The 136,546-nt window shown below is 50.7% G+C and overlaps 5 protein-coding genes, 3 long non-coding RNA genes and 1 other non-coding gene across 19 annotated transcripts in view; 4 read left to right on the top strand and 5 right to left on the bottom strand.

The window, feature by feature from the left end:
* The first annotated feature begins 46,138 nt into the window (after nucleotides 1-46,138).
* Nucleotides 46,139-52,432, top strand: LOC118175614. 3 transcript variants are annotated; one of them, XR_004755037.1, is made up of 3 exons: nucleotides 46,142-46,255; nucleotides 46,850-48,250; nucleotides 52,298-52,432. It is a non-coding gene; the product is annotated as an uncharacterized LOC118175614 (long non-coding RNA). The 3 variants fall into 3 exon arrangements; XR_004755038.1 differs by lacking the exon at nucleotides 52,298-52,432 and having other exon boundaries at nucleotides 46,139-46,255; nucleotides 47,550-48,753; XR_004755036.1 differs by lacking the exon at nucleotides 52,298-52,432 and having other exon boundaries at nucleotides 46,850-48,753.
* Nucleotides 52,433-61,581: 9,149 nt separating this feature from the next.
* Nucleotides 61,582-63,405, bottom strand: LOC118175615 (ly6/PLAUR domain-containing protein 1-like). Its single transcript, XM_035342000.1, has 3 exons — nucleotides 63,162-63,405; nucleotides 61,857-61,997; nucleotides 61,582-61,769 (listed from the first exon to the last, which is right to left on the bottom strand). Exons 1-3 carry the CDS (start codon nucleotides 63,220-63,222, stop codon nucleotides 61,582-61,584), a joined length of 390 nt encoding a protein of 129 aa, XP_035197891.1. The 5' UTR covers nucleotides 63,223-63,405.
* Nucleotides 63,406-66,074: 2,669 nt separating this feature from the next.
* On the top strand, nucleotides 66,075-66,202 carry LOC118175642. Its single transcript, XR_004755053.1, has one exon. It is a non-coding gene; the product is annotated as a U6atac minor spliceosomal RNA (small nuclear RNA).
* A 1,244-nt stretch (nucleotides 66,203-67,446) lies between these two features.
* On the bottom strand, nucleotides 67,447-80,386 carry WDR5 (WD repeat domain 5). The gene is made up of 14 exons (XM_035341811.1): nucleotides 80,243-80,386; nucleotides 78,049-78,239; nucleotides 77,119-77,227; nucleotides 75,722-75,795; nucleotides 74,699-74,788; nucleotides 73,941-74,030; nucleotides 73,497-73,580; nucleotides 72,550-72,605; nucleotides 72,401-72,447; nucleotides 71,540-71,615; nucleotides 70,816-70,849; nucleotides 70,324-70,398; nucleotides 69,507-69,594; nucleotides 67,447-68,529 (listed from the first exon to the last, which is right to left on the bottom strand). The coding sequence occupies exons 2-14, from the start codon at nucleotides 78,127-78,129 to the stop codon at nucleotides 68,429-68,431; spliced, it is 1,005 nt and encodes a 334-aa protein (XP_035197702.1). The 5' UTR covers nucleotides 78,130-78,239; nucleotides 80,243-80,386; the 3' UTR covers nucleotides 67,447-68,428.
* Nucleotides 80,387-87,411: 7,025 nt separating this feature from the next.
* BRD3 (bromodomain containing 3) lies at nucleotides 87,412-126,457 on the top strand. 4 transcript variants are annotated; one of them, XM_035341877.1, is made up of 13 exons: nucleotides 87,433-87,564; nucleotides 101,364-101,543; nucleotides 103,363-103,679; nucleotides 105,726-105,863; nucleotides 106,835-106,982; nucleotides 108,510-108,724; nucleotides 110,389-110,760; nucleotides 116,194-116,322; nucleotides 117,259-117,450; nucleotides 118,393-118,628; nucleotides 119,157-119,449; nucleotides 121,315-121,443; nucleotides 121,835-126,457. In XM_035341877.1, exons 3-13 carry the CDS (start codon nucleotides 103,479-103,481, stop codon nucleotides 121,948-121,950), a joined length of 2,169 nt encoding a protein of 722 aa, XP_035197768.1. In that variant the 5' UTR covers nucleotides 87,433-87,564; nucleotides 101,364-101,543; nucleotides 103,363-103,478; the 3' UTR covers nucleotides 121,951-126,457. The 4 variants fall into 4 exon arrangements, with proteins under 4 accessions (XP_035197767.1, XP_035197770.1, XP_035197769.1 ...); XM_035341876.1 differs by lacking the exon at nucleotides 101,364-101,543 and having other exon boundaries at nucleotides 87,412-87,564; XM_035341879.1 differs by lacking the exons at nucleotides 101,364-101,543; nucleotides 121,835-126,457 and adding an exon at nucleotides 120,959-121,023 and having other exon boundaries at nucleotides 87,412-87,564; nucleotides 121,315-121,438.
* Nucleotides 124,978-129,870, bottom strand: LOC118175539. The gene is made up of 4 exons (XR_004755011.1): nucleotides 129,502-129,870; nucleotides 128,019-129,449; nucleotides 126,457-127,973; nucleotides 124,978-124,989 (listed from the first exon to the last, which is right to left on the bottom strand). It is a non-coding gene; the product is annotated as an uncharacterized LOC118175539 (long non-coding RNA).
* Nucleotides 129,871-130,246: 376 nt separating this feature from the next.
* On the bottom strand, nucleotides 130,247-131,395 carry BRD3OS (BRD3 opposite strand). The gene has a single exon (XM_035341880.1). The coding sequence runs from the start codon at nucleotides 131,088-131,090 to the stop codon at nucleotides 130,821-130,823; it is 270 nt and encodes an 89-aa protein (XP_035197771.1). The 5' UTR covers nucleotides 131,091-131,395; the 3' UTR covers nucleotides 130,247-130,820.
* Nucleotides 131,396-131,652: 257 nt separating this feature from the next.
* Nucleotides 131,653-132,073, bottom strand: LOC118175540. The gene is made up of 2 exons (XR_004755012.1): nucleotides 131,930-132,073; nucleotides 131,653-131,755 (listed from the first exon to the last, which is right to left on the bottom strand). It is a non-coding gene; the product is annotated as an uncharacterized LOC118175540 (long non-coding RNA).
* A 3,630-nt stretch (nucleotides 132,074-135,703) lies between these two features.
* VAV2 (vav guanine nucleotide exchange factor 2) overlaps nucleotides 135,704-136,546 on the top strand; it is a 120,857-nt gene continuing 120,014 nt past the window's right edge. For 3 of the 6 annotated variants that reach the window (XM_035341871.1, XM_035341872.1, XM_035341870.1), the window contains exon 1: nucleotides 135,704-136,411. In XM_035341871.1, the coding sequence (XP_035197762.1) occupies nucleotides 136,208-136,411 (204 nt within the window). In that variant the 5' untranslated portion in view covers nucleotides 135,704-136,207. The remainder of the gene's footprint in view (nucleotides 136,412-136,546) is intronic. The other 3 variants (XM_035341873.1, XM_035341874.1, XM_035341875.1) reach the window with 2 other exon arrangements.

Raw genomic sequence — 136,546 nt, 5'->3', positions numbered from 1 at the left:
GCTGCCTCTTGCTCCGTTGTGCCTGCCAGGCAGGAGGAGTCCCAGCAGCAGCCCATGATGGAACGGGATTTAAGCATCAACCTAAAGCCGGGAGTCCTGCAGGACTCCCCTGCTCGGCTGTAAGTCCCCCGCAACTCCCAGCTCTCATTATTTCACTCCCAGTCAGTACACCAGCAGTCGTACTTCAGAGCGAAAACTGTCCTACTTTCAAAAAAACTAAATGCAAGACGTGCTTCAGATCCCTATTGTCATGTAGGTGTGCTTCCAGTCAGATAGACCTCCCCCGGTCTGGAAGATTTCCCTCCGCTCCCGGCTTAGGGGAGCTGCACCAGCTTCTTGCCCCAGAGCCATAAATTGCCAGCGAGGCAGGAGCAAGATTACTTCACTGCTGGATGAACTCACCGCTGGGGCATTTCGGCCCTTTGTTAAGTGCTCCCCTCCACGGGCTGGCTCTGTCACCGGCTCCGTGGGGATGGGACACCCTCAACCTCCCCATCACCAATAAAAAATGCCTTTTCTCCCGCAGCCGCACAAAGCGGCGGCTCTGCCTCCTCGCCCAGAGGCCGGCGGCACGGCGAAGCCCCCGTCCTTCCCCCTCGCACGCGGAGATATTGCATTCATTCATCTCGGGGGCCGCAGCGTGCTCGCAGCCTGACAATATATTATGGTGATGTAGGTCTTCATTTCGCGCTGTCAGGGGCTATAACAACTGTATCCATTACCCAGGGGGGCTAACGGGGCAGCTCTCCCCGAGCTCGGCGACCTGAGCCCGGGGTAATGTCACCGGGGGTCCCCTGCCCCTGTCCCCTGCCCCTGCCTGCGCGGCGCCAGGAGGAGGGGGCAGCGGCCGGTGGTCCTGGCATGGGACGGGCGCAGGGAGGCAGGAGATGGATGGCTCCGAGCGCTGCGAGCACAATGAGGCAATTCCACCCAGCGGAGGATCATCAATCGCCGGGCTCCGGCGCGGCATCCCCGCCGCTCGGCCGCGGATCGCCCGGGCAATAGCCCAGGTGTGTGGCTGTCACGGAGATAAAAGAGGCTTAATTAAGACCCAATAAGCTAAGTGATTTGTTATCTTGGTGCAATATATTACTCCAGCCTATCGATTCCAGAAATGCACATGTGTCCGAGGGCCGCTGACAAGGCTCCATCCCTCCCTGGCGAATACATGCCCGGCACGCCAGCCCCGGCTGCTTGCTGCAGGTGGGGGACAGGGACCAGCCCGCAGCGTGTCACTGCTTGTGTACACACCGAAATATCAGGATTTGCTTCTCCCGAAGGGAGGAGTTGCTGAAACCTGGCGATGCTCAGCTTAGCCTGAAGCCCAGCACCAGCAGTGGGCATGGCACAAGAGCTTGGTGTGCTGGGACCAGGGTTTTATACCTTGTCCTTGCTTGAAACTCCAGCATATTCCAGAGCCTTGGGGCCTCCTCTTGAAAGCTCTGCTACTTTTCTGCTCCCAAAGCTCTCCTGTGCCATGTGCATTAAAGGGAAATGGCCACAAGCTGGTCTCCACACCACGAGCCCTCTAAATCTGCTTGCAGCTGAGCTTAAGGATAACACTCCCTGGCGGCATCATTTGTGAGTCTGTGTTACCTGCAAGCTGCAGTGCCACATCGGGACTGTCCTGCTCAGCGTTAGCGAGTCTGGAAGGTGACAGCAAGGGAAAAGCCGGTTTCCACAAACCAGCCAGAGCTCATGTCCTTGTCCCCAGCAGGCTGATGTCCCCCGAGCACTCAGCTGGGTCCTGCACACCCCAGCACAGGGTGCCCGCGACCGTGGCATTTCAGACCAGCCAGCACCGTGCTTCCCCCGAGCTTCCAAAACGCTCCCTTCCCAGCCAAAATCAAACCATTTACTTTTCAAAACTTTAAGGCAAGGGAGCAAGGGGGAGAGGGAGGGGAAACCAATTCATTTAACATTCAAAATGTTAAACCGCTCAAGAAGTTCTTTGATCTTTTGAGGTTTTGCTGCAAAGGGAACACCCTTTCCCCATTGGTTTACTGAGTCACGCTTATTACTTCAATGCAGAAATATCCTTTATGTCAAGTGTATAAATATCCAGCTCTAAGCCTCTGAAGCCTTTTCCTTTTTTCCTTTTTGTGTCTGTCTGGTTTTCTCTTATTTTTTGCAGAAGCCTGTTTCATGCTCTCCTGGAGCTGCCTGCACCCTCTCGCAGTCGCGGTGGCCCCTGGTTTCCTCCAGGGCTGCCCAGCAGGAAAGCTGGGTGCTGTGCGGGGGTGCCCTGCTCCCCGGGGAGCACCCTGCCCGGTGCCATCCTCCCCAAATCTCCCAAAGCAAGGTAGTGGGCTCCACGCAGCCCTGGGAAAGCAGACAGAAGGCAGGAGCGTGGAAAACGGTAGAAGATGGTAGAAGAGGTTCGCAACGCAGCCGTGTTTCCTAGGAGGATCCCGGCACGCCCCTATTTACAAGGACGTGCATCTGCTGGGAGATGCTGCCTGCCCCCCACATTCTGAGGAACGGGCATAAAAAGGGGCGTAAGCCCGCCGAGCCCCAGCTCTCCCACGTTTTCTGCCCGCATCGCTGGCACCGCCGGGCTGCGGCTGGGCTTCAAAGTGGCCACAGGTGCCGAGGAAGGGCCCCGGGGCAGAGCTGCCGCTGGCACGCGATGCCTTCGGCGCCCACGCGCCCGCCGCCCAGACCTCCCGCAGCGGGGTCTGGAGCCAGGCTGCGGCTGCTCCTCCCCGGCCGCCCCGCGACTTGGCCTAGAGCTACGTCTGCCAAGGCGCCTGTGCAAACAGCGGCGGTGGCGGGCGAGCCGGGGCTTGAGGAGCGGCACTGGGGATGCAAGGCGGCAGCCTGCCCCCCTCCCCCGGCAGCACCAAGCCCCTGATCCCCTGGGGATGGGGGGCTGTGATCCCCCTGCTGCCAGACTGAGCTGTGGGGAGGGGGGCCAGCACCCGCCCGCCTTCTTTCAGCTTCCCGAGAGAGATGTCCAACACCAGCAGGAGCAGGTTGGTCGTTAGGATGGTGTGGGACATGTCAGATAACACGTGCTTGAAGTCGTGCCACGGCTTAGCAGCCCTGAATTTGCTTCGCCAGCAAGGAAAGCCCCCAATAGTCAGCAAATCCCAGCCCTCTGCCAGGTGAGGCTGTGACCTTCGCGATGGCATCCCCAAAACGGGACAGCTTTCCCACCTGGGCAGGCCAAGAGGGAGCTTGGCCGAGAGGGGCTCGTGCTGTGCCACAGCTCGATCAGGGATGTGCATTCGCTGCCCGGGCAGCGCGCAGCAGTGCAGCAGAAATATACAGCCAGCATCAGTCCTTGTGCTGCTCTTGGCACTCCTGAGCTCTGGGGGCATCCCCAGCCCCTCACCCATCCCTGCCCATGCTGCTCATGTCCTCTGAATGGACCAAACAGGGCAAAACCTCCGGGCTTTGCGCTCCCCAGCTGGGGCTGCCAGGGCTCCCAGATATCCCCATCACCGTGCCTGCGTTCGCTGCCATCCCGGCGCAGCGGCGGGCGCGTGCTTTCCTCTCCTTGCCTTGCCTTCTCCCCGTGAAGGAGGTCACACCCTCTGATTACCTAACAGCAGCCGGCTCTCGGCAAAGCAAACAAACTTGACATTCACATAACCTGCCGCGCTCTCTCCGGCAGGGATTATTAAGTCATTAGAGTCTGTTAGCAAATTTTCCCAAATACCTTTTGCTTCTTCCCAGGGGCACCTTGATGGTTAATGATCCCAAACTGCTGGCTGGGCTGAAATTCACCCACCCCAGTCCGGTGACCTGCTCCAGCCCTCTCCCCAGAGCTGGGGAGGGGGTGTTTGGGGGCTACCCCCAAGGACACCCCCCCGGAAGGATGCTCAGCCCCGAGGACCCCCCAAGCAGCAGAGAGCAGCCTGAGCGAGGGGGAGTGGTGGATGCAGCAGCCCAGGGAGGGCAGGGGAAGGAGAGAGGTGCCCCCCCAAGGAGGGAGGTGACCCCCATCCTCCCTCGGTAACACACACCCGCTTTTCTCCTTCGCTGAGCTGGCAGCCCAGGGCGATATTTCTAACAGGCAAGTGTATTGCCTAACTGGAGACAGAATAAAAAATAATCATAAAAAACCAGTCAGGCAGGCCAGTTCGGTGGAGAGGAGATAGGTTTCACCCACCTGCAGCTGACTTGCCCTCTCGTTCTCAGGCTGAACAGCGTGTACATCAACAGCCTGATGATATGCAGCTCGGTAACACACGGCAGCACGTCGGCCGTGCCCTTCCCCGGGCCCAACATCCCTGAGAACGAGCAGCCCGGGCCCGAAATCCACCAGCGGGTTTTGCATCGGGGATTTGCACCCCAGAGCCCTTCGGAGGTGGATTCCCCAGGGAGAGGGGCTGCATCCCCCCCCAGTCCTGCCACGAGCACTTGGCATGGCGCTGCGGGAGGCGAGGAGCTCGCAGGTATTCCCGGCATCTGCTGCCGCTCCCCGCGGTGCTGCTGGGGAGGCTCTGCCAGCACACACCGAGGTTTCTGCAGCCCAGGGGCTTGGCAAGAGGGAGCCAGGAGCTGAGGAGCAGCCGGTGCCCAGGGGCTCGCACGGCACAGCTTGCGTCTCCGTCTCACCCACCTCCCAGGTTTTACCCTTGCTGTAGAAGCGAGCTCTGAAGGAAAGACCCCGGACTTCTCATATTTTAGCCCCGTGACTTTTCAAGCAATCCTGCACATTTAAAAGGATCCGGGATCGATTCGATAATTACAAAACCTTCATCTGTTACCATCAGTATCAGTAAAACCAGCAATAACAATAAACCAAGTGCTACCAGGCAGCGCCTTCAGGTAGCTCTGTGCAGAAGCACGCACTGTTTGGCCCAGCCGTAGACGAGCACTGTGCTGTTTCTCTCCCCATGAAACCTGCAGCCTCCAGAGCCTTCCAGCAGCCCGAGTGAAGCTATGATTTCCACCCCGAGCCATCCCTATTTTTGCTGCCCCAGAGAACCACGTATGAGCAGTATTTTTCGGGAGGGAGTCACCCAGGCAGGGCGGACACGAGGTGCGGCATGCGCAGTAACCCCGTCCCCGCATTCCTGGAGCTGCCTGCAGCCATGGGGGGAGCACCCGCGCCCACCCGTCCCACCAGCAGCTGGGCAGGTCCCCAGCCCCTGCTGCTTTTTTAGGCCCATCTTTGCTGCAGTCCCTGAGGTTCTGGTCCACGTGAGAGGGGGAAAAAGCCTCTCCCTGCTCTCAGCTACCACCAGCGTTAAGGCAGAAGAGGATGATGAGGGAAACGGGTGGTGCTGGGATGGGGATACAGAGATGTGTCGGCAGCGATTATCCTCATCATGGAAAACCCTCTGATTTCCCAGGCAAATAGAAGAACCTCGGTGCTTTCGGCAGACGCCGGACCTGCCTTCCTTAAAAACCTCTCCCTCGATCACTGCGGGCGCGGAGAGCAGACGGGGTCTGTGGCCGCGGGGGCGGCCGGGAACACCCTCGCCCTGGGAGCTGGCTGCGAGATCGGCAAAGCGAGCCCCGTGCAGGTTCCCACCTCCCCACCCCAGCCTGAGGCTGCCTGCACCAGCAGCCGGGGCAGGAGCAGCCCCTCGAAGCACGGCCCCGTGTCCCCAATCTGGTGGCAGGTGGCACCCGGGACACCCCCCAGCCCCGAGAGGCAGGACGGACCCGGCGTGGGAACCGTGCTCCTCGCCAAAAGGTGCTCGTGGAAGGCAGTTTGTCACATCAGCCTGTTTGCTTCCAAAATAAATCTCCCTTTGAGGCAGGTAAATCTCAGGCGGAATCTGTGAGATACCCTAATGTGGCATTAAGCTGAAGTTAAGGTTATATTCCTCCAGGGATGCCAGATGGGATTTGCTTTCCTTGAAGACAGGACACGTATTTCAACTCTAATGGGTTGATGGAGCCCCTTTTATCTTGTAAATATGAATGAGGAAGGGGGAGCTATTAAATAAATGGAGGGGTTTTACCTGAACCTTTTTCCCTGTCATTGGTTTGGACTGCGTTAAAGACCTTTGTTTTCTCAGTGGAAAACTCGCTCAATCATTCAGAAAGGGAACTAAATGCCTTTTGAGAACATAACCTTTATTTTCCAGATAAATGGTTCACTCAGAGCAATTTGCATGTGGAAAGCTAGTGTATAGCACAGTAAAAAAAATATATATTTAAAACCCAATAGCAATGTAGGTCATGATACAAACATCTACTGCTGAGACGTCTTTTTGGGGCTGTGAAGTTAGGGAGCTCAAGGCAATTAGAAAGGATGGGAAGGTTTTGTGAGGCAGCTCTGCTTGGGGCTGAGATGGATGAGCGAACTAATCTTCATCGTCCAGATAAAAGGGGGTGGGCGCTGTGCAGATACAGCTGACCAGACAAACTCTGCAAGTTGTTCCCCCATCCCAAGCCCACACAGAAACCTTCCTCCCTGAAGCTGGGCTTGCAAACCCATCACATCCCCTCTCTCCTCCCAAGCTCTTTCCAGCATTGGTGCCACCAGAAGTGGCAGCCCCCAGCACCCATCACACAGAGCCTGGGGGCACTTGGACACCCAGCACCAGCCCCACAGCCCCTGCACCACTCCTGAGCCACCCACGCTGAGCCACCCAAGGGAGCAGCTGTGGCCACATCGGTGGGACATGGACAAGGCACTGCTCCTGGTATCTCACCTCCCTCCAGCACTGGGTTTCCCTAAACCACTCAACTCAGCGCACCCCAAGACTTCCCAGAGTGGCTCCTCACCCCCTGTACAACGTTTCGCCCGCTGAGAACAGACCCACTCATCCAAACCTCCTCGGACAATTCAGAAATAGACCCCGGACCTCCAGGAGTCGCAGCCCCCGGGCTGGAAACCACCACCACCATCCCCTCCGAGGGGAGGGGACCCCGCTATTGCAGGGAGAGGCAGAGCCACAGCCCTGGGAAAGGAGCTCGAAGCTGCCGAGAGCAGCTGCGGCGGAGAGCGGTGCCAACCCCAGCTGCTTGTTAATTATGGTAACATGTTGTCTCATGTACGCACCTCCGCGAAGACGCTCTATTAGCTTGATAAGTATTTAACACTTGGCACGGGGGGGAAATTTCCACTTAGCATCCAGCAGGGCTGAGCAGCAGGGGGGCAAGGTGGCACGGGCAGGGCACTCGGAGAGGGCGCGGGCAGGGCAGGAGGCGGCACGGTCCCGGGACGGATGGGGATTAAACGGGCACGGTGAGCACTGCTGGCAGGGGGATCGCGCACAAGCCGGGCTTTTGTAGGCTCCTGCCACCACGCTGCGTGCTTGTAGCCCAGGGCTGCCCCGGTACAAAGCCCAGGCACTGCTACGGGCTTAATCCACCCTGCTAATGGGGATTGTAGCTGCTGGAGCCTTTCTTCGGCAGGCTTTTCTTGTTCGCTTTGCATGGCTGGCCCGCTGTGTAGCACCTATTGTGCTGGCAGGGGAGGAACTGTACAAACACGCTTTCAGGTCCTGCTCGCAAGACATCTTCATCTCCCGAGCTGCCTTGTCGTGTCAGGGCCTGGGGGAGAAGGGGACAGAGGCGCCCCTGGGGACAGCAGCGTCTTCCCAGAGCCGAGGGGAATAGCAAGAGCTGGGACCCAGCCAGCACTCTGCAAAAAAAAAGAGGCTATTGTTGCAAAAGTCGCCCTATGCAAGGACATTTCCCTCCAGCATGGCCAGTTCTGTGCAGGGATGGGGGTGACCAGGGCGTCCCCATCCTCGGGGCTCATCCCGGCCCCACGTGCAATGACCACGAAGCTGGTGCCCGTCTGTCGTGCTCGCCGCGTGCCTCAGCAGCAGCACCTCCCCTCCTCGTTAGCAGGTTACATTAGCCTTTTCCATGCGTTTGAATGCAGATAAATCTTTTGTCTGAATCGAAATCAGTAATTATGAGTCAGAGTTAGCACGGAGCGGGTGAGTCAGGCGCAAAAGCATTTTTGCCTCGTACCCTCAAGGTCTAAGGCACCTCGCTCGCCTGAGCCTCCCGTGTGTGGTCTTCATTCAGGGTTCTCACAAACATCATTAGCAATCCACGAGCGAGTTCGGCAACAACCTGCAGCCAAAGCTGCCACCTCCTCTGCAGTTCCCCAGGGTGGGAAAACACCTGGGAGATGCAGAGGTGGCCTTCGGCTCCGCGCCGGGGAAGCAGCAGGAGGGATGCCCAGCGGGGCTGGCTCCCAAGGCCTGATGCCACGGTGAGTGCCAGCCCTGAAGCTGTTCCCTCGGGAGGCCGAGCCCATCGCATTCCCAGCACCTTGCTGGGAGGTGGCTGTGGGAAAAGGGCTCCCTGGTGCCAAGGCTCGGGCATCTTTCCCTTAAGCAGCACAGTTCCCACTGACCTGGAAGCCCCCAGCACAACGATCCCGCTTCCTAAAAACACCATGAACCCCTGCCCCAGCACCGAGGGAGGGATCCAAGAGGGGTCTGGGGGCACAGCACAGCCTGGCAGCCCACCCCCCCCCCCCCCCAAGCCCCCCTGCAGCCCAGCCTCCCTTCGGGCTGCGTGCCCCACATCTCCCCCACAAAGACCTGCGTTCACTTGCTCTGGAGGGCCGTGGGTTGTTACAGGGGATGTTTTATTGGCGGGTGGGGCTGGTTATAGTTGGAGGTTGTCTGCCCACTCCCTTTGATGCCCCAGCTCATCACCTTGCCCCATCTCCTCTCCTTACACCCCTGTGGAATTTAACTCCATCCTTCCCTCCCGTGGCTGCTCCTCCTGCGAGCCAGGTTTGTGCTAGGGGAAATGTTCAAGCCCTCAGAAACGAGGGGGGGGGGTGGCGGGGCTGTGGGTTAATTTATTCACCTAGATGTAAGGTGGGAGCTACCAGGCAGCAGCAACTATGCTGAGCTGGTCCTGGGATGGGTCCTGTTGCTGGGACATTTGAAGAAAATACACACGCAGATCAGCACAGGGGCTGCAGGAGCACCGGCTGTAGCCACAGCAAGTGTCACAAAATAACATCTTTAAAGGCTTTAGCCCCATGAGGCTGGAACTGGCCACTAGCTCCAAAAGTTATTAGCAGGGGGAGCACAGCCTGAGACGTCCGTGCACCCAGCTCCGTGCTGTTTGGAGGTGCCACCCCAGCGCGAGGGCTCCCTGCCCGGTGCCATGAGCCGGGGCCACGCGTGCACGGGAGGACTCCGCACGTTGGTTATTTGGGCCATTTGAGAGATAAAAACCCCGGCAGCAGAACACGAGAAGGAGCCATCAGCCTCCAGCTCTGCATCCAGGAGATTAGCCCAGTGAGCACGTGTTTGCTTTCTTTCCCTCAAAGCACGCAAAACCCCAACAAAACAGACCTTGTTTACTGTCCGTCCTGTAAACCGCTTAGGCGGTCAGAGATGAGCTGAAAGCTTAGACAAGCCGCAGAGTTACAGCCAGCTGTGGTTTCCAATGGCCGAGTTAGGCACCTCTGAAACCTGAGGTTTGTTAATGAAGGTGCCCGCTGAACCATAACGGGTGCGGTAATTACCCAGCTCCGGGCAGCGGGCACCTCTGCCACGGCCCCGCTGCGCACCCAGCCGAGCGAGCAGGGCAGCTCCCGGAGGTGAGGGGGGAGGTTAAGGTCATTGCCCTTGATGACAAGTCTACAGCTTCCTTAGCTGGCTGGGGGGAGATAAGAGACCCCAAGGGTCACCAGCGATAAGAAATGGAAAGGCTCCAGGGGCGAGGAATAATTAACGTGCAAAGGGCGACGCTTCCTTCCCAAGCACCATGTCCGAGGACCACCAGGGACACCGAGCTGCTTGTCAGGGTGAGTTCCGGGTGAGGAGCTGGTCCCTTTCCAGTTCAGACCAGTGGAAGGAGCTGAAGGAGATGGTGTCCTCCTTCCTAAGCCCCAAAGCTGATGCCAAAGTTCCTAAGTTGACCCCAGCACCCACCCCCAGTGAGCGAAGCCGGGCTGTGCTGGGCAGCTGGGACTGCACAGAACCAGGAGCCCACAGCAGAGATGAGACCCCACCAGGCAGAGGGACACCAGGAGGATGAAGCACAGGCCCCAGGAGAGCACCATGAAGCATGGAGGGAGCCTCAGCACCTTTGCAGGGGTCCAGGGGACCCTCTCCAGTGAGAGCCCCGACGTGTCCTCCTCCCCCTGTCCCCAGTGCATGGCCCTGACGGGTGGAAGTCATCGCCTCGCCAAGGAAACACTCGCTGGGAGCTTTTCACACCTGGTTTTGTCTCTTGAAGTTTCACACCAGTGAGTAACTGTGACCTCAGGAGGGGAGTGCATCAGCTGTATTTCCCAAATATCAGCAAATTGTGTGAGAGAAAGAGATATGCTAAGGGGGCAGACTGCTCAAACCATTACCATCCTTCTTAGTACCACTTAGCTGAACCGTTAAAAAGATCCAGGGCTCCCAAAGACAATTAAGCTCAAGGGAAGCCATAAATCTCAATAAACATCAGGCCAAGTTTTCTTCACTGCTTGAAACAACAGATATAATTTCATTGGTTACTGAGCTCATGCTCCCAAAGGGATTTCAGATAAAAAGCCACTTATTCAAAACACCAAACCCAGGCTTCTCCTGTCTCTCAGGCTACCTAGAGGTCAGATTTCCCAGCATGGGAACATGTGCCCCGCGGTCTGCAGAGGTGGAGTTTGACTGCAGAAAACCTTTGCAGATTTATGGTGGCTGCAGCACGGCGCTGCGACCCGGCACCGAGGTCAGCGGCAGGCACCTGCGCGCTAAGGTGGCCCTGCCTGCGGGGACACGGGGGGGGGGGGGACACGGGCTGCTGGAAACATCTTTCTGCCCACGTCATCGTCATGGGTGAGCAGGGAGGGTTGGCAGGACATGGGCTGGTCGAGGAGGATCTCTGCTCTGGGCTGCTTGTGTGATCCCATGGGTTAGGGCCTTGCATGGTCACAGCTGGAGTCTGGAGGATCTCCAAGCTGCATGCAGCTCTGGTGTTCTTATCCCCTGTGTACCTGGGGAGCTAAAATAGGTGACCCAGAGTACATCAGCTCTCCTTGCTGCTCTGGGGGAAAACCAGCAGCTTGTCCTTGTGTTGGTTACCCAGCCCATGACCAGCTGCCCCTGTTCATGTCCTTTTCCCTGCAGACATCAGAGCATCCAAGCCCCGTGCCAAGAAAGCACACGGCAGCCCAAGAACCCCGCACACCAGCCTTGCTGGGTTTCTCCAGCAGGTTTTGCATGTACAGGGCTTGTCCCCCCAGTTTTGACAGCTCTCTGCAAGGTCGCTCCATTCGCCGAGAGCCACTTCCTTGTGCTTTGATTTAAGTTCTTGCATGCTTCTTGTATTGATTTCCCTCAGATGTATTTTATGGGGAATAAGCACTCAAACCAGAAGGCCAGGACCTCCTGCCTTGTGCACAGCATGGTAATGGATGAGCTCCTTCTCACGCTCGCTCACTCTCCTCCCTCCCCTTCTCCCACCTTTTATTTAATCCAAATCCAAACACACTGGGGTGAAGGATGGCAAACGCACAGACACGTGAGGTTTCTCTGCCCCGGACACTCAGCTGGGTGAGCCAAGCAGGGGATGGTTCAGGAGGGCTGCTTTTAGATGCAACGAGAAACTCCACTGCCAGCTATTGCTGCAGATGGTTTTCCCCTTGCAGAGGTGGCATCAGCTCAATGCCAGCACCCTGAGCACCCACGGGCCCTGTTGTCTCCTGGCCACAGAGGAGGGCATCCTTCCTGCTCAGCCTCTAACCTGGCCTTAGCCCCAGGGATTCGTCCATCCTCTGGTGGTCCCCTTGGCTCTAACACAGCACTGCTTGGAGAGCCTCAGGAAGCATTAAGAAACGCATCCAGTAAGTTTGTACTCCTTAATAACTAGCGTCAAAGACACCTTGTCATTATTTAGAGCTTAAAAGCTAAAGAGTGTAGAACCACCTCAAACCTAGGCTTTTCTCCCCAGGCCGTACCCACGCTACTTTACCCTCGCTGTGATTCAGAAATGCTCCAGTAAGCGGTGAGGATTTTGTCCTTTTTTTCTGCTCTCTGTGGAGCCAAGCTCAGACCAAAGACATCCAAACACCCCAGGGAAGGCTCTGCTGCCAGCACAACCACCGGCAGCCTTGGCCCTGCAGTGCTGGCATCTCCCTTAAAATCCAGCCTCGGGGGAGACCCAGGGTGTCCCCTTTAGGACCGGCACATTGCAGGGAACAAACCTCAACAGACCGAGGGAAGATCTCTCCTGTGTCAGTAACATCTCTGTGAGCCGTACTGCTAGCTCCAGGTTTCCCAAAATCCTAAATCCGGCCTGCTGAATTAATGACACTGTGATAAAAGTGAGGGATTCATAAACCCTCCGCAATATATTTCCATTTGACGTTGTAAGCCTAGCTGAGGAGTCAGAACTTGGAAGGCAGCCTTCTCTCTGTACACAGGAGGAATAAAAACATTATTATTGTTTTTCTCAGTGAACTGCAAAGCCTGTTTTTAAATGAAACCTGAGCTTCCCGTCTCATCACGTGCTTCCAGGAGCTGGAGCTTTCAGAAGCCCAAATACTTTGAAACTCTGGATAAGACCATTAGAGTTGCTTAATTTCCTTTATGTCCATCTGTTTCAGTTCAGCTTAGTTGCTTCTGTCCCAGACAAGACATTTGGCTCTTCTAAATAAATCTTATAGCCCATTTGGATTAAAGACTTTCTGATGCAGCCTCTGAATATAATCCCTCTGATTTGCATCTCAAAGAAATTGAGTTAAAACCAAGTAAGAACCATACACGGAGCGCTCAGAATCGCCAGGGAATGTGATGGCTCACGAGGTCCCATATGGATAAAGGCACTCTTGTTTTTAATTTCTCATGAACTCCCCCAGTTCCTACGGCCCCGGTCACACCAGGCACGCTCAGAGGGCTTTCAGAGCAGACAGGGCGAGAACACAACTGGCTGCTTTTGCTCTCGTCCAAGGCTTGAGTTCTGCACCCGAGAAACCGAGAAGGCTGCAGGGAAAGCGTGAGACGCAGCGAGGAGGTCGGGGGCAGCGGATGCCACTGCCGTGACAGCCAAAGGTGAGTGACAAATAGCACCGGGGCTGGATCGGGTTGGGTGTTACGCTGCTCGTTAGCTCTTAATAGGTGCTTTTCACATCAAGAGAGAGCTGAGAGCCCGTGCTCAGAGAACAGCGTGGCGTGCTCACGAGCAACACCCAGAGCGCATTGGTCACCTTAAGAGGTGGCACTGACAGAGGTCCTCGCCGTGCCTTCCCAAGGCTGCTCAGCGCCTGTCGCTGGAAATGTTATCTCATTTTTTTATTTTTATTTTTTTGCAGGAGGTGCCTGGGTCACGGGATGCTATTCCTGGCCGTGACGTGGCTGCCTTCCTTCGCAGGCAGGTCCTTTACCCTTTCCGTGTCCCAGGGTACCTGTCTGCGAAACCCGCCTTGCGAAACAGCTGAAACATGCCCTGAGATCCCCCAGATAAGGAGATCCAGCCAAGGGCTGCTGCTGGCTTTATCTTGGCAGCAGCCCAGGTGCTCCCAAGCTGCAATAGATGATGCTGATGTCCCACCAACTCGCCTCACAGGATTTAATCAGGACGTGGAGGGGCCTGTGCTGGGAAGGGGTGGGAAAAACCACTTCCCACTTCCTCACCTATTAAGCAGTAAAATCCCAAAAAGGAGAAAAACAATATAATCATTAGAACAAGAAGAAATTACATTAAGTCTTGCACCACCCCCAGGACTGGTGCTCCCCCCAGTTCCCACCAGTAGGAATCCCACAGCGCTGGGGCTGTGCCTGCAAGCCAGCAGGGCGCAGCCCCACAGCACCGGGGGCTCTCCATGGCCTTGGGGTGCCCCCGTACAGGGGCTGCCTTCAGGGTGGGAGACAAACAGGGTGATGGGTCCTCATGGTGGTGAGGCCACAGCTTTGCCACCTCAAAATAGGACAGAGCTGTGCAACAGCAACATTCCCCTAAGGAAAGGGATGGACTCAACATGTTGGTGAGCCTCAGAGCACCCCCTCCAAGCCCCCACCGCTCCTGCCTCTGCTCTGTGATGGGACACTGAGTCAGAGCAGGTAGGTGGCTTGGATACCAGCCCCACAGCTCCCAGGGCTTACATCAGAGGATTAGAGACACGGCAGGGTACAGGCAGGAATCCCAGGTGCTAGGGCAAAGCAGACACCCACACTCCTAATGATGATAATAATTAATCATAGGGGAGGAGGGGACACGGCAGAACTGCCCCAGCCTGAACCCTCACCCACAAAAACCTCCTTTTTTCTGGATGCAGAGAGCCTCCCTTGCTTACCACAGAGAAGCAGAGGACACAACCAAGCTGCACCAGCACAGACTATCAGTGCCTCAGCTCCGAGGACATTACAGAGCCATTAAAAGCCAAATTCATTTCCACATCTGAAACCAACTACCCGTAATACAGTATCTCTTGCAGCTGTGGTTCAGCGTGGCACCTGAGAGCTGCGAGGTTAATGACACAGGGCTGTCAGCAGCCTTAATTATATTCCCATTTTTCCAGGCCCTGATTAGCTTTAGAGCTCATCTGGTGTCAGAAATTTGGTGCCTAAGCTTTGACAAAAGTGTTTCATTATTACTTAATAAACGGGCAAAAGGGGAGTGCACGTCCCTAAGCCCTGGCTTGTAAAAGCTTCCTTTTTTATTATTATTTTTTATTTAACCTCACAAAAGCTCCCCTGCCCTGCTCAGCCACCCTGTGCTGACCTGCCAGGAGCCCCCACGCTGGGATGCCGGTGGGGCCCCCCCAGCACCTCCAGCCCCGTTACCAAATCCCCCCCAGTGTGCTGTGCTGAGCTGGGAGCCTGCTGCTCCCCGTCAGCCGACGGCCAATTAATAAGCATCATTTATTACTGTTATATCGCCTCTAAAGTGGGCCAGGTGTTTGCATAAAAAAAAATCAAGAGATTTAAAAATAATAATAATAAAAGCACCAGCTTCGAATCAAAGCTCCAAGTGGCTTAAAATCTAAAGCAGGGCTTAGGTTGTTCTTGAGATTCAATTTCCTCCAGCCCTCAGTGAAGTTAATTAACTCGAATATTAATAATCGTGGTGAGAAGGAGCCTGCAGCTTTTTGCTCCATCCCGAGGAGCCCAGCCTGCCCTCTGCTCCGTCACAAACCTCGCCGCTGAACCGCCCGCAGCCCCCTGCCCTTGCTCAGCCCCTCGAAGGCAGGTCGGTGCCCAGTTGCCGGTGGCTTCCCCCCTTGTAGCTCCTGGCCCGTGGCCCTTTTCCTTCTGCAGGAAATTCCTGGGGTGAAATCAGGGCAGACCATCACAAAATATCCTGCCTGTGCCTGGGGCAGGGCAGGCGCTGCCCGCGCGGCTGGGTGAGGCGCTGAAAACCAAGGGGTGGCTCTCCAGCATCATCCCCAAAATGCCCCCCGGATTTATGGGCACCTCTGGCAGCTTCTCCACTGCTCCTCTGAAGCCTGGACTGGGCCAGAGATTATGGGCTGGATTTATGGTCCCGCTTTGCTGTTAGCCTCCCTTGGGCTTGGCCACGTTCACGGCCGTTGCCTGCGATCAAGGACGCTCCCGGTGCCGATATCCTTGACCTGTGATCAGTCAGAGCCACGGAAGTTTCCAGCAACCTAAGCCACTTAATATTTAACTTCTGTGGTAGCTTCTGGAGAACGATACGATGTAATTTTGGCTTTGCAAAGACAACTTGGCTCAAAGGGGCTGACTGCAAATCATTAGCGGGGCTGTTCTCACCCTGGCTCCTCGCTTTTTAATTGCCAAGCATGAAACGTTCATAGCAAAAAGCTGCAGCCACGCGAAATCTGCCTCGTTTGAGGCTGTGTTCCAGCAGAGCGGCGTGTGATGGGATCCAGGTTGATATTAACAGGGCCACATCCAGCATCTGCAGGGGTGCGAGGGCTGGAGCTGGGCTCAGGAGTCCTCCAGAGCCTGGAGATGGATGAGGAGCAGCGATGGCTTTTAATGAACGGCCTCAGCTCAGCAGAAAGCACCCGAGCAGGAGGGATGGGGTATTTTGGGCACAGCCCCACTGCCGTACCTACTGCTCTGTGTCTGTCTGTCCTGCCTGGCCATGTGGCTGCAGGCTGGGCACGCCAAAATGGGTTCCTCTAGATGGGGAGCACGGGGAAGGCTGCTGACTTCAGCTTGGAAAATCGCAGCTGAAACTCACCCACCTCCTTCCCCTCCCCTTCCACCTCCCTCCCGCTTGAAGAAAACGTTGTTGGCCTCGGGGATGCATTCAGCTGGAGCAGACACGACCTCCCTCGGTGGCCGATGCTGTCCTGTAGCACGGTGCCTTGTCCCACCGCGGGTCCCAGCGAGCAGGGCAGGACTTTGGCCCCCCGGCACCCGGCCAGGCACGGGTCAGCCAAGCGCCCACCGCCCTGTCCCTGCCAGGGCAAGCAGCAAGGCCGGCGGCAGCGCTGCTCGCTCCGCCGAACCCTCCCAGGCTAATAACTGCATTAATTAGCGCACGCGGCCCCTTCTGCCCACTGTAAATCTCCATTAGCCATAAACTGGAAGGGCCATAAAAGGGAGTTTACGACGAACCCACAAGGCGATACGTGGCTGAATCCTTCGCTCCGTTGCAGTTGGCAATAAAGCCTCCTTTTATTGTAGCATATACCCTGCCCTCGAGATAACGTACAAGGCCCAGGGCTCCTCGAAGGAATGATGCGGGGCCATTTGTTGCACTTTGATTTGCTGCGGAGCCGGGCGGAGCTGGGAGAGCGCAGGGATCCGGCTAACAGGCTCCGCTTGGTCCCGGCACAGCCCTGAATCACCGCCGCGTGCAGCACCGCGGGGAGAGAGCCCCTGTGATTTTACATCATAAACGTTGCTCTGCCCTGCGGGGGAGAGAACTCTAGTAAACAGTAAAAAAAAAAAAAAAAAAAAAAAAAAAAAGTAATAATAATAATAAAAAAGTTCACTGTTGATTAAGAAACACAGCGAAATCTGTCCTATGAGAAGTCAGTTCTCAGGCAGCAATATGTTGGGGTGGTGTGATGTGCAGGGGTTAATGTTTAAGCTTCTGTTTTTGTTTAGAGTAGTCAGCAGCAGATAATGCTGTATATCCTCAAAATAGGCACGGGTCCATTGAGAGGCACGAGGTCCAGGCCGTGAAGCGATTTGTAGGCTTCAAAGTCCCAGGCAGGCCAGTACAAAACAAAAAATAATAATATTAAAAAATAAATAAATAAATAAATAAATAAGAAAAAAAAATGACCAAAACCAAAGTAGAAAAGCAAGGAAAGATGGATATTTGCAACCTGTGGGGTACCAAGGGACCCAGCCCAGCAGTCCCAGTAAAGCTGTCCTGTTCCCTGGCAAAGTTTGTTTTGCTGGGGGGGCAAATATCACCCTAAGCTGCTCAGGCTCAGGGGGCAGAACAATTTTGACCCCCCTACACCCATTCCTGATCCCTGGCATCCTCCTGGGCGATGCATTCAAGCCCTAAATTCGGAACCTGAAGTCCTCGGGTGTGCAGAGCCCTCCGGGAGGCAACAGCACGCTCATTAATTCAAGCTCAGTCTAAGGCTGCTGTAGACACGGGTATGAAATCATCAGTTTTATTTAGTTCAGCAGTTAGGTATGATTGTTCTGAACTGCGATTCAACCCTGTTCTCTTATATATCTGGCAGTGTTAAAAGTAACAAGTCTATCACCTCTGGAGCCATTTCTCTGTCGTTCGCATCCTTGCTGGAGCTGCAGTGTTTAGCTGGAGGGCTTCATCTCTTCTAGACAGCCACCTGTCAATTATCTGTCTCCTCCATAAATAAAATAAGCAGACAGTGACTTTTTTTTTGTACATAAAAAGTAGCTGTCCCTCCGTGTTTGCAGTAAAGCTGGTGGCAGCGTGTTAAGAGGAGGAAAAGCGATGGGCTCCAACGCTGCGGTTCGGACTTGGCATCAAGCTGAAATTCAGCTGCGTGGCATCCCCTCACACCGCTCCCTTTATGCAGGCCGGCACTGCCAGGAGGAGATTTACATTCTCCCTGTACACACGGATGGTTTTCGAGCTCCAAAACCAGACCCACCATGCCCAGACCCACCACCGACAGCCTCTCCTGCCTTGGTCTCTCCCCATTTAGATCCTTTCGCAGTTGGGTTCACAAGCCAGAAACACTCTCAAACTCACAGGGAGAAAAGATAACATGCTGGGAGACTCCACGAGCACCAAATCCCTGGGCCTGGCTTTTTAAAGATGAATATTCTGCAGAGAAATTACTCATTGTTTTTTTGTGGCTGTTTCACAGAGACAGAGAAAGAGAAGAAACTGATGCAATAGAAGATCTTCACCACACCATCCGAGCAATGCACCTCGCTCCTGATCCGTGACACCCAGCCTGCTCGCTCCACTTTCTGCAGCGACACCCAGCCCGGGCTCTGCTTTCGCTGCAACCAAAAGGTCTGCGAGAAAGGCTCCGAGATCGGCCCTGAGGCAACCTCAAACCACCCTGTACGGACACGGGGGCTCCGGGGAAGAAGGGGAACCTGGCGAGGCCGCACCAGGAACCTGCAGGTGGCCTTGGATGGGAATTTGGTCTGTGTTGTGCCCCCTGCCACCGCCAGGTCCCTCCTGCAAGGCTGCTCCTGCTCCCGAAAGCTTCTCCTCTCGAGTGCCCGATAGGCAGCGGGGCCGTAACAAACATTACTCATCCGCAGCCAGTGCTTACCAGCTCCCGCTTCTCGCAGTCGTGCATGACGCATATGTTTACCACCAGTGGGAGGGTTTTGATATATATATATATATATTTTTTTTTTTTTTCTTTTTACTGCAGTAAAGTGTCCCTGTTTCTGAGGACGGAGGAATTATTACCCAGCGCTTTCATGGCATAATAAAGATCATATGTTGTACCCTGAATAAATTTAGCTTCTGATCTGATGAGCAAGGAAACTTTTTTTATTCCCTTCTCTGCCCCTAAATGTATGGAAGAGTGCTTACATTCGTCCCTGATGGGAGCGGGGAGGGGGAATGCTTAGCACGGATAACGCGCACAAGCACACGGCCGCATGCACGCACGCGTATGGAGCTAGAAAAACACTGAGGCTTTCTAAATCCACCCAGCAATCCCGCGCTAATCTGCTCAGTCGCAGTCACAAATATAACTCAGGGACAATAAATAAGCTAACAGGAGTTAAATAAGTTCAGCTTCTTAACCTTTGGACAGATCAATCCGCATGTTATCTCATTTCTCCCCGGTCCCTCTCCATCCCCCACGTCTTGTCCCCTCCTTCTCCTGATCCTCCCTCGCACTGTTTGCTAGCGTCGGGCAGATTGGCAGCGGGGCAGGCGCACAGACAGGAGGCAGGGAGCTGGAACCACAGCGGAAGACCCAGCTCTGTAAAAAAATCGCTAACCACTTCCTTTCTGAAAACTGAGCTTGTATGTGTGTGTGAAGCAACGGGCTTCGCTGCCTGCTGCGCGCCCCAAGCCTCCCTTCAGGAGGAGAGACGGCACTCAGAGAGCAAGTGTTTGCCATCTGGGGTTAAAAAGGGCCCAAAGGAGTAATCTGCAAAAGGCCCTCGGTTCCCACAGTCACTAAAAAGACGCTCAGGCCTTGCAGAGGGTTCTGAGCTCCGGACCCAGCTCCCGCTTGTCTCTGCTTGCTTTCCTTCTCTGCCAGCCGGGAATGAAATCCCCCGGGTGCCTGGGAGCTGAGGTCTGCAGGATGCCTGGCCCTGTGTGTGCTGGCAGGGTGCTGGTCGCCTCTTCCTGCCCCTCACCGTGACTCATTTTCAAAGTGGCATTGAAAATGTACTCATCAGGAAAGTACGATGTGGCCAGGAGCATCTCAGCAAGATGCCACCCAGCAGATGCCACGCTGGAAGGAGGCAGCAGGTGAATCTGCACGGCTCGGCGCATCCTCATGCCACGTGCACCCACCCAGGTGCCACAAGTCTTCCCTCCCAGACAGATCCCCAGGTCCCTCGAGAGCGAGGCATCCCCAGCATCATCGCTGCTGCCATCTCACTGCCCAGGCCAGGGTGTTTTTAGGTCTTTTCGAAGACAATCAATGCATGCAGCCCCTTTATGTGGGGGCCTGCTGCCTCCGAGCTGGGAAAAAGAAGCTGCTTTCCAGCCCCCCGCCCTCAGAATAGGAGTTGGAGGAAATTAGCGATGATGCACAACTGAAAAAATTGAATTGTTAGAGCAAGTTCAAAGCTGAGCCAGTCCGGAGACATCTGCGCACCACATGCCAGGCTCAGCAAAATGCTCGTAAATCCTTCCAGGCTGGCACCAGGGGAAGGGAGCTCGCGAACCGCCCAGCCCCACCGGGAGAGCTCCCAGGGCTCCTGCTTCCGAGATGGGATCCCCATGGAAAGGAGAGGCAGTCGAAGGCACGAGGGAAGAAAAACAACACCGGGGAAAACATTGAGCCATTCGTTTTGTAAATGATTATTGCTGTACTTACCAGAACGTTGCAGCCATTGAAAAGAGCGTTTTCTGATTCAAACACAGATTTTCAGCAAACATGGGGATGTTAGGACAAATATGATAAAAATCTTTATACAATTGGAAGGCAACTATGAATTAAAATGGCAGAGAGAAATGGAGGCGAGAGGCCAATTTTATTTCTGGAGAAAAGGCCATTTTTTCAATAAAAATAAAAGAACCTTCCCAGGTGAAAAATGTCAATCCCCTTTAACAGAGATCAATAACGTGATACGATCGGTCTGCTCATGCCGGCTGCCGCTGATCTATTGCTGTTTGCAAAAGGCTTTCATTCTGCTTGTCTTTACAATTCAGCTAATAGTAAAAAACTTCAGAGCGTTAAAAAGAGAAGTGGGTAAACGACCCAGGAGTCAAAGGTGGAGGAGCGCTGCACCTGAACGGCCTCAGGATGCTCACACTGGAGGATGAGATGTCAGCCAGGGCGGTAAAGCTCCGTCTAAACAGGACTCAGAGGGAGATTTGTCACTGACTCCAACAGAGGCAGGATCCCACACACTGGGTTTTTTCTTTTTTTTGTGTCATCCTCAACCCCATCCTGCTGAATTTTGTAGCTGAGAAAATACCATACCAGCAGTAAGGTAGTTCTAGGAAATTTTGAGGGTTCACCTTTAATAAGCACAAGTATCACTTCTGAAAAATGCAGTCGCCCCTGCGATGCGTGGCTCCGCCACCTTCAAGAGCTTCCCTCGGATGGGCTGAAAGTGTGCCACCGATGGGTCACTTTGCTTGGGCTCTCTTGGATATTTGGGAGATGCCAAACATTGCATCCCCGGGGCTTAACGAACCCAGCCAAAGCCCAGGCTCCCACCCACCCCCGGCTGTGCCACAGCCAGATCTCGCCGTAAATGTTGCTTTCTAGAAAAAACTGCGGCTAGCTGCGGTCTAAATGCATGACCGGCCCCGTGCCTACCGGATGGCTGCTACATGTGAAAAGGGCCCGTGGCCTTCAGGCTCAAGATGCCAAGAGGAGCAGTGTGGGAAGAGATAGAGACTGCTTTCTCACAAATAACAGCCCTCTAGGGACAGTAAATAAGCTTTTGGCAGAGGAACAACCCACCATACCCCCGGTTCGTGATCCCCTCTGCTGTGCTGGGTGCTTCCTCGTCGCCCACCTCACCAGCCCTGAGCGTGCCCCGGTCTGTGGCTGGCCGTAAGCTAAGCTCCTGGAAGAGGATTTCCCCAGGCACCATGGATGACACCAAAGAAACCCAAACAAATCAAAATCTGCTCTCAGCACCTGAAGTACTGCCACTTGCTGGCGACAGGAACCGGAGGCAAGCGGGGCAGAGACGTGGGAGCGGGGCCCCGTGCCCCCCAGGTGTGCTGCACCTCCTCCCCGGCAGGAGTTTCGCACCGACCTCAACCCAAGCAGTCAGAGCGCCCTTTGCAGAAGTTCCTCAGAGCTCAAGGACTCCCTTGGGGATGCTTGAGACCAGACTTTCCTAAAGTGCTCAGCGCACACCTCATGCGCTCTGCTTTTTGGAAACTCTGACACACGCAGCCCATAGCTCTAGACGTTACTGTCTCATATACGTATGGCTGACTCAGATATATATATGACTGGCTTAACATACTTCCCTTTCTTCCTCCCCCCCCCCCCCCACCTCCCCCCGGAGTTTTGCATGTCTGAAGCTGTTTCAGATAAAAGATACCAAAAATGAAAATGCATTTGGGATGTCTGGGAACCGAAAAGTCAGACTGCGAGAAAACCAGACGGGGATAGAGACCCAAATCCCTGTCTCCTGCCAGACGTCCTAGCCCTCTGCCAACTTCAGGTTCCGAGGCTCCATTTGCTCCTCGGCAGCAGCGGCCGTGGCCGGAGCCATTCCAGAAGTGTATTCCATCAGCGGTAATGGGTCTTTCCTCATAAGCTGTGTTTTCATAGTAAATCTTCAGTCTTACATTGCATTACAGAGTTCAGCTGCCGCTAATCCTTAAAAACAATTCATTTCCAACTGCAAAGTGCAATAAAGAAAGGATAATCACTATTAATATTAGTTATTGTTATTGATTTCAGCTTTAAAGAATTGATTTTCAGTCCTGGCCGCATTTATGAGTCTCTTTGCAGAAGATGCATATACAGGGCCCACCACTATTTTTAGATCCTTGCCCCAGCTCCCGGCTGCGGCCACGATGGGAGCAAGGGAGGACGATGCAGAGGGCCATGGGGCAGCTTCTGGGGATGGCCCTGCCATCCTGCCGGTCTGGGGACGTCCCCAGGGCTTGGTCCCTCTCCCCAGCCCAAAGAAATGCCTCTGCTTGGAGGAGAAAAACGGTGGGTGAGCTCCTCGGGGCAGGGCGCAGGACACCGACCTTCCTGCGGCACAGGCACGAGCCCTTCTCCTCAAACCAACCCCAGCTTCCCACACGTGTGCACGTGCACACAGAGAAAAACACGGGGATTAAAAAGGACAGCACTACTGCTTTCCATCCCTACGATACCAGTGAGTCTTCCCAATCCTTCCTGAGCTGTAAATTCGGCTTCAGACTCTGCTAATGAGGACGGCTTTGCCTGGAGTCTTTCTGCTCCCCACTCCACACAGAACCCTCACAGGAGGGCTTTGCAGCCCCTCTAAAATACAAAGAAAATGGCCTTGGCACAAGTGACCCCCTCATGCCAGGGGAGTTCATCCCCTGTGCTCCCAGGAGCATTGTCCCGTGGAAGGAGACGTTTTGGGGGCACCAGAACGGAGGTCGCTGAAATGTGTGTAAGCTCCCCAAAATGGCCAGCGTGTGCCAACGGGGTGCCAAGGTGGGAAACGCGTTGCTGGTCGTGGCTGGAAGACAGCCGCGGGGGTGCTGAGAGGAAGAGAGAGAAATATTTCACTTCCCCATTTTTAAGGCGCCAAGTGGGTGGTTGGTTTTGAATCAGTGCCTTGCTTCAGAAGTCACCAAGGTTTTGTTTCAAGGGGATAAAAGTTAAGAACCTCAAAAGCAGGAAGAAAGGGTTTGGCTTTTTAATACAGCAGGCTTGAAACGAAAAGGTTTTCGACGTGTTGCTTTGGGAAGAAATTCTGGAAATTTTATCAATTCCTGTCAACCTGCTGCAAACCCTACTCCTCTTTCCAGTTGTTTGCAGATGACAGCACATAAAAAAAAAATCCATAAGTAGTCAGTTCTCTTGTCTTGGAGCTTTAAAAAGCCTCCCTCTGAACACTGTGACTATAATCCGGTGAGGAACTGGGAATGAAACCGGGACAAAAACCCTTAGCCCAGACTGCAAAATAATTAAATGAGCATTTAACCAAGATCATCATTTTCCACCATTTTTATTTATATGCTAGATTGGATACGATGGTCTTGAATATTGTTCCATGCTATTACTGTGCTATAAATTATTTGAGGAAAGCACAGCAAGGCATCATAATGTAATATATTTTTATGGTGCCATAAAGTAATTACGCACCAGACAACAAAATCCTACAGAAGTGACATATTTTATGCTTAAATTATAATTACATTAAAAGTGTCTCTTCCATTAGCTGTTTATAGAGCACACGATTGCTGTTGGCCGACCTGCAAACAAAGACGATCTCACATGCAGAGCAGGGAGATGCAGCTAAGAAATATTCCTGGAGTTTGGGCATTTCCAGAATGTTTCTGGCAATTTTTTTTACCTGTCGGTAGCTGTTTTGTGGGCTGAGTTCCCCTGCTGCCTGGATGAGCCTGTAGATGCAGTCCCACCTAGGAAAGCAATGCGAAGGATTGGTGTCCCACGAGCTGGGGTGCTGGTTTTTGCCTTCCTTCATCTCTCCTGGAAATGAGGAGTGGGTAAATTTCCCAAGGGAACATTCGCACTCCTACAGCCTCAGCCACAGGGAAGCTACAACTTCTCTTAATAGCGACACAAGCCATCTTCTTCCCCAACCATTTTTCCATTAATCTTGCAATGTTCTGGGGTCTAATTCAGTCCAGAGCAGAAAATAACATCCTAAAATTTGCACTTGGAGCCAGTGGTGCCTCTTCTGCAGTGGGAAGAGCCCAGAGCCATGAATATTTTCCCTTGAAGCTGGACGGGCTGCAGCCCACAAGAGAGGTCTACATCCCTCCAAATGGGGTGCAGGGATTTTTCTTAGATTGTGTCTGGTTTTGGTTAAAACTGGCCACAAAGCTCAGGGCAGCCATGCAGGGAAGGGACTGCCCCTGAGCTCTGCAGCTAACAAGACGACGGGGTGGTTTCTCCAAGGATGCTGCAGAAGAAGTGAGAAGAGCAATGGGGCAGCAATGGCCCCACGGCCATCCCCCTGCCAGGACACCCTCCTGGGAGCAGAGCCAGGCTTGGAGGTGAGGCCGTGTGGGAGCAAATGTCCACTTCTCCAGAGGGCTTGCCATGTGCAACGCAGTCGTTTCTGTTGGGGGCTGAATGGCTCGAGTCTGCAAGGAAATGGCTCGTGTGGTTTCAGCCCAACTTCTGGAAGGAGCCCAGCTCCCACCTGCCAGCCCTGTGCTCTTCCTGCAGGGCTCACGCATGCCCACGGACTCCCAAAGGTGGGCGTTTGCCACCCTCTGAAGGAGGAGACATCGTCTCGGTGTGTCACAGGGACCAAGACTTGGGCAAGACAGCGAGGGGCAACGACTAGGAGAGAGGATGGAGAACGGGGCCCCTGGGTTTGCCATGCCCAGCTTGGCTTCCTGCACATTCTGGGACCTTTAGAAGTTACTTTGCACTGTGTGCCTCAGCTTCCCCATCCAGATGGGAGCTGTGCACGGGGGGGGAAGGTGTACAGGATGAGGCCAGAGGGATTAACACTGTGCAAATACTGCCACACTCAGGAGCGGTGTGAAGATACACAAAGTGCCCTTCCAAAGCCATCAGCGCCCACAAAGCCCACGTTACAAACGAGGGCAGTTAAAACGAGGTTTCACGGAGGTTGCACCTGCCTGTCTCTGTCTCCCTACCTGCCCCCCAGACCTTCTGTCTATCTATCTGTCTGTCTATCCCCCTATCTGTCCATCCACCTTTGCGTCTCCTGTTTGCGAGATGGGGCACCCCTCCCCGGCTGACAACCCTTTAGAATAAATCCATACAGCAATAGCTGGTGTGTTGCTCGAGAAAGGTCACTTAAGCTATTTGTATGACAGAGCCGAAGCCAGCTCAATATCCTTCCTGTCCTGACGTCCTTTTTCAGGCTGAAGTCCTTTCTGGAAGCACACGGAGGAAAAGCACAGAGCAGCTGCTAGAAAGGCCTGCCTTTCCTCCACCCTCCCGAGCCAGCATCCAGCCACGAGGGGGTAACGAGTGCCGGGCACCACACCAAAAGAAGGAATGGCTCTTAAATTGTGCCCACACATCTCCAGTCTCCGGGTTTATTCAACGTCTCCTGGAGCACGGGTGCAGCCAACCTGGGTAGAGCAGAGCAAGGTGTCTGAGTCTTGCCTGGCGGCTGTGGTTTCTCCTGAGTCCTTGTCACAGCCCGCACGGCCGGGTTGAGCAGGGACACACAGCATGACCTGGGAGTCCCTCGGGCCACCGGCCCCACATCAGCACAGCCTGGAAGTCCCTCGGGCCACCAGCCCCCTGTGCTTCCCCTGGCTCAAGCTCTGCTGGCGGGTTTGTGCCAAGGACAAGAGCGGGGCTGGCTCTGCCGGGAGAGGCGGGAGGGAGGAGAGGGCAGGGGTTAAATTCAGGCCTCGGAGAGCTGAAATATTCCAAGCACAAGGCGGATGTGGCACTTCCCAGACTGCATGGAAATCAGAGACACATGCTGCCTCTGGTACGGCAGCACATGTGCGCAGTTTATTTGGAGGACCCACGTTGTCTTCTTTTTTATTCCTGTTAAACCCATCCAGAGTGAAACACTTGCTCCAGCCCTGTGTTCCCCTACAACATGGATCCTCTCCCCCACTACAACATGGAGCATCTCCCCCAAGGACCCAAGGCATGGATGTTACCAGCAGTTCTTGACCAAAAGGGCTCAGCAGCGCCCTTTTGAAACGAGCTCCAGATCCCCACCAGGCCTGGAGCTTTCTCTCCCTCTGAACCCTGCCAGGAGCAACACAACATCAGGAAACTATTCGAGAGACTGTTCCGCATTAGCTACAACCCAGTTATTAGCCGCAGCCTGACCAAGTCTCCCCGCACCCCTTGCCGGGAGGTGAAGATGCCGTGTGCGGCACTGGGCAGGCTGGTGGTGACCTCCTCCACGTCCCCAGCCCCAGGGACAGCCTGCTTAGTGGGCACACACCGAGTTTTGTGTTGTTGTACAAAGCCAAGTGTGCATCGCCTCGCTGGCAGCACCATCCTCGGGGTGAAAGCCGGTCCTGTGGCTGCAGCCAGCAGGGTGCTGAGCTGCTAACGAACCCAGCCCGATGAGCATCCGCACATGGTGCTGAGCGCTGTGCCTGCCCCGTAGCTGGCCGGACACCTCGCCCCTCACACGGCTCTCACTCCCCCTCCACATCCTCGGCAGTCCTTTCTCACCTGGCTGCAATTTCAGCTCTTGCTGAAGCTTTTTCTTCTGCTCAGCACCCAGCCTGGCGGTGCAGCAAGCCTTGGGCAGCAGCCACGACAGCAGGCCTGGCGGAGGTGCAGGGGAAGGTCCTCGTGCCAATCTGCCTCGCATCCCCACTGCTGAATTTTGGATTGGCGGGGCAGGGAAACAACCCTGCAGGCAGTGCGTTTCCGTGGGGTTATTAGCCTGCTCAGACGGCTACGGTCACTTAGCCTCCCAGCCTCCAGCATTACAGCAGCTCTCGAGGCACGCAATCATCTGCCAGGAATGCAACATCTGCCGTGTCTCCCTGGAAGCATATCTCTGTGGGCTGCAGCCACGGCAGAGCAGACACTACCAGCCACACAGGAGCATCCTCCTCCGGTGCAAGGAGAAGGGCACGAAGGCTCGGTCACCGAGGCATAAAGCAGAAGCTTCCCACCAGGCTCAGGAGGCTGATGTTGGGTACGGGCTGCCATACCCCTCCCCACAGAGGACTCCCAAGACTATTTGCAGCCATGCACCAGCCCTGACCTGTTTTTTCCCTGCTGAGGTTTTGCTCCCCGCTGAGCCCAGGACTGATAGGAAAGGACCCACTCTGAGCAGCCCCCGCTGCATTTTTTTGGCTCTGTGATGTCCGTGCCCATCCCACAGCTGAAGCCCACAAACCCCAGGAATCTGGGTGCACCTTTCCCCACGCCGTGCTGCCGGAGCTTGCCTTGCTGGAGGGGCTGCTTCTGAACCCACTCACGGCCCCGCACGGAGGGAAGAACAACTGAGGAAGGCAGGGGGGGAGAGAGGGAGATGGAGAGTGCTGGGGGAGTCAGGGAAACCAAAACAGAAACAGAGCTCGGAGGGAAGGAGGGGGCATCCTCATCCTGCATCCCCAGGTGGGGCGAGGTGGGGAGCAGGAATGCTTTGGAGTGCCACCAACAGCAGCCGGAGCCCCCAGGGGCTGCCTTCGCCCCCAAGACACAGCCCTGTGCCCTCCTGGCTGCGCAAGCAGGTCTGCACGCCGCGAAACCTGGCAGCAGCACAGCCCCGGCCTTCCTCCCACTCGAGACAAACCAGCCCTTATCTCCCAGCTAAGTGGGCAAGAGGTGCCTCCTCCGACGGTGGCTGCTCTCACTGATGTGCAATGGCTGAGCAAAGACCAAAACCCTCCCAGGAGCAATTAGCCAGGGATCCAAGACCCCCCCCTGCTCCCCATGGCCCCTGTAATCTTAACCGTGATGGGTAAGAGAGTGAGAACTGCTCCTGGGGACCACGCCGGTGGCAGAGCTGATGATTGAACCTCCTGAGGCCACGGGTTTTTGTCTTCCTATGGCATCACTAAAAAAAAATATACGAAAAAAAAACAACAACACACATTTTTGTGGTGAAGGACTAACATCTGCTTAATGTGGAACTGGAAAAGATCACACTCCTTTAGACAGCCTGGAAGCATATTGATTTGACTGTCATGGTTCTAGGCTGTTGTGCTGTGTCAAAGCGAGATGCTTCGATAAGGTTGAAGTGATAAAAATGTTGTATTTTCCCTTCAGAAACAGAATTTCCGGGACTGTGATTTTCATCCTGGTTTGGGAACGATGAAGACTGCCCTGCCTCAGCCTTTCCCTGGGGACAGGGCCATTTTCTTTTCCAAGCCTTTGCCCTCCAGCCCTTACTCCTGAAGCTCTGGATTTGGTCTTCCCACAGAGGTAGGTTTATTCGTAACCAGGGATGCCAGAAGGCCTTTTTACTGCTAGTATAATTATAATTGAAATGTCAAATGTCCATAGAACCAGGACTCCAGAAAGTAAAGGCTGAAGATGAGCACCGGGCATCCCAGGACCCCGAGGAAGGAAGGAGATCTGCTCACGTGCCTGGAGAGCCTTGGATAAAACATTGGGGCCCCTGTTGGTGCTCTTCTGCATCGTGCTTGTGACCATCACATGAAACCACAGCTCCCACGGGGAGGCCATACAGGAACATCACCAAAACCGCGGTTAATGGAAAAACATCTCCCACCTGCTGCTGGCCAAGGGCTCTGCGAGGTTCTCCTCTGTAAGCTCAGAGATGCAGCAAGAAGATTTTGCATTAAAGAGTCAGATTTCAGAACAAAACAAAACAAAAAACCTACATGCCATTATGAACCCATTGGTCAGAGCAGTTGAAATTTGCCCACATGGGTCTCCAAAATGATCCAGGTGCCACAGTGGGGAAAGACTCAAGGTTGCTTCTTTAGAAACTGAATCTGTAAGTGATCCCCTGTAAGTGCAACCAGGGGTTCTGTATGAGCAGCTTCCATTCTCAAGAGAAAAAAAGATGCAGAAAATTTGGGTTTTATTTTAAACCTTTTTCCCGTCTCTTCTGCTCTTCCTGCAGTGGTGTCTCTCCTGCCTCACACCGTCTCAGATCCCCTTGATCTTGGGAGGGAAGCTGGAGAAGCTCTCTCAGATAGCCAGGCAGAGCAGGTCCCTCCGAAGGGAACCAATTCCTCTTTTTCCAGAGACAAAATGCAAACATGGCACTGGGGCTGGGATCTGGTTTTGAGATACACGCATGGCTCGTATCCTGGGCTTATTCCCTGCTCCCTGCCTGGCTCCTGCCTGGAAATGAGCTGGATCCATGCAGACAGAAACAGCTCAGTCCTCCTCTGGCAGCATTCCCAGTGCAAAGAAAAGGATAAAAAAGTAGAAAAAATATTATTTTTAAACAAGTCTGAAAGGAAAGTGCTGTGCTGAGATCAGGTTAACTACATATTTCGGGCTCGGCCCTCCTCCCTCCCCTGGAATCAGCAGAAGGGCTCCCACTTGGGAACTCGAGGCGGCACAGGAGGAGAACTGCCCTGGAATGCTAATGCATGGGTGGCTGAGATCTTCCTTTGCTGATCCTATGCGATGCTGCCTGAAATAGGAACCAGTCAGGCCGTGCAGGTCTGCTGCCAGCCCACCACATCCCCCCAAAATCTCTGGGATTGAGGGAAGGAGCCCTCAGGAGGCCGAGCCCTGGGCTGGGGCACGGGGTGTCCTGTCCCACCACTCTGACCCCCTCGTTTTCCCCATCTGCAAGAAGTCAGCATTGACACTGAGGTCTTTGCAAGGTGCTTTTGGTCCTACAAGTTCACAGGTGTCAGTGCAGAGAGGACACTTAAAACTGGGACTGCTTTTGGTCGCAGAACAGCCGCTGAGCATCTGGGTTTTGATTCAGGCGCTCGTGCAGCCGCCTGTTAAACTGTAAGCGATGTACAGGAGTCCTATGGGCATCCACGAGGCCAAAGGACACATCCAAAGCGAAGCATGGGGTTAAACCAGGCCTTCCAGAGGAGGCTAACTGAGTTAAACATTCAACTCCTGCTGGAGTAGGATGTGGGCACCTGCCTGGATCCCTTCTGAAAACAGGATGTGCAGATAACGCTGCTTCACCTGGCTGCGCGACTTGCTCCGAGGCAGGCTTATGCCCAGCTTGGCCCGGTGTCCTCCCCAAAATGTCATGTTTTCCATCAAAGGGAGCCATTCAGGAAACGAGTGACTCGGAGCCTGCACCAACGTGGAAGCCGTGTAAACAGGGACGGGTGCCCGACGGCGCCCGGGGTTGGTGTGCGCGGCGCGTCCCCGACAATGGTGGAACGGGTCCTGATCCCACAGTGAGATCAGGAGCCCCTGGTGATCCGGGCTGGAGGAGTTTGCAGAGTATTTGAGAACCCAAGCTCTGTTCTGTTTAAGTAATCCTCATCTTTTTTTAAAAAAAAAAAAAAAAAGAAAAAAAAAGAAAAAAAGAGGTTATGGAGAATCCACTGAAAATCCCTGTGCGTTTCCTGAGCGTGGAGGAAATGAGTGAGATCAGCTCCAAGCTCTCGCAGAGAGCGTGCCCTGCCAGAAATAGTTGTGCTTGGACCAGCAAAGCCAAACTTCCTAGGCTGGACTGGGAGCCCAAACGCTTCACTGCTCGACTCCAAGGGAAAATGTTGCCAGCTGCCAGCATTTAAACCAGCGGTGTTGCTTCTGAGCATGAAATCAGCCAGGAAAGACACGGTGATGAGGAGGCAGACTGGGAGAAAAGAGGGCAAAGGCTCGGCACTGAAAGCACCATGCTGAGAAACCCGGCTGCAGCACGGAGCTAGGACAAGCCCAGGTAGAGGCTGGGTGATATCAAGCGACTGAGACCACGCTCTTCATATTGCTGCCATCCTTCATCCCTTCATCGTCCTCGGAAAGGGCACAGGAGCTTCTAAAAAGGTGCTACCGCTACCACTGGTGATTGCCTGACCGTCCTCCCCGCCTGACAGCCCGGGGCAGGCTGATCCATGGCCTGACCACGCTCCCCACGCTCCGCACTGGATATTGCACTGGAAAGATGGCTCAATCTCACCCAGGCACTGAGCATGAACTCAGGTTGAATTGCTTTAAAAGATGACTATTTTTTCCTGGGGTCCATCAGCGTGATTGCTCCCACCTCGCAAACTCATCCTCGCTCTGCCTTTTCCCCACTCCCCTCTGCACTTCCAGAAGCAGCAGGATGAAGGCAGATGTTGGCAGCCAGCAAGATTTTTCTTTCCCGAGCCAGGCAAAAGTGACTTTGATTTTCCATGCTGTTCCCGCCGACTTTTCTGACTGAGCGCATGAGCGGGCATGGCTAATGGCGAATTTACCTAACGAGTTAGGAACTGCAGAGCAGGCCGTATATATGCAGATCAAAAGCCTGTTGTAAATGAGTGTCCGATGCCTGTTCTTTATAAAAGCAAGGATTTGTAGATGAAAAATGTTAACATCTGTGTGTTTCCAACAAAGAGAAGGTCTGATGGGAGCTGTTTTTTGTGGGCGCTAGTTTCCCACATGGGAACATCTGTACACAAGCATGTTTTGTAAACACATTGAAAACTTTCTTGCAAAAAGTGACAGAGTGTACTTCTCTGCAGTCAGAAACGTGATTGCATCGTGTGTAGACACATCCAGGCTAACCTTAAGCTCATTAGCTCTGGTAGCAGTAGCAGCATTGCCTGGGCAGCAAAGCTGTGAGAGATCCAGGCTGCAGTCCCCTGGAAGGGTTGGCTGATGCCACCTTCAACCTTTCCACATATTGTGGGGGAAATTCTTCCAGTTCCCAGGCATTAAAATCCTTGATTTGAAGAAAGTCAGCTGGGGAAATGTCCCAAATTTCTTTTCAAAATTGAAAGAAAAAAAAATCATTAAAAATGAAGTCTAGAATGTCTTCCAAAAAATAAAATTAAATAAGGAGCTTTACGTTAGTTTTATTCTAAGGGATGTGTCAATTTAATATTTTTCTACATTGCTTGATGACATATCAGAAATTGTAGTGCATAATAGAAGTGTTATTTCTAACAAACATGCCATAACATAATGGGACGTGTCAATCTGTGGTAGAATAGGAAGAAGTTTAATACCTGTGGCACTGCTAAAGCCACCTACCTAATTTTTAGATCACAAAGCACCCTGCCTGTACTGCAGCCAAACAGCTTGCCTTTGACAAAACGTGTGCAAATGCAGTGATGGCAAACACCCGAGGGTGAAACTTCAGATCTGCTCACAAAAAAAGGGCCAATGTGCAACATGCAATGGTGATGCCCTCCCCTGCTGCGAGCACCCACAGCTGAAACCAGCAGCACTGGTGCAGCCACACCAGAGTAAGCCTCACACAGAAAGGAGCTGCAGGGGTCTGCAGCAAGCTGAAGTTTCAGCTTTTGTCCCAGACAACCCCAAGTTCCCACCCTACGTGCCCACGTGCAAGAACAGCGGGCAGTTGAGCCGGGCCTGGGTAAGAAATCCAGCGCAGCAGCGCAGTGAGTGCTTTGGCACGCAGTTAATACGAATGAGAAACTCCCACTGTCTCAAGCCAATTGTAATTCAATTGTAAAAAATTTGCTCCAGGTGGCAGTTTGGCAGCTGCTTTCATTTCATCCCTGCACCGAGGGATTGCAGGCAACGCTAATGAACGGCTAATTTTGCACACAGTGGGCCGTATCCTCAGCTCGTATTAAATCAGAGGAAGCACCATTAAATGTGAAGCAACCGAAGCTTGCACCAGCAGAGACGCTGAGCCTTGGTGCCCGTCCTTCCAGCCAGCTGCTCTTGGTTGCAAAAGCAGCTTAAAGCTGTGAGGTTTGGGCTTCAGCCACTGCACTGGTGCCCAAGGAACATCTCTGGCCAGAGACCTGTTCCCAGCCCCTTCCCGCAGCCCGTCTGCTCTGGGGACGTGTTGCAGGCTTGCTGTTTGCATCTGCAGCCCCTTTAAACGCCCGCTCTCGTGTCCAGGCCAGTGTTATCTTTCTGGCATTCCTGAGCGCTGAGCCCTGGCCTCAAGCAGCCAGAGGAATTTGCTCCCCAAGCAGTAATTCTTTCTTCTTCCAGAAGAAGCCCATGGGACAGCTCCTGTTGTGCAATGAGGACGGGCTGGTGTCCTGCCAGTGCTCCTGACCCATGCGCTGGGTTCTGCAGCTCGCCCTGGTCATCTCCACGGTGGGACTGGATGGTGGGGTTGTGGTGCTCCATCCGTGGTGGGGCTGGGTGATGGGGTCATGGTTCTCCACCCATGATAGGGCTGGGAAAAGTGTGGGGGCAGCAGCCCCTTTTCCCCACCACCCCACAGGTGCCCAGCTTCACACCAGCTCATCCGGAGGCAGAACCGGCGCCAGACCCAGCTGAGATGTGTCACACCTTGGTTCCTCTGTCCCATTTTTTCCCACCAATTTTGACGACAGAAGGGAACATTTCCCCGCACAGAGCAGAGCTCAGCTGCAGGAATCCTGGCTGCAGGGCGAAGCTGCAGCAGAGATTCATCACAGACTGCGTTCGAGGGGGGAATACGAAATCCCACGCGTACAAGAGCAAAGAGTTCAAAGCAAAAAAACGTGGGGAAGAGATAGAGGAGGTTCGGGACTAAAACCAGGCTAATTGCTTGGGGTTAGGAGGAGGCTCGACCACATCTGCTTACGGCAGGGCTTTTTGCTGCTCCGCCTGCTGCAGTTGCTGCCGGGGGAAGAGAGGCTTTGGGACAAACTGGGCTGTGGGGCTGGTGAATCATCTCGGGCGAGCTCTGAAGCAGCCAGCAAGCTTTTCCCGAGCCACCGTGTTGACAAGAACATTGTGCTGACAAAACAGCCCATTTTCCCCAGTCTAACCTCCTCCTTATCAGCCATTCGTTACAGGAGTGTTGGCTGACACTGGATGGTGGCAGACGCAGATTATTAAGCTGTTGACAGAAAGCTCATCCACTTTGAACAGTTATCATCGCGGGGAGCATCCACCACGCAGGCTGCTCCTGACAGGCTCTCTCATCAGCCAGATGCCATGTGTCGGGGAGCCTCCTTGAGGCGCACGCCCCCATTTTCCCTCTTGGTGTATTTAGATGAGCTTCCCAGCAGTGTCAGGGTTGATTAGCCCCACAGATCCGTTTACGATCACACACAGACACGGGGGTGCTTCTTACCTGGCCCCCGGATGGGATGCTTCTGCAAGGAAATAGGTGCGGGGGTAAGGAGGGGATTAATTTGGGCAAATGATGCTGCAGCGGCAGTTCTGATGAAGGAGGCTAAGGAGAAGTGCTGGATTGTGCCTCCCTGGGCAGGGGAAAGCCACCGGGCCAGACCTTCTCCTTCATTAATTTGCTGATTTTGGTGTAACACTACTGACTGCAGCAAGTGGCTGAAAGTCGTGCCAAAGGGAGGGATACGAAAGCCAAGGTGCAGCTCGGTGCTTTTCTCCTGAGCTCTCTAAACCCATCCCCTCCTCAGGACGGTGCTCAGCAGCAGGCTGAGCCGTGCACAGATTTACCCCGCGAGCAGGGTAGGAAGGAAAGGGGTGGGAAGGGCAGGGAGGAGCGGGGAAGGAGGAAGCCTTGGGTGAATTTTCCTGGTGCTCTGCTCTGCGCAGCGCTCCCTCCCTGTTGCTCTGCCATCCGAGCAGCTCATCCGCTCGACACAAGGAAGCAGCCAGAGCACCCCAAGCCAGCGCTGGAAAACTCAAGATTTCACTTTGATGTCTGCCTGAAAGATGAAAAGTCTTAATCAAAGCCAAGAGCATGTAAAACAGCAGACTCTAAAATAATTGGGCACTCCAGCCTTCTTAGGCAAGTGCAACTAGGAGGATTATTGTGGCATGGGTAGTCAAACATGCCAAAGCTTTAATCTAAGTGGACTCAGACTCCTGCCTGCCCCGGGACCGTGCTGCTCGCTGCTCCTTCCCCTCTGGCTGGATTAAAGCTGCCGTGGGCAGAGCCGCCAGGTTTGGCCGGCGCTTTGCTTGTGAGCCTCCAGGAGTGGCTGCTTTAAAGGAGGGGATTTGTGCGCCCGGGGAGTCGGAGTCCTTTGCTTCATTTCCCCGCGTTGAAGGGTTTCATACGGCGTCAGCCTGCGAGGCTGAAGAAGGCTTTTAAGAGGTTCTAAATTGGTCAGAGTTGGTGGGGAGGGGACAGGACTGGACATAGGCTTCACAAGAGGACCATCTTCCTGAGGTTCTCAGGACAAAGGTGGCCGACGTGGGGGACCAGGGACAACCGTGACATCCAGATGGGCCAGACCAGAGCAAGGGGCTGCAGAAACCAGGAGGAAGGGGCTCGCTGCAGGCTGTCCCACTGGGATCCAACAACGTGATGCAGGAGCAGCACCCAGACCCCACCTCATGCCACAGTTTGTACGTCACGTTGTGTCCCAGCACTTACAGACACGCTCCCCATGCACACACACACACACACACACACATGAGCGAGCTCTTCTGGCTCAGGAAGAGTCCTGCCATTGGAGAGGTGCTTTTATCCCAGGTTTGTAAGGCTAATGAGCAATTAGCACCATATCACAGAGATTTGTTCCTTGGTTTGTCATTGCTGCAACGTGGGGTGTGCTGCGGGCAGCGTGGCCGGGCGCCGGGCGAGGGGGAGGCAGGACCCAGGGCCGGACGCAGGAGAGGAGGATCGTCTTTAAGAATGGAGAGGACATGAGACAAAATGTTCTTGCTCAATGTTGTAAACAGCCCTAAAGTGTTTTGAAAGACTCCGTCAATATAAATTACCGAGAAACAAGACGCTGGAATTGCAAAAGAGGAACCCAGCTGGAGAAAGGCTGCTCGCAGAGAGCCTCGCTGCCGTCCACCTCCGACACTCAGCGGGCTCCACGCCGCGCTCCTCTGCCCTCATGCATTCCTCTCTATTCTTCCCCCTCTCGCATGGAGGAGATGCTTCAAGTGCTCTGTGCAAGATAAGTGCATTAAAACCTCCTTCAGCCCCAGCCTCTGCAGCCGTGCGAGCAGAGGGAATTTACCAGGAGAGCTCTCGGCATGGCATTTTTCGGCTGGAAAGGTTTTGGGGTAATTCCTTGTGCAAGCCCCCTGCCTGTGCGCGGGTCTGCAGCACATGCTGGAGCTCTGCATTCACCACAGGGCGAACGTGAACTTCAGCAATTGCCAGGGAGCTGCTGCTGTGCCTCAAATTCATGCCCTGTTTTACCTCGTTTTAATTTCCTCATGTCCTGCCGGGACCACGGCCAGCCCCCTGTGAGAAACCTCCCTGACGGCCGCAGCAGAGCTCACCGGGCTCAGCCCAGGTAGCTGAAAGCCCAGGTGTTAATGCTGGAGAAAATAATGAAAAGAAAAGTCAGAGCAAAGCCGTGCTTTCATTTGCAGCCTGGAGGCATTGCCTGCATTGATCTGAGCTCGCAGAAAGGTTGCTGTGCGCTCCCCAAGAGCTTCGGATCGCAGCGATGGGAGAAGGGCCTGTGCCAGTGTACTCTCACCCACACAGGCTGTGCTTTGGTGACGGCTGGGGCCAGAAGTCCTCTTTTTTGGTGTGTTAACCCTCTCCCAAAGGGATCAGGTGAAAAAACCCTTGCAGAGGCTATCAGGGTGGTGAGCGCCCAGCCCAGCACCAACCCTCTTCCCGTGGGGCTCTGGTGGTAAATCTCGGGAGGATTTCCACAACACTGGTGGGAGTCACAAACTTCAAAACCTTCCTCCTAGCCGATTAAAGTGCCGTCACCGCCACCGCCTGCGCGTGGCGATGCTTCAAAGCCCTGGGATTTCCCCCAGCCCTGAGTTTTGCCAGCTATACAAAGGAACCGGAGCGGCTTCATCCCCCGCTGACACGGCCGGGATGGCAGGGAGCCAAAGCGGAGAGATAATATTTTCCTTAGATGTTAGCCCGGTACGAAATCAGAGCAGAAGTACACTCAGAGAAAGTCTTGACGGGTACTAATGAGGGTTTCAGGTGGGCTTTTAAAATTTAACTAGAAAGCTGAGAAAATGATGAATCCTCCCGATGATTAAAGGGCCTCAGCACCGGTAGGCAGCGCATTTCAGGAGGGTTTCGCTGTGATCTCTGCTGCTGCTGACGCTGCGGGAGGCTCCAGGAGAGCGAGCCGTGGTGCCCTGAGCTCTCAGCTCCTCCAGCAGCATCCGAGGCCACGAGCGGGGTCTCCATGGGGTGCTGCGGGCAGGATTACCCCAGCAGAGCCAATGGTACCAAGTTTCTTGCAGCTCAAAGCTGGCTGAAGCTGCAGGGCTTTGGGGCACAGCCAGAGCCTCTCCAAGGAGAAGACTCAAACCCAGCCCGGGGCGCACGCAAGGACTAGAGAGGTCTTCTCCACGTGCATACTGCCACCACCATCAACTCCACCTGCTTTGGTGCTAAAAACACCTCGCCAGGCATCCCGGAGCAGGGCAGGGAATACAGCCTGACCCGGGGATGTGGTTTGGGGGTGGGAGAAGGAGAGCAGAGAGAAATTGCTCAGCTTTGCCTCCACCCAGCACCGCTCCCGGCAGCGGCATGAAGGAGGCATCGCTCCGCCGCGAGCCCGCGAGGAGCGTTTTGGCTGACGTCTCTGCCTGTCAGCATTCAGAAATATGAGACGATGGACGGCTCGCAGGAGCAGAACTAACAAGCCAACAAATCAGGCCGCTGCCATCTCCTCCGCCCCTCTCTGTCTGGTTCAATAACAGCCGACGGGGGAGGCTCCGCGAGCCGCTGAATGGCTCGATAACCAGGAGCCAAAAACATTCAAAACCACACGTCTAAATTAATTCATCCCAAAGCATCCACAGACAGCAAAGGGGGGGTGGGGAGGGAGGAGGTGGAGGGAAAGAAATAGAAGAGGGAGAAACGACTTGGCCTCCTTTCAAGCCCTTTCTAAAAATGCTGAAGGAGTTTGGCAATACTAATAAAAACCCGGCACAGCAGTTGCCCTAATTTCTCCAAGTACCATCACTGAGGCACGGGGTGGCTGTGGCATGTAAAATAAGGGCGGAAAAGGATGAGGAAAGGGTTCAGATGTCAAAATGACAGTGGCAGGATGGCGGGACAGAGCCGGGGCCACCGAGCTCCATTTCTGGTCCCCCAGCGCTTACACCAAGCCCCCTCCTGGGGCTTCTGCATTTGTGCTGCAGGCTCCCAGAGCTGGCCCCTGGCCACCTGCACGTCCCAGCTGGTCACCTCAAGAGCAGCAGAGATGGATTTTAGTGTAGTTTAAAGGAAGCAGACGAGGTAATGCTGTCTGCTGGAATGAAATTCAACAGAGCCTCGGAGTGAGGCATGCGAGCACAAAAGCAAGGCGTTAGTATGCAGAGCGAGGGAGCCCAGCAGCCAGGCAGGCTGCTTGCCTGTAATGCAGCACGGGGAGCGTTTTTTCTTTGAACAGCATGAAATCCAGGCAGGAGAAAAGTTGGAGAGCTCGCCAGCTCAGCCTTCAGGAGCTCTCTCAAAGAGGTGAGGGCTGAGGAGGCAGGGTGGGCAGTGCTTTCAGGAGTGCCACTGTTTGGGGCTCAATATCTAAGACAAAATCACAAAATATGATCGCTTTTGAGCAGTGCTGGAGGCATGCTGCATGGTCATGGTCATGGTGGCCGAGGTGGGATGTGTTGGGGTATCTTGGAAGCTGGCTTCATCAACTGGGAACTCTGTGTATCCGGTCCCTGATGAATTTCAAGCTCAGTACCTTGTATTTTAGGTTCCCAGGATTAAACATGAGTTTAATTTAAACACGAATTGAGATGACTCCATTCCTACAGCTGTGGGTTCAGGCTGCTGGCTGGCCCTCCTGGCTGCCGAGCGATGGCTCTTGTAGGGCAGCGCTGGACCCAGGTCCGTGCTCGGGGTGGCTCATTTCTAAGGCTAGCACTGCTCTGAGCATCCCAACATTTCAGGGCTGCAGCCCATCAAACCACCAGAACAACCAAGGTCAAAAGCATTTTTTGAGTCATCCCGCCGAGCCTTACAGTGATATATATAAATAATTGTACAGGCTAAAGCTAACGACCGAATGCAAACACTCCCACTGCTGCAGAACTTGGTGACATTCAGCCAAAAGGTCAGTTTTCTCACGTTGGTATTTGCATTCTCCATCTACATACATTAAAAGGAAAGCAAAGGAACTGAAAGAGGCAGATGAATGGCCTGGAAATGCTGACGGGTCTCTGGTTTCAATAGCCCCTTGCATTTGTTTTCCTCCCTTTAACGATTAAGGCCGAGCAACAAAACACCTCCCGGGGTGCTGGGGCTTTTTTCCTCTGACCAAGTGCCCCGTGGGCGAGGACAGCACACCCCCGTGGGGCCTCGAGCCCCCAGCAGAGCAGCTGGGAGGTGGAGGATGCTGTGGAAGACCTTGCCCTGCTCCAGCTGGGGCTTGCTCTCCAGGGAGATGCTGGGGGGTCTTGCAGGGGCCAAGAAGGATCAGTAGGATTGCTCTAGTGGAGCTGCTATAACCCTAGAAAGAGGGGTTGGGAAGAATGAAACAGCAAAATCGGGCTCTGTTAAGTTATGTAGCATTTTTAGGGATCCCTTATCTTACTAGTAATTGAGGGCAATTGGGCAGGGGGCACCGAATCCCCATCGACTCCAGGCCGGCTCCGGTGGGGTGGAGGAGGAACGGGGCTTTTCTGTCCTTCGGAGCTGATGTTTGTTATCTGGGGAGCGTGGGGACAAAGAGGTGTTAGGAAATCTCTCTGACTCATTCTTAAAACTTGCTCAATCCAAATGTCTGCGGCGTGTAACGTGCTGCATCTAAGGGGTTTCTTCCTCAGAGCCCCATCCCAAGGGGAAACGGCTCCAGAAGTTTAAAGCTCCAGCTAATTATAGATGCGCCGTCCTATTAGTCTCCGAGCGTGCATCAGCTGAACCTCGTTCCTCCGTGATGCAGGACATGGGAGGCATCTGTACCGCTGCAGATTGCCTGAGTCAGGGCATTTCTGCAGCCCGAGGCGTGCTGTACTGAGTGGCTGCTCCGAGCGCAGTTTCTGCTGATGTCTGAGGCATCTCAGAGTGCAGGATGCATCTTTTTGATCAGAAGGAAAAAGGCTGCAGTGTACACGAGCCTTGGGAACCATGTCCTCGAGGTCTGATGAAGGGATCAAAGTCAAATAACCCTCCTCCTAGCTCCCCAGATCAGGCAGCCGCGCTGGCTTGTTGCACTGACTGTACATAATTTGAAGTCCCGGACAGGATTTTAACCACTTCAGATGGTTTAAAAGGCAGCAAAGAGCCTCCAGAGCCAAACCTGGGATGCGGACCGTGCTGTAACAGAGCTCCCGCGTCCCACCTCTCCTGCTGGAGGTCCCCGCGTGGCCCCAGAAATTCAGGACGACACAAGAGGGAAAGATCCCACCCTGGAGATGGTACAGAGCTCAGGGTGGGAGAGGGGCTAGAGCAGAAATTTTAGGAAAAACCCTGGGTGCATGCAAGTCGTTAGCATGAGGGAACCCCGTGCTGCTCAGACTTCTCCATACAGACATCTCCAGGTGGGGCCAGACTTTCAGGCAATGGGGCTACCGGGGAGTCCGATCGCTGATGCTTTCAGGGTTTTGGGGCCTGCAGGGTTACGTGCCATTTAACAGGGAGCCGAAGGGTGGCGATTTGGCAGATGACAAGTGGCAAAGTCCCGCGAGTCCCCTTTAACACACTGAAGATCTTTTTGCGGATCCAGGCCTGTGTTTGTGTCTGTTTAAAAATCGATAAAATAATACTGGGCCTACGGAGGGTGTTGTGACACTCCGAGGATGTGTCTGGAGTGGTTTTGAGTTCCTCCTCTGGAAAGAACTCTGCGAGTGCAAATTGAAATTGCTTTTAACCTTTTCCTGGGTCGTGCAAAGACCAGCTTCGCTTCAGCATCCAGCAGATTCAAGCTGAGATCAAGGGTTGCTTCTGCAAGGTAATAAAAGATAGGCAAAGGCCACGCTCAGATAGATTTGTCACCCAAAATAATAATAAAAAAAAGAAAAACAGTAAAAGCAGAAATCGTGAGCATCCTTCCAGAATGCGTGGGGGAACAGGGAAAGGGGACAAGCTGAATCCAGCCAAGAGGCTGGGATTTTACCTCTCCAGAGCATCCGTCCTGCAGCTGCTGATGCTCCTCGCGCTGTGGGAGACTGCATCAGCGCTGCGGCTGCATTACCTGCAGGGCATGCAGGCTAATTACCAGCCCCGCACTCAGCAAATGGCTCTGCCTTGGAAACGTGTTATCGACTGCATGGAAAATGGCCCGATCTCTGCTAAGGTAACCTCCTTTTTCTAAATGGTTAATCTCCAACATTAGAGCTAGTGTGTTAAAGGAGGTTTAGGACAATTTAATAGCTCATAAAACTTTATGGTCCCAGTTGATATTGGAGTGATAACTCTGGAGTGTAAAGCTATACTTTGCTAAATGTCTCCCTTAGATTTTTTATTTTATTTTATTATTGGAAACTTAACATCTGCTACAGCAAAATAAAACGGAACAATTTTCGCTGTTGAGAGACATGAGCATTCTGCTTCTCTTCATTCTGTTTATATGTTTATTGCTTAAAACTTTGGCGTCAGTATTATCCTTGATTATTAAGACTTCAATCACTTAAAGGAAGGGAGAGAGAAAATAATCCAAAACAGACCCATGTTCAATTTAACCTGTGAGCGGAACAGAAACCAAGAGGATACTAAATTGTAGACATCAACATTGTCTGGAGCCCTTTCAAATTTCAATTACTGATATGGTTCCTCGGCCAAATTTTGTTTGCAACCGTGCTGCATAAGGCAACATGCAAATCACCACGGAACACACAACGGAGAGGCTCTGGAAGGAGTCTGGCTGCCCACAGTCCCTGTCTTGGTACGAGGTGCAGCAGTGCCTCTGTTTCCTCAGGTGTCCAATGCTGAGGAAGTTACCTGAGCCTCCTCTTGCCAAGCAGGGACCTGCAGCCCAAGGGCTCATCCTGGAGGTCAAGCGTCATTACAGCACCGGGCAGTAGCACCAGGTGAGTGCCTAGCTCTTCAGCAGAACTTCTTCTTCCCGAGTCCCGGTGTCGTGGGGCTCTCTGGTGCCCAGAGCAAGGTCTTGTTGCTTTCCCCCAGCAAGTACCTATTTGCTATTCCTGCCAAATTCTTCCCAGCATAAATCTCAGCTCGTATTTTCTGGCCACATATTTAGAGGGAAAAACATGTCTCTAGAAGAGCCGCGGGAGAACTGAAGCAGTGACTTACGAGGCCGGACCAGGCAGAGCGTGAGCGGCGATGCGCGCGGACACGAAATGCCCACGTCAGCAAGTGCAGCGCAGGGGCTCCCGCCAGCTGCCTCTGGTCCCCGGGGCACAAGGAACAACCCCGGGGTTATTCAGGAGAGGAGGAGCTGGTTTAGCTTGGTTCGAGTCCCTGGCAGGGCGGCTGAGAGCCCGGAGGTCTGCTTTAAGCCTGGCTCTAGTTCGGTGCCCTTCCCTCAGCAGCACCCCGTGCTTTATTACCGGGGGTCCTGCTCGTTACAATTCCTCGCTGCAATTTTGTGCGTTTAATTGCCGCTTGGAACATAATGAAACAGTTCTGACAGGAGCAGAGCGGCGTGTAGAGGCTTGAGAGGGCTCGTCCCTCCCTGGCAAGCCCCAGCCGCGGCACGTCGCGCTGCGGGCCGGACGCTGCTCTCCGTCGGCGTGGGAGGAGAGGGCTGGGCGAGCCACTCGTCCTGAAGAGTCGGTTCCTCCGCTTCCCCCGGCGTGGTTTCCCAGGCAGATGGTGGCACGCACAGCTGTCCCCATTACTTTTAATGCCTCCCTGCATTTCTCCTCGCACACAGAAGCGTGGCTTCGGTGCCTTCCAACTGCTCCGCATGCGCAGGGCAGCTCCGCGCTGGTGCCGGTCCGCGGTGATGCAGCAAACAGCAGGGCAGCCCCCGAGGAGATAAAGCACCTCTGGTTAAGTTGCCCCCAGGGATCCTTTCCCAAGCTTCAGTCCTGGCCTTTGCTGAAAGCCTTCCTCCTTCCACGAGATGTCATTTAGGCCGTTAGGGGAATCTTCTGCGGGGAATAATGCCTCTCCCTTACACGTGGTCCCCTTAATTAGTAATTAGGATAATGTGATATTGAAAAAAAAAAAAAAAAAAAAGCAAGGCACAAATTTAATTAGTTGTGTTTTATCGGAGTAACTGAGGAGAAGGCCCCCTGACTCCGCTGGAGGAAAGAGATCGATACGGAACATCTATTTTCGCAGGAAAACAATTGCAGCTGACGGCTGTCCGCGGCGCGCGGGTGCCGTGATGGAGCTGCCGCCCGCCGCAGCCACCGAAGGGGAAGGGGGAGAGCAGGGCCTGCTAAATAAATGATCGATATCTGCGGAGAGTATCTGCGTATTCTCAGATAGCGCTACGGAGCGGCTAATAGGAGCTGACACATAGCTATAGGGAGATGGCTTCCATTGCTCAATTAACTAATTATCTTTTAAGCTGTTCTGACTCAAATGGGAAATGATGGCGGAGGAGCGTGGCTTTGGCGTCTCCGTCCGTTTTGGCAAGTTGCGCGGTCTGTTGGCCAAGAAAATCCCCTCCCACGGCCACCTCCACATGCTCCCGCCGACACAACCTGTCGGCGGCACAACCACACCATGGCACAACCACACCACGGCACAACCACACCACGGCACACTTACACCACGGCACAACCACACCACGGCACAACCACACCATGGCACACCTACACCACGGCACACCCACACCACGGCACAACCACACCATGGCACAACCACACCACGGCACACTTACACCACGGCACAACCACACCATGGTACAACCACACCACGGCACAACCACACCACAGCACACCCACACCACGGCACACCCACACCATGGCACGGCCACACCGCAGCCCGGTGTGCACGCACAGCCGCCGCTTGCTTCTCCCGTGCCGTTCCCGCCCTCTCCCCGCCGCTGGGATGGAGTAACACATTTGTTGGCTCTTCCAGGCATCCTCACGGAGATATTGCAGGAAAGGCTTCCTTCTTGGCAGGGCTGCCGTGTGCACAAACTCGCCGTTATTTACGTGCTTGCTTCCTCCTATGAAAACGTCCCATCTGGGCACACTTAAAGCGCTTTATCTCAGCGCCAGTGAGTCAGTAACAGGCATATCTTTGCATGGCTTATTAAAGCCACCAGCCAGTTCCCAGTCCACCTTCTCCTCCCTCCGCCTCTGCTCTGTAATTGTTAGCCTTTCCATATTTCATCAAGCACTGAGAGCGGGGCCCTGCTGTGCTAGGAACTGTACAAATACGTGCTGAGATAAAGGGCCCGCATGTGGGCACTTGTAGCTCGGAAAGGAAGATAACGGCTGGGAGAAAAGAACGATTGTCCTGTTTTACAAGAGCTGCCAGTGGCTAGCTGAGGATTGCACGGAGTGGCCACTGCTCCGAGTGCCTCGTGCCAGAGCATTGGCCACGGGGCAGCCAGGAGCCGAATTGGGGGGAAAAATCCCAAATTCAGCAATGCTCTCTCGGAGTTGAGGACCTGACTCAAGTGCAGGCTGGCTTGAACGGAGGCCAGGCTTCAGGAAAAGCAGCTCAGCCCGTCCTGGAAATCCCAGGCAATGACACCTAGGGCAGGAGGAGGAGGAAGGGGTGGAGGAGGCCGCCCCGAGCCGTGCGCGGCACAAAGGGAGCCGCGCTGTGAGCCCGGCCTCGCTGCTCCCGGTGTTTAATGCTCTCCAGCGCGATTTCGTCTATAGAGATCAGTCAGGCTTTGATAAGATCATAGCAGGAGGACAGGAGGAAATTGCAGTCTTGCCCAATGCTTGATCTTACGCTGCTGAACTTGCTGTATCTGGGATATTATAGCCCAGCCTTAATAGCATCATATTAAGCTGAGACAATGCAGCCCTGTGACCTTGCAGTGCTTGATAGCCATATGTGCTATTTTAATGAAAAATTGGGACTTAAGTAAATGGCCGCCTATCGGCCGAGGGCTGCTAACAGGATCTCGCTCCCGAGCCCGGGCTGGGGGGGGAGGGCAGGGGAAGGGAATTGGGATGTAATGGCCATAATCAGCCCCCGGGCAGTGACCTTCCGCCTCCTCCCTGTGCTTGCGGGGAGCCAGCCCCGGGGGACTGGAGCCACAGTGGGCATCTCCAGCCGGTGACAGACCCCGGAGGTGGCCAAGTGGCTGCTCCCACAGCACTCGGGTGCTTTAAGGCCACCAAAACCCCTCGCCAGTGCCAGCATCCACCGGCAAGCAAGGAGCTGGTGCTGCCTCGCAGGCGGACACCCACTCCTACAGCCGCACGCAGGGGTTTCCTCCCCCGGCAAATGGAAACTGTAAATATTGATAGCCTTTTCTTCCAGGGCTTTTTAATGTCCTCTGATACTTAGAAACTATTAAGTGCACCCATCATTACTAACCTGCGAAGTAAATGCGTCCTAATGGGCAGGCGAGCTGCGCTCGCCCCAACAAATCATTTCTAATGAATAGCACCTGGCACATTCATCACCGTTAAATGCCAAAGCAAATCCATCTGCGTTAGCCGCTGAAAAGAGCTAGGCAGAGCTCGCCCTCCCCTTCTCTCCGAGGTAGGGGAGGGCTTGGCTCGCAGCGTGTACGTGTGGCTGTTTCTAATCTCTCCCCGTTCCCGCAGCCAGGATCCTCGAGGCACGCCGCTCAATAGCCGGGCTGCTCCCGCACACAATGGCCAGAGGTCCCTCCGAGCGCCATGGAAGGTTTTAAATAGAAACCAGCGCCTCTCCCTCACACGCACACAATGCTTTCCTGACCCTCCCCTGACCTCACCCTCAAATCTGGGGTTCACAGCCCCAGCCTTGAACCCGGCTCTGTTTTTTCATGTTTGGCCTCTCTATTTCCTGAGGTCAGGCAGCCCACCGCTCCATTAGCATGAAGCAACTCAGGGCTCATTTGCCAAAACTGACATCCTGGGAAAGTCCTGATGAATTTATGAATTAGAGGCTACAGATGCCAGTAAAAGAATTAAGGACTTATTTATTTTTTTTATTATTATTATTTGCAGGAAATCAGCTGGGATGCTGCTGGTTTTTTTTTTTTCTTTTCTGAAAAGCGCCATCAGCCTTGAAGCTGCAAAGGCTGCGTCAGCAGCAGTTTGCTTTCAGGGAGGAAAAAACACATTTTTAAGGGCTTGTTGTTTTGTTTTTGAAAGGAAGGGCCGGGGGAAGAAAGTTGAGCGGGCGGACGAGCGCGGGAGCCGGCGCGGCACAGCGGCCCGGCGGGGCGAGGTGCTCTCACCTTTCAGCACGTAGCGCCTGCAACGCTGCAGAGAGAAGAGGTGAAATTTATATCCCATAAATCACATGTCAAGTGCCTGCAAGGAGAGGTCATTAAACAGATGTATGAGGCAAGAGACAAAGTCCATCCATTTTGGGAGACGCTCCCGGTGTCAGCAGCACTCCGGGAGCCTCCAGAGGCAGGTACCCGACCGGCACAGAAGGAGCTCCCCAGATAGTTTTATTTATTTCCTCCCCGATTTATTTGATTGAGTTTTCTTTATTTAAATAGCTCGCCGGGCCTTCCCCTGCCAGAGCTGCTGGAGGAGGGGTGGGAGCGGAGGGTAGCAGCACATCAAACAGCTCGGGAGCACGGGTGGATGGAGTGATGGATGGAGGCCGGCCTGCGATTAATAATCAAACCAGGAGCTTTTGCTGGGAGTCGTGGAAAATGTGGCTTTGGAAACAATTGTCTTTGTCCCACAAACAACAAGTGGTGTTTCGCTCCCTTTCTTTGTTCCTCGCCCCCTTTTCCTCCCTCCCTCTCTCCCTCTTTTGGCTTTTCATGCCCAGATCCACTGATTAAAATCTTCTCCATCCTTTACCTGCTCCAAGTGGCTCCTGCGCTGCTTTGATTTATGCTTTGCTTATCTCAGGCTTCAGTGGAAAAATAATGACCGGATAATAAAGAGCACTGAGGAGCTTTTCAAATGACATGGCACCCACTGCTCGGGCCGGGGCTTTGCAGGAACCTTGGCGAGGAACGTGGAGCTGGCCCTGAGCAGAGGGGGATGAAGCAGAGCGGCTCCACTCGCCCAGCGCCCACACTCCAGCATCCCCTCTCCGGGCAAAGCCGTGCACCCCGAACAGCTCCTCCACGGGTCAAGTCAGCATTTGGCTCAGCAAATCCATGGAGAGGTTTGCTGGGGGCTTTCTGCAGTGTTTTAGTAGCTGCTGATCCTCCCAGGGGGATGCTTGAGCTCCAGGATGCTCTGCCCTCCTTGAGCCCTGCTCCATCCTTTGCTGGCCTGGAGTGCCCGAACCCTGCAGCATCCCAATCCCAACTCTCCCATGGACCTACAAGGGCTCCACACCTGTGGGGCTTCAGATTTTACTGTAGGGGTCAGATTTTACTGCAGGGTTGAGGACCTATAGGTTTCCTTGCGTTCCTCATTAGGGCCTGCACAGGGACAGCACGTAGTTTCGCTCTTCCACATTTCCCCAGCCCCTGCACCGCTGTCATCTGGTTAAAGAATTGCCATTAATTTTAGGGTAGGAAGGACCCATTGTTTACTACGCGATCAGGGAAAAGGGAAGGTTTTTGCTGCCAATAAACTATTTTTACCCGTAATGCAGATCCAGGATGGCCAGCGAGGTGGCCGCAGTGTGGGAACAGCAGGCTGTTTGCAGCCCAAGCTGCAGCATGGGGACATCGGTCCCCAGTGACACCTTGGCCAGGACAGAGGCCAGTGCCAAGCCAGGCAGGATTTTAGCACTGGCACAGCCTGGGAATGCTTCACGGAGGTGGCAGCAGGGCTGGGCACAGCCCCGGAGTGCAGGGGCAGAGCTGGGCAGGCACCAGAAAGCAGGGGGGCAGCAGAGACCCCGACGTGCTGTGCACCACTTTCCGCACCCCGGCGCTCGCTTGGTCCCAGAGGCAGCGGTAGCCAGCAGCCCTGTCCCTTCCAGGATGCATTTCCAACAAATCATCCCCCCAAACACGCTGCTCGGTTCAATTTAACAGGGAGAAGAGACACAGCCCAGCGCAGGACCTGCAGCGTGAAATTATTGCAGGGGAGGGATAGCAGAGGTCCCTTCTGGCTTTAAATAATCCTAAAAAATAGACGTCTCCGGATTGCCTCCTGGCTCCTTCCAACAAGCTCGATTTTGTCAGCAGGGGGAGGGATGGATGCCTGCTCATTTACCCCCATCCTCCGGCGGCGAGCCAGCAGTTTACACCTACGGCAGCAGCGGAGACCTCTCCGCCGAGCGTGCGCTCCCCGCGCCGCGTGCTCTATAAATACGTGTGCATGACAGATTTGGCACCGCGTATTCCTGTAAGTGATGTAATCCCCGGGAAGTTACTTAGCAACCATGGAAAATGTTTTGGAGGCTCTAATTTTTCAGTATGGTAAAATCGTATATTTATGCAGTGCGGCTAATCAGCTTGCTGGAAAGTCAGCGACGATGATCTCATTTTCTTCATCATTATTTTATGTGAATTGGGCTTTTAGCACTAAAGAGACCACAAAGATTTAATTCAAAAATGTGATTGCTTTATGTTTCCAGGGTATCATTAACATGGCATCTACGCAAATAACCATGGTAACAAACTGGTAATTAGTACATATATGGCACTTATTATTAATACAGAAACAGGACAAGCTCCAAATCAGCGCAGATTACAGTACATTATTACCATAGTAATTACCTGCAGTAACACACACAAATTGAACTAAATGGCCAATTGAACTAGAGTGAATGGCTTTTTATTCCAGTCCCTAAATAATGTGCATTCTTGGCTGAGTAGTTCAAGGTAAATAAAACTGTTTTAAATTTATTGCCAACTTTTTTTTTTTTTTTCTTTGGTGGGGAAGGACTGCAGATGGCAGGAGTCAAGAACTTTTTCTGCGGTGCATACAGTGTAATTATTGTACAGACTAAGCCGTTCCTGACTTCCATAGAAAGACAAAGAGGGCAAAAGTTATTAGTTTCTGTTTTACTAGCAGCTTTATTTCTGTAATTTCAGCCATGAAGTAATGTTCAATGTATCTGAAAGAGTCGATGCCAAATAACGTACGGCCCAAATTCAGCCTTTTGTTTTCTGGGCTTTTTTTCTGAGGCAGGGAAAAAGTATCTCTGTTTGGAGGGGGCTAGAAAAGCAAACTTTTTTAAAATGATCACATTTATTAAAATAAAGGAAAAAGGGGTGTTGACCTACCCCTTTCCCATACCCTGAGGATTGACTGGAAAAGCACTGAACAAGTGTGCCCAGAGCCAGAAGTCAAGTGCCCGGGTTGGAGCTGGCAGTGCCAGGACAAAGCCAACTGCTGAAAAATGAGCAAAGCCCCTGGTTGTTTCTCAGTCCCCGGATTTCACAACACGGCACTGGGGCTCTGCTGCCTGTGTGAGCCCAGGGAGAGCAGGAGCAGGAGCTGGAACACCCAGCCCGGATGGGAGCAGAGCATCCCAGAGCTCTCTGCCAGCAGCACGGCTGTGATGCCAGCCTGGTAAAACCAGCACCATGCTCACTTGTTGGGCCCTGGCAGGTCTCAGCCCCCTTGCTCAGCTGCAAGACGTGGTCCTGCTGCAGGAGACACAGAAAATCCCCAGCTCCTGATGCCCCTGCACGAAGCAGAAGCCATCCTGCCATTGGGGTGCTGCCGGAGAGGAGCCCTCTCTGCTCCCCGCCCGTGCCCTTTGAAGGTGAAAGCCATCTATCCACCCTAATCTTTAATTTCTAAATAAAAATAACATTTAGAGAGAGGCTTTCAAAGGCGATGTCTGCCTGACCTCTAGGTCAGCACTTTTGGCAGGGCGGGCGCGAGCGCTCGGCTGCACCGCAGGAGCGTGGGGCTGCGCGCGCTCCCCAGCAGCACCTCCTGCAGGTGCACGGCTCGGGACCTCTCTTCTTTATTTTTTTCCAGCTCTACCTCTTAAAACGACTCCCCGGGGTTCTTAGTATGATGATGATCTTACCATTCACTTCTTATTTGGAAGATCTTCCTTACCTTTGCAGTGCTTTTTCTGCCCGGAGGCCCGTTGAACACGGTCTCAGAGCAGAGGAAGCGGCCCCAGCCCCACCAGACACGGTGCCTCCCGTCCCCACAAGTGAGAGCAGGATTAAAACTGCAGGCATTCACAGGTCTCTCCCCTTCCTTCTCTTTCCTCCAGACAAGCATTAATATTTCCACGTGCTGTTGGGGACTCGGACTGTGCTGCCTGGAGTGAGCCTTCATGGTTTGTATGGCAATGGGCAGCACGTGAGGGCTTCATCTGCCATGTTAACACCTCTGTGATTAGCAGGCACGGGGGCCTGTACAACAGAAAGAGTGGAAACCCTTCCCCACCAAAACCCTGCTTTACCTGCCCACCAGCCTTTATTTGTGCTCTTTATCTGTGCACTTCCAGCAGGCACAATGGAGAATCATTGTTCCTTTATCAGGTCCATCTTTCACTGTACTTTACCCTTCTCAATTCATAAGAAAATTATTATTTTAGCAGGCGAGCATTTAATTATGTCTCACTGTATTTGCTTTGGCTCTCGCAGCACGGAAAATCTACTCCTTTTAACAACTATCCATTTAGTGTGGGTTCCGATAAAGCCAAATTGCCTGCAACTCAGTTTTATGCAACCCCATCTGCGTTCTCCATACAGCTCCCTCTCCCCGTCCAAATCCCAAACCCACCTAACATTGTTCCAGCGCCTGCCCGGCCGTGCCAAAGCCTACGTAACCCCCCCGGCATGCAGCAGCAGCAGCAGCAGCAGCAGCAGCGTCTATCGGTGCCGCACCGAGCGCCGCGGCACCCCGCCTGACTCACCGCTCCGAATTAACGCCCATCAGGGCTTATTGCCATAATGCTCCCCCCACGCACCCTCAGCAGAGCAGCACCTGAGTTCAAAACAGGGGTTGAGCCTTGTTTTCGTGCCGACTTTCTCCCGGTTTTGGCTCTCGGGGTGGTTTTGCTGAGGGGAGCCAAAAGCGCCGTGCGCCCCACGTGCGCCCCGTGCGCAGGAGCAGGCGGCCAGCCCCTCGCACCAGCACCGAGGAGGTGCTTTAATGCCCAGCTCCCTGGCACAAAACATCCCACTTTACCCTAAAAAACCCTGAAGGCCAGAGCAGGGCTTCATTTTCTCTTTCCCCCTCTCTTCTTGTTACCGTTTTGTTTTGCAGCCGTTGCTGCTGTTGCCATGCTATCGCCTTTTGTTGCTATGGATTAATATTGTTTTTTGACTTATTTTTATGTATGTCCTGGGAACATGATTGCTTAATTTGCCCTGCAGCTTTGTAGGCTTGACAGGCATTTCCACATCGTCCCAGCGCTCACCTTATCTTAATCCAGTTCTGGGCTGCTTGCAGGGTAAATACCTGCATAAATGTTCACGGCAGGCCGGGGACCGGTATTTGCCCCAGCGAGGCAGGGGACAGGACAGACTGTTCCTGCTGTCTGCGCCGTGCCCACCCTGCTCTAATGGGGCTGGCTCCCACCAAACCCAGAATTACAGCTCAGAAGCTGCCCAGGCAATGGGCTACGAGCTCTGGGCAGAGGGGTGGGCTCCGGCTGTCTTGCCCGGACCCCAGAGCCCAAAGGGGACACATCCGAGGGCTTCCTAAAACACATTCCTTTATGTGATTGTAACGGGCAGCTGAATTTTGCTCCCAGTTTATTGTCTCTGGAAAATCTTTGTCACTAGAGAGGAGCCAGGGGTCCCAGGGGAGCGTCTGAGCTGTGCCGTGGAGAGGCTTTTGTCCTCAGCGTGCTGGAGCAAGGGTGTCAGGAGGAGGAAGGGATCGTTTTCAGGCGGTTTCAGGAGGTTTGTCTGCAAGCTGTGCAGCCTGAAGGCCTCCCCATCCCGCCGCACTGGTAGGGCTGAAGTCCTGAGGCCGCTGGCTCCGTTCGTGCCCCACCAGCCCCAAGGGGCAGGGCATTGCTGCTGGCAGCACGCCGACCGCTGCTCGAAGCTCCCGAGCATCCCTGTGGTGCTGCTCGCCACTGGCCCTTCCAAGACGGGGACTTGCAAAAGAAAACCACCATAAACTTTGTGGTTTCATCGTGTTGTACAAACGTGAGGCCACCAAGGGGGCACAGGAGGGATGTGCTCCAAGTCTGGCTCCGTTGCATGCCCCTTGTGGGGCAGCCTGCTTTATTATTTTAAGGCAGGCCTTTACTGCCCTGTGTCTCCATCCTCCCCACAACAAAAATGGGGAAAACAGTCCATCCTTTTGTCCCACCACTGAAATCTTCGGGGAAGTGACTTTGTCCTACTGTTATTTTTGCATTGGGCTCACCACAGCAGCCACTGTACCCTAATGCACTAATAAATATGGATGCGGGGATTGGTCTCGTCTGCTCCCTAATTAATCTTGTCTCCATCCTTCTAGGTCATCTCATGAGCAACGCGCAGACAAATATCCCCCCCGGAGTCGTGAGCCAGCGGTTCCTCGGCTGCACACATCAAAGGGGAGCTGGTGACATCACGGAGATCACAGAAAACATCAAGTCTGGCTGTCTGGGGGGAGAAAAAAATAGCTCCTCGCAGATCCACAGCTGGTGGGTTTTTTAATTACACCAGGGCCAAGGCACATTCCAACCATAACATCCCGCAGCCTGCCCGCCACCAGACAACACGCCTTTTATTAGCGTAGGAATGTATCTTTAATAAACTGGAGGTCTTCGGCTGGTCGGAGGGACTGGAGGTCCCTTTTTGGCCTGGCGATAGGGACACAGCAGCAGCCTTACAGCAGCAGGAGAAGCACCGCACGTGGCTGGCTGCGGGCAGGGTTTGTGCAGGGCTGGTGGTGAGCACGGAGCCCGTGGTGCCGGCGGCCTCGTGGTTCCCGATGCGGCTGGGAGGATCTGCAGGGAGCAGCAGCCCAGCAGCACGGGTGCGCGCCACTGCCTGGAGAAATCCCTCGCTGGGGGGTTTGGGGAAAGAAATGCAAAGAACGGGTCCCCGAGCCCAGGCTGAGGGGCACAATGGGACCCACGCCCTGCAGGCAACCTCAGTCGGCCTCAGGGGACAGCAACCCCTGTGTGAGAGGTTTGCTGCTGACCAGCCCAGGATTTCAGCACCTCCTTGGGCATCTCACAGCATCTCTTCCCTCCAGTCCTGCCCAAACCCACCCGTGCCCCTACAAGCCGAGGTGCTGGCAGCACACGACCCTCTCTGCTGTGACTATAAGAGCTTTAAGTGCAGTTAAAGTCAGCGTGACAAATGAGGGAGTCCATTTTGCAGCCTTAATTATCCCTCCCATCATTAGCGTATGCCTCTGTGTTTGCACAAACTGGGTTTTGGGGTGTTTTCCATGAAAATATTTTTTTTCTCCAATTCCAAAGCCACTATTGCCATCCTCCTCACCAGTGTGTGGATATACCCATGCACAAAAGCACGACCCCACATAATTCAGCAGGTTTGGGGGTTTTATTCATGGTTTTTTTTTCTTCTCCCCACTTAAAGCAGCACCAGAGATGCGATGCCGAGCAGTTGCTCCAGCGAGTAACAAATCTCCCGTATTGTTCCCTCTCCTTTATTTATCCTGAGTGCACAGTAGCAAGGCAGCCTGAAAAAGTGCATTGTTTTCAGAGGCATGCAGCCCTGAAAATGGATGTTTGCTTTAATCAATCTCGGAGGAGCCCGTGGGGGCCGGCAGAGGTGCGGCACTGGAGATTTGTTCTATTGATTAACCGAGCGCCGAGATGGGAGGCATCAAACACTCTGAGTGGATAAAAGCCTGCTAGGTGAATAGGGCTATTGTCGGGTTTGGTTTGCAGGTTATTGGGTTTGGGGGATTTTATTTTTCTTTTCCTACCTGCGGGGCCGAGAGCGAGCCGAATAACTTTTCTAATATTCCTCCCCGCTTCCCCTTTTAAACTTCCCCGGGAAAGGCACCGCGCCACAGAGGCCCCCTCTCCGCGTGCCAGCCCGAAGTGAGATTTCACATTATTGCATCTGACAGCTCTCATTCCTCAGGCGCTTTCTCTTCCCTTCCTCAGAGGAGGAGGGAAAACAAAAAGAAGAAAAAAAAAAGAAAAAAATCAAAGGTTTCAAAATGTGAGCACCTTCTGAGGCTGCAAAGCACAGCGCCTCCTCGGGGGGCTGCTCGGAATGGGGAGCAGGAGGGGGGCGAGGGGGAGCCAGAACCGCTCGGGAAGAGGTACAGAGGTTTGCCATTGCATTTGCCTTGGGCCCTCAGAAAATGTTTGCAGTTTTCAATTAATCTCATTAGCTCGGAAGGAGGCGGAGGGGTGGGGAGGCAGGGGGGAGAGGCGGGAAATAAAAATAATTTCACGGGGAATTCTCTGTAATGACTTTTTAAAAACATGTAATTGAAAGTGGTGCTCGTGGGGAATGCTTCAGGAGCGCCGAGGCTGGCGGCGGGGGAGCAGCGAGGGATGTGGGGCTATGCTGGGACACGGGGGGCTGCCCGGGGTTGGGGGCACAGGGACAGCACTGGAGAGGGTCCAGGTCTCAGGGAAAGCCCAGCTTGCTGTCGTGGACAACTCAATTTCCTTTTTCTGCTCTCCTGAGGCTGAATTTGCAAGCCTGGAAGTAGGCAGCTCTTCCTGCAGCTCATCATTTGCTCACTCACCAAGAGGCAAAGGGGAGCTCTCGGTGCCAGGCCTCCTCGGTGCCAGTGTCCCCACCGTGGTGACACTGGAGGGGACACAGGGTTGCCTGGGTGAGGACAGGGCATGGTCTGGAGAGGCTCCAGCCCCCACATCCCCAGAGGGACAGACAGAGGAGGGACGGAGCCTGCCCCTGCACTCAGGGCATCCAAACCTCGCTGGCTCACAGGAACAAGCCCAGCATCACTCCTGCCTGATGGGGAGGAGAGCCTGGAGCATCTCTGGGGCATGGGCACAGTGAGGAGCCACCAAATTCGCTGCATCCTAATGAACTGCACGTTCACCAGACAGGAAAACTGCTCAGCCAGGGGCAGCACTTGCTTGGTTTTGAGGCTCCATTAGCACAGCGTGCAGGTGCTTGCCAAGCATCCCTCTGCACCCACGTGCTTTGCCGTCTGCTGCTCCTTGCCCTGTCGGTCGGTCTTTACCTCCACACCAGCACTTCTCCTTTCCGCAGGGCATTCCTCACGCCCTGGTACCAAAACACTCCCAGCTCCCAGGGCTTGCCCTGACCACTGCCCACCCGCCGAGTGTCACCAGACTTCCTGCGTTTTGTCCCATGCTGTGCCAGATGCTAAAAGCTGCCAAAACCGCACGGGTTTCTGCAGCACGCTCCCAAGCCGTGCCGGGCGCTCGTGCAAGCCTGCACCAGCTGCCCCTCCATGGAAGAGCCCGTTGCAGAGACCCACAGCAGCCTCCACCAGCCCTCATGCACCCCAACCCACCCCGTGCACCCCAACCCACCCCGTGCACCCCAACTTGCCCCAAGCTCCAAATCTGCCCCATGCACCCCGATCTGCTCTGCGCACCCCAGCACTGCACGGCCACCCCTTCCCCTCCGCCTCACCGGCAAGGCTGTGCCCAACGCTCCAGCCCCCCAGGCTGAGCACTTAATTGATCGGATTATCCCTTATTTACTAATTAGCAGCCTTGTACTCAGACGGCAGGAGCGGGGGCCAGCAGCGCTCTCCCTTTATACCTAAGCAGTTGGTGTTTGCCGGCTGCGGAGGCTCGGTGAGCAATTTGCTGTGATTCATTTCTGCCGTGGAAAGCTGAGACTTGGCACGGCGCTCGCCTGGGAACAAAGCAACGCAGATGCATTGCCCGTAGCCACCGGGAAGAGGCAACGCCAGACTCTGCCCACCTCTTAACTTGCCTTATTTTTTCCTTCTTCTGCACCGTGGTTCGGTTTGCTGCGTTTAACGAGTTCGGTAATTGTTGTGAGAGATAAGGTCTGCTGCGCCGTGTAGGTCGCACGGATATGGGTCTAATAGGGAAGATATTAGCGAAGAGGAGGGACATGACTCCGACACCCTGAAGACCAGGCTTTTGTCCCAGTGGCTCCTTCACTGAGGAGCAGCAAAGAGCAGGTGACAACAACAAAAAAAAAACATCTCCATCCTCTGCAGCAGAACCCGTGAGGTCAGCAGGACTGGCCTGAGGGTGTAAGATGCTAAAACAACAGCCAAAGGAAAAGCTTTGAGGGTGTGTTGGCAGGCTGGATAAATCAGATAACTGAGCAGGAAGGACACTCGAATCCACTGGCGATCCATTAGCAGGCCTCTCAAGGAAATGGGAATCTAGCTTCTGAGCCAAAGAGCACACCTTTCGACTTACTAGCAGCCAAAAACCTTGCACGCATTATTTCGAGGTGTCCCAGGGGCATGTACAACTGCTACCAGAAGCCAGCTGCAAAGAAACCAAAGCCTGCCATAGGAGGACATCCCAAAACACATGGCCGTGGGTGCTGTGTGCTGCTGGTTACAGAGGGCTGGGGCTGCGGGATGCCCGGCCGCCGGCGCTCGCTCCGTCTTTGTCTGCTGCCAATGGATCGATTGTGTCCAGGGAGCTCTGGTTCGCCTATGTAGGTCAGGCAGACAGAGCTGGTCCCACGGCCACCACGAGGTTGTTAAAATGAACAAGGGTCCCCCTTCTCCCCCCATCCAGACCCCCCGATGCCCTGCCCTTGGCAGAGGGCAGCCTTGGCTCTCTTCCTAGAGGAGCTGAGCGCTTCTTGGAGGCTTTGGGCTCATTCGAGCCCAGCCGGCACATTTGCAGCTCCCGGGCCAGCGCAGACATTTTGCCCTGCGCATCGCCCTGAGCAATGCTCTCCCTGTTTGTCTTTGCACGAGGAGAGCTCTGTGCTGGGAGGGGAATGGGCAGCGTGACCCAATTCGCGGCTCTCCGTCAATACGGCTGGCATCGCTCCCTCTCGGCTTCGTGCTCTGGAAAGGGCTGAACCAGCTCCCGGAGAAGGGGGATTCCTCGGCACTGCAGCATCCCCCGGCAGCCCTGGGAGGAGGGAGATTTCCCACACTGGGCTGTTCCCCTGCTCATCTCTGCATGGGAGGGGAGCAGATAAGAGAGCGACTTCCTAACCCTCCACCTTGGGAGCCCCTGGGTTTGGCCACGTGTCTTTGCTTCCCTCCAAAAGCTTTCATGAATCAAGGAGGAAACCCAAATCCTCGGGAAACTTGGACTCCCCCAGGGCTTGCAAGCATGGCAAAAGGGGGAGAGAGAGAAAGCAGAGAAGAAACTTTCTCAAATAAAAGAGACTCGGTAGTTTAGAGCAAACTTTGCACTAGCTGAAGACTTGACCTTGTGTTCTCTCCTAGGAACAAACAAGAGAAGAGTGAGGATCGCATTATTTTGCCTGAAATTTGGAGTGGATCAGCCCCCTGCTGTTCCTAGCTCCTGAAACGAGTGGCTATAAACAACACGCATTTCCAGAGGATGAATTAAACAGCGAGCCTGAGTACTGACTGTATTTTAAGAGATGTTTATTTGTCCTCGCTGCTGCTCTACAAAGAGTTGCACAAGGGCTTATTAAATTTTAACCCCACATTGTTCCTGGGTAAACACTGCCCTTCACCCAGCGTGCCGGGTGCTCGCAGCCCCGACAAGCAGCCACTCACCGCAGCCCCCAGCGTGCAGGATCCCAGCGCCGTGGTCCTGAGCCACCAGCACCACGCACGGCCCCGTGCTGCCCCTGCTGGGGCTCGGAGGGCTGTGGGAGCTTCTTTAGGCGCCGGGGAAGGCTGCTGCCCAGCTGTGGTTTCTGTCACTGGGGCCGCCAGCTCGTTTCGTCTTTCCTACAGACATCCAGAGGTTTTCTGCACCTTTCTGCCAAAAAAAAAAATCGCTTTGTGAGAAGGTGGGGAAGACCTTGGTTTGCGGAAGGGTAGCCAAGCCAGCGATGTACATCTGGGCTCCTCTCCTCCTCTTTTCAGAGCGTGGAAAGGGAAAGGGTGAGAATCTGGGACCGCTGGCCAAGGAGCTTGCTGCAGCTCCCTGACGTGCCAAGCCCCGGGGGCAGCCTTGTCCCAAGGTCCTCCTGCCCCAGCTCCCACCCCCAGCACCCCGAGGAGCTGGCACGCTGGACACGTGTGCCGTGGTCCGTCCCTCGCGTCCCCTTGCTGCAGGCAGCGTGGAGAGCTTCCAGCCCCCAGACTGGCTCTGCGGCACGCCCAGGATCGTTGGCTAACACAGAAAAAGGCTGAGGGAATTGGTGCTGAATGCTCGGGCTCCCCCCTTTCTGCAGCAGCTCTCGCCTGCCTGCCCCGGTGCTGTGGAGCTGGGCAAGCACCACGGAGCTGCCCGGTGCGCCACTGGTGAAACCCACCAGCGACGGAGCAAGAGGCACAGCCCGGAGCTCTGCACTGCTGGGGAAAAATATGGTTTTGCTGCTTGCGAGGGCAAAGCTGAGCAATGAGCATGAAAACAAACCCCAGCATGAAATCCAGGCCAGCTCTTCCTGCACTGCTGAGGGCCCCAAGAAGTCATCACCACCCTGTTTTTGGGGTGCTTTTGGGGTGTTTTCCCTGCCGGGGGTTGTGGGAGGGGGGCACGCAGCCGCAAGAAGCGAGATGCTGAGCAGGGTTCTCCAAAAAGAAGGATCCGTGCCTTGCAGAAACATTTTTGAACTCATGTTTGTTCCCTCTCCTGGGTCTGGGCAGAATGTCAAAGCCTGCTCTGAGCTGGAAATATTTTAAGACTAGCACTCACTGGAGACTGAAACAATGGCAATTCTTTAGCTACTGAGGCTTTTATAAAAGGGCTTTTGACACAGAGGCTGCTTAGGGTTTTTTTTCGTTGCTGGTTTTCCTCCCGGAACGCACGGTGCTCATGTCCGTGCGTCTGTTCGTGCGCACACTTCTGCGTGTGCAAAGCCCCCTCTTGGCTCCCAGCTGCGCCTTTCGTGTGCGAGCCCTCGAGGATGCCCGCGGCGCTGCTCGGGTACAGCCAGCTCCGGCGAGGAGGGAGGAGACGCCGATCGCACGGGATGCCATGCAGCGATGCAGGAAGAAGACATTTTAGAGTAAATGTCAGCTTTTGCGTTTCTGGGTTTGGGGCTTTTTTTAAACACGTGGGTGGGACTTTTAATGCCCACATGAAGCCGAGACGGTTTCGGTCTCCGGGGCTTATCCAGAAGATTCACACAAACACTATGGAAAGTGTCTCTTTGCTTAGGAGGATGAAATTTGACACTGCGGAGATTTTAACCCGGTATCCCAGCCAGGAGCCTCAGTGGTTAGTGTGTCATATCTGATAAGGGCTAATCAGCCCTCCTTCAGGCACCATTCAATTCTTATTTTCATCTGCCTCCCGTGCGCGTTGCGTTCTCTGCGATACGCACTCGCACGCAGGCAAACCAGTGCAAATTCTGCCCAACTCTGGTCTTCCTTGGACACGAGGCCAACGGGCAGGGCACAGGGTAGAGAATTGCCCGTCAGGACCCACCGCCAGCACCTTTGCCCACAGCCCTGCTCCTGGCCCTGCCTGCAGCTCTTTTGGAACCAGCTTTTTGCACGGGAATGGGGACAGGACCCCACGAGAGGCATTTTTCTGGCCAGCCCCGCTGTCAGCTGCCTGCCCTGAGCCCGACTCCGTGCCTGCCCTTCCTGCGAGGTGTCCAAAGCCTCCTCAACAATTACCCGAGTTGCTGTTTGTTCAGGCGATGTGGATTTAGCTCTCCAGCCTCACGTGTAGTGTGTGTATAGGGAAAGATAGATTGCCGCTACTTTCCAGTATAAATCACATTCCTTACAACACTCCAAAGTAGCATTTTCAACCTCAGGGTGCTAATAGGATCCAGCAGGAGAAAGAAATGTCAGCTAAGTAGCAGGCGCTGTTTGGAGAGTGCAATGGAGCTGATCCACAGCCCTGGGGCAAAAGGAGCAATCCCAGGGCAAAGGTTAAAGAGTTCAGGAGCACTTCAGCCTACTTAATTGCAACAGGCCTCTTACACAGTGCAAGATGGATGACTCAAGCCGGGCGAGGGGGGCAGAGCGGGGCCAGCAGCATCACCATCTGGGCGGGCGGCAGGGGACCGCGGCGGAGGGGACGGAGGTGGCTCCTCGCCCCGAGCCACTGCTAGCCAGCAAGGTGGCCTGTGCCACACCGGGACCCCCCGGCCACCGGCTCTGTCCCCTCCGCCAGGAGCTCATCCCCAGTCCCAGCCAAGAAATGGGAATTTATATCGACGCTGGCTGAAGCCACCGAGGTTTGGTGGCAAGAGCTCAGCACTGATAAACACCCAGGAGCGAGAATACCTCCAGCTGCCAAGGAAAGGGTCCTTGCTCCCCCCAAACCCATAAGCAATATTTTAAGGGGAAAGGAGAGGAATTGGTTATTGCTGCCGATCTTGTCATCGTGGCAGGATTTGTTTTCCAGTTCCCTCTTTTTTGTTAATCTTCAGAATCTGAAAATGTCTTGTATCAGCCCCAAGGTGATTCTGCTGGGAAGATGCCTCAGATAATATTTTTAGTAGAGTTTAGACTTGTTTTCTGACACGCATCTGAAAAAAAAAAATGTCATCAAACACTGATGTTCTGCATGGAAAATGGCTTTTGAAATATTTTTTTTTTCTATCTGAAGAAAAAAAAAAAAAAAAGTTTAGAATAAAAACATTTCTTTCAGGCCTCACGGGCGAGCTTTATGCTGTTTCCCTGGTGATAAAAGCACGAGGCCGGATCCTGAGGCACCAGCGCTTAATTCCCAGCGCCGCCACAACCCCCGCCATGACCTTGAGGGAGCCCCTTCGGTCCAGCTCCACGAGGGGCGAGGTTTTTGTCCCAGCTTTGGGGGCTTTTCGGTCAGGACCACGTCTGAAGGGCTTGTGTCTCCTTGGCACACCCCGCTCCCCCCACCGCCACCCCTGTGTCACCCCCGAGGGGCTACCCCAGGGCTCCATCCCCGCATCCCCCCCCCCCCCTTGTTTTGGGGCTGCTTTAGCTCCCTGCAGCCTTCCCTTGGGGTCGAAGGGGGATGAGCTCTGGGGGCAGCCCCGGGGGCCGCCTGGTTTTATGGGGGGGCTCCCCCGGCTCCTTGTCCCCCCCCTTCCCCGGCTGCGGCCCCCGGGTGCCCCCTGGTGGGGTGTCATGGAGCCGCTGAGCCGAGGCCTGCCTCGGCCTGGGGGAGCCCTCAGAGCCCCCCCCCTGCCGTGGGCACGACCCCTGCCTCCAGCCCAGGCTGCCCCAAGACCCCCCCAGCCCGGCCCTGGGCACTGCCAGGGATGGGGCACCAGGGATGGAGCCATGATGGCTCCTCAGGGCAGCCTGGGCCTCACCTCCCTCGTAGTGGAGAATTTCTTCCTCAGATCTGACCTAAACCTGCCCTCTTTTAGCTTAAAGCTGTTCCCCTTTGTCCTATCACTGAGACAGAGACCCTCCCCAGCTGTTCTGCAGCCCCCTTTAGGGACTGGCAGGCCACTATAAGCCCCCCCCGGAGCCTCCTCAACACCCCCAGACTCCATCCCCTGAGCATCCTCCTGGCTTCCTCGGGACCCTCTGCGTGTCCTCTGGTGCTGGGGCTGTGGGGGGGGGTCCCAGCCCCAACACCCCCTGCCCGTCTCCTCCCAAGAAGCAGCCCCATCTCCAGGGACATCACCGAGGCCTCTCCAGGGCAAAACATTCATCAGCTTTTATTGAGGAGAGGGGCGAGGAGGGCTTTGTGCACAGCTGCAGGAGCAGGGATGGGTGCACGTCCCCTCCTGTCCCCTCCGAGCCTCGCACATCTCCCCCCAAGACCCTGGGGGGGCTCAGGAGAGGAGCAGGGCTGCCAGGAGGCAGGGCAGCAGGAGGCAGCCGCCGTCGAGGCCGGGGGGCGGCCGGGGGGAGCCGTTGCAGAGATCGGTGTCGCAGCAGTGGATGCGGACCCCCGGCAGCTCCTGCTGCTGGCAGTGACGGGAGGTGGCACAGCCGCTGGTCAGCAGGCTGCCCAGGACCACTGCAAAGCAAGCAGAGCGCGGGGCGTCAGGGAGGGAGGCTGCGAGGCTTCGGGGTTGGCTTTGGGCAGGCAGGCGGGCAGACTCACCGCTCTCCGTCTTAATGCAGAACCGGTGTTTGAAGCCCTGGTGGGAGTGGGAGCAGGTGATCACTTCGGGGTTCGAGCACCCCATGTCCACGTACTTGGTGCCAACGATGATGTTGCAGCCGTAACACTGGAGCCCGGACACTAAAGGAGAGCGTATGAAACACAGTTGGATTTTTCCAGGGGAAAACGCTTCAGCTCCTTCCGAGCTGTTCTCTCCAGAAGCATTTGCAGCACGCTCTGCCTCGCCAGGTTGCGTTAAGCACTGAGCCAGAAACCGAATCTGCCCGCCGCTTGTTTACCCGGCGGGCCCCAAAAACGCAGACCCAGCTCCCGCTAGAGGTCAGTGCGAAATCAAAGATTAGCAGGAGATTTGAGCTGGGATCAAATCACAGCAACAAGGGAGCTTTGAAACAAGGTTTGTAAAGAGTAAGTGAAACCTCCAAACCACAGACAACACCGAGCCTGGGCTCGGCCGCTCTCGGAAACAGCTTTTGCCTGTTTCCCAAAAATCCTCCAGTTTCAGCCGTGCCAGTGCCAGAGTCGCTTACACCGGAGGGATCATTTCATCTGCATGGTTTGTTTTTTTCTACATTGGAGGTAAAATAACCCAGCATCAGAAGAAAAAGAGAGTGGCTGAGAGCAAATATCCATGAGCCCGCAGCAGTGGCCGTGGTTTGTCCCCCCCAGAGCCCTGCTTGTGCTGGCGACAGCTCGGTCCTTCCCTGCAGGGTCAGCGGCTGTGTCCGAGAACGGCTCCCCCCAAAGCAGAAGGGGAATTAAGCCATTTCTCAAGTTCTTTATATAAAAATAAAAGGCATTCAGAGGATATTCAGCTATGTCATCCACAGGGCTTAAGGCAAACGCAGTACCTGAGACATGTTTATTAACCACAGCAACAGAAATCACGCTGCAGGCTTCCTCTGGTTGGTGCCTTCCCCCTGCTTCTTAATGATGACCTGGAGCCCTTCCCCGTCCCTTGCTCGTTTGCTCCCAAACCCTTCTGGGGTGCTGTGTGAGCACCCCCGCATCCCTGGGCACAGCAAGGGGATCACTGGGGAAGGGGAGCCCCCAAGGATCCTGGCTCCTGGCCCACGCTTTTTACCCATGTGCCCTCATTTTATAGAAAACGTGACGACTTTTCCTAAACCTGCTGGCAAGGCAACACGCAGCTACACCGCTTGGGGCAGGAATACCCCCAAATTCATCCTGAGAATGAATCACGCTTTAGCAACCAGGGGCTGGGGAGGATGTGAAGGACCACAGCACACAGGGGACACTCCGCACCCTGGGGACATCAGCACTTACCCTCCGGGAGGACGAACGCCACGGTCAGCAGCGAGAGGATCCCATGGGCACCTCCAGGCATGTCTCGAGAGCATGGGGGGGTCAGCCCCACAGCCCCCCCCGGGGCTCAGAGGATGAACCCCAGCTGGAGGGGAGTGGGCACAGACTGCCTCTCCTCCCTGCTTTCCCCCAGCCTCACTTTTCTCCTGGATTTTCTCCTGTGAAGCCCTCCGCCGAATGAAGGCAGGGAGATGCGGTTGGTGTAGCAGAGATCTGGCCGCTCCCCGCTTCTTCTCCGGCTGGCCCCGTGGCGCTGAGTCTTGTTCTGTCAATGCTTAATTTCTCCCTTTTCCTCCCGAGAAATTCTCTGATTCTTTCAGTTCATGCACAGACGTGAGTGCGTATGTGCTACCCTCGGTTATTTCTGTCCTATTTCCTCTGTCCACGATCGCTTCCCATTAATACTACCGTGCAGCAGCTCTTGGAGAGAAATTCTCCCTAATCAAGATTTAGTTTTAAATCCACTTCAAAATCCTCTAATTCAGTTGGATTAGGCAGAAGGGGTTTGGGGGGATGTGTTTTTACTTTTTTTTTTTCTCTCTCTTTCTCCTTTCTGAGCTGCCTCATCTTCACAAGCAGACCCACTGGCTTTGTGTGACATATTGTGCTATTTAAAGAGGGGAAGAATATTTTTATTAAAGAGAAGCCATCAACTGGTTTTAAACCCAAGGCTCGGGATTCTTTAATGAAGTACAGCCCTGGGGGTGGCTGTGGGGTTAAAGGGAAAACCTGATGGAGATAGAGGTGGGTCTGGATGTACCCTATGCATTTGCACACAAGAAAATCCTTTCCTCATAAGGCAGCGAGGTGCCAAACGGGGCCGAGGGTGGGCTTGTATCAGCTCTGGGGGAAGCATGACCAGGGCTGCTCAGGGTTGGGGTAGGGTCTGTGGGTGCAGCAGAGGATCGCACAGAGCCCTGATGGCCCTGCAGGGCCAGGATCAGCCTCACAGCCACGTGGGGCCTCACGGACGTCACTGGATGCAGGATCAGGCCCCCAGACCTCTGCTGGCTCCCCCACCGGCTCCCCCACCAGCGTCCCCACGAGCAAAACCCCAGCTCTGAGCGGAGCTAATGGGACTTAGAGAGCTAATGCTTACTAATAAGAGAGCGCAACTGAATGCATGGGATTAAAAAATTAAAATGACAAAATAAGCTGCTTATGCAGTGCATCCAGCAAGCGCCTGCTAGCACCTGGAAATCCCTGCCAGGGGCAGCCAAGCCCAGGTTGGTGGCAGGACCCCAGCCTCATGGGGCCACCTCTGCTGCCTAAAAAAGCCCCCAGCCAGCCAGGTGCTCGGACCCCATCTCCACAGCATCTTCATTAGCCAGCGCGCTCGTTAACATTTCACAGGGAGGCAGCACCAACTTGTTCAGGTATGGGCACCCACAGCTCAGGAGGGGCAATTAGCACCTGGGAGAAGTGCCTGAGTAATGCAGCTCATTTATTCAAATCACTTAAACCACCCACGGTGTCTCGCTTGCCTCAAAACAATGTGATTATAGCAAATGTCTCACACAGCAAAGCCTGAAAGCCTAGGGGAGAAGGGATAAAATGCAGGAAATGGGATTGATTTAAACGCACGCATAAATCAGAGCATTCAATAAGGAGGGGAGACTAACTTTTAATCCCTTAATAAACTCATCGGTGTCTGGCAGGGGAGGCTGCTCGCGTGCAAGGAGCAGCCCGGGCTCTGATGAAGCGATGCTGAAGCGATGCAGCAGCCCCGTGCAGCTGGTGGGGTTGCACAGCCCCAGGCACAGCACCTGGCTCTGCGGCCTCATCCTGCAAAGCTGGCGGCTCCGACACAGCACGCAGCACCCGCTGGGCAGTCCCTGCAGGGCACCGAGCCGGAGGGGCCGAGGGACAGCACGTGGCGTTGCAAGGGGTGGGGGGACGTGCAATGCGTTGTGATGGGGGAAACAGGACGATGGGGCTCTGCGGCTGGTCCCCAGGCAGGGAAGCGGAGGGGCTGGAGGAAGAAGCCAGGCTGGTAACCCCAGCTGGTGGTGGTGATGCTGAGGCTGGGTTAGCCAGATTCGCTTGTTTGTTTGTTGTATTCCCTTGGGATGCAGGAGGGAAAGACTTCTACAGGAATAAAACGAAAAAATATTAAACAAAACCCTGCTCTTCTAGCCTGCCATCGCTTCCACGTCCGGAAGCAGCGTACGGTTCTTTTAACTTGCCCTTGGCTCTGATGCAATTCGGAGATTTGTCAGGCACTGGGAAGGGGTTAGGAAGCGGCCCTCCTCCCCTGCCGAGAAAGATTTGATCACCAAATCCCCCGGAACATCCATGTTCTCGCTTAAACCTTTGCAATGCCCAGCAGGACGGCTCAGCCCCGCGCAGATTAGGCAGGTTTGCCAGCACGTCCTGCTGTAGGGGCTCAGCCCTGGTGAAGCCAGGACTTAGGGCGGCGGCGGGGCCGAGGAGCAGCGCTGGGCACAGCCCCGGGCCCTGCACCCCAATTCTCGCCCCCCTTTCGCCCTTCCCAAAATCCAGTCTGTGGCCGCAGAGAGGCCGAGGCGGGATTCGAACCGTGATCTCTGGAGCCTCCCCGCCGCCATTAGCGCAGCGGAAGCCGGGCTGCCCACCGCCGGCAGGGGGCAGGCGGAGAGGCTCCGTGCCTGCGCTCTGATTGGCTGGCGGAGATGAATACATTAAAGTAGGCTGGGAAAAGAGCCGGTACGCGGGGTTTTTACGGGGTTTTTAGGGCTCTAGAAACTTATCCGGACTCAGAAATCAATTTTTATCATTGGAATTAAATAGGGACGTCTAGGAATGGGAAACAGAAGGAGGAATTTCTTCTCACCCTGTTCTAGATGCAGAGCAGTCGGTGGAGGTTTAAATTGCGGCCGGGCGAGGCCGGAGGCCGTGTTGTATGAAAGGAGAGAAGGTTAGCACTCCCCTTGATAAGGATGGAAGAGGCCCCAGTGGCCTGTACAACACGCATACGGTTAAGGCACTGCCACCTACTTCGTGGCATCTAACCATGTTTTCTTCCTTTTTTTTCCGGCGAACGCAGGCGGAGCAGCCCCTGCACTGCCCTCCATCCCCCGGCTTCTTTTCCCGCAGGGCGGAGGGCAGGGCTGTGCCTTCCTGCTGCAGGGTTTGGCACACTCCAGCCCCCAGCAGCCTGCACCAAGCCCGGGAGCTTTGCTCTAATACCAAGTGCATGGAATTGTGCTATAACCTGGAACCCCAGACCGCCAGGATGGCAGGCTGGGTGCAGCAAGGTTGAGGCAGGGCTGATGGCAGCACTGCTGCTCCCCGTGGGGTACATGAACACAACCTCAGCTAGGGGAAGAGAGCAGCAGCAACAAGCTGCAGGCATGAGGATGGCCCACGCAGGGCAGAGTGCTGCAGGACAGCGGGGCAAGCCAAGCCCCCCCAAACACAACTACACGTGATGTGACACATCACACGGCGCTGAATCCACGGGGAAACGCCTACAGGTGTAATACACCAACTGCTCTGCGCTGGTGAAGAAGCACGGCCACATCTCATGCTTGAAAAGTTCTGAAAAAGGCTGAAAAGCTTCATACGGTTATTTAAAGAAATTGGACTATTTCAGCAGCAAGGCTCTCTTAAGTCCAGAGCCGCAGCAGCCCTCCCTGTAAGTAATGAAGAGCCTCAAAGGATGGGATTATTAATAGCTGTTGGTGCTCAAACTCGGCATGAACCGTATGTTAAAAACAAAACCATACCTCATGGCTTGCAGCTGTCTCCTCTAAGGGTACAGAGGCAAAACATCCCAGAGCCCCTACAGGAGAGGTTTGTACTGTAATTGATTTCCAGTTGTTATAAAGCACACGGTTGACAGCAAAAATAAAACCCCCTACAGCAGAATCCTTGAGGCAAAGTAAAGCTTGTGCATAACCGGTCAAAGCTAAGTTTTAAGCACATCAGCACAGTTAACCAGCAGAAGCTGTATCATGCAGCCTGCCCTGCCCACTCCGCATGAAGAGGGCAGCAGAATTCCTTTCCCCTTAGCTAAAGGGCCCTCTGAGGGTTTGTACTAATGTTGCCTCGGGAGGACACCTTCAGTTCAATCCTCTTACTTTCTTCCAACAAATGCTCCTCTTTCATCACAACAGATATAAGCTCGACTGTTTCTTCTCCTTTCTCCTTCTCCCTTACTCACTCAGCGGGGCTTCTACAGAAATACTTCCTCTTAAAACAGTTTTTAAAGTGAGGGCTGCTTTGGATACGGACACTTCACATTAGTACACTCTTACCACAAGCATACACAGAAAATCCCACCTTTTTATTATGGCGTATGGAATTTGTTTCGACGTGTAAATACCACATGGGTATGACAAAAGGGGAAAGAAATACCAATGCTGAAATAGATACAGAGCCATGCCATTATCAATACAGCTTCATACGATGGATTTTCAAAATACAAAAGTCTGGGTTTTTTCTTTTTACATTGAAATAACTTTACAGTGTTCCGTGAGCTCGCTTTTATCCAGGAGAAGAAAAAAATATGCTCAGAATAACTACAAGCAGAATTAATTTTAATGATTAACAGAAGATCTGTAACTGCTCTAGAACAGCATCTATGAAACACACTTAACAAGAGGTAAGCAACTATACAGAAGGTAAGAGGAGATCTTCACCACAGCAGTCAAAGTCAGTGGGGCAGGAAGGGGAGGGGGAAAATCTGGAACTGCATGGTTTCATTTGGTCACAAAGTTTGAGCTGAGTGTTTAAAATGAAGCACCTTTAAAGATGCAGTACTCCTAGTTAAAACAATACAGAAACTTTCAAGACTAGAATCTACATTCTGAAAAAATAAAAAAGTTAGACATTTAAAAAAAAAAATCCACGCATCTCTAGGCTCGTGACTTAACTTACTGTTAGAAAGCAGACTGGCAGCTCTTCCTTAAGCAGCAACAGCGCCTAGAAGTAATGCCACCAGAAAGTAAAGCATCTTTGGGGTGTCCAATACAAGCTGACACTTCTAACGATGTCAGAATGATCCATTTGTCTGCCAAAAGATTAGGCAAGAAAAGGAGACACTGCATCTTTTTTTTTTTTCCACCACGTTGCCCGGTTCTAGCAAAGAGCTAAGACGTTTTCTTTGGGCCAAGACTAACAGAAACCACTTTATCAAATATTCTTCAGGTTTCCTGCCAAACTGGATTTATTATTCTCATGTGGTTTTTTAATATTTTTTTAAAAACATTTTTTTCCTGACAGTCTCTAAAGTGATACTGGAACGTTTAACAGTCACTCTTCCACAGTTTAATTGTTTTGTCGTTTTCTAGTGCTGCTGATGCAATGATATTTTCTGTTGGGTGACAAGCTGTTGAGATTACAACATCTATGCAAAAAGAAAGAGAAATACAAACATCATTATTGACAGCAATGAAATCAGGCTCATAGCACATTTCTGGAAAAGTACCGTGTACTGCTGCTACATCTTAAAACAGCGCAGACCAGTTACTATTTCCTTGTAATTAAGAACAGTTATCCAACATTCACTCCTTATATGGGAGAAGAAATATTTGTTAGCAAAAAAGCATCCCATAGGTGGGCTCAACTTGAGAACAGTAGTCGGGAATATTTGTCAGGTTACAAAATGAAAGAATCTCTAGATTCTTGCCTACCTCATGGCAAAGCTTTTGATAATTACATCAGGACACAGCTAATAAAAACCCTGCTCGTTAACTTTCGGGTACCGTATTGCCAACTAGATACGCCACTTAGTCTTCTGAGTCTTGCCCTAATCTGAAAAACAAAAACATGCTGCCACTGCCTGTCTAAATCGACGGTCCTACAAAGGAGTAAGCATGCTTACATTTCACAGCATGATTCCTTCTAGTGGGTGCAGTGGGAATGGCCTCTTTTGGGATTCAGACTGAAGTACCTATTAGGTGACCTGTCAATACATGCTAAACCTCACCTTCAAGAAATAAGGTGTACAAACATATTTACAAACAGCAGGACCATATTAGCTCTTATCCTTCCAAGAGCTACAGCTTTAGGTGCTCACAGCAATTCAACTCGTTACTATTATGAGTCACCTAAATATCTTGACCAGCTCTGAACTCAAGGAAATCTCTTTTCAAGCTGATGTCAAAATTTTTAAAGTGAAAAAGTACACATTTGCAACGGCCGTTAAAAAGCCTTAATGAAAAAGAGTGAACACCGATGGCTCAATTAAGCTTCAGGTAGTCAAGAATCTATGGGTCTGACAGCCAAAACTAAACATCAGTGAGAAAATGCTAAAGCTACGCCCTCATTAACAACCTGAGGGGAAGGATATTCTATCCATAAAAACAAAATCCTCTTTCTTACCTGTGTGCCCTTGTAATTTCTGTACAATCTCTTTTGTCTGAAGGTTCCAAATATAAACCAGGTTGTCTTCTGAACCGGACACAATCCACTGGAGGGGCAGAGGAGTTATTTTAATCTTTCTCATCATCTCTATCTAACAACTAGTACTCAGTAAATACTTTATTATTATATTATAAGGAACTTACATGACTATTAGATGTGGTTTGTTCTGTCTCAGCCTCTATTCAGTGTATGCAGGCAGGAGAAAGTTTTGTTCCACCCTCTGTATGCCAGAGGAGGAGAACTAAATGACCAAAAGATGCTGAGGTCCTTCTGTGTTAGGACTTAATCTCTGCTGATGTGCTCTGCCATCTCAACCAGAGCACACCACCGTATCCTAGGACGTCTGCCTGCAGTACCAATACATACCCAGCTGCTCCCCACTTGGGAACGTCCTCTCCTGCTGCAGCAGAGGGAGCCTGGCCATGAGGCAGCAGGACCAAAGGACACAGACACCACAGGCACTCGGAGGTAGATGGAGCTTCCCAGGACAGCTCCTCCTCCCACTGCCCTACGGCACCCATCAACCAGGATCTGCTAAGGGAGGTTTCCATCCCCAAACTACTGCTGCTTCTACAAAATTTTACCATTGCTAGTTCATTGGCATGGCCTCTACTGAACTGAGTATTTTTCCTCCTCTTCCAGACAAAACCAGTTTTCGACAAGACGATAGAGATGTCTTGGAATCAAATTACAGAATGAGACACTTGCATCATCCTTGCATGCCCAGGGAGAAAACCAGTAAGAAAAATAAAAAATAGCCCAAATAAACACTAACCTTTCCACCAGTAACGGAGAAATTTGCAAATATGCAGTACTTTTCGTTTTTGTGTCCTGTGTACGTCTTCAGGCACTGAAAGTAAAGAGCCACAAGGCGTAAGCATTGTTGGGAAGTAGCTTTCTCACAGCCAAGGACAAACTCTCTTGTCAGATCAGGCTAAAAATATATCTGCCCGGGTTTCCCTCCCTGCCAACTTACTTATCTAGAGGATGCATAGGGCATCGCTGTCCTAGAACACTAATTTTGAGGATAGCAGAAAAATAAATAAATTTGTCACTTCCCACCAAGAAAAGCAACAGCAATTTAATGTTCAAAAGAAATATGAACTTTTTTTTTTCAAAGGCATCTCTAGTCTTCCTTGACAAAGGGTTACTAACACTTTTTTTCTCTATTATTTGTAAAATGTTAAGAGAGGTTAGAAAGCACACAAAATCCAGATTCTGTAATAACATTAGCTAAGTCTACACAGCAAGACAGGACTGTTTTTACCTTTCCTTTGCTGTAGTCCCAAAGTTTAAGAGTGCTACAAAACACAGAAAAAACGAAGATTAGTTCTTGCAGTTTTTTTTCCACCAGATGATTTCCTAGAGGCAGAAGGTCTCTTCATAGCAGAGCTTAAAGTCTACATGGGGCACTTTAGCCTGACTTTTCACTGACTAGCTGAAAAAGGCAGGCTACAGTCGTGATATTCCATGCACAGATGCTCAGGCAGACAGGCTACCAGGAAGGGTAGGTCTCATGAAAGCAGCAGCACCATTACTGTCTGTCAATGGAGATGACAGACCAACTAATCCCTTCTTAGACACTGCATGGAAGTTCTCCAGGTGAATCATTAATACAATAAGCACACCTGCACTGCTCTTATGCCTTACACAAAAAGTTGTTTTTCTATTGCACCCTTTTATAGGCTAGATTTTGTCTCTTGATGTTACAAGAGAATCATAGGATTAATGCAGGAGAATGCTGAGGTTTTGAAAGGTACACTAGAAGGCATGGACAGGTTTTACAGTCACTAAGCAGTGCCAAGGTTTTAAAAACAGAAGCTCTACCTATGACATTAGCAACGTACACCACCTCACAGATTTTCTAAGTTTTATAGTACGTATGAAGTTGTGTAATGTCATTACTGTGACAGGTAAACAGAAGCAAAATAAAGTTTTATCTGATATTCACAAACACTTCAAAGCTAGTGGCTTTTTTTTAAAATACCTACTTGTCCAAAGTTGCAGCTAGTATATATTTGCCATTTGGGGAGAATTTCACAAAAGACACTGGCGGGTTATCATCATCTACAGTGAAAATAAAAGTGATTTTTAAACAGTGCACAGTTGCATTGCTTCATTGGCAGAGAATTTCTTTTGACAATAACCTGTTGTCAGTTGTCTCACTGAAACAAGCTTTCAGTTTTGTTATCCCTTGGTACTTCAAGAAATACAGATATACAAAAGTGATTGCTCTCAGTATTTCAAGAAAATGATGTTTTGCTCACAAACATTTTAAATAACCCTTTGTAACTGAATTTTCCTTCTTTGCATCAGCACTTACCAGAGCAGAAGTATATCTACACCTTTTAAAAACCATTACATTAAGAGTTATGCTGCTAATTTGCAGCGCCATGTAACTTGTCTATATAATGTTTTAGAAGAATATGAAAGACTAGGGAACATATGCCCAACAGGTAGCTTTATCATCTTTGTTCACAAGATGCCTCACGCTAACAACCATCACCAATAAAAGCAGGCAGCTCACGCAGTCACAGACTGGTTCCATCACATCCAACAGCATGAACAATTTTGTTACAGTTCTGAACTGCTGCAGAGCAACCAACTGAATGGTAGAAAACTTTGAAAAACATTTATCCTGCATCTACGCGATGTAGCACTCCAAGCTTAAGCAAGTTTCCATAGATGTGATAGCTCCTCTTACTGGAATAGCTAGGGGGACAGCAGCGTACTAATGGAATGGTAGGAAGACTGAAAAATAGAGGTTAGGGAAGTCACAGCAATGATACAGAATAGCTGTATTGCAGCTAAACAGCTAAGAACGGAGCACAAACAAGAAGCCTTCTACTTACCAATCAGTGTTTTCAAGCACTGCCCTGATGCCGTATCCCAGATTCGACTATAAAAACACAAGACTCATTACTACCAATATAAGATTTATTATTTTTTTTTAACATGCAACAGTTTTAAAGGTTGCAGCAGACAAGAAAAAACTACTTACCAGAGTCCATCATAGCTACTAGACACTATCAGGGATCCATCACGATTAAAATGCACCTGTAATATTATAGAAGGGGGAAAAAAACTTTACTTATGTTTGTAAAAATCAATGTTTTAAGCCTCGCTAAAAGCATTCATGCTAAGAGCAGCACCTTAACAAGAACACAGCATTAGCTGCTCAGTTAATAGTAGTGCCTAACCTGGGGTAGCACCTTAAAATTTTAAGGACATGGAACTTAATCTCTTAAGTAACCAAATACGTTTTCAGGTCAATTTATTCCCTTCAGCTATATCTCAAGATACTACTATTTAAAAGAATAATTGTTAATGTACATTTTCAAGCGTGAAACGTCTTCTAGGCAAGGCAGAACAATTGTACCTATTGCATTCTAACAGCCATGTTTTAACACATCCAAGACTCAAAATTCTTTTAATGTTTCCTTCATTTCAGAAGTATTAAGAGTTAAATACCTTCTGGTTTTCCTTCATTTTATTAGGTATTGCTGTATTCCACGTTACTTTAAACTACTTAAATTAACAAGATTGGAAATGGAGTGTACTATGGAACTACCCTGGTCTGAACCTTGGCACTAGTTTGGAAGAAGCAAGCAGACACACAGCTGTTCCAGGCTGTTATCCAACCGTCACATGACAACCAGTCGGCACCCCAGCATCAGACTGCCAGACTCAGGCATGATCAGCTCACCACTACTCACTGCTCCCCACATTAACACCCACGACAGAAAGCCATGTAAGCCTCACACGTAACACTCTTCATTTTGTTCTTGTTGATCAATGACCATCTGCAAACCAACCACAGCCCACCCACTACACTGTATAAGGGTTCATAAGAAGATTGAGAGCACAATCCCACCCCTCTACCAACAGAGGTAGGAGAGGAGCTGCCCTAAACAAAGCACATTAACGTGTTTATCAGAAAGGACTTACAGCTGAAACTGGGTCAGAATGAGCTGGCAATGTCTTGAGGCACTTCCCTGTTTTCACATCCCATATCCTCACGCTTTCGTCAAACTGAAGATTGAAGAAATGCACAAGGTGGTTTAATGATACACCTATTTGTGGCATACAAGATGTTATAACTTGATGCAAGACGTTGTCCTCCAGTTGCACTGCAGCCTCATTAGAGAGGCCAGGGTACAAGCACTACACAGGGTAGCAGTAAGAGACACACACAGTTCTCTTCAACTCTTCCTCTACATGCAAGGGAAACTGCGTGTTGAGGATGGGCTAAAGGCTAGACCATGTCCCTAAGCAAGGATAGCATTAACACTGCACAGCTCACCCAATTACAAGTTGTATTTGTGGGGGAAGACAAAATTGAAATGAGGGGTGTGCAGCAACTGCTGTGCACTAAGGAAAAAAATCACTTACTGATCCAGAAACGATGAGGTTTGACTGAGGGTTGAAGTTGCAGCAGAAAACGTAGTTACTGTGCCCCTTCAGCGTCTTTAAGCACTTACCCTGAAATAAGATTTATAGCAGAGTTAAATATTTAGCATCCTCTAGAGCCATACATGCATTCAGATAAGCTGCATGAAGGTTAATAACCACGCAGCACAAAGAAACCATCTCTAACCCCAGACCTAGATGGACAGAGGACCAGCTACAAGAAAACAATAGAACAAGACTTTTTTCAGTGACCGCAGCCAAATTTCAAACCCTCTGGGCAACGAGAGAAAACCAAGCAGCTTAACACATCTAATCAAAATTAAACCAATTTACCCAGTTTGCATCATAACTGCGGAAAAGAAAGGGGGCAAGAAGCAAAGAGAAGTGAGCCTATGATGAGAAGTTACAAAAACGTTCAATCTGAGAGGCTGCTTTCAGAAACGAAGCCTGCAACTGCATTGCCACTGTAAGACTTTAGCACTCTCAGAAGAAAACAGACTGCTCATGGTACCTGTAAGCAATGCCCTCTTTCCAAAAGCATGCGGCACAACTCACTCATCCTCACAGCCCATTCAGCCAGCTGCTCGTTTTAAGCAGGAAAGTGGGAGCTATTACCTAAGGAGGACCAGTGCTTAAAACTCTACCTTCTCATCATAGCACATCAAGCTCATCTCTCAGAAGAGCTTGATTTCAGAAGGCAATGCTGGCGAGAAGGAAGGTAAATAACAGTTTGTCCTTACCGAGCTTACATCCCATATTTTGAGAGTTTTGTCATCAGAGGCAGAGACAAGAAGGTTGGAATCTGATGACCAAGCAACATCAGAGATACCCTAAAACAAAAGAAAACAATCCTCTTAGCTCTGTTTGCTCACTGACACATGCAAATGGAAAACACAGGCTGCATATTATATTCACAGCTGAAGCTTGAAAGAAAAGTCAGCAGTGGGAGCTGGGAATTCATTGATCTGACTGGGATACAGCTCCTTTGACACTTGCTCATTTTAGGCTGAGCCATACACTCCAAAAACATCAACGGCTTGTTCATATAACACTTACTGTGGCCACCAACACCCTTTCTTGGAATTCATAAACAATATGCTACACAAACTAATCTGAATATGTGGTTTCTCACGATGACAAATGGCTTGCTCTTTCTGGTCTGAGTCCCTAAGGGCTGGAGAACAACAAGATTCTACTGGCTTTTCTTTTGGTGAATCTTCATCTTTGCTTCTGAAACTTCAGCACATCAGAAACTTCAGCAAACAAAACCGGAGGGTTTGGGAATTTGTGTTTTCTTTAGAACTTTGGAGAATGAGTAAGTGTTGTGTTTATGTAGGCAAAGCCACAAGAAAATTCAATCTCCTTAAAAGGCAAGCCATTCTGCTCCAGATACAAAGGAAAGAAGGAACAGGACGTAGTGTTACAGTTTACAGGGATTTTCACCCAAGAATACGTTGCCCCTTGTAGGAGGTCAGTGTTCCCGAAACGGAGGGATGCAAGAAAATGGCTAGGCAGTGTGCATGGGGGTTCTTCATTATCACTCTGCACTGCATTTCCAGCTTGACCTGGTATCACCTCAGCAATTCCAGTCCCAGGAGATTGCACAGGACTGTATAAACAAAGACGTACAAAGCAAGACTAAAGAACAAGCCCTCTAAACAAGAGAAACTCATCACAAATGGAAAACTCTGGACACGAAAAACAAAACAAAGTCAATTCCTTACAAGTAAATTCATACTCAAGCGCAGTGATCTCATACTTACCAGCTTATGACCAGATATTGTTTTTTCAAACTTGCCGTCGTACGCTCCCCAAATTTTAATGAGCTTGTCAGCAGCTGGAAAAGAATGTACCAGTTAAGAGACTAACAGCACCAACACATACATCTGTCCTTTCTAGATGGCAAGAAATTAACTACATCTCTGCAAACAGTGAGTAGCTTTCCCTCCCCAGGCAGACGCTAGTGGATAAGGTAGTGTGTAACTGGTGAACGGTTTCGTACACGCCACGCTGCAGCAGCTGAGATTACATAAACTGCCTGGAATGCAGAGAGTCTCCAGCCACTTCAGTCTCTCTGATGACAACTTAGGTTTCTACTTTTGTTTCAGATTGCCAGTGGTAAGAGTAGCACTGTTCCACGAGGAATGCTGAAGCGCTTTTGCCCAGAAAGAACAAAAGTGACATCACTACCTGGACTGAACTAACGTCTGCAAAAACCCAAACAAATGATCCATTTTAACTCGCAAAACAGGCCAGAGAAAAAGGTTGATATTTGCCAGAGGTAGAGGTTGGAAAACCTTGGGGTGGGGGAAAGGGTCTTTCATAAGGATACTTAAACACACACAAAAAAACATTTATACACGGTGTGCTGGCCTTATAAAGGCAATCTGCAGTTAAGCCAAAGACCTAAGTCATTCCCATGTCTGGAAGTTGTTTGACTGGCCCTCAGCGTCATATTCAACATTGTTCTTTTTAATTGCCTTTTCCATCTATACGGATCCTCACCGAGGGTTTATGTAAACACATTTTCAAAGGAAAAGCTGTCAAGCAACATTAACCACCGAAAAAAAATTAAAAGAAATACCAAAGCTGTCAGGGAGAGAACTTGATCTACCACCTAAGAGAGCAAGCAGTGAAACACTATATATAATAACATCTTCTGCACATTTCACGGGGATAATCAAAGGCTCTGACTCACTGAACACCACAGGCACAGCGGACAGAAACACATGGCCAGTCCATCATACCACGCTACAACCCAGCCTGGTAGTGCTAAGCTATCTTCCTCAGCTCCCAGAGCTCCGCTTTTGCCTGCAGGTACTGCACACAAAGCTCAGTTCAAAAGCTTAAGCTAGAACTCGAGCGATACAGAAACACACGGGGGAAAGAATCCTGTGCTTGCTTTTGCCCACTTGCTCAGAAAATAAAGCTGAAGAGGAGAGGGCTCTGATCTGGCAACACCTACAAGATCCAACGTCCAAAGTAACAGGACTTAGAAGCTGAGAAGTAAATCATCTCGAAGACTGCCAGCTTTGGCAGTTCCTTTTAGGAAGAGTAATGACACCACAACCCTCTTCCATTTGATGAGGGTAAAGACAGGTAGTTCTCCAAGGCCCAAACACGCACATTTTCAACAAGATAATAAGAAAGCAGTACTTACAGGAACTGGCTAGCCACTCTCCGTTAGGACTAAACTTCACCGACGAGACTGCCTTTGTGTGTCCTGCTAACGTGAACTTTAGAGCATAATTTGGTTTTACTGGCGCGGGCTGAAAGAAAAATATGTACGAATGAGCTTAATAAACTCCCAGCAGAGTTTCACAGCACACAGTAATGGACTGCATGATTATTCACCATAGCACAGATTCTGTTTACATTCTTTTCCCTTTCCAAATTCAAAAAACCCATGCTGTCTGGTGTCTGCAGTGCCTTACTGCCTGTGTGCAACACCAACTCATCCTCGGGAAGAATTCCATCCAAGCCAGGAACAAACAGAGGAGAAGACTCCAAAGGCCCAAGCATAAAGTGCTTGGCAAATTAAAATAAAACCCTTGGTACTGATCTGCGTAGTACTATTAAACATTTGTAGTTCTGTTCTTTGTTGCAAATCAAGCACAAGCCAACTCCTCCAGACCCCCAAAATCCCTTTTTTTTCCCACTATTTCACCATTTGTGAAGGCTTCCTGGTTAGACAGCAGCATCTTCTTTCAGCATCTGCAAAGCTTCAAAGAATCTGACTAACAACTGCTTTCCCATTTTGCAACTAAGACCACAAATTCACCAGCTCTACAGTCAGCTCTAGGCCTTCCAAAAATACAAACCACCTGAGCTTTTAAATGCTCAAAGAGACAAGAAACATTTCCTTAGCAAGAACTTAAACCGACAAAACCTTGCACTACAAAAGAGGCTGTTTTTATCCACCTGCTTTACCCATAAAATCCTCAGCACGTTTTCATCTCCAGACACCAGCAGACATCTTGAGAAGTTCTTAATCTACATTTGCTTCAATCCTCTAATTCTGGTTTGCCTGGCGAACGTGCAGGTAGTTGCCATGTGCACTTACACAGACATTGTTCAGCCCCACACACACCTTGCTCTGATTGGTTGAGGAGGAAGGAGTAGATTGTGTTTTGGTGGATTCTGCATCTGGCTTCTTTTCTTCTGTTGCCATGGTTCTGAAGCTGGCAAATGCGACTTATGGTGCTTGAAGGGGAGAATGAATGTGCTGCTTCAAAAGGCAGCCCTTGCCACAGAGAGCAGAACCGCGCTGGTAATGAAAACCTGGAAGAAAAACAAAATATTCTCAATAGCTGTCAAAGAAAGATCGTCAGCAGCTAAAAGAATGAGGTCAGCCTAACTGCAGATCTCCAGAAAACAGCATGAAAAACTTATCTATAATCTTTTGTATAGATATGTATATCTTTTCAGCAACACAGCAGTATTTTATGCCTTCGGGTCTATTAACGTGCAAGACCAAGAGTCCAATTTGTGGCCTTTTATTACTTCTTGGACAGCATTTTTCACTCTGCTCTGCTCCAAGCAGAAATCATTAGAAATAAAGCAGAATAGCTTTTAGGTGCAGTGGGATGTTTCATTCCCCAAAATACTTGTAAGAAGTACTTGCATAGCACAGCAAATACAACCGTTTGTAGAGAAGGCATTTCCAAAGCTTAAAATCCTACCAGGATCCTTTCATCTCCTAATTCAAGTATTTCAGTCTCATATTTCTCCCCTAAATGGCCTGAGCATCACACCACACCTTTCTCTGTCTGAGCGTTTCACCTGACTGAAAGCCAGCCTTGTGTTAGTCTCAGCAGACTCGCTTTCTGTAACAGAACCTGATAAAGCGCAGCGCCAGTGTTCCGTAGTCGGGGCCGATGCTGCAGAGGGAACAATCTCCAGCTACGCTTTCACCTTGTACCAGAGGAACCTCTGGTTCACACCGTAAGGATTTGTCTTTAAAGTGCATTTGCAATGTCCCTCCACAACTACCGTTCTTTTTCTGCTGGTGGCAGCAGATCTGAGAGCCAAACCATTTGCTCTTCCAGCAACTACTGATATTTTAAGGAACTCGTTCTTGGGAGCGGATGGGAGGGTGCACAGCAAAGTGCTACCAGTTGCCTGCCTGCTTTAATAAGCGCTCTCCGCAGTGTGGATAAACTTCTCATTGTTGCTACCAGTGATTTAAGTTTTCTACTGCAGATTGCATTCTTTTCATCTGGAACTAATCTGGGAATTTGAGCGAGCATGCATCCTGCTGCCAGCACTCAGCTCCATCCTGGGGAGGGCTTCTCCCTGCGCCACAGCGCCTTGTACTAAAGGCAGCACCTCAGCAGCACCCACTGCCCAGAGCGAGGGCTTCCAGCGGGGTGATCAGCAGTGGGTAACAAGCACCCCTTCCCCACCCACCTGCCCTCGCCTCGCTGCTCCCCATCACGCCCAGGGGAAGTTCTGCGGGAGAGCCCAAACTTCTGGGGGGCAGGAGGAGCCGTCCAGAGGCACGCAAAAGCGCATCAACACACACATGGAAGTACGCACACAGAGAGGCATGCAAATAGAGGCATGCAGACACACACATGCAAGCATGTGTGGCTGCAAGCACATGTACAAGAGCAGGGTATGGCTCCAAGTACACATACACATGTAAGCACGCACAGCTGCAAGCATGCACGGCTGCAAGCACATGCAAACAAGCATGGTGTGGCTCCAAGTACACACGTGCACGCAAGCACACATGCACGGCTGCAAGCACACACGTGCATGCAAGCATGCACGCCTGCAAGCACGCACATGCAAACACACATGTATTGCTGCAAGCACGTGCATGCAAGCGACTGCAAATGCGTGGATGCATGCAAGCACGGCCGCGAGCGCACACACGCAGGCATGCACCACTGCAAGCACACCCCCACACGCACGCTCTCACCGCTACAAGCACAGACACAGCCATGCAGCGCAACAAGCATGCACTGCTGCGTGCACGCGCGCGGCTGCAGGCACACGCCCACAGGCGAGCACAGAGAGGCACGCACATGCAAGCATGCACGGCTGCAAGCACACGCGCGCGGCTGCAAGCATGCACGGCTGCGGCGCCCCCCGCGTGCACGCGCGCGCGCACCGCCCCCAGCGCGCGCCCCGAGGCGTGTGGAGAAAGCGGGAGGAGGGGGGGCGAAGGGGGGGGGGGGGGGGGCGCCGCGCGCGCGCGCTGCCTGAGGGCAGCCGGCCGGGCGCTGAGGGGAGCGGGGAGACGGGAACCGGCCCCCCCCCTCCCCCCGGTGACTTACCGGGGGACGGGGAAGGAGCCGGGGGCTGGGGGCCGCCGCCGCCTCCTCCTCCTCCTCCTCCTGGGCGCAGAGGCGGGGGCGCGGCCGCGGTGGGGAGGGGGTGGGGAGGGGAGGAGGGAGGGGGAGGGGGGACGCGGCGGCGGCGGCGGCAGCGGCGGCGGCTCCGGGGCCGCCAGGCGGGGGAAGGCGGGAGGGCGCATGCGCGGTGCGGGCCAAAGGCTGCACAATGCCGCTCTCTCCCGGGAGCGCTACGGAGGGGCCCGAGGGCCAAAAAGGGGCGGGGAGCGCCTTAAAGGGGCAGGGAGCGCCTTAAAGGGGCAGGCGCCGCCCTCCCGGGGTGCGTGTGAGGAATTCAGCGTTCCGCTTAGCGAGGATGGGGCTGGGAGCGGTGTGCGAGGCCCCCGGTTCCGAAGAGCGCCTCATTTCAGCCCGTTAAGGCCCAGTAGCTCGCTCAGGCACTTGTCGGTGGTTTTATTTTGTTCCCTCAGCCGCTTTTTTTTTTTTTTTTTTTTTTTTTGGCCAAAAAAGAGAGAAAAGGAAGGGACACGTGTCACTGACTGGCCCGGGAAGGTCCTCGGGCTCCAAAAATCCGAGTGGCAGCTGGGAAAGGGAAAAAAAAAAAAAAAAAAAAAGGGAAAAAAAATAAGAAAAAAAGCCGTGGTGCAGCACAGCCAAGGCCCAACTCCTTCCCCCGCAGGCTGGGGACTGACCCCTGCCCTCCAAGCACCAGGGGAAACGCAGACACAGAACTGACAGGGCCGCACCATCCCCACGACGTTATTGGAAACAAATCCAGTTAAGTTCCTGTCACCAACCCTTCCAGGGGGATTTGCCGTCAAGTATTCAGTCTTTGTGAAAATAAGAGGCCACAAATCAGAGCAGCAGGGCAACGCTGTGCGTTTATGCAGCTTGCAGAGGGCGGTTTTGTTTCTTCCATGCTGGAGATGAGGGGTTGTCTGCATCGTGCCTCTCACTGCCTGGTTTGGAGGTTTTTGCCTGATATTTATGTATATATATATATGTATACATATATATATACCTCTCTGGAACCAGAAAACTGTATCCTCAATTACAAATACGAATCTTAATCCTCAACAACCCCTTAACCTCGGGGTATCCTGGATTTTTCATTTAACAAATGTAAAGTTTCATAAACCCAATTTGGCAAAGTATTTGGTCACGTGCTAGATTGTTTTTTTTTTGACAGAAAAAGGCAGCCCAACATGCAGAAACATTTCTTCGGGGCTGCGTAATGTGAGCACCAGGGGATTTGCACGGACAACCGGTGAAATTTAGCTTGTTGGTTACGAGTCAGCCGTGAGGGTCCTTCTCGCTCCGCAGGCCTTGCTGCCACAGCTGGGATCAGCAGGATGTGATCTCTGTCCAAATTCCCTCTCTGTAAAAGACTGGCCTTGGCAGGCTTCTCTCTCACAAAGTCTTTCATTCCATTTGGTTCCCAATAGCCTGAACTTGGTGACCTGCCAAGTACACTGGAAAAGACACCTGTCTGTGGGTTGGTGGTTTTTTTTTTTTGGTTTTGTATTTTTTTTTTCAGGGGGGAGAAGCTTCCCATAATGATGAAAAAGAAGAAATTTCCATGAGTGGCTCAGATGGTAGGGAAATGACTGCTTTCAGTGAGGCTGTGATTCCTCTGAATGGCTTTAAGTGTGTCAGGAACAGATCTGAGGCCATGGATCCTGCTAAGACTAACGTAGGCACTTTTGTCACAGGTTCCACCGAGACGAGAACTGATCCAATCCTGCAGATTTCATCCAAAGGACATCAATGTTTGTGGAAAGGCTCCCACTGCCTTCAACACATGCTGGATCTGCTCTTTAGACTTGACGGCTGCAAACAAGCACATGCTTATGTTTGCAATGGTGAGTAATACGGCAATAAGCTTACGAGCTATGTAAGCCTATGTTTATGTTTTGGCACAATTAGCAGTCTCTGTTAGGACTTCTATTTACTTGAGCTGCTCAGACAGCAAACAGAGAGAGCACAGAACAGACGTACTGCATGTTTCACACAGTTCAAGAAACAGAGCGAGCAAGAACTCATGAGAGACCTGCTGCTTCTTTTAGGCTCTTAAAGAGCAGCTGATGCCTGACATATAGCTGTTTCTGTGCGGTTGCTAATATGCTGCTCTGTTTTTTTCTAAATCCCAGATACATCACATTCATATGTTTCTTCTGGGATTTAAAAACAAACACTGAACCTTTTCCAGGCTGATATTTCTACCTTCCCCACTACAGTACGAACCTTACTTACGTTACTGCCAACATTTGTTCATTGAAAACTAGGAAAACTTACCCCAGTGGAAAGCAGTGAGGATTTGATTCATTCTGCCCTGGGAGGGATGTGTATACTTAGCCTGGGCACAAGGGCCCAGTGGATGTTGAAGAACTCAAAGATTATTTTATTGAACACTGCATGTATAGAATTCCATGTAAGGGAAGACCTGCGAAGAAGCAGTCCATGTTTTTGTAGGAGAATCATGGACTTCATGCAGGATTAGAATCCTGCAGTATCGTTCAATGCAGATTCCCCCCAGTGCAAGTCACAGCCAAGTTGATGCTGATTTGAGGGCCTCAGACTGAATGACACACGGTCTGATTGCCAGACGTGATGACAGCCTCTCTCTCCCAGCCTCTTCAACTGGAGCAGCAGGTTCTGAGCGTTTCTGTGAATCAGGAACTTTGTTCTTTGCTGGTGCAAATGGTCGCAACTCTAGTGACTGGATGGTTCAATACAACTAGCTCATATCCCTGGAATAATTTAAGTAAAATGTAAATATTTCTGTCATTTAGAAACCGAGATGTTTGAAAGTGTTATTGTTGTGTTAAAGCTTCTCTTTACTGTTTTTCCGGTCTGTAAGAGGGCAGAATGAAGAGTAAGAAAATACACAGAAATACATTAAGGGCTTTAGCCAGCTGAAATCTAGCGTGTTCTGGGATCTGTTAGTTTAAACTGCCAACTCAGTAGCACACACTATTCGCAAGCTTGCTTTCCTGTGCAAACCACTGTGTTAATAGCAGGTGCTAGGTCTCTGCATCACACTGAATGTGTAACAAAACCATTTAGATGCAGCTAATTTCCAAATAAAAATATTTACTGTGGCCAAAGCTACATAGTCATATTAGCTGGGCAGTTTCTGTTTACTTCCCAGATTCTTTTGGTCTTGTCCCTTTCTTTTCTTCCACAACAGTGTAGACCTTTGCTCTGCTTCCTTCCATAAAAATAAAAGTTTCTTGGCTCACTGTGTCCCAGCATCCAGCTCCTCCAAGTAGTGCTTCTTGCTACATCCTGATAAAAGACACGGAGATCAGAGCATTTTGTGGGCTTTTCATGCCTTTCCTCTCCTCTGCAGAGGAAGCTGTTCATCTTAGTTTCTTTGTTCTGAGAACTGCCAGTCTGGAAGGACACTATTAAAATCCACTTCAGACCCTCTATTGGATATTGGCTGTCTCCAGAACAGCATTTAGATCATAATCAAAGCTTGTATTTGCAGATGAACACTTGAAAGATCTGTTGGGTCTTGGACTGCTCAATTCCTTCCTGTCCTCTGATCAGTTACCATAGTGCTGTGCTTTCTGGGGCTTGTAGACGTGCTGGCTCACGGGTTCTCTGTTCGGAGTCTCTGCATACCCTTCTCCTGATGAAGAGCGAACACTGAAAAGACAGAAGTCCTGTAGACACTGACACCTTTCCCAGCAGTGAGTAGTGAGGTTGGCCTCACCAGTTGGTGTGGCCAGGCTCTCAGAACTACAAAAAATGAGTCAGAAGAGCTGCATCCAAGTTCTTGCTCTGCTAATGATTCTCTGCATCATCATATTCTCTCCCAGCTTCCTCAGCTGAAAAACAGAGCTCATAATATTTTTTTTTTTAACCTACATAAGCTGTTAGGAGGATTATTGCATTGTTGTGAATTCCACAGATGAAAGGTACTACAGAAGAACAAACCGTAATTATTGTTTCAAACCTCTGCCCTAGACCTGTCACCCTCACCTTATTGAATAATGCTTACTCAGTCGAGGAAATTCTGCTGCTATGGTGAAGAAAATTGTGAGTGAAGATGACTTGGTTTTGCAATAAGAACATTTATCCCCTAGCGCTCAACACCCTTCTCTCTGCCAGTGGGATGATTGGAGTCACTCACATAATCTCAGTCACTCAGTACGCACTCTTAAGCAATACGCTACTTGGACACTGTTGTTTCTTTATCCCAAACAGGACTGTAGTTGAATAAACTCTCTTTTTGTAATGGTGAGAGGTAGCAGCTCCTGGTAATAGGATTTTCCCTGAGTCCGTTGACAGGTGAAGGCTCTTGGAGCCCGTGGTGGCTGATGGCTGACCAAATGGTCGGAATGGCCAAATTTGCTGCCGTGAGGCACGTGGAGCTCCCATCCGCCTTTCACGTGCGTGCAGATGCACAGTGTGCCTGAGGATGTGCCCAGAGATGGAGGACCAAACTCACTGCCGATGAGGCATTCAGAACACTTCAGCAACCTTCTCCTCTTGTAATCCGTTTGCAATTTCCACGTAGAAATACTAACAAAGAGCTTCCTTGCTGTAGGAAACTATGGTTTAGATGGTGAAATGGGCGCTGAATGGTGATGGAGAGAATCAGAAGCTTACAGTTACAGCTTACACCTATGGCAAACATCAGGAAAATTGGTGCTCAACATTAGTCTTCTCAGCAGTCCCTGACTACTATTAAATACTGCTGAGTGCAATTATGCAAGGCACTGCGTGTGGTCGGTCCTCATAAAACTCGACAGTCCCACAGAGATAAGTATCTCCATTTTCTGATTCTGCCCACCCTTGTTTCCTAAAGACTCAACTCCTCCCCTTGACAATGAGAGCAGAGAAGCAAAAAGTGTCAGTGGTGACCAGCCCTGAAATCTACAGTGTTCTTGCACAAATAAGTTTTTCTTATCAAAACCTATGCACAAAGCTGCCTGGAAGGATGCACATATCGCTGCACGTTAAGGGTTAAAAGTAGTGCCATGCCAAGGAGTAAATACACTGCTGGTGTTGGTTAACGAGGTACTAATTGGGTAACTGGAGGTGCATCTTAAAAGACCACAGAGGTTAATCAAAAGGCTTTGGGTGAATCTAGGGTGCTCCTTTGAGCTTAGGGAGCAGGTGATGGTAGCAAAGGCAAAAAAAAAAAAAAAAGCTACTGCTATAATCTTGTATTTTATGGTAAAATCAGAAGTAGGTAGGTTGTTAGATACTATGTATAAAGCTAATATGATAAAATTGGTTCTGAAGCTAATTTAGTGATTGCAACCATCTCTTCCTCAGTCTCTGTGCTCTTATTTGGGACTAGGTTCCCTGTGCTTGAACCATTCTGATTTGATTTCACTATACCTTACTGTGCTGGGGCTTATTCAAAATGAGTCAGCACGCACCTGTTTGGCTGACCAGATACCTGAATTTACTGCCTTACTAAGGGTCCCTAGAATATGTTTGTTTTCCTCTTCTGTTAGGGGATGTGAGTGAGTTCTTCAAGCACATGTTTGCAGACCTCCAGGTAGGTGTGTGAGTGACTTGTATGTTCCAGCTTGAAAGCTGATAGCTGCAAAATCTCAGGGGACGGCTTCCCCCGTGAGCTGTTTTGCCTGCTCAGGTTAATGCATAATGAAGATGACAAATTTGGGATGGGATTATCTGATGGCCCCCTGGGTGAGATAAAGGAGTGTAAGGTGTGTAAAGTGCTATGGACGCAAAGAGCGCTGAAGTGGCTTTCAGGGACCTGATGGGCAAGTCAAAAAAGGTCAGCTTGTAGGTCTGTGGTAGGGGGGACCCCGAGTCACATACAAGCCCCGCGTGGGGTTTTGCTTTTTGTGTGGATGCAACTTCAAAAACTCTCTTAGAGAGCAGTCATGTCCAAGAGAGGTATGGTTGCGACACTTTTCTAGTTCATGAATTTGTACCAGATCTGAAATTGAGTGAAAAAATGCACTTTTCTATGGATTTGGTTAAGGTATATGCACAGCTCTGCTTTTGCACTGAAGTAACCACAGGTCTGGCTAAGTGGAATTTTCCTAAGCATCTGTCCTCTTGCCTGTGCAAAAATCAGCCTTTGGATTATATCAGGCTGTCTGAGAAACTTCAGTTCCGTTGGTCACATTTTTCAAAAGCTAATCTGCTGGAAATAAGGTCTTGCAGTGAAAGTGCCTCCACCTTATGGTTACAATCAAGTGACTTATTAATTGGCATCACCGCACGGCTGTCTGTGTAACAGGCAGCGTGGCAGCCTCTGCTGGCATATGTGGCCGTGGAGAAATCCCGTAACTCGTTCTTATTTCACGTTGGCGCTCCTATTTCCTCTGGATTCATTTATTTTCCAACAGCTTTCTTTTGGTGCTGCAGGGACTGAATCCTACTTTGCTGTATAAGAGTATCTTTTAACTCTTTTCTTCTGTTTGCATTCGTAGATTTGCTTCGGGATGCGGGCTGTAGGTCTTTATGGCTTGGAAGCGTTTAACAGCGTTCCTGTTTGCTCTTGTGGCGGCTGGGTGTAAAATCCTTACTACTGATGGTAAACAGGAGATATTTGTGCTTGTTTTCAGTAGTTGATCGTGTGGTGGAACGCACTAAGCAAACCACACGGGGTTTGGGGCTCTCCGGACGGATTTTTGGGGCGATTTACCACGACAGCTTGTGCTGGCCGCCTTCTATTTTTATTAGGCTTGCATTAGCCGTTGCGTAACGAACAGGAGCGCGCATTACCCAATGCAAACCGCGGTTTCAGAAAAGCACGGGCCCAAGCAAAAAGAAGCACGGGCCCGAGGAGGAAAAAAATAAAAAATACAAATAAAAGCCCAACAAGCACGGGCCAGCTCCGGCTGCCAGCTTAGCCCCGTCCCAAGGAGCAAGCGGCTACCCGTGGGGTCCCCAGCTCCCCATCCCCGAGCTCTGCACCCCCTCGGGGACCCCGAAGCCCCCGGCAGGATGGCGGGGACCCCCCCCAGTGTCCCCCCTCAGCCACCCCCCGCCGGCCCCGTTCCTTCCCCCGCCGGGGCCGCGCCGCTCCCCGGCCGCTGCCGCCGCCGCCGCTCCGGGGGGAGCCCGGGAGGGGGGGGGGACCGGGGACACGGGGGGGGCCCTGCCGGCTCCTGGGACTTGTAGTCCGGGGGGTGGCGGCCGCCCGCAGCCCGGCCCGGCCGGGACTACCGGCCCCACATGGCCTTGCGCCCCGGCGCATGAGCTCTCGGGCGTTGGAGCGCATCTATTCTACTGCCTTGCCGAGGATAAAAAGAAGAGCAACTGGAGGGACCGTAAGGCAAAGCTGCTGGAGCTGCCGGGGCAAAGTAATCTATTTAATCTTTCCCTTTCTTTGTCGGGTGCTGGGGCGTGCGGTGCTAGCACCGGGCCACGGGTTCTGGAGGGAGGGAAGGGGGGGCCGGGGAAGAAGCGGGGGAAGGCAAAACCCACTTGGGAAAGGCCAACGCTGATCTTTTTAAAATTTTATTCATTTATTATATATATATATATATTTTACCCTCCCCTCTTCTCCTGCTCCTTCTTCTTGCGGGAGCCCCGCGCCGCTCCCCGCGGCCCCGCAGCCTTTGTGCGCCGCCACAATGCAACAAAGCGCGGCGGGCTGGGCACAGCCTGCCCATTGATTTCCTCCCGGCCCCGCCGCTCCTGCCCACCCTTTTCTTCTGCTTCTGCTTCTTCTGCTGCTGCTGCTTCTCCTTCTGCCTCTTCTGCTCCTCCTCGCCCGGCGCCCGGGCGGCCGCGGGGGTTGCGCGCCCCGACCCCTGCCCCGCGCCCCCACGCAGGAGGGATTTAGGAGGGATTTGCTTTCTTTTCTTCCTTTCCTTTTTTTTTTTTTTTTTCTTTTCTTCCTCCTTCCCCTCCTTCTTCCCCCCTCTCTCGCTCGCTCTCCCTCGCTCGCTTTCTCTCTCTGCCCGCCATCTTTTGAAGGGGAAAAAAAAAAATTAGGGGCGAGGGGAAGGAGGGCTGCGGGCGCTCTTAGGGAAAAAATAGGAAGAAAGGGGAAAAAGAAAGAAAAAAGAGTGAAGGGGGGGGGGGGGGAAAGGCGGGGGAATAGATAAGGGAATAGAGCAGGAGCGAGCAGTCGGGGGCAGCTCCGCGGGCGCGCAAGGGGTGCGGAGCGGGGCCGGGCAGCTGCTGGGAGGGTGCTGGTGTGGGTACGGGTGTGTTTGTGTGTGTTTGTGTGTGTGTGCAGCTGCTGGCCTTGCGCAGGTAGCTGGCGTCCCCGGGACTTCGGCAAATAAAAAGGAAGCGCGGGTTTGTTGTCCAAACTTTCCGCGCTTTAAAGGCGCAAAAAGATTGACTGCAGCCTGACTGCTGGGTGTCACGCTAGGAGTAACGCCACCGGTAATAAACCGCGGGACTTCAGAACAGCCTCGCTTTCCCTCCGTTTATACGACTTCTTAGCTTTCGCACCTCCCCGGGCGCCGGGGATAGAGCGTTATTTGTAGCCTGCTTGGTTTCACTTTCAAACAAAGCTGCAGTGTGCAGGGCGCAGATCCGTGCTCTGTAAGCGGGAGGCTGAGCCTCGCAGGGTGGCGGGGGGAATGGGTTTCCTACCGAGATGACTTCTGACAACGCTCAGCCTGCCTCCTGGAAGGCTGGTGTTAAATGCGTGACACCTCTGTGCCTTGTGTGCGCCCCTCTGCCGATGGCTACGGGAATCGAAAGTTACCAAAATAAACTTTTTATTTTGGATAAGCAAAGGTGGTGGCTTCAGTACGGCTCCAACACTTATAAATTTTACATGCAAGTTGCCCGGCGTTAGTAAATAGTAGGCTGGGGGGTAGTGCAATTAGCCAAGCACACCTGCTGTTCCTTGCTGGGAATAGAGAAGTGGAGAGGTGGTTTTGATAAGCTTGTTAGTATTTTTAATGTATTCAGTCTCTGTCAGCCTGCTAAGGGAGTGTCTCGAAATTAAGCTGGAAATTTGAGGTTAAAGCTGGAGCTCGTGTCCTTAATTTGCTCGGCGATAAGTCAAGGTGTTGGAGAGGACTCGGTGTCTACCGTATGTGCTGCGATATAGGAGTGAGAAGTGTGGAATAAACACGCATCAAAACAAACAAGAAATCCCCAACACAGTCTGGCTGCGTTGCAAGCAAAAAACCTCGATCTCCGTCGCTTACGCTGCCCAACAACTTGAGCGTGCCGTAAATGCGGAGTCCTGCCTCCTAATCTGCAGAGCGCAGCTCTAGCAGACTGCTGCGTGTCTTATTTTGTTAACTCAGAAGTTTAGGGAGTTTTTAATAATCCTCTCGGAGGCTCCCGCTGAAACGGAGCAACGTCTGACCTCAGAGCCTTCCTTTTTGGAAAGAATAAATGCTAACATCGTGTTTTCTTTCTCTTTACTCCACGCTGGTTAAAAATACTCACTTACGCATGTACTTAGTGCTTTGAGACAATGTTTAATGAAAGGATTGGGCAGAGGGCAATAGTCTTATTCAACATTCAGCGTTCGCTTGATTGCAATATTGTCTTCTGTACGCGCCGCCTGCATGGTGCTGGGAGCTGAGGCAGTAGCTGTCCCAGTGAAAGGCTTTTTTAGTTTTAGTGACCTATGCCTGCAGAGTTTAAATTAAAAAAGAATGCATGTGAAATGCCTGAGGTTTGTTCTCCAAACTGACTTTGCAGCCTGAGCTGCGTTAATTTTAAATACAGACCAGGCTCGGTTACTTCTGGAAATCAAACCGTTGTTATTTTAGCACTGAGGTGCTTTCAAAAACTTTAGTTCTTGTCATTTAAAAAAATAGTCAAAAGAAAAGCATGTGTTAAAAGTCTGATGGGCCCGCTCAGAGCGTGTGCTGGGCAGCGGTGCTGCTCTTCTGTCTGCCCCTCCAGGCTGGTTTGGCTGGTGTTTGCAAACACAGCGTGTTGCGGTGCTTCCTGGGGCTTCCACGAGTTTTTACCAGCACTTCATCGGTGCGAGTTGTGAAAGGTGCTGTTTAGTTTTTATTATTTTCTTTGCTTTTGGAGGGCACTTGCGTGTTCCCACAGCGCACGAGGGGTGTGGGGCTGTGCGCTTCCAGCCGAGCCTGGCTGTGCTCCTGGAGTCCTGCTCCTTCTCCCCGGAGTAACCTGGGAGCCTGATCAGCCCCACTGACAGCACAAACAACTCAGGAGTCAAATCCCTCTCCTCAGCAGCAGCTGAGTGATGTAGAGGTCTCGTGTTTCAAAGGCTTAATTACTTTTACAAAATATATTACTCTGTCTACTTTGGTAAGCTATCAGGTGCTTTCAGCGCAGGCAGAACTGCGCTCACCTAAATGGATGAACAAAGGGCGTTTTGCATTTCAGCACTGCTGACTGTTTCTCTTTCATCCCGGTTGCTCCTTCTTTGCTAATTTGCAGAACTCATTAATCTGCAGCGGGTTTCCCAATCATTGCCGTGAACCTTATGTTTTGTTTTGTTGTTGCCCTTTTTTATTTATTTATTTTTAAATTGCCACATTATTCTCCAGTAATAGGCCAGAACACCACTGCAAGCAGTCGAGTTTTGGGAATTAGGAAGGAGCCTTTGTTTGCTGTGCTGCTCAGTGAGCTGTCGGGACATTTTGGAAGGACGTGTGCGTCCCGAGCTTTTCATTCCACGGTATCTTACTGCGCTGTTAGTGTGCCCCAAAGAAAGATGTTCATGTCCAGCAAGCACTAACGATCGACAAAGCCGCACTAACATCGCAGTAAAAGGGAGGAAGTACTCTTTAACCCACTTGCTGCAAAAGGCAATGTTAAAAGGATTTAAATTCTTCGGGAGAGCAGTGTGGAAATTCCCTGTAATGTGCTGGTAAGGCTGCTTTTTCTCCTAGTCCCTGTTCCTTCCCCCAGTCTTGCTGATAAGACCCTGGCTGAAGAAACACTTGCCTCTTTTGGATTCCTTTCACACCTTGCCGGGCCTCAGCCTTTTTCCAGCTTGAGTCTGATAAGAAGACACCATCGTGTCTGGGTGTATTTCAGCCACACGGATAACCTGGGCAGAGCAGAAGGTTTGTTTGAGTTTCTCATTCCTTTGCTGGACCAGAGCTTGACATTTTCCTCTCCACCAGCAAGGCAACAGGTGGAGCAAAGACGAACCAAGGTGAAATTTCTGTGAAATGGGGACTGATCTGGAAGAACGTGACCTGGCTTAAACGGTTCCAACCCTAAATCCGTTTGGCTTCAGACTTTGAGGTTTAGACTCAGTCCTGCTTGGCCCAGGTCAGCTGTGGGAACGACCTCGTTTGCTTGGAATGAGCAGCACGGTGTTTGTGTCCACACTGTGGTGGTTGTGCTTCCTTTGCCATGAACTTCATTGGTGTCCTGGTTTCAGCTGGGATAGAGCTAATTTTCTTTGTAGCTGCTGGCATGGTGCCATGTTTTGGATTTAGGAGCAGTACAATATCCATCGCATGCTGGTGTTTTAGTTCAGTTGTGCATCACTTTTTTCATATTCTTTTTGTTTTCTTCTCCTTTTTTTCCTATTAAGCTGTCTTTATCTCAGCCCACAAGTTTTACTTTCCTTGCAGGAGCTTTCAGAGAGGCTTAGGGGTTGTATCTTCCCTTTGCAGGGAGCGAAGCTGTGGGTGCTCACAGCAGGAGCTGGGTTTGGGGGAGCCCAGATCCTGCTGTTGGGATCTGTCCACATCCCCCATCAGCATTTCTCTGGGTGTGCAGGGGGAGAGAACCTTCCTCCCACGGGTGTGTTGGGCAGTGGGGCGCTCCTTCCCCTCCTTCCTCCAGTTAGCAGCATCAGCTCCCTGCACAGGCAGGATGCAGGCTTCAAAATCCAAACTTTTTCCTTTCTTTGCTGCCTGGGAGTTTAAATCAGACACACAAAAAACTGAGGCAGTTGAAACTGCCTGATGCCCTCCTGGGGAGTGACAGCTGCTTAGCACTGTTTGTTCGCACCTTAGCTACCTGCAGCTTCCTCGCATAGCTGGGAAAATTTATGGATCTACCCAACCTTAGCAAAATCAGCGAGGCACCTTTCATCTGAAATAGCGGCCCACGTACAGCCTTGTGCACTTGTTTGCTCTAAGGTAACGCGGTGAGTTATTGCTCTGGGACAGCATGTTTGTAAAGGCAAGGGGCTTGTCCCGGTCTAGAAACAGATGAATGGGTTACACCAACTTAACTTCAGCGTTTTTAGGTGATAAGTGGTGTTTGTAAATGGGAGGGCTGCTGCAGCCCAGCAAGCTGCTGCTCCGCTGGCAGCCGAGCTGCAATAATTAACCTGGGGGCTGTGCGTGCTGGCTCTGCCCCGTTACCAAGTGTAACGTTACTGCGGCTCAGCTAACGAGTAGTAATTTTATGTCCTGGTAATTCAATCCATTTCACTTCATTGTCCATCCCCTTAAACTGACTTGAATGTTGTGTATTGATTTAGGTAAGCTTTGTGTGCTCGTGCTGTAAACCCAGCGTGATTTAAGCCAGTAGCGGCTGATGCTTACTCCACTTCTAATGCCTTTTGTCCTAAAACAAATGTCTTATTCTTCAAAATAGTGTCTTTACTCATTTTAAAGTGTGAAAAATAAGTTTAAAAATTGAGTAGGAGAAGGTGTTGGAGCACAAGAAGCGTGCATGAGGTCTGTTGGTGACAGCAGATACTTTCTCTGAGTTCCTTAGAAGGTTCTGCTGTGTGCTGTGAAATGTGTCTAAGAAGTCAGCGTGTGGATCGGTGCCTGCTTGTTAAAAGTCTGTCTTCTCTGTCAATGTTTGCGTGGAGCTGCCCCTAAGGATAACATCTGCAGCACTTGTAAACGGCATTAGTGATGCTGAGATACGGTCGTGCAGCGCTAGGGGTGTAAGGGAGCCGTGGTGTAGGTTATTAGGTACGCAGCAGAAAGCAATCCTTCCAACAGGTAACACACGGGAATTGAGCTGCTTACCAGCGCTCTGTATTTTGGACTTTGCTCCGAACACTTCTTATATTTAGTTGCATTAAGAGGAGTTGTTCTTCCTGTTCCTTGTAGGCTCTCAGTTTGAGATGAAGGTGGAATTTGGCTGTATCTGAAAACCCTTCCCTAACAGGTGTCGCAGGAACGGGATATAAAGCCGAGGTCAGTTTGTTTTGTGCTTTTTTCAAATGACAATTAGTGTTTATACGTATATATATGTACCTACATATGCACTAAAGTATTTCTAGACACGTTACGGTATCTGAGCACCTCAGAAATACAGGTTTCTAAGTGTAGTGTCTGTTTAGTTTTGTTTTTTCCTTAAAAATTGGTATCTCCATAGCACTGTGAGGGACTTAATGTTCAACGAGCTGTATAAATGCATGGGAAAAGATGAATGGCTTTAATTGTGGGTGGTAGGGGACATATTTGTATCCCCGCTTTACAAATGGGGAACCGATAAGCCCACAGCATGGGGAGTCGAGCACTGAGCGGAGATGTCAGCATCCTGTTTTGTAGCTCTTTTGTGTTTTGTAATTCTTTGCAGGTATAGCACAAGCTCTGAGATGTTCTGCCCAGCAGGGAAGTATTCATTCTCGTTTTTTTTTTGTTTGTTTTTCTCCTTTTCTTCAAAATGCTTTGTGTCCAATAATCTGTCTCTTTGGAAATCAAAGATCAGAAAGAGAAACAATCATGACAAAACCTGTTGTGGAAAGATTATGTATAATTTATTCACCGTATACTGAATCAAACTGAATGGATACGAGTTTTTTTTACTTTTACAAGTACACAGAGCACCATATGCTGATTAAACAGGGGAAGGGCTGACTGTCTTTTTCAGAACACAAATGCTTAGCTGCAGATCATATCCTTTAAAAAGCAAAAAAAAGAAAAAGAGAACCCTGCGAGGGTGTAGACATGCCATAATCCCATTAAGAGTTCTGAAGCCGTTGCGGGTGTTGCCACGTTTAGCTTTAATGGGCATACATAAATGCTTCTATTATGCACGTATCGTCTGAAACTTGGGGCAGTGCCAGAGTATTACTATTTTTTTTTAAAATAATGTAACTGCAGGATGGTTCACTAACTTGAAATTGGGAAAGCTGCTTTCTGGAGTCACAGGTTGAATCTGCCATAGTGTCGTGTGTTGGCTAAGTCATGCTTTGGGGAAGTCTGGCTGTAAAGTGATAGATGAGCAGGGGGAAATCAACAGACAGAGCCTTGAAGGAGGTGGGATGTGGTGCTGACAGGGCACGGGACTGGTGCTGAACTGCTGCGACTGGAACTGCTTCACCAGCCTGTAGCTCACAGAAGTGGGAGCGGATGCGTGTGATGCAGCACCTAACAGCAGCCTGTGGTCAGTCGCGTTTTCAAGCTGTTTGAAATGGGAAGCGCTTTAACTTCCTGTCTCTTCTCTGTTTTTCTCCTTTCTTTTCCTGACTTTCTCCACATCTTACTTTCTCCTGCAGGATGTAGGTTTTTTCTCTTCTTCAGGGTTGACTGCCTCTCTCCTCTCCCAGTTTGCCTGCTCAGTAATAGTTATATCTGTTTCTTTCCACAAATTTTGCTTCCTGAAGGAAAGGAAGCAGAAAGGAACCTTAGGTTGACTTCTGAAGCCAGTGGATACCAGGTGAAAACTTCTCAGCACCCATTCATCTCCATCCAGGTCTGAAACGATGAACATATTAGGCCTGCTTGCGTGTCGCCTTGGTGGTGTGTTTGGGACAGACCAGTTGCTCCTGGACTTCCAGACATATTTTCTTCGTAGCAGCTTTCAGCAAGTGGGATTTTTTTCCTTTGCTCCTTGTGCACTGTGATAGTGGGCAGGGGCCCACAGATCCCATGGCACTGCGATCTACTACAAGAAAGCTCGTGGTGAAAGCAGGTCAGGCGTCACGCAGCTCCGGTCTCCCACTGGCAAAGCAATTGGGAATGCTGGCCCAAAGGATGCCAATAATGGGTGACTGCAGTTCAAACCCAAGTGGATTTGTAATTCTGATTGATCTTAAAGTACGGACCTGAATGCAGGAGCAAGGGTGAATAGGGGTGGAACAGTAAATTCTGCCCATCTGTGGAGTTTAAAGTGATTGCACGTGCCTGGAACATCCAGCGGTGGAATACCAGGGGTGGCATCCAGCAGGCAGCTTTTGTGCTGGTTCTGGATTTGCAGAATTGGCCGGTCTGTAGAGTATTTTGCTTTGCCCATCAGCAAGGTTTTTGAATCCAGGATCATCAAACTTTCTCTTCCCTGGCCAGCGTTTATGTAAATGCGGAGATGACTTTCCTTGGCAGGGCTCCAGTTTCTTTGTTGTGTTTTAGGAAATGCGATGACAGAGGCCGAGATCTCCACGATCTCACACACCTTATGCTTGTACAGTCACACTCCTCCAGCTGGGGTCACGGTCTGCTGCGGTCCTGCAGTGAGGGGCTGCGTGTTCAGGGCTGGGTAGAGCTGGCTACATCGTCTGTCGGAGCTATTGTAACCGCAAGAATAGGAGCACCCGCAGGCCTGCCCCTTCCTGAGCAGACCTTCCAACCCCAGGTAGCACCTAACTTCTGTTTAACTGCCTCTCACCCTAATATACAGCTAGGGGAGGGGTTGACCCAGGTTGAGGGGCCAAAAAGTGTGCAGAGCCTGAGTTTGTTTGTGCCTAAACCTTCCTTAGGAAGAGGTTTATCTTGATGGAGCAATTAGTTGTGTCTTGTAGGCGATAAGTTTGCAAAACCCATCTGTGGAGAGGCGCAGAGCCGCAGAAACCGTGCAGCTCAGCGAGAGGGGAAAGTTGCTCAGCGCTTTGCAGGATGGGGCTTGAAGTGGTTACTGAATCACGGAGATGCTGCGATGCTGGCGGTGTTGTGGTTTACGCCATCCTTCCAATGCGCCTTCAGCCACGTTCCTGCCTCCCCCGGGTCCCCCCCCTTCCCTCTCCTGACATGTTGGGAGCTTGTATGGTATGTGGCTGTGTGCCAGCACCTTCCCAGCACTTCCTTTCCGCCTGGTGCCCAAGGCTGCAGCGCTTCTGCTGCACGCGCAGGGCTCTGGGGCGCTGCGGTGACCCCCACCAGTTCTGCACGTTGCCACAGAAGCACTCGATGTGAAGGTACGGTGACAGCAGGTGTGTCGCAATGCGTTATGCACAAGAGGGCACGTGCTCACCTTATCTCCTTTCTCCGAGAACCTTGACTGCCAGCTGCCTGGTGTCTCTCTGGCTCTGCCCATGATTGCGAGGTGGTGTGGGTTCAGTGTTCTGGGTCATGCCAGGTAACTTCATTGCATCTCTGCTTTTCCCTGCTAGGAAGAAATGGCACGAGCCGACGCTGCCCGGGCATGCGAGTCTCCCAAACACTTTCCTTTCTGTGCCAAATCTCTATAATGAAAATGAAAGTTGAAACAGCCTTTTTTTTTTTTTTTTTTTCCATTGCCACAAATGGGTAAATGGCCCATCTTGTGAGAGGCACAACCTGTAGAGTTCTCCTGTTAAGCACCTACCCGTTCCTGTCCCATAGATTTGACTCAGTCTTCCCAGAGTGTCGATGTGCAAGCCACTAACTGCTCTGTCCGCTCTGAAACTTGTTCATGGATTATTCCTGCTGCTACAGCTAAGCGTTCATCAATGTTTTCATTATAGGTCGCCTAGCTAATTTGCTGAAGTGCTTCCAAGAAGATTTTTTGTAAGTGCAGTTCACTTTATTGCAGAAGTCTTAGCCCAGTCCTCAGTCCAGAGTGAGGTCTCAAGCTGGCTGAACTCCCCTGGTCAGGAATCCAACACAGAGTAAACTCCCTAACCAGTCTGACACTCTTCTTCCCTCCTGTAGCCTTGTTAACAAAAGTGCACGTAACTGAAGGGCTTGCACACAACCAACATATGGCCGAGTTAAAATTTGTCTCTGTTTTCAGAGAACCACAAGATGGTAGGGCTGGAAGAAATGCCCAGAGGTCATTTTGTCCTTGGCCCTGCTACAAAATAAGATCAACCATGCCTAATCCATTACTGAGGTTGGTTATCTAAACTGTTCTCGAAAGCAAATTCAAAGCTATGAAAATAAACTTGTTATACTGTGAAACATCACTCCCTGCACTCGAAACTGCAGCCTTTGGAAAGCAATTGAGCCCCATATGATTTGTGTTGCAGAAAGTATGTGACGTGCATCTCAATTCTTGCTCAGACTCGGGAGGTGCTTTTGGTGGTATTAGCAGCTCGGAGAAGAGAAATGCCTTGGCCCATAGTAATCAGAAGGAACTTTTTATTTGTGGTGGCAAGAATGGTGCTCGTAAAAGTCCCCAGTGCTTTTATAGTCAGGATAAAGTAACTTTTGGGTACCCCGGAGCTTAAGGCATGATGTAAGGCATCTTAAAGCAGCCTGAGGTATGGGAAATGCTGTGAGTGTGTGTCGGAACTGCAAGGCCTTGAAATTAACAGTTATACCTCTGGCTAACTCTTATCTACCAGTGAGGCTCCTCGCTGAGGAAACACCCGCCCTTACGTTAGCCCTTAGCCAAGGAGAGACCAAGGGTGGGAAATCCATCCGTAGAATCCAAGGAGCATTCAGCTGACGGAGTCAGAAGCGAAGAAACCGAGTTAGTCTGCTGTGATCTCCGCCCCTCGTGCAGAGGTAAAGTGCACAGTTGTGTCTGGGAGTCTCAGGACATTGCCGAGGCTGTGCTCAAAATAATATGCACAGAAGGCAAATCTCTGCGTGGAATTAACGATGTGGGAGACAAGAAGGACAGCTGAATGGACTTTCGGAGCGCAAAGCTGCAGCGTGCCGTCGGGGCACTGGCAAGCCAAATCGCCGTTTCCTGCAGCGAGGCCAGGTGCAAACGCTTCATCCCCAGCTCTGAGGGGGTGGCACCTTGTGTGCAGCGTGCCTGCGTCTGCCAAGGCTGCGTTGGCTGATAAAGCAAATTATCTGCCCTCAAGTCCTGGTCTTAAATTGCAGACCCCTTTGCGTTTAAAGGGAACATCCATGCTGACGTGGAGTTAGCAGGGAGTGAAAGCTGCCTGAAGTTTGATTCCTACACAGGGCTGTGAAGGAGAAGGAAGGATGAGGAGGGCATGCACCTGCCCGTTTCTCTCCGAGGAGCCTGGAGGAGAGGCGTTGTGTCCCTTACTTCCTGCAGCTATAGGCATGGAATGGATACAACTACCCTCACTTCATCTTATCTGAGGTTAAGGTTGTGTTGATGGGCAGGTTTTGGGGGCTGTACGCGTACTATAATGAACGGTAATGCAGTTGTCTCCAAGATAAATGGAAATCATTCTCGGGGCTATAAAGATGGGTGGATCAGGCAGCTGGCTGTTTCAGGATCTTTGCACTGTGCAGCAATAATAGGGCTTGGAGGCAACCTGATAAGCCTCCCTAGCCTCATTTTCTTTCTGGAGATACCTTATTGTAAAGGTAATGCAAGTTACTCAGTTTGGATAAAAAGAGATTTCTGGAAACTGATTGCTAACAGGCACTTGAGAGAAAAGCAACGTTCCCCTCATTTGGGTGGTTGATTTACCCAACTGGATTTCTGGGTTCTCCAATACACCAAATTCACGTGCTGCCTCTACTAAACTTTGCCTGCCCACTGTTAGAATTGAATGCTCTGTACATTCAGTTCTCTTTGCTACTCAACATCTTCCTGCTGGAGTGGCTTATGTACTGAGCAATCTGTGTGTAATCGCAGTGGCATCGAGATAAAAAGAATCTTACTCTTCAGTTAGGCAACTCAGGAAGGGCTGGGAAAGCAGTTCTGCTCACTGCCCTTTGCATGTTTTATAACCAAATAGTCGTGTGTTTTCCTGCCTTGGCAGCAGTTTGTGTTTTCAGGAATCTGATTGATGGGCAGCCCTTCTGATAATCCTAGTTTCTAATTTCTGCACCTCCGAAGTCATAAGAGCACACTAAACCTCTCCCACGGCTGTAAGAAAGTCTGGGCAGCACGAGCACGGGCTGGCGGCTTCTCTGAGGTGGGGGATAACACGTGATGACAAATCTGACCAAGTTTTCGGCTATTGCTGCTGTCCAGGAAAAGGGACCAAGCGTCTGCTCTGGTTGCTGCGCAGAGCTAAGGAGGGCAGTAATGCTTGGAGAGGCAGAGAGCAGGTGCCCACTCCGGCTGCCCTGCTGTCACTGCGTGCTTCTGGCTCCATCCTACCTTCAGAAAAGCTCAGCCTCTGCCTTTCGCGTCTGCTTGAGCAGCGCTGCCTCGGAGGTGGTGTTTCTCTGGGCTCTGGCTGGGGTTCAGGGCTCTGCCACAGGCTCGTGGGGGGGGCCCTGGGTAGGTGACATCGCCGCCGTGCATAGCAAGGGGCAGCGCTTCGGGGTGGGAACGGGGTCTTGCTGTGCGTCTGTGGAGAGTCTGAGGTCCCCTGATCTGTGCACAGCCTGTGCGCTACCAAATTGTCGATCTCGGTGTAGATAAAGATGAGGTCAAGGAACATCTCCTCAGCTTGATAATTTTCCCTGATGGGAAGATTTATGTGGCTGCTTCTGGCTGGGCTGGAGTTGCGCCAGTTTTTGGTCGAAGTCCAAGTAACCACGCAGAAATACTATACGACAGAAAGAGAGAGTTGTTGGGCTAGCACGATAACGTAAAGCTCGCTACCTTCTAATTTTGCAATCAAAACAAATACCTTCCTGTGCTGCAGGAACAGCAGCAAGGGACTGAGCCATCCGTTAAATGTTCTGCCTTGCCAAAGGAAGTGGCAGAACCGTTAGCTGAAGCAGCCGGCTTACTGGCACGATGCACGGTTCATGGGGCTTTATAGCTTATTTGAAAATAGCCTCCACCACTGCAGACAGTCTGTGGGTAGCATCAGCTGAGTCAAATGTTATCCTACTCGGACAGGGAATTATTAACATGCTTTCTCCGTGCCAACTGTCTCTCCACTGACTGACCCATGCAAGCAACTCAATGAAACAAATGTTTTTCAAAAACAGCAACAGAAAACAGGCTTCCAGCCTGGTTTTTTTTGATGCTTGGTTTGGCTGAAGGACAAGCCAAACCCCACAGCTTTGCTGGATGCCACACTTGAGGTTGCAACTTAGCACAAAAGGACAGAAAAACTCCACAGAAGCAGGATTTATTTGAAAGTTCGGGTTTTGCTTTTAATTATCTTCTCCAACTGGGGTGGGTAAGGAGGAGGAGAAATGTGGCAAGCAGCTTACGCTCTTTGTTTAGGGCAGCAGAGGGTGTACTTTAAATTTGTAAGATCAGAAGTGTAGATGTGCAGCCAGAAAAATCAAGGACAGCTTCTGTTACTTGCACATTACGGCTCTGTGGAGCAGGATAAGTAGTAACTTAAATTTTTAAGATTTAAGTAGTAATTACTTCTGGGCTAAAAAGTCCAACCGTAGGCCCTCGGTGGAAGATGCACGTGCTGTCGGTGCCAGGGCTGATTTTGGCAGCCTTCCCTCCAGGTTTGTGCAGCACCTTGTGCAGTGAGGTACTGGTCACCGCTGCGCTCCCTGACAGTTTCACTGTTGGTACTGATGCGGTTTCAGAAGATGCTGAAGCTCTTCGACCAGAGCTGTGTGTTTTAATTCTGCTTGCGGTACTGGGACAACTCGTGTAAGTCTGCTTGGTTTTTGTGCAGGAGTCTGCTTAAGTGTCACGTTGGATGATTCGGCTGAGAAGTCAGGAAGGTCGGGTGCTCATGCCTTCGCTTTCCTCATTTAATAAGTGAGGTCTGACAGCTCGTAAATGTCTCACGCAGGGCTGTGGCCTCTGAAAAGGTTGTCATGCACTCTGCTAAGAGGTGGGACATGGCCAAAACATTTGCACCCTCAGCTACAGATTTCTCCTAACCCTGCCTTTTTTTTTTTCATTTTTTAAAAAAATATTATTTTGAAAGTTTAAAAGGAATGGAAATTAAAAAAAAAAATGAAGGAATGATCTGGTATCGAGGCAGCTTCCCCAAGCAGATGATGAGGAATCTGATGGAGTAAGGGTTAAAAGGCTGCAGTGAGGTGAAGGCACATTAAAGCTGTGTTTGTGGCAGGAACAGATACTTCCAGGTAGCTATTCCTGTCTTTCAGCTGCAGGATCCGGAATGTAATGACTGCTGCTAAGAGGTTTGGGGTTTGTAGCCGCTTTTGGTTGTACTAAATAATGAGGTGGAAAATGCAAGTTATAGGGGATCGGTTGTCAGAGGACTAACTGAGCTGGCTGTCATGATTCACCCTCCCTGCTTTTGCTAATGTTCTTAATTAAAATCCTTTCTGAGTTATGTCACTGATGACTATTACAGTCCGTATAAGCGAGCCTTCTCTGGACGAGCGGCGTTGTGCACGTGAAGAGGCGGTGTGTGTGTGTCCCAGAGAGTTTGTAGGCTGCTGGGTGGAGCGGATGAAGACAGAAAGGAAATACCATTCCCTCCGTGGCACAGATGAGGAGCCGTGGTGCGAAGATCCTGAATGCCTTGGCTGAGGTCAGAGGGGAAGTCTGGGAGAGGCAGGAGCCAGATCTGCTTTTTGAATTACAGTTCTGGGATTTAATGAAAATTTGACAAATCCTCTCTGAAATGAAGGATGAGAGGTAGAAGGATGTGGGGATATTCTGAAGGAGAGAGGGTTGTTGTATTTAAAGGGAATACTTAAGTTATATACTGCTTAGTTTCAAACTTACAACTGAAATGCTCTGTAGCACTCGGACTTACTTTTCCACACAAGTTCAATAAGAACTAACCGTGTAATTAACTCTAAAATAATCCGGGCCTGGATTCTGGAGCCAGGGACACCTCTGAGCCAACCAAACTGGGCCAGAGCGAGGTGCACCCAGTGCCTGCAGCACCCAGAGCACTTGGGTGTCCCTGTCACCCAGCGGAGAGACCGCTCTGCACCATGGTCCCTGGCTCTCAGTGCCGCCGGGGTTTCAGAATGCAATCCTGGTTATGGGGAGGCTGGAATACCTCTGCTGCCTGGACAAGCCTGAGAAGATGGCTACTTAAACATCCCTCTGTGTCGCAGATCTGTTTATGTTTGTACACATCTATTTTTGTAAAAATTTCCCTAAATTAGGCATGTGTTTACTTTTTGCCATCGTCTAATCAGCAGCTCAAAGGGTAAGTTGATGTTCTATATTTAGTCCAGACATTCAGTAGAGATGATTAGGGAGGTATCAAGGAAGAGTTATTTTTCTAGGATGTCTTAATATTCTCTCCTTCTCCTTGTATTACTGCAGTTTCTGTCTCTGCTCATGCTTCTATGTGCAAGAAAGAAGCATATGTCAGTGAGAGTACATTTGTGGTTTTCTGAACGTATTTGAAATAATCTGCCTCTAGAAAGTGACTGTTTGCTATAAGAAGTGTTGCTACAGTTCTGATATGAATTGAAATATCAAATGTTTACGGAAGATGACACAGCAGAGCTGTTTACCATATGGTATACAAGAAACAGTGATACTAGACCATTTTTCCGCTGGAGTTTGCCAGGGAAAAATAGGATAAAATATTGCAATTTGTGTATTCTTGGGTGTTTCATGCATGCCTTGGGAGAGCATGGCAGCGCTCTCTTAGCCAGCTCATGGAAAGCAATATAATACTAATTGTTATTTATATTGAGCCTTTATCTTCCGTACAAAACATCCATGCAAAATTGAGGGCCCAGTTAATTGGGCACAGTAAGAGAGACACTAAGACATTTGAGATTCAAAGCACAGATCGCTTCCAGTTAGGAAGTTTCTGGTGCCTTTTTCATTTACAGCTGATCACAGCACTTCTCTGCAGGTCTGTTCACATCTCTTGGTGGGGATCATCTGACAGCTGGAGTCAGCTCTTGATTGTGGGATCTTCGACAACCGTTGCACCAGTGTGGAAGCGTGCAAGCTGGCTCAGTGCCACCCAGCGTGGGTCGAGACAGCGTAGCTATGTTTACATGGGGCTGCGTGCTATGGATTTACTGGCTTGAGTCAGCACATTCATGGGAGTCTCTGCTTTACATCCCAGCTGTATTCTTATGCTGCCCCATGTGTATTTGTACAAAGATGCTCCCTGACCTAGATAAAGCAAGAACCAGTCCTGCGAAGCTTGCTGGCTCTCTGCAGGCTTTGAATTTAGGAATTGCTGTTCCCGTTCTCTCTTGGGGCTTGAGCTATGCCCATCATCAAGGTAACAAAGTTTTTTACAAAGAATGAAGCAGATGGGGTAAAGAGCTTGAATTACAACACTTTTGCTGTTGATAATGTTTGAATGTGCCTATCTTAAATAAGTACCAGCATTTACATGTTGTCCTCTTCCTCATTTGCTGTAGGTTGCATGGTTGGACCCTGGAAATGGGATGTCAGTCCCATTCAGGGAGCATAAAGGAAGAAGGAAGATCTCCCAGTTGCTGCTGCTGTGACAGCGAGTGAGAGCAAGAGCAGGAAAATGTCGACAGTCACATCAGCAATTCAGGCTCCTCAGGGCCCTGTGAATCCGCCGCCTCCGGAGGTCACTAATCCCAATAAGCCTGGCCGGAAGACCAACCAGTTGCAATATATGCAAAATGTTGTTGTAAAGACCTTGTGGAAGCATCAGTTTGCTTGGCCTTTCTACCAACCTGTTGATGCGATTAAGTTGAATTTACCGGTACGTATCTACCGTCTTCTCGGTAGTGTGTTCCTGGAAAGCTGCATGTTAATCAGATCGGTTTTCTGATCCCCGGGTCAAAGTGGTGAGGTTGCTTTTGGAGATGACCTTGACCATTCTCAGACTCGCTGAAGTTAAAGATCGTGTTTTACAGAGCTTACGAGGTCTCTGAAAGAGAAAACTGCTCCTCGCTTAGTGAGGGAAGGGAACACCACACAGGCAAGCTGTCTTAGAGCAGCTGAAGCACAGTGCTTCATCTGTGCCTTGCCTGCGGTTACTGTCGTGTGTCTTTCCCCCTCGTGTCCCACCTCTGTCCAATTTGAGTGACAGACCTAAAGTCTGCTCTGCAGAGTATTTGGTACTAGGCTAAGTGTAACTTGTGTTTCTGATAGGCTCTCCTGGATCTGACACTGACCGCAGTGTTGAGGGAGTCAGGAGAAGCTAATTACCAAGCGTACTTGGAGTGAGGTAGTTTCAAACGCCAAACTGGAAGCAGAACTAAGAGAACAGTTGGATTTATCTATCTGCCTCCTGTACTTAATGATAGGTGTCCTGTCTCTGTCAGATCAGATAGTAAAAGACAAAGCCAGGTTATTCATAAATGACCAAAGTGAGTTAATCAGCCTGATTCCAGGAAACAGAACCACAAAACCTTCACCTCTTCGGAGTGGTCCTGTAGGTGTAAAAACTCAGCAAGCCCCCATCCACCTGCCCCACTTAAACACCGAGCCCCCCGTGTGCCCTGCTGTCTGTTCCTCCAGGCAGCCCATTACAAAGTCCTCACAAAGTTGCTGTGACTGCTCTGAACAGGAGGGTTGTGGATAGGATTTGAGGGAGCATGGTTGTGGGATGTTAGGACTGGAGAGCTACAGTTACTGCAGGTTATGACCTGATTTTATGGACTGGGTCAGGAGTCCTTTGAACTCTGTAATTTTGTTAATGGGTGCTATTTAAGGTGATAATCGAAAGAGTAAAACACTTAACACAGGTATAATGTTTCAGTAGGTCTGTGCTCCTGTATGGCTCCTTTTTATGGATTTAGTTTCTCAGACATTTTGAAGTGGCTTTAGGGCAGGTTACCAAAAAGGAGGAGTCAGTTGGAAGAGTAATTGTTTTTCACATGTTTCAAATCAAATCTGCACAAGCCCAGTAACCAGCAGGATTGCCTCTTCTGTCCCAGTGTGCCTTGCCTGAAATAAGTTGGTCTCCTGGGTCGTGCCTGAGGGTTGGGCTCAGAGTGGCTCGGGGCTGTATGTGGCTTCATGTGCACATGCAGTGAGAGGCATTGCTGCCTTTCTTTGGAATGAGAAAATTACAGCATATAACCTCGCGTGCCTGCAGTGTCTCCAGACTAATCACAGCCTCTACAGATGCTTGAGACCAGCCCAGAGAGAAACTGGGTTAACACGTGGAAGCCTTTGAAGACTGTTTCCAGAGAGTCACTGAAAATTTGAGTGCAGTCTTAGCCAGAGCTGGCACTGATAAACCTCTGTAAGTGCCGAGCGTTTCAGAGGCAGTCTTTTAAAAAGGCAGGCAGAATTGCTCCTTCCCAAATTGCTGCTGCCAGTTCCCTGTTGAACTGAACACTAGCCAAAGATAGTGCTGCCCCTGCTATCCTGACTTCTGGTCCCATGCAAGCATGGATCGCATCACTGCGGCGTTAGCTAGCTGCGGAGTGTGGCACTGTCCCGCTCTGCAGCACAATCTGCAGCTAACAACCTCCGGGAAGGGGTAGCGGGGCTGCAAGCAGCTTCCAGGGGGAGCAGCTCCCAGTGGCCAAGCAGCTGCGTGCGTGTTTGAGCAGGTACCGGGGGAGCTAGTGGTTGTATGGGGGGGGTCTGATGCCTTGTAGGCAAGTTCCCAATGATAGGCTAAGAGGCTACAGATTAGAAAATAGAAGTGAAGGTGTTTGCAGTTTGCACAAAAATACGGGGATGTGTTTTTTTGGGGGGGAGGGGGAAAGAGGAGAAAGCTGGGACTACAGAGAGATGTGAACGCGCTATCTTTATGCCAGGAGATGTAACGTCTTTCCTGTTTCTCCAACAGGATTATCACAAAATAATAAAAAACCCCATGGACATGGGGACTATCAAGAAGCGCCTGGAACATAACTATTACTGGAGTGCCAGTGAATGTATGCAGGATTTCAACACCATGTTTACAAATTGTTATATTTATAACAAGGTAAAGAGCCCAGACAAGCACTTAGCTGGGGCACTGCCTAGAAAAAAGCACCTACAATTGTTACAGTGCAGGTTTTGAACAGGGCAGCTCCTTTGTGCTACAGGCCCTCCTTGCAAGGATTCAAAATGCCACTAATTGCAACCACATTACTTGAAACGCACAAAGCTGTCTTTGTGCTGTGTCTTTCTTCCCTCACAGCATTTTAAACGGCAAACATGCCTTTTAATTATACGTAGATTTCTGTTTGGGGGTTACGCAGCAAGTTTTGACTCCTCTTATTTTCATTTAGGAATTCTTCACGATAAACTAAAGTTTGTGCAGGTGTTTTGTGTTATTAGCTCCAAGTGTTATACTGCTTGTCTAGCAATAACTAGTGTCTCCTGCCTCTCAGCAGCAGAGAGCAGTTCAGTAAATTGCGTAACTCTGTCCTCTGCTGTGCCTCATCCATACTTGTACACCTTTAGATTGCTTATTATTATTTTGGGTTTGGCTTATTTGCTGTTTTGTTAGATTGTTAAAAGCCAGTATTTTTTTTTCTTACAGTGATTTGTCATCACTGACCCATACTGGAGAACAAGCTGAAATAAACAAATTAATTAGTATAAGCCACAGACTATATGTTTACACTCTTCTCTAGGACCTTTTGGCAAGCAGGGAGGACAGCTCATCTGTTCCAGTTTTCTGCTTCCACACTGATGCACGGGATGCTAGCTGTCAGGCTTCTGCTGGAAGTCCTGATATTCTCTGGATGTAACCTATTTAGAGGCTGTGATTATTGCATTCTAGACCGGATTAGAAGAGCAGGAGAGTAGCATACAAGGAGAGGGAAGAGCTAGGCTGGTTATTGTCTGTTCATTGGATACCATCGTTTATTTGAAGGGCAGTGTCACTGGGGATTTCAAAGCTTGATCTTGAACCTCTTTGCTTTTAATGAGCAGATGACACAGCTCAGGCTTGTCTTCTCCCTGCAGCCCACAGATGACATCGTTCTCATGGCCCAAGCGCTGGAGAAGATATTTCTGCAGAAGGTTGCTCAGATGCCTCAGGAGGAAGTCGAGTTATTACCCCCAGTTCCTAAAGGCAAAGGCCGTAAGCCGTCAGCAGGCACACAGAGTGCAGGTATTAACCCGATCCAGTGACCGTAAACGTTACAAGCCCGTTGGTAAGGCCTGGTCCACGTTCCAAGCTGTGTGACTTTGCAAACGGTGCAAAAGGCTAGGAAAGGAGTGTGTAGGCTAACAGAGCAGCGGAGGAATGCAAGATGCATAGATAACGTTCACCCGGTGTTTCAGGGCTTGTCTGTCTGAATGCCACTCTCCATTTGTCACACGGACATCTTGCCACCTGATGTTTCCATCTGCACAGTGCTTCAGGGAGGGAGGGCAGTGCTGTTGCTTTCTGTGTGCACCGAGGAAACCAAGGCAAGAAGAGACAAGGTAGTTAGATGTGCCAGCCTGCTGCAAGTGACAGACCGTGGTGCAGGGTGCCTTTATACGTCGGGGTTTGTACAACTCACCCAAGGTCCCAACAGAAATCTGACACAGAGATGCTAAATCTTGCAAATCCCCTGAACCCCAGATAATGTTTTTCTTTTGCACACACGGTTGCAACATCACAAAATAAAGTGTGATGGACTGTAAAGGATTTATTAAGCTATTGCAAAAGGCTGTGTAGACTATTGTACATCAGCAGAAATTAAGTTTAGTTCAGTTTACCCTGAGTTGATTTTAAATGGATTTAAGATGAAAACATCCATAAGCAGGGTAAAACAGTTCATAAAGGAGCTTGTGTTGGCTGAATTAAATTGTCAAAAGTTTTTTTTTTTTTTTTTTTTTCTGTAAACAAAGTCTAATTGTTGCACTGGAAAAGTCAACTGTTACTCTTTGTTTTCCCACATCTCAGGTGCCAAATGGAGCTGCAACTTTATCCAAGCTGAACGAAATCTGTAACAATGTGTATTTTCAGCATCCTTTACTAAATGCAGCTATAAAAGCATACAGGCATATCAATACTTTGGTTATCAGTTATTAAATGTCCTGTTTAATTTATACTAGGAGGTAATCCTGTAACAATGCAAGCATAGTGTAAGAGACATTTGCCTGGCTCTCAGGAGCTCTGCACCCAGCTCTGTTTTTCTTGTTTTATAACTTGTGGCAAATCTGAAGCCTTAGTGAACTCCTAGGTGTTGAGCTGCCAATAGGGGAGGGGTTGTTGCCGTTGGTATTACAAAATAAAAATACATCTGGATTGAGCTCTGTGCAGGACAGCACGTGTCAGAGCCATCTCCCCCCCTTCTTTCTCCTTGAGCTCCTGATCTGCTGGGCGCAGGACAGCTCTGAGAGCAGAAGGATGAAAACCGTCCCAGAACAGCACACCTCGTGTACGAGTACTTGTGTGGCTGGCCTAAAGCTTATGGTAGGAAGACTTAGATCAGTGATTCTTCAGTTCTTGTTGGCCTCTGGGTAATAGCGCCAAGCAAATCATACGCAGTGTCCTTTGTGCTCTTCCTGTGGCCCTGGACTGGGAACCTTTTGCCAAGCCCATGGATGTATAATCCAGCAGCACCGGTGTCACTTTGTTCACAGTGTCCTGTCGCCGTTTGTAACCATCAATACATTGCGGTGTTTTCACTTTGTCGTTTGAAAGGAGCGCAGCAAGCAGTGGCCGTGTCTTCCGTCTCCCCGCCGGCCCCGTTCCAGAACGTCCCTCCAGCTGTGTCTCAGACGCCCGTCATTGCTGCCACCCCTGTGCCAACCATCACTGCTAATGTCCCGCCTGTCACTGCCCCTCCTGCTGCTGCTCCCCCTCCGCCTGCCGCTCCGATAATGCCTGTGGTTCCTCCTACGCCACCAGTAGTCAAGGTAAATGGAGAACTTGACCCCTTCCTCTTCAGAAGGCAGGGTTGCTGAGCAGTGCTTTATTTCCGTCCCCTGACTGCTGGTTGTGTGCATAACTTCTCTGCATTTGACTCTTTGGCCATCGTTGTCCCTTTGGGATGTGCTCAGACAAGTGCTTGCTGTCAAGTTGCAGTGGGTTCAGCAAAGTTTTGCTAGTTTTACTGCACCCCAGCTGAGGTGATGTCACCTGTAATTGCTCCAGCTCTCATCTGACCACAGCCTTAGCCAGTGCTCCCTGGATCAGAAGGCTGCTGGAGGTTTCCCCCATTTTCCTGCATACAACCCAAAGCACGTCTTCCCTTTGGAACTGAATCCCTGATTTTGCTGGGACTATTCCATTAAGGTTTGCACACCCCAGCACCAGGAACGTTCCTCTCTGGCACAAACGAGTTCAAGATAAGCCTGTCACTCCAGTTGGAGGAGACTGATGTTGCCTACAGGTTTTGGGTACATTAGTTCTGTCTTCCTTACTGAGTAATCTCCTGGGAGGTGTCACTACTGTTTCACTATTTAATATGTTAATTTATGGGTAAATGGAAATGTTGCTCTAAATAACCGGAATTTTCCTAGCAAGCTGTGTATTACTTTAAAAATACTTAAAGCATAGCTCAAAGCTCAGTTCTCTGAGCTGAGAAATTAACTGCAAGAGCATTGGTGTTCCCTGATGTGAGGTTGCGTGGGTCAGCGGAGCCCCAGAATTTTTTTTCTTATTTAACCCTATAGTTTGACAATTACTAGGGGAATTGTAAGTCAGATCTTGCAGCGACGCTGTGCTCCTCAGAAGCTTGTCTCATATTGCAGTTCCTGTTCAAATAACTTGCTTCTGAGAATCAGTTTAATTTTAAAACTCAAGGATGAACCCAAAAGTGAGTTTGCCAAATACGTACTGCAAAATTAATCTTGCTTGGGATTTACTTAAGATTTGCCTTAGATTTCCCTGGGGAACCCCCCTCCCCCCCTTTTTTTTTGTTTCCTCCGGAGGAATAGATCCTTCTTAGGAGCACAAGAAAGAGCTGACTGGACAGTCACAGCTTGAATTTATGGGAGATGTATGTTTTATTTGCTTGAAGCAAAATCGTTAAATTCTTACTCTTGTCCGTAATAAACAATCTACCTTAGCACATCCACTAAATACAAGGGAGTGAGGGCTCATGGGTCTTTGGTGATTAATATGCTTTGGTTCAGAACTTATAGCCTGATCCTGCCACTGGGGACTCAGACATGTGGTTAAGTTACTGACACTTACTAAGTCACCATGCATCAGCTGAGCTGCAGTAATCGACTGGGCGCACTCCTTTCCTTTGGCAAACCTGAGGTAAGAGTCCTTAGTTTAAATCTCAGTGAAATACATAGAGCTAACACATTTTTCATCATGTCTGGGGTTGGGTTGGAGACGTGCAAATGGCTGGTTACTGTGGCTCAGATGACATGTAGTAATACATTGTGTTGTGGTCACTGAATTGTGTGTCGAAGCCTCTAGTCCCAAGTCCCATTTATCCCAGGGAAATAAATGTGTTTTCTGTCCGAGGACAGGCAGTTCGCAGAAATTAGGATGAATTGGGCTAGGTTTCTGCTAGCTTAGCGTGACGACCGGGCATGCACTCATGAAGTCTGTCCATCTGTTTCAGAAAAAGGGAGTGAAGCGAAAAGCGGACACGACAACGCCCACCACCTCTGCCATCACTGCCAGCCGAAGCGAGTCACCCACGCCCCTCTCGGACCCCAAACAGGCCAAAATCATCGCTCGACGGGAGAGCGGCGGCCGGCCCATCAAACCACCAAAGAAAGACCTTGAGGATGGAGAGGTCCCCCAGCATGCAGGGAAGAAAGGCAAACTCTCTGAGCACCTCAAGTACTGTGACAGCATTCTCAAGGAGATGCTCTCGAAGAAGCATGCAGCCTATGCATGGCCCTTTTACAAGCCTGTTGATGCAGAGGCCTTGGAACTACATGACTATCATGATATTATCAAACACCCCATGGATCTCAGTACTGTTAAAGTACGTCCACATTTACCACCTCTTTTGCAGGGTGTCACGGCCCTCTGGTTGCAGAGGACTGGCTCCTTCTGGGGGAGGGGGAAGGGACAAGGGTGGAAAACTGAAACTGGATATCATCTGGATATTTTTATATTTTGTTTCCTTACCCTCTCCTTTTTTCCCCATAATCTGGGACTTTTTTTCTGCCCTATGAAGCAGACTATATGATGGCATCCTCTTCTCTTTATGGATAGCCCAGCTATTTAAACTTGTGTGATTGGGATCGTGTTGCACTCGGAGACGAAGAGGTGCTGTATTTCATAGGATTCAATTAATAGTATCCCATTTCCAGAAACTGCTGCCTGGCTACTTGTTGGCATGATGCGTGGTCCAGATAGGCTTACGCTGAGCAATTCCAGCTGGAACACGATGATCTACTGGTAGGCAGGGGGAGGAAATAATATGATGCTTGTGTGGTACAAGATCGGCTCTTCAAGACTTTAGCTTAGTGTGGTCCAATATTTGAGATGCTTTTCCCTACAGACTGGGGGGTTTCTAAGCCCCTCCTAAATATCCACAGAGCAAAGCTGTGTCTTTCTAGTTCCCGTTTCTGCTTGGCCATTGGAATTGGTGTCAGCAGAGGTGAGACTTTCTTCCGTGTGCAGGAAGTCAAGGTGTCTCTGCTGGCTTTCATGAGCATGCCAGGATTGTTTTGCTCCTAGCTTGGCCAATGCCTAGGATTGTTTAAAATGCTCAGGTGACAAAAGGACAGACGCGTTCCTGATTCCTTACATGTTCCTCGGCAAAATCCTTCACAGCGCCTGGCAGCAGCACGTGCTGCTCTGATGTGCCGTTCCATTCAGCCATGATGCTGCAGGGGTTCTTATTACAACTACAGCATTTTAAGAGTATTTTAGTTATATTATTTAATGGTGAGACAACAGCCATAGAATCATAGAATCATATCATCCCAGTCTGTGTGCTGAGGACTAGACCAAAAGCTACCAGTGTCTGAGTTAATTGCCATCCTGATGCCATGGTCCTTGGCAAGTTTCCCCATGCCTCTCTGCCTTAGTTTCCCCAGTCGTAAAATGAAGATCAATAATATTTAACCTACCTCACAGGGCTGTTGGGAAGACAGGTATCTGGAAGGTGTTATCTAAGTACTAAATATTATTATTGATTGGGTTTGTACAATGAAGACCCTCTCTGAGCCGACAAGAGTGTTGCAAGTGGGCTGTGGTGGAGCTGGGCTTGGAGACGATTCATCTCCTGATCTTGCTGTGCCCTTGCTTTGTTTACATAAACCAGTGCAATGTGCAGTATTTTCTTAGACTTGCAATTAAGCCAAGTTGCGCTAAAGCTCGGCAGCAATTTCCTGAGAGGAGAAGAGAGCAAGAAGGGTGGGTTGAGCTGCAAGCAAGAAGGGGGAGCCAGAAACAAGTGGTAAAAGCAGGAGAAAGGACTGGGTTGATCACTGTAGTCTGGGAAGGTGGAGCACTGGTGCCTGGCTGGGATCTCTTGCTGACAGAGGAAGGTCCCGATGTTTTTTTGAGTAAGTTTCCATTTTCTCTTGCTCTGAGCATGGATGAGGGAGGGAGAAGTTCCCGTCAGTTTTGGTGCTGCAGTTTGTTTGCCATCCTGCCAACTTTGAATGGCCAGTACTGGAGGCCTACTTAGCCCTTGCATGTTGCTTTAATGATAGGACTGCATCCCTTGCTGTCGAGGTCTGCTCACTTCCCTTTGCATTGGAGTCATTTTTTTCCACTTAGCTTGAAGGTCCATCCACCTGGCTAGGATTAGAAAGTAATTCAGGTTGTAAGAGACCTCAGGAGGTCGTGGTGTTTAGCGTACTGTGTGTACAGTTATGTCTGCCTGTGCTTACCACGGGCTGTGTCAAAACCAGTTCTGAATTCCTGAAGTGGCCAGTGGCTTTAAAGGGCGTCTGGCTCACAGACATGACTGAGATGGGGAAAAGCGTCTCTGGCTCAGCGCAACTGTTCTCTTCCTTATCACACCAGAGGGCTGCAGTTATTGATAACCTCTCCTCTACCTGTTTTGTGAAAACAATTAGATGATCGTGTCCTAGATGAAGTCATTCAGTTACAGTACTGGTGAACCTAGTCCTTTCAAGACGTGGTCTCGGCTCCGTCGCATCTCCTTGACTTCATAGGGATGCCGTGGGTCTCTGCAGAGATACCTGCTGCCTGGTGGACCAAGCCCAGGCGAACGCAGTAAGATTACAGGTGAAAGAAGTGGAATCCTGTCAAAGCTGATATTTTCACGTGTGACTAGGTGGCTTCTCGTTGCAAGGGCTTCTGTGCTGTGTTTGGCAAAATGTAGGTGCAATGCTATGATTTTTGGGTTGGTGACTGCTTCATACCTGAAACTCTTTGTAGTCCTAATTTTATTCTTTTTAAAAAGCGTCCATCTCTGCACTTCTGCAAGTGCAGGTGATTCTTTTCCCTCTGTACTTCTGTAGTATAGGTCAGAAGGCTGGAGAATTACTGGCAGATCTGACAGAGTCTTTTGTATGCAAAGACTCTGGACTTGTCTTTCTACGTAGTAGTTTTTTTTAATAAACTTGTTTGAAGTGCTGTCTTGTATTGTTTTTTATGAAGTGTTTTGTTGTTGTTGCCCTTGGCCTGTAGATGCAGCCTGTAATATGTTAAGTGCCTGGAATAGAAACCTGCCATTTGCAGGCAGCGCAGGTGTCAGGGGCTTTCTCTGTGGCTCTGAAAGGCTCGAGATGTAATTCTGCACAAGTGACAATGGTTGTGCTAAAGCACTGCGAATAATGGCCTTCAGACTCATCTTGAAAGAAGTACGTGAGGAGCTGAAACGTAAATATTGCTGCAGCTGTAATGGATTCCGCAGTACCTGGCTGCTTGGAACTTCAGTTCCCTGGTTGTACGAAGTTTGTTTTTTGTTAGGGAATACCTTTCATGCCTAGGAGCATGTTTCATTTCAGGCTGTGCGCCCCGCGGAGGTGTTCTTCGGAAGGATTTGGAGATGGTTTGCGTGGTGGAAGCAGCAGGTTGGTTGTCGTGGCTGTGCCATGGCAGGTGAGAGGTGGAGGGGCTGCAGCAGAGCACGTCGCAGCTGGGAGCTGAGGGGTGTGCTGGGGTGCTGTGCAGGACTGGAAGCAGCAAGAATTTTTTAAGACTTCTTTAATTGCACCTATTGTCAGGTACAAATGCTGTTTCCCAAGGCAGCTCTTCTTGTAGAGGCAGATTTTGTAGGGCACAACTACACCCCCAGAAATCAGGCAGAGTCCTCCTGACTTGATGCCTGCTGAAGTCGTTGGAACTGTGTGGCTGTGTCCTTCGTGGGCACCTGTCCTGATGCCATGTGCTTGGAGGGCAGGTCGTTGTCCAGTTTAGTTTTGGAGAAGAGAAAATGGGAGGGAGACATTTAACATGTTTGGAGACCTAACAAGATTGCTGCAAGAAGGGAGGGAACAGTTTTCTCTGCATCTGTTGTGGGCAGGACAAGGCTTACCTTAGAGCAAGAGGATGCCAGGCATTAGGAAACAAATTTCTGAACGTTAAAGAATATTAAACAATAGAATTAATTGCTGAGAGAGAAATGAGATTTTTTTTCCAAGCTGGCCTCCCGGCACCCTTTCTGGTCCTGCTATCTATGTCTTCTGATTTGCCATTGTAAATGTTAAAAATAAGTGTTAAACAGCTGAATATATCAAAGTGAATTTGTATTCCACCACATCGTTTTAAAATCCTCTTTCTTTTGTCAAGTTAATTTTTCTTTACACGAAAGCAGGAAAAAAAAATCAACAGTTTAAAACATTGGGCTATAAAACTGTTGGTTTTGGATGAAAGCAAAGCCTCAGATGCTGAAATGTATTTCACAGGCTGTAATCAGCCATTGAGCGTGCCAAACAAATACAAGCATATCAAAAAGGCCTTTCATGCAGCAAGACGTCTTTTAAAATAAATGGACCCTTTCGTCTGAACATATTGTTTTGCTTTGGAGTTGGCCTGAGACCCTTTTCAAACAAGGCCGGGTCTCCTTCAGACAGGAGAGGCACAAATTGTTTCCCTCCCCATCTTTGTGCTGCAGTTCGGAGGCTTGCTCCTCGTTGATTTACCGAGGGAACGAGCTCTCGTGACAGAAGCTGGACAGGCATCGAGCTGCAGCCCTGCAGGGAGGGATGCTGCAGGAACATCACCACCTTGCGCGCGAATCCCTCCAAAGCTGCATCCCCGGAGGTGCAGTTCTGCCTCATTTGGAACCAAAGCAGTTTTAGGAGTCATTGCGATGTTTCAAAGTAATTCCGGTATCTGCCGTATTCAGAGCTGTGACATTTTTAATTTCCATTGAACAAGTGGGAGATTTTCTAGCCTAAGCCGAAGCAACCCTGTCTTGTGCTGTGGTGGGGAAGGAGCCTTGCCCGATCACATCTGCAGCCTGTCTGCCAGTCGCTGGGGGATACAGGTGCACAAGACATACAAAAGGGAGGCTGCGAGCACTTGGCAAACAGCGAGTTTCTTTAAAATTGTGTCTTTTAGATGCAAATGAAATCTAGCGTTAGCTTTTTTAATTCCCTTTTGATAGGAGTAATTGGAGCTAAGGTTTTATACGTGGCAGTAATATATGCATAAAATCAATTAAGTGCTAGGAATGCCATAAACTGTTCTCCAAACCAAGTCATTCAGTCCCAGACAGCAAGAGAAGTGGATGAAATTGAGAGCTAGAAAGTGAGAGAAAGAAACAAGGTGCAAATATTTAGCTCCTGATATTTTTCCTCACTACAGTAGGAAGTAACACTAGGAACTGGTTCGTAAAGGGTGAATTCCGTATCCTTTCTGTATCTATTGGACTTCTAAAATCAAGAGCTGGTTCTGTAGCTTAACAGCAAGTGCCTGACTCAGTGCAGAAATCACCAAGTGTAATTCATGCCTTGTGTTAGAAGGAAGCCAGGAGATGGTTGTAATCTTCTCTGCCCTTTCAGATTTAGAGGGTAAAAATACCCAAGCAGCATATAGAAATACATGCTGAAGGTAATCCTGTCGTCGTAACGCTGTTGTCTGTTGACTCCCTGCCCTTCAGTCTATGCTCTCTGCTTACATTAGTTTCTAATCTCAAACTCTTATTCTAACTGACTTTATTTTCTAGCAGAATGGGGGCCCTGACAAACTTACATAGTACTGTTAGAGAAAACAACCCAAATATAGAATCTTAAGAGCTTAAACTATTGTGGAACTAGATCAGCTTGTTTAGTTGTCTGGCTTTTTTTTGCTTATTTTAAAAAGCAGAAACTCTAAATGTTATTTAGGAGCTAATAAGCCTGATCAAACTACTGTTCTCTTAGACAAATGTGATTTTGAAGCTGTTGTGAGCTCTCTCCATGACGCACGTCCTTTATGCGATTACTATAAATGCTTTTTGCTTATGGCTTTTTCTCCCCTTTCCCTCTGGCTTGTTTGTTTGCAGAAAAAAATGGACAGTCGGGAATACCAGGATGCACAAGGTTTTGCAGCAGATATTCGGTTAATGTTCTCTAATTGTTACAAGTACAATCCTCCAGACCACGAAGTGGTAGCCATGGCCAGGAAGCTCCAGGTAAAGGTGTTGGCATCTTTCAGAGTACATTTAGTTCAGCTATATGGTGTCCGTTCAGAGATCCAAGTGTGGATCTGCCCTTGGCACTGTCAAGGAAGAGTCCGTGATTCTTCCAGTCCTCAAAAAGAGCCTTCAGATGCTCTCTGATGTAGAACTGTTGTGTTCTTCACGTGGCATGGCCCAATGCCGTTCCTGAAATGTTATAATCATTGCTGCATAAAATAATGGGAGTATTTTCTTGGGCTTACAGAGTGTATGCCGCTCTGTACACGCACCTTGGAAAAGCTGGGAGAAATTGTGCCAGAAATTGAGCTGAAAACTGGGCAATGTACAGTACTAGAGTGAGTGCTTCAGCCTCTGGATGGGGTGTGGGGTATCCTGGCATTAAGACCAGCTGTGCAGTTGGTGTGCAGAGGCTGAGCTTCCTCCCTGACCTTTATGGAAGAGCTAAAGACCCATTTAGAAGTCTGCTGAGCAGAGGAGCAGCAAAGAGTGAAGCCAAACCCAGAGGGAAGTTTGTTAGAGAAGCCAGAATGGGTCAGATCCGTTTAGTCTAGTGCCCCTCTCTGGCAGAGGCTGGTGCAGACAAGATGCAGAAGCCTCCCAGGAAGCAGAGGGGTGAGAGCCCATCACCCCTCCACAATCTTCCCAGCCACAAAAGGATCTCAGAGGGAGATTCAGTAACCTTCCCCTGCCTACTCCGATCCCACTGCAAGACTAATTTTCTCCTTGATGAGAGGAGGAACTATATCTTACTGTGATGATTTCAACCCCTGCTCTAGAGTGCTCACTGTATTTTGTTATTTACTGGTACAGCACTTTTAGTGCAGTCAGACCCTGACCCATGATGGGGTGTCTGGTGCCTTTAAAAGACAAGAATGAGGTCTTTGTAGCTGAGGCTCCTTTGTCACCATTTTTTCCCCTTTTTTTTCATAGGATGTCTTTGAGATGAGGTTTGCAAAGATGCCTGATGAGCCTGCAGAGGCCCCACCTCCTCCTCCTCCAACAGCACCAGTTGTGAGCAAAAGCACAGAAAGCAGTCACAGCAGCGAGGAGAGCTCTTCCGACTCAGACAGCTCAGACTCAGAAGAAGAGCGAGCGACTCGGCTGGCGGAGCTCCAGGAGCAGGTTATTGCAGTGGCCGAGCTGCGTGTCTGTATGTTTGTGTCTATGCAGTAGAAAAGGCTTAGCAGAAAGGTTTTTTTCTTCTTTCTTAAAAATCCCATCTAGTCTGGGATCACAGAATCACAGAATTTCTAGGTTGGAAGAGACCTCAAGATCATCAAGTCCAACCTCTGACCTAACACTAACAGTCCCCACTAAACCATATCCCTAAGCTCTACATCTAATGCAGCAGAGTGATCTCCCCTTCTGCCAGCTGAAGGGGAAGAACTCCCAGCTGTGAAATAAATGTGAAAAAAATTGATGTAATGTTAGTTACTTGAGATAACCATTCTCAAAGCTGATGTTCTGTGCTTTCTGGGGATCCCAAAGCATTCAGCCACCATGAATGAAGGAGCACACAATGCTGGGGATGTAGGTAAGCACTGCGTTCCCCATTTGGTATGAGAGCTCAGGCGCAATGACACCTGTCACAATCTTCCTGTGCAATATTTTCACCCTGTACCTCATACAGAAGCTGTTTTGACTGTTACAAGCTCTGAGCCACGGCCTTTTTTATTAAGCAGATACGCAGTGGTTGTAGGTACTACCTTAATGTAACAAAGCATTAATAAAATGGCTTATCCAGTGTCTCAAAGCAAGTTAATGGGAGACCTAAAGGGAACCTAGCATTTCAGAGTCCGCATTGCCAGCACTGTAGATCAAGCTTTCAAGCTTAATTTTTATTTGCTACTATAAAGCAAGAATTAAGTTTTCAGTTAGCTTCTGCGCATTTGAACTGCATTCTTTAAAGAACTTCAGGCAAAGCCTCCCAAGTCCAATCAGCAGACTGCTTGATCACTAACTTGGGGATATATTTACATGTCCAGGATACAGAGGAAGTGTACGTGGAGGCATCAGTTATCTTGCCTCGAAGTCTGATCTATTTTTTCACTTTTCCCTCCTAAGCTAAAGGCTGTCCATGAACAGCTAGCTGCATTGTCACAAGCACCAGTGAACAAACCAAAGAAAAAAAAAGAGAAGAAGGAAAAAGAGAAGAAAAAGAAAGACAAAGAGAAGGAAAAGGAAAAGCACAAAGTAAAAACTGAGGAGGAGAAGAAACCCAAGGTGGCTCAACCACCGAAACAAACCCAGCAGAAGAAAGCCCCAGCTAAAAAAGCAAACAGCACGACCACAGCTAACAGGTGAGAGCTTGCCTCCCGCAACTTGCCTTAGGTGGGAATACCAAGAGCTTTCAGCCCAGTTTTGTCCCTTTTTTTGTCCCATTGAATTCCCTGGTGAAGCTCGGTTGTCAGCACAGTTAACTCACAATTGAATAGTGTCTCTGTTCCCAGACAACCTCAGGGAGTTTTAAAGTTAGGGCTGGCAGCAGAGCCATCACATCTCCACTGTCTGATTCCCTCAGAATCCCTGCCCAATCACTCAGATAAGGTTTTGCTTTTTGCCTTTTGCCTAGCCAGCAAGAACATGCTATTTCATCGCTGCCCCCCTGCTGCTACTTGGGCTCGTCGTGCCTCACAGCACTAAAATATAATAGGAGTAGAACAGCTGATCTCAGATTTCTGAACTTTTTTTTGTGGTGCTGTTCAAGCTTTCTGGCTTAGAGGTTCAGAGCCAAAAGCATTGGGATGTTTGTTGGAAGGGGAGTAGGAGAAAGTGTTCGCTGCTCCTTATATACCCATGATTGTTTCCATGCTTGCCAACCTCCCCAGGCAGCCCAAGAAAGGAGGCAAGCAGGCGTCTGCAACCTACGATTCGGATGAGGAGGAGGAAGGCCTGCCCATGACCTATGATGAGAAACGACAGCTCAGCTTGGACATCAACCGCTTGCCCGGGGAGAAGCTGGGCAGGGTGGTGCACATCATCCAGTCACGGGAACCTTCCCTCAGGGACTCCAACCCCGACGAGATAGAAATAGATTTTGAAACGTTGAAGCCCACAACTTTGCGAGAACTGGAGAGATACGTGAAATCTTGTTTACAGAAAAAACAAAGGAAACCATTTTGTAAGTTACCTCCTGGGGCACGTGTTCCCCAACCAGCTCTTGGGCTCAGCTTTGGAGTCGGGGCATGTTTGTTGAGATTCTCTTATCCAGCTGCTGGGTAGGTGATGACAGGGATTTTTAGAGATTTTCTCCCAGAGAAAATTTGCAGGAACGTTCTGGTTTTTCTGTTCCTTCTTCTCCGGATGCCCTCTCATGGAGACCTGGAGGGACTACTTGTTCCTCTGCAAGACCTGTGTGATATCTTTATTACTGAGCTAGAATCTAGAAGGCACTACAAAGGTTTTGGTCCCATTGTGTTGGGTAACGTGCATATACCTGGACGGATTGGTTCCTTATCCTGAATCGTTTATCATCTAATTAGGAAGGGGGAAAAAGGGTGGTTGGAATCCAAAACACCAAGGGGATAAATGACTCGCACAAAGTCACCTGGGTTACCTAAGGGTTCTGAATGTGTCTCAGTTGTATGTTTGTGCCAAAGCTGCTGTTCCTAGATGGCCTGATTACCATATAATCCTCAGTGATAGATGAGGGGGTGAATGTCAGTGCGCTGGTGAGTGTACAGTACTGCACGGTACAGGCTTTTCTCCGTGCCTCAGAGTGAATTGTTGTAGCGCCTTGAGAATTTGGCTCCAGCTAAATAGAAATAGCAGTAGGGTGCTTCTTAACCTGAAGTGGTCCTGACTCAATCCTTCTGCTTCTTGGTTAAGAGGTTGTCCTGTTACGAGTGTAACATAACTACTAGCTACTCACAGCTCTTCCACAGCACTGTGTCCTCACCACGGGATTTTCAGGTGGCTTAAGCAGAGCTCTGACTTTGGCCCTTCTTTCTGCTTCTTAGTACTGGTTTGATTTCTGTCCCCACCCCCTTTTGCTGGTAGAATAGCTGAGGACAGGATTTTCCAGAGCTGTTAGGAATTAGGTTTGGAGTCAGAGCATGGAGTAACACACAACATCAGATGTCTGTCCGTCCAATCCTCTGAGCCCAGCCTGTCCTGAGCTGGCTGGCTGGTGAGCCCGGCCCACAGACACAGCATTAATTCCTGACCATGGCCAGACTCTCCGGCTGTCTGCTGCCTGTTCTAGTGTTCAGGGGCGCACCCTCTGAGCACTCTGCTTTCCAGATTTCTTTTACAAAAATAAAAATACTGCTTTAAAACAGTGCACAGAAGCGTAGGTATTTCCTTGCTGGATCAGGCAAAATATACGGCCCCTGTCTGCTTCTGATACTGGCCAACACCTGTGTTCAATTACTCCTCCTCTGAGTGATATTTCTTCTGCTCAGGAGCATGAGTAGTGCTGGTACTTCTTACCATTTCCGTCCGAACTGATGCAGCTATGTTCTTGTTGTCTTGCCAGCCTTTTGCCTCTGTTGGTTTTTAACTTGTTCTTTTTGCTTTGTTTTATATCTAAAGCAACTTAAACCGCAGTCGATTCTTGTGTGAGGTGGCTTAAGTTTTAATGGCAGATGCTTCCTTCTGACAACCTTTAATGGGACACTTTATTTTACAGGGCAGACAACCCATGTAACAATTCTGTAATTAGAAATGTGTAACTATTGACCATATAACTGGCTGGTAAGTAACCTGTAACTACAAGGTTATTACACGGATATTTCTATCTTCTAAAACACTTTCCAGAAGGCCTCTCTTAAAGTGCATGTTACAGGATGATGGTGATTGGATAATCTAGACAACTTGGTGTGTTGCCCTCTATCTGGGATGTGTAGTTGCTGTGTGATCACTTGATCTTGGCAGTGTCGCTGCAGAGTGGTCGCACAGCCGTACATGCCCTGTAAAATAGCGATGTCCACTCTTTTTTCACCCACAACCATGCAGTTTCAGAAACTGTGCATTCCTCCTCCACAGCTGCAAGCGGCAAAAAGCAAGCAGCAAAGTCTAAAGAAGAGTTAGCTCAGGAAAAGAAGAAAGAACTAGAAAAGCGATTACAGGACGTCAGTGGGCAGCTAAACAACAACAAGAAACCTGCAAAAAAAGGTAAAGGCTGTGGTTTTACTGTGCCTGGGAAGCTGTAGTGTGCCTCGCTAAGGCAAAGCTCCTGCCTTCCGGTAGCCATGGATTTATCTGTGGTAGTTGTCATTAGTGTGGGCAAACAGAGAGCTACTGCTGGGCATCAGAGCTGCTGTGTGGGGTCTGCTCTGATCCCCGTCTGGGTGGAAGCTCCCCTTGGAGTTAACCAGGAGGTGTCTTGGAGGCAATTCATCCTCTGACGGGCCAGGCCCCGTTCCAGTGAGCAAAGCTAACGGGTAAATAAGCTGCCTGTGCAAAGCGAAGTTGTAAATGAAGCAGCGGATGAGAAAAGCTGTGGGCAAACCTTCTCTAGTTCAGTTCCTTGCAAGTAACTGTTTCACTGCCTCTTTTCCTGCAGAGAAATCCGGCTCTGCTCCCTCTGGAGGCCCTTCCCGGCTCAGTAGCAGCAGCTCCTCTGAGTCTGGGAGCAGCAGCTCCAGCGGCTCCAGCTCGGACAGCAGTGATTCCGAATGAGTTACGGACACTTAGACACAAAATGGACATCACTCTCACCGATGCTCTGCAGTGTTCCTTTCTCTCCTTAATATACTGCTCTTGTTCCACGGTGGTCAGGTTTTTTTTTTTGTTTTCCTCTCTATTTTTATTTTTTAATTCAGTGTTACAAAAGGTATCTTCCATTTTTTTGGGGGGCGCTCTTTTAATAGGTCAAAGATCTTTGCGTGTGTGTGTGTGTGTGTGTGTGTGTGTGTGTGTGACTAGACTTTATGACAATTAGTTCCCGTTGCATAAAGTCTCTAAAATACATTTTAACTAAGGAAGATTTGTTGAAAATGGAAGAACTTGGAACTCTTAGCAGGAGATCACTAGAAACTTCTGCAAGGTTTGTAGTAGGTTTCCCTCCTGCCCCTTCCCTCTCCCCAGAAATGTTCTCTCAATAAGCCCACCTGGTTCATACAAGGAAAAAACTTTTTTTAAAAAGAAATCTGTAAAATGGTACTCTATCTGAAAGATGTTAGCTTTGGAACTAGTTGGTGTATTTGTTATTAGCACTAGTATTCTTAATCTCAAAGTCTACAGTGTGATGAAAATGTCAGATGCTATCATCTTTTTACATAAAAACAAAAAATTCTTATGTACTGTGGATTGCTAACATTTTTTTGTTAATATTCGTAGAGGCCATAGGCACCTGTTCAGGAAGGTATTTAGGCATGAACTTAATTCTAAGCACATGAGCAATAGGAGTGTCTGCATTTCTAGTCTTTTCCACTATTTTTTTTTATTTTTCTTGGGAATATTTTGGTGAGAAGAGAGAGAGGGACACTCAGGTTTCTTGGAAATGGTATTTTTAACATCAAATAGATAATTTCCAGGAAATTGACACTGTCTATGAAAGTTTTCATTTAATTGAAAACAGTTTTTGGCTGCAAGTTCTCAGCTGGACCTCAAGGAGTGATCCCTGCAGAGTGACCAAGGCGTCATGTGCTCGTTATTAGACACATGCTTAAGTACTTTCTCCATGACAAGCACCTCAGTCTGGGCTTAAAATAAAAGAGCACTTGAGCTCCAGCTGAGGCTGAGCTGGCAGGGGACTTGGAGCGGGACGTTGGTTTTGTCTTTTCCTTTGTTTTTCCCCTTATCTTTGTATCTGCAATGAGCTCCTAGAAAGGGAATGCTACTTCTGTGTCACACAGAAAGCAGGTTTCCAGACACTGAAATGTTTACCTCAATAATAGTAAGGGAGGGAGGGGGGGGGGGGGGTTAGAGGCAATTTTTTTGAGGCTATCAATTTCTTAAGTCAGCCGAATGTTTCGACCTGCACTGCTGCAATACACTCCATTTCCACTGTCCCTAATTTCATGTATATATAAGTACTTTATTTATTAAACACTATTGGTCATTTAAAATTTACTAAAAAATAACAAGACCAGCAGAAATGCAGATTTTTAATATGGTTTGAACCAGATTAAAAAAAAAAAAAAAAAAGTTATTTAAATACATTGGACTTTATACCTACAGGTGCTACAGTCCAGTCTGTTGTGTATCTGGTGCTCTGTCATGTTTTGTGTGTTATTCTTTTTTCTGTCCTCTTTTCACTCCAGCCCCTTTCTTTTCTGTTTTGTACAAATTTTGAAGACATACAAGTAGATGGAATTTCTTCATGCAGCACATTTTTTGTCTATTATTTCCACAGGTCTTTCCCCTCTCCACTTCTTTTTGGTAGAATAGTATTGGGTTTGATTTTTATAATCCAATTTTAGGAAAACACCAATTCTATAATTATATAAAATTTGTAATCTGAGGGGCAGAAATTTATTGTAAATTCTTAACTTTTTAGCTTCTTATTGTAAAGAAAATATACAGAGTTTAACAGAAAGTTATGCCTTTCCTTCTCCCAGCACCAGCCCTGAAGGCTGCATCTCTGCTGTGGCGTAGCCCAAAACTTCACCCCGCTGAGGAGTGGCCTTGGAGGGCTCCTCAGCCCTGGCATAGGATTTTTTTGTTGCACAGTCAGCCTCCAAGAGCTAGGACAGGAGTTGGTGTGCTGGGAAGCGTGGAGCCTGGGGGATAGCCCTCTGCTGAAAAGCCAGGGGGCTGCAGGGCCAGCTTGCTATTAGCACTCCATGGTTTGCACTTACTGCATCTGCATTCAGCTGCCAGTCACTTAGTGCCCATCGGCTGAGGTTTTAGTAGCCAGACCCTTAAGACATGGGATTATCAAGAAGTTTATTCTTGCATCTGGCCTTTAGAAATCCGTCTTTCAAGGATCAGCATTTCAGGTTGTTCAGCTGTGCATCTCATACAGCCTACTGGCCCTGCCTGTCTTTTATCTCTACAGTGACAATAGCACACTCTCCGCAGTTTGCTCTAGAAAGGAATTACCGTTTACTGCTAAGGGCTGAAAGAGAGATGCTCTGCTGCTGTAAACAGCTGTAAGTTGCTGGACGTCCTCAGCTCATTTTGTAGTTGCTGGGGTGCTTGGCCCACTGGCAGAAAGCCCTCAAAGTCTTTGCAGATTGAGTTTCCTGTAGTGCTGGAAAATGCATGAACTAGTTGTGTTCCGATTCTTGCAGAAATTAATGATTTTTCTGTTAACAATGAAGTTATTTTTAGTTGCTATATTTTTTTAAATTCTGCCCTTAAAAACACCTTCCCCATGACAGATCCTTAGTAATATATTTTCAGAATTTTACTATGAGGAGATGTAATATACACCTAATTAAGCTTAGTTTTGTTTTGTTTTTGTTTTTTAAATGGGCTTGGATTTCATCTGTCTTTCTCCTAGTGTCTGAGACTTGCATTATCAAAACTAACTGGTATTTTAATGAAATGAATTGCTACCAATTCAACACCACGACAGCTTGGAGAAACAGGCTCCCAGCTTTCCCTGCTGAAATCCTTTCCTGCATTCACTTGAGCTATGCCGTTGATCTAAGGTGATGGTCGCCCTGGACAAAAGATGCTCCTGTGCAGAGAACAACCCCCAGCCAGTGTTTGGAGGCAGCAGCAGCCCGCCCAGCAGCCGCTCTCACCAGCATCTCCACCACACAAAGCCTGAGGACCCGGCTCTGCAGCACACCACCGTCCCCTGACGCTGGGGACAAGGTGCAGACACAGTCCTGCCAAATGAGCGGGAAGGTTGGAGCCGAAGGGTTGGGGACGAGCGTGAAGTGATGGAAAGGGGCCTGGCCTGGGACTGTCTGCAGCGCTGGAGGATCCCTGCTTTAGTTGGCAAACTTGTTTGGGGATTTGCAAACTTGCCTGGGGATTTGCAGGGAAAACAACCAAAAAAAAAAAAAAGATGAAGAAGCACCTGACTATCCTTGATAAGCCAGCTGCGACTGGGGCTTCTCTGTCTGGTGGAAAACCTTCATGGAAAGTAAGATGTTTTTCCAATGAATGGCAGATCACAGGAGAAATCCGTTTTGGCGCGACCATTTCAGGGGGGGAAAACCTGGTGACTCTTCACTGCAAAATGTTCTTGTATTTTTTTTCATTTTCATATTGTTTGTAGTGCTCATTATCTCCTGATATGTCAGTAGTGGTGCCTCTTGTACATCCAGATCAGAGTGTCTCCTGGAAAGAGATGTTTTCAGTCCTTAGTAAGTAGCAGCTGCCCTTAATGAGTTGGAAACGGAAACAATAGAGCATTTATTTAACCGAGTTTGTACTGCATGACATGTCAGTCCAGGTGTCATGAAATAACTTGGAAATGATCAAATGTGTAAGTAACATTTGAAATGGCATTTTTAAGCTTCAGAATGAAAAAGACTGAATTTTTTATGGTAGAATTTTTTCTTGAATGAACAAAGTTTAACTTTGTTTTCCAGGGGAAATGTCGCTGAAATCAGTATGATTTCATATGTATACATACACACATAGTTTTATTGAAACTGTTCTTTCTGAAGAATTCCTCTTTTGACAAAACAATATCTGACCAGACCGAATACCAATCAACCAGCATTACTGCACCTTTAAAATCGTTGTTAAACTTTATCTGATTGTAAGGTCAGCCCTCTTGGCATACCATCAGATGTAGGCTCAGTGGGACCAGAGGGAGATCCGCATCCCGTGGGCTCAGGCCCTGGTTTATCTACTAAAGGAATCTGTCGAGCCCGACAGTTTTCTGCTAACCAAATGTTGTCTATACAAAATCTTTTCAGTTTTGTATTGATGTGATTTTAAACTTTCCTACCGACAGGGTTTGTAACTGTAGAACTGATACTTCAGGACTATGTAGCTGATGTTTGTGGGGTGTGTGTACGATAGCCGCACGCACCCACGCACACATACACAGGCACGTGTGTGCGTGTATATATACAAATTAGTTACCCAGTGAGGTCTCTTTCCATGTTCTCTATGTGGTAGAAGCAGACTGCAGTTACCTGATCTAGTTCTTTCTCTGTTTTGGGGACTCTTAGACCAGTTTTTAATTTTTTCCTTGTTTTGAAAGGAATGATGTTTTTTAAAGCTGGGGTTGGAGCTAGGGGGAAGGGATTGGGGCATGACAAAAAAAAACACACAACCTTTTTAGTAATGAATTTGAAAAAAATAAATACTCTAATACACGAGCAGTTACCACTAGGGCTAACTGGGCAGGCTCTGCATTGCTGAAGATAAATTTAGGGCGAGGATTCGTTACACTAGCAGCGTTATCTTGCTTGTAAAACAATGAGATGCATTTAAAGCAAAAATGGTATTTGCATATCTTTTTAAATGTCATTTTTTAAAATAAATAAACCACCAGCTAGGATTTGACACGGGCCACTTAGAACTTATCCCTGATACTGGCATAACCCATCCAGAAAGATTTGTTGTTGTATTTGTTTTTGTTTTTCCTTTTTTTAATATTTAAAAAAAAAAATGTTACTTTTCTGTATGATGTGCATGCAAATTTACCGTAACTTTTTCTTAAAACTTTTTAGTGCCATTTCTAGTATATTCCTGTAAATGTCAGTTACTGGAAAAAAAAAGTCAATGTAAGTAGTTTAGCTTGTTTATTGCAAATTGCTGGCCTCAAACACAACAGAATTTTTAAAAAAAGTTAGAAAGTAATCTTTGATGTTACTGGTAATGGACCCTGGTCCTGGGGCATTTGTTTTGTTTTCATAATAAAACGAAAAATTGTTTTGTGTGTGCAGTTTTATACTATATTTTCCCCTCTCCCTTTTCTCAGTTTCCCTTTCAGGTGTTGCAGCTCAGCTGAAACCCAGTAGGGCTTTGACCCAGTAGTTGGTTGAGTAGCACTGCCACCAAGCAAACATAAAAATACTGAGGATCCTAGTGCCGTGAAGTAATAGGGGAGTTATTTTGCAAGCCCAGCTGTTAGCAAGGATGGGGTGTGCTGCAAACATGGGGGCAAACTGCCTGCAGAGCAGAGGGCAAGGCCGGGGTGATGCCAGGTTGGCCTGGGGGTCTCTGAATCACACTTCAGTACCTGACATGCTTTAAAAAATACTTTTTTGGACATGCTTTAAAAATACCTTTTTTTCTGGTGAGGATCTCGGGCTGCTTTAATGCAGGGGGGCAGCCAAGGAAGGCCGTTTTCCCCTCCTAGAAAAGCCTATGAGATCTGAAGGGGCCTCACCTCGTGAGAATTGCACCTGATGGACGTAAGTTGAGCTGAGCAAGAGGAGGTTGAAAATCTCACCCCAGCTTAATGCTCTTTTCCAGCCACCAGGACCTGAAGAAACCAGAGGGAATTTCTCACCAGCTGCAGCTGCTGGCCCCGCAGGTCAGTGAGTCCAGGGCAACCAGGACATAGGAGATGCAGTTGGGAAGTGGGGGTCCTACAGCGGCTGATCGCATTCGCAGCACAGTCTTCGCATTGCTGTATGGTGGCCAAAAGCTATTTTGGTTGCTGGAGGTTGTTGTTTTTTTTCTGTTAGCTTTCTCAGATGCGTGCCTGGTGGTTTATTTATACAGTAGGGGTTACAGCAGCCAGGTTCCTGCAGGGTTAATCTTTCTCTAACCCTGTTCCTGCTGGCTGGGTTTAAAAGCCATGATCACTGAGGTTTCAGCAAGCCTGTTTTGCTTAGCTGCTGTATCAGTGCAGCTGTGCAGTGTCAGTTGTTCCCCCCCACCCCAAGGAACTGGTTTTTTTTTTTTCATCCTAGACTTTAAAATTCTCCTCCGAGGCTGCTGCCTCCCCAGGTGCTCTTTTTCAGTGCAGTGGTGTGACTTCAGAGGGGCCCCACCCCTACCTGAGGTAACCCCCAGCTGATGAAGACGCAGAAGAAAAATGCACACCTGCACACGATGCTGCATTTAAATAATTTTAATGCACTTAATCAAAGAGGCTAAACCAGCATTTTAAACAAGTGCATTAACACGACCCACCTGCCTTACAGAAATGCTCACTTCACAGCAGCCCCCCCCCACAAACCTGCTGTGACTAACGAGGACACAGCTACGGAAACTGCACTCACGGGCACGAGAGGGAAGAACAAGTCACGCTTCTCCTACTGTCCTGTCTGCCCTCAGTCCTGGAAGAACTTGTGCACACGCCTAAGCTTCTATTCCTGAATAGTTTAACGCCTTAAACTGAATTTTGGTTTACCAGCCACGTAAACAAAAAGGGACCGATTATACCCAAAATAATCATCTTTCTTACTGAAATTAAAAAAATAAATGTGATTTTTCTATAAGAAAAGTAAAGAAAATGAACAGCTGGCTTTGGGGATGTGCTGTTGTTCTCCCTAGTTCCTTACACTCCTGGAGTTAGGGCACTCCCCTGGGCTGCTGGAAGGGCCCTGAGCCTACTTCTGCCTCGCCAGTCGCTTCTGTACTTCCCCGGGGAGCCCTGGGGCCAGGCTCCTGCCCATTTCTCCAAGTGCTCGTCTGCCTGGAGCCCCGGGTGCGCCTCATGTCCCAGGCAGTGCACTCCGTACAGCGGTTCTGCCACCCTGCCAGCAGCTTTCTGAGTCTAGTGTTGTGAATCCTGCCGAATGCTTCTTCCCCAGCTGAAACAACCTTCACCTAAAATGTTTCTCAGCTAAAGCTGGTCCTGCCAAGATAGAGAGGACTCTGAGCGTGCAGAGCAATGCCTACGTCTGTGAAGCACCGAGGTCCATCTCAGCAGGTTTGGTTTTATGAGCGCACGCACAAGGTACCAAACATTAACACATGCATAAATAGTTACATAAAAAAAATGAGCTGCCCATGTTTTGCAGTGGATATACTTGCTCCGATCAGGGCTGAGTACACCAAACCTCTGATCTCACGGTGACACAGGTATGTTCTGCTCAACACATCACCCTCAGCAAACTCCAATGCTTGTGCTCCAGCATTTAATGCGCACAGGAGAGGTGAAGAAAACTCTTTACTATATTAAAAAAAAATAAAGTGCTTGAAAAATGCTTAAAGGGAGAGGTTTTAGATAAATAAAATAGCAGTACTGACTACGCCTATGACTATTTTAGGGAGGTAAATAATCCACCTTGAAGTCAACATCAAATACTGATCTGCTTGAAGTTGAGCCCATGTCCATGCACTGCTGGGTTGTGCACACGGGGCTCAGCCTGGAGGAAGATGCCCTAAGGCACAACGTAAAGGGGAGCCCGTGACTTCAGCCCGATGTTACACTTTAATGCTGAACCCTGGGAACATAATTAACAGCCCTGGAAGTGGTACGGCTTTGTCTTTAAGAAAGGTTTAGGTGCTTGCTGGGTTGGGTTCTCAGCTTGACCTTGTCATGAGGAAGTTAGGGACTCGGCTCCGACAGCAACAACCTGAGAGCAGGATCCCTTCCTAGGAGGTATAATTGTAGTATTTTTGTGTCCTAAAACCCTTCAGTTGGTTGAAACAAACACTGCCAGACACAATGTATGTGTACCAAATCTACTAAAGCAAGAGATGTTATCCAACCTGAACTAGAAACCATGTCAAGCTCCTACATGCCTTAAAACCTACATGCAAAGCACATTTAGTAGGCCGTTTTTTTTCTGTAGCTGATCTCTGGCTGCAGGTACGTACTCCCTGTGCAGGAGCGTCCCGATACCCCCCCCAGCAGGAGATGTACTTACAGCAGCTTTCTTCCTGTTGCTCTCTTAGGCCCGTCCCTCCCTCTCAGGTGGTTCACCTGGCAATACATTCCTGGAGCATTAGCCGGGGCCTGTTCAACCTTTACTGGGGCTGGGGATCTTGCTGCAGGGAAGGGATTCGGCTGCACAGGCTCCAGGAGTCCTGTCTGTAATTTATTTCCGTAACACCAAACTAAAAGGGCGCTTTGCTTTGCAGAGGATGAAGCTGCAGTGCACCTTTCCTGCTAAGTATTTTGAAGCCTCAGATAAAATTCCCAACACGTTTTTTCCCCTCTTCCCCTTCCCCAGTAAATCATTTAACTTCACGACCTGGTTCTAAGAGACCACTTCCAGGGAAGTAATTAAAGGCAGACAGGGCAAGCAGAGCAAGTACTGGCTGTGCATGTTAGCAGATAATCTTCCTAAAATCTTAATCTCAGCGGAAACCAATCTAGACTCGCCTGTCTCCCACCAGCATTCACAGAGCTTTGGCAATGCCTAAGGACTAGCAAGGTGAAGTGCCTGCTGGGGCCAGTTCCCAAATGGCAGCGGGTGTTGTTCACGGTACACAAGCCACTTACAAGCAACACATGGTCCAGCACGGACCCTGCTGATGATGCTAGGCGGCAAACACAGGCTCATCAGTTCCTGAGCGAGGCTGTTTTTGTTATACACACTCAACAACATGCAAAATCAGACGCTACCGACAGCAAAAATAAACATAAACTTCCAGCAGCCTTCCTGACCTATCCCACACCCGGCCTTAGCCGCAGGTCGGGTGGGACGGTGCGAGCTCTCCGGCACCAGCCTGATGCAAGTCTGGTTCCTCTCCACGTGCAGATTCCTGATGCCAAGCCACCGGAATTACATGATAGCACAGAACTTGGACTGTCCCGTGTCCCTGGAGACATCCAGCTTGTTTTTGTCCCGCACCAGGATGGCTTCGTTGCCGTACTGCGAGTACCACATGCTGCGGCTCCGGCTCAGGTACGTGTTGGGGGGCGCCGACTCCAGCTTCTGCTGCTGCTGCTGCCAGATGAGCAGCGAGGTGTCCCTGTAGCGCAGCCGGGCATAGCCCTCGGACAAGGCTTTTTCGGGCAGGGGCACCCTCCCGTTCATCACCTTGTCAGTCATCTGCTCAAGGGCACCTTCAAAGGCGAGATCTTCCTCCCGGCAGCTCCGAAATACGCCCCGCTGGGGCGGTGCAGACCGACGGCAGCTTGGTGCTCAGGGGAGAACATCCCCAGGGGCACAGCTCCTGGGGGCTGCGAGCCGTACGCCGGTGCCAGCGCCCCTCAGAAGAGGACACGGGGGTGCGCACACCCGAAAATCGCAGCAAGCAGCCTGGCCTTGCTTAGGGAACAAGCCAGGGCTTCCAGAAGCTCATCCAGCGGTGGTATTGCTGCTCGCTTCATCTTGCAGAGGGGCCGAGCGCACGTGAGCTGCTGGCTCCGGGCACACGAAGCATCTCGGAGAGGGTGAGCACGACAGCCGGGAGCGACGGGGTGAACGGCTCCAGATGATTGTCGCCTCTCCAAAGGATGGAGCCCCCAGTTGTAGGGCACACCTAAACGGCCACCAGCAGCATCCAAGCCCGTGCGTGACCTCGTGTGTGACCTCAGCACCCCTGCGCGACCTCAGCACCCCTGCGTGACCTCACGCCGACGCCAGCGGGGTGCTCCCCCAGTCCCGCCTCGATGGATATCGGCGAACACAACCGAAGCCGCTGCCTCCAGGTCTCCGCACCCCTCCTGGGCCACCCATCACCTCCCGACAGCGCCGCTCCGGGGGGCTTCAACCTGGGGGGGGGAGGGACACACAGCGAGAGTCACAGCAAGGCCTGGCACTGCCCCCCCTTTCCAACCCCGCACCCTTTTCCCACCCCTCCACGGGCTTCCCACCCCCACCCCCTGCCCCCCTGAGGGTGCCCCCCACCCCTGGGCGCTCCCTACCCCGAGCCCCCCCGGCCCCACCGTGCCTGCGCTGCCCGGCCCGGCCCGGCTCGGCCCCGGCGCGGCTCCGCGGAGCGGCTGCGGAGGCGCCTCCCGAGCGCATCACGGCGGGGAGGAGCCGCAGCCGCCGGCGGGGGGAGAGGACGGGGCCGGGGCGGAGTCGGGGAGGACCTGGGGTGGGCCGGGGGGGGGGGACGGGGACCCGGTGCTCGCCTCCTGCCCGCCCCCAGCAGCTCCCGGTGCTGGCCTTGGGGAGAGCAGCGCCCCGACAGCAGCATCTCGGGGTCCCCTGGCATGGGGCAGGAGTTGTTTGCAAGAGAGCTGAGGGAAGGGAGATTATTGTTATTATTATTAATTATTATTTATTTATTTATAATTTATTTTTTTCTGGTGGAGCTAAATGTCAGCTCCCAAGCCTCTTACCGCCCGCTAACGCAGCGCCCTGGTGGGGTTTTTGCCCTGCTGGGCAGCTGAACGCCGCCCCAGCCGCTCTCACACTCCCCCTCCTTGGAAGGGGGGAAGAGGAAAGTGTGCTGGAAAGGGAAAAAACAACTCGTGGGGTGAGATAAGGATAATTTAATTAAAGGGGAAAGGAGGAGGGAAAAAAAATAAGCAAAGGCCGCACGGAAGCACAGAGGGAGAGAAAAGGAATTACTCCCTGCTTCCCGTCAAGGGGAGGAGGGAAGGAAGGAAGGACAATGAAAGGATGAATGTGTATGGACGTGGTCACCACTGGAGATGTCCTGACTCTGCTTGATCCCCTCCCGCTAGCACAGCAGAGACAGGAGCCAGCCCAGGCCCCACCCTGTGGAAGCTGCAGAGCAAAATGTGCAATCACTGAGTGGAACCAGATTTGCTTTTTTGGCGCGGCTGAGGTGTCTCTGTTTCCTCTGAAATATCGCCGGTTCTGTCATCATCAAACTCAGAGCGCGGCACAGGGGGCCGATAAGTGGCGTGGCCACATTGCCTGGGTAAGGCAAGAATCCCTCCTGGCCCTCCTGCCAGCATCGGGCTGCACCACGCTCACTTTCCTGCTCTCCTTTTCCAGGCTGCAGGCGCTCGCCCCATCGGCTGCTCTGGGTGCCCGGGGGTTCAGGAGCTCCAGAGCAGCCTCCAGCTGTCCCGGCAGGAGCGCAGGGCTGCTAGCGGGAGGGTAATTGCAATCACTCTTCCAGGCTACGAGCTGTCTGGGCAGGTTGATCAGGTGTTTACAGCAGGCGGTGAGCCAGACAGAATTACTGTCTGCACCGGTGAATATTTGTAGTTTAACAGCAGCACTTCAACCCCGATAGTTCACGTGGGGTGTGCAGCCTGTCTTCCTCCTCCCTGCCTGCGTCTTCCTCCTCCCTGCCTGCACCAGCCGCAGCCGTGCAACCTGTCCCTCACGAGGATCGAGCAAGAGCCACTGCTGAGCACCGTGTTGGCCGAGCTGTGCCTCCCGCAGCTTTCCCAAAATAGTTGGAGAAGGGAGCCCGCAAGGTCTCAGGGCGCGATGTCAGCGGCACCGGGCTGCACGGTGACTGCTGACAGCTCCTGCCCGGGGAGCCAGGACCCAGCTGGGGATGGGTGTCCCGTGGGACAGGCTGGTGCACATGCGGCGTGATCCAGAAGGTGGCAATGGCAACCCGTGGACATTCAGAAATGGGGACTTCGTGGAGGCACGGCCCTGGTATTTGAGGGATATTTTCAGATGGCTGCTCCTAGGAGGCAGCGTGGTGGCAGCTTCTCTGCACGCACCAACGGGGGACTTGGGACTTCTCCTGGGAGCCATAAAAACACCACCTTAAATATATATGGATATGCTCTGCTGTTGAGAGATGGCCTCCTTCCTTCCTCCTGTCCTTCCTCCATCCCTCCTCCCTCCATCCCTCCTCTTTCAGGACAGCTTTTCTACTCTGTGCAGGGCCGTTCCCTTCCCACGCGGCCCCGTTCTGATCCCAAACCCTGCAGCCTCCCCAGCCGGGCACCCCCTGCCCTGCCGCGGGACCCCTCTGCTCAGCACAGGCTCCTGCCGGCACCGAGTTACTGAGCCCCTGGGGATGAAATGGCGTGATGCCCCTGCTGTTACTAATTCGGTTATTATTTTTCCAGTGCTCATCTCTCAGACCTCTCACTTGAGAAAGCAACTTGAGATGGGCCACGAGGGCCGAGAGCAGCACGCTCGCTGCCCAGCAGAGGGTGGTGTCAGCCGCTGCGAGCAGCTCCGCCGCTGCCCCAGGCTGTCGTTCCCTGGCTGTCTCTCGTTCCCTGGCTGTCATTCCCAGGCTGTCTCTCATTCCCAGGCTGTCTCTCATTCCCTGGCTGTCTTTCATTCCCTAGCTGTCATTCCCAGCAGTGCCAAGGGGCAGGAAAGGGGAGCACCAGCTCTAGCACAACGCCCACCCCGTGCTCCTTTCATTTATACAATCCCCCTTTCAGCTTTAGGTTCATGCTGGAAGCAGTGCCTAGATCCTCTCTGCTAGTCCCGTACATCCCTGGTTCGGGACGTTTGCATGATCTGCAGCTCGCAGCCCACAAGAGTGCGTGCTGGCTGCACGCTCCTTGCCGAGCCTTGCCTCCCAGTTGTTTCCCCGATCAGAAATCCCTGCTATCAGCTGTTTTTACTGCTGCAGAGGTGGGTGAGAAGTGTCCTTGCTTCAACACCTCCCACGCAGATGCTGGCTTTGCAGCTGCAGCGATGGGTCCTAAGTGTCCGGGGGCCAAGCAGGGGTTTTATTTTGCAGTAAAAAAGCCAGGCCATAGCAAGCAGCTTTAATTATACGTATATAATAAATTCCTCTGTAGCCCTCTGCATATAAACCTGATCTCACAGGGCAGACCAGCACTCAGTGAACCCAAATTATCCCTGGCGGGACTCCACACCTTTCAATAGCCGCGTGATTCCTGCCCGGTGGGTGCCGCTGGAGCCCTAGCAGGAGGCCAGGCAGAGAGGCTTAATGACAAACTTCAGGAATGAGAAATTTATGGTGAGAAATCACCTCCGCAGGGCATGGGGAACTGCAGGCTGAGATCAGCATGCTCCCCAGCACCCCCGGGGCAGGGCATAGCTCTGACTGCGAGGCCGGGGCATACGGATGCTGCTCCCGCTCCGATTATACTCGCACTCATCCTGCCCTGCCAGAGGCGAACCAGGCACCGCACACGGCCGGACCAGGGGCAGACCGAGTGCCAGGCTAAAAGAAGCACTTCCCGTGCTATTTAAAAAAAGGGATAAAAAAATCTTCGCCAAACTGTCCTTGGAATATCAAACAATTGTTTTTCATTCTTCAGAGGGATCTTCCTTCCCATGCTGGAAGCGAAGGGTCATGCCAGCAGAGTTGCTCTTTCTTCTTTATCTCCGCTTGGCCACATTTGGAAGAGATTAGCGTTGCATTTGTTTGACATCCAGGTTAATAGCTTCCCTTCGTCCCAGCCTCGGCTTCCGGTTTTGGCTATCTGGAAAGCCAGGACGAAAATTAATCGACAAACTCTTGGGAGAGGATCTCCGAAGCAAACTCAGACCAGATTTGGAAAGGGGCTGCTCTGAAGTGTGCCGATTTGGATGGGAGCCACCGAGTGAAAATTAGAGATTTTCAGGAGTTTGCTGCCAAGGAGTTAATGGCCGAGAGTTGAGGTTTGCAATAAATAGGCTGGTCATTAATTATAGGAGTTGTCTTCGTGTTTGAAAGTCAAGGAACACGATCGCTTGTTTGGGTTAAACATCTCCCCTGCAATATTTGCAGCCCAAACACGAGCCGGGGAGGGGAGAGCGCAGCCAGACAAAGCAGCGGTTGCTCGGGGGGGGGGGGGGGCGGGGGGGCCAGCAAATTCCCACCCGCGGCAGCAGCGGGGGCGTCCCCAGCGCCAGCTCCGCGGCTGTGCAGGTGGGGCCGGGGCAGGAGCGGGAGCAAAAGCAGGAGCAGCTTCGGGAGCAGGAGCAGCAGCTTCAGGAGGAGCGGGAGCAAAAGCAGCAGCAGCAGGACCAAGTTTCCCCGGGCCTGGGGGGGGGAGAACGAAGTTGCGCGGGGGCGGCCCCTTTGTTCCCGGGCCGATGCGGCGCGCCTAGCCCCGGCGGTGGGGCCGCAGCGGGGGCAGGGGCAGCCCTCCGCCGGAAAACTCGGCGCCGTCCCCCGCCTCCCCTTCCTCCTCCTTCCTCCTCCTCCTCCTCCTCCTCCTCCCCGCCGATGCTTCCCCGGGCGGCGGGCGGCGATGGAGCGGGGCGGTAGCGCGGCGGCGCGGTGCGGAGCAGCCCCTCGGGCAGCCGCCCGCTGCCCCTGAGCAGGGAGGAGGAGGAGGAGGAGGAGGAGGAAGGCCGCGGCCATGGAGGAGTGGCGGCAGTGCGGCCGCTGGCTCATCGACTGCAAAGTTTTGCCCCCCAACCACCGGGTGGTCTGGCCCTCGGCGGTGGTCTTCGACCTGGCGCAGGCGCTGCGGGACGGGGTGCTGCTGTGCCAGCTGCTCCACAACCTCTCCCCCGGCTCCATCGACCTCAAGGACATCAACTTCAGGCCCCAGATGTCCCAGGTATTGTTACTTTTTTTTTTTATTATTATTATTATTTTCGGGGGGAGTGAGCTGCGTGAGGCTCTTTGTGTTCTTGCAAAACTTCGTGGGATGCGTGAGTGCGGATGTGTGTGCGTGGGGAGAGCTCTTTTCCGG

Source organism: Oxyura jamaicensis, chromosome 17 (assembly GCF_011077185.1).
Source record: "Oxyura jamaicensis isolate SHBP4307 breed ruddy duck chromosome 17, BPBGC_Ojam_1.0, whole genome shotgun sequence".
Lineage (NCBI taxonomy): Eukaryota > Metazoa > Chordata > Aves > Anseriformes > Anatidae > Oxyura > Oxyura jamaicensis.
The sequence above is the reverse complement of the archived record's forward strand: the minus strand, read 5'-3'. Positions and strand labels throughout refer to the sequence as shown.

Bases quoted from the DNA above. Each gene is read 5' to 3' on its own strand.
- LOC118175615 (XM_035342000.1), bottom strand. From the start codon at position 63,222: ATGCCTGGAGGTGCCCATGGGATCCTCTCGCTGCTGACCGTGGCGTTC. The intron at 61,998-63,161 runs GTAAGTGCTGAT...GCTCTCCTTTAG, and splicing joins GGCGTTCGTCCTCCCGGAGG to TGTCCGGGCTCCAGTGTTAC. The intron at 61,770-61,856 runs GTGAGTCTGCCC...CTTGCTTTGCAG, and splicing joins CTGCATTAAGACGGAGAGCG to TGGTCCTGGGCAGCCTGCTG.
- WDR5 (XM_035341811.1), bottom strand. From the start codon at position 78,129: ATGGCAACAGAAGAAAAGAAGCCAGATGCAGAATCCACCAAAACACAA. The intron at 72,606-73,496 runs GTAAGTCCTTTC...ATAATATTACAG, and splicing joins ATTCTGACCCAGTTTCAGCT to GTGCATTTTAATCGTGATGG. The intron at 70,399-70,815 runs GTAAAAACAGTC...CTTTACTTTCAG, and splicing joins GGGACTACAGCAAAGGAAAG to TGCCTGAAGACGTACACAGG.
- BRD3 (XM_035341876.1), top strand. From the start codon at position 103,479: ATGTCGACAGTCACATCAGCAATTCAGGCTCCTCAGGGCCCTGTGAAT. The intron at 119,450-121,314 runs GTAAGTTACCTC...CCTCCTCCACAG, and splicing joins AAAACAAAGGAAACCATTTT to CTGCAAGCGGCAAAAAGCAA. The intron at 121,444-121,834 runs GTAAAGGCTGTG...CTTTTCCTGCAG, and splicing joins CAAGAAACCTGCAAAAAAAG to AGAAATCCGGCTCTGCTCCC.
- BRD3OS (XM_035341880.1), bottom strand. From the start codon at position 131,090: ATGACTGACAAGGTGATGAACGGGAGGGTGCCCCTGCCCGAAAAAGCC.